The sequence below is a fragment of the Larus michahellis genome, chromosome 1, assembly GCF_964199755.1.
Source record: "Larus michahellis chromosome 1, bLarMic1.1, whole genome shotgun sequence".
NCBI lineage: Eukaryota > Metazoa > Chordata > Aves > Charadriiformes > Laridae > Larus > Larus michahellis.
Genome location: NC_133896.1, coordinates 165,678,430 through 165,799,013, shown reverse-complemented (window position 1 = coordinate 165,799,013; position 120,584 = coordinate 165,678,430). Strand labels below are relative to the sequence as shown.

Sequence of the window (120,584 nt, the reverse complement as noted above, 5' to 3'; positions counted from 1 at the left end):
TGGCCCGTGGGAGCCACTGTTGCAGACATCATGAGAGGGGCAGAGAGATGAGGGCTCAAAACTGGAGGATGCTCATTTGTTGAGCCACTCATGCTGCGACTCGTCAGGATGAGAGCAGGCAGCTGATGTGTACGGTTAGGTGGGAGGCCTGGGAGAGCCCAGGACAATATTGGGCTGGTGGAGTGGGCAAGCGGACGCTTCTCATTCAGTACTCCAGGAGTGAGGCTTGCTAGAAAAAAAAGAGAAATAACTTTTGTTGGACACAGGGGAGGACTGCACTTTCCCTTTGTTTTAACTGTGGCTTTTCCTTTCCTTACTTGAAACTCAGTCCTCAAAACCCTCAGAATAATTTCTTTCATTTCTCTGGTCACCCTGGGTGGAGCTGTCTGGTGTCCGGCGACAGAACAAGAGGTAATGGGCACAAACTTGAGCATAGGAAGTTCCACCTAAACATGAGGAGGAACGTCTTCATTTTGAGGGTGGCAGAGCACTGGAACAGGCTGCCCAGAGAGGTGGTGGAGTCTCCATCTCTGGAGACATTCAAAACCCGCCTGGACGTGTTCCTGTGCAACCTGCTCTAGGTGACCCTGCTCTGGCAGGGGAGTTGTACTGGATGATCTCCAGAGGTCCCTTCCAACCCTACCATTCTGTGATTCTGTGAGTTGGGGCATGATGCCTGCCTGAGGCTGGTGACCTTCGGCCAGCGTCCCTCCAGAAGCAGTGGCTTGAAAGAGAGCCGCTATGGGACTCTGCAGAGAGAGCCCACAGGCAGGAGAGAGGGACTTGCGCCTTGGATCACGCTTAAGCAAACCTCAGCCTGCGGAGGTGGCCGGCGCTGCGACTTGAGCTGCCAGAGCTGGAAAACAGTTGTGGCAGAGGTGGGTAAAACCTCCTGCCAAAGTACAGGCAGCAAAAGGGCTTGGAGCAACCTCTCCGGCTTGACGAGGATCCCAGCTTGAGGTTGGCTCCTGTTTGGGATGGCAGGAAAACTGAAACTGGTTCAGGCACGTGATCCCAAAATCAATATTTTCACAGCTCGGGGCATGTGACGTGTCACCGGAAAGCGCCCGGGGAGGACAATGGCTGGCACAGGACCGCAGCTCTACAGGGCTCTCGTGCGCTCTGCCACCGGCCAGCCTGCGCACGGCCATCTCTAAGCTGATGGCTGCGCCTCAGGCAGTCCCTCTAGGCTTCCTTTACAGGGAAGACAATTCCTCCCCTAAATCTGCTCATCTCCCACAGATGCCCTGCTTTTAATGGGACTGGAGGGAGGAGGGCGGGATTTATGACTGGGAATTGAATTTCATGTGTGATTATGTTTTGCATGTCATACTACAGTACAGTGGTTTGCATTAACACTATACCCAGCATTAACACAAACACTTCCTCCAGCTGAATTTTAAAATTTGTGGCAGGTTCTTTAATTGATGCGGCAAACCTGTGGCTTTTGCATGCCAGGTTATGTCCTAACTCTCTCTTACCAAATCAGGTTTTTCCCGTATGTACGTAGAAAAGTTAAAACTTCCCAGAATACCACAGGAAGAAAACGCTCTGGGCCATCTTTCCAAATAAACCCTTAATCCTCAGCCATCACCGAAAGTCATTTTTGTCAATAGTGCACCGTTCTGTAGAAAAACAAAGAGTAGTCACTACAATAAGCACCGGTGTCTCCAACCTCACTGTTTGGCCTCCGCTGGCATTGTTTTTGTTGTTGGTATTTGTCGAGCAATTTACAATCAAAAGCTGAGCGAATTTGCTGTTGGAAGGTTTTCTGTTTCCTACCTACATGTCACACATAAGATAACTACACCAGAAAGAAAGGGGAAAAATAAAAGAAACTAAATTTTCCCAGAGCTGGCACGAAGTAAACAGATTGCTTTGTTATCCCATTTGCTCCCCCTTTTACAACTGTGCTTACTGAAAAAAAGAAGCCTCACCGCCGAAATCAGAAACATTGCCCGTGTGCATGAGGCATCATTCAGGGCTGCAAACTTTCCCTACAAACTGGACGTAAGTCAGAACTCTTTCAGAATTTCCCCTTTTCCAAAAGTTGAAACGCATCTCTGACATGAAAAGAAGACTTTACACAGTTTTAATGCTACATTCTCAACACTGATTCTGCCCTTCTTCACCTGGCGTGCCGCTCAAATGAATTAAAAAGGTAGAATGAACATCTAAATGAGCCACGGAAATAAATAGTCAGCTGAGAAAAGACACTTGAACAAAGAGAAAAACCGAAAAACACAGTGCATGCCTTAATCTCTATTATCAGTGGAAAAAGCTTTATTTCTTTACAAGGGCAACGGCAAGGCAGAACTACCGCAATGCAACGAGGGAAAAATGTTTTCAGTATGGGAACATGAAAGCATTAACATAACAGGCAGAGCACATTGCGTCCTGCCCTTGGCAAATGTCTCGTTGGCTACTCTGGACTGTGACCCAGCAAAAATAAGCAGTCCAAATGAATTTTCTCCTAGGTAATATACTGCTTCGTTTACTACACACAGTAGACACTGTCAGACTGTTTTCTCGAGAGTCAGTATGGGGACACGACGTTGCACTGAGGAATAGGAAGACCCCACGCTGCACACAAAATGAGCCGGAGCACCACTTGGTACGCTAAAAAGCTTCCGAATACATTCAATCCCTTTGATTTTTGACAAGGTAGTGCTCTCGGAGCGAGGGAAGGTGAGGGAAACCTGACCGTGTCCCCCAGCACACGCCCGCTCCCGTTGGCATCTATGCTTTTAAGGGTTTTTTTTCTCCTCAGATCTCATTACTGCCATTTTATTTGTGGTTCCTTAAACCTCAGCAAGCTTAAATTTGATTTTAAATCTGTCCTCTTTATCCAAGAGCTTCTGCTTTCGCAGGCAGCCCCCTTTTTTGCTGGAGGGTTGTACCCACTTCTGTCAAATGAGTCTGGCTGTCAATTCTACATCAAACGCGCACACACCGCTTTACAAAACAAATCAAACCAGTAGGATCAAAAGAAGCAATATTGCTGATGGATCAAATGGACGTTAATTTCAACCGCGGTTTATCAATTTTTTGAATCTGTATTGATCAAAAAAAAAGTCACATATTATTTCCTTATTCCCTTTTGTTTCTGAGTTGCTTGAGCATGTTGATCTAAGTCGGCTTTTAACTCCGGTTTGTCACTGTGACCTTTTTTGATCCCAGCCCGTTTGCTCTCAGCTTAAGTCACGCTACAGAAGTTGCTTTGCTCCAGGTTGTGGTTTTCATGTTCTCGGTTAAATGAAATCTTTCTATGCCACCAGCTGGGACAACTGGTGCCTGACAAATAGTGGGGCTGGAGATGCTAAACCACAACACCCTCTTCATGACGGAACCCTTCTCCGAGTAAACATGGGGCTGCCGTGGGAATCGGGGAGAGGAACCGGAGGAGGGCATGGGGAAGAGCTGCCTTGCAGAGGGAGATACTGCTGGGAAGGCACAAAGCAGACCCTCACCTTCACCTGTCTGCTGTTCCTCCCAACTGGAAACTGGGACAAACTTGTGTTGAGGGCTAGGTGGTACCTAAGCAGGGCTAGGTACAAAGAACATCGTGTAAATTATCAACCCTCGCCCATGATCTCCCGTGGCTTATTTCTGCCTCCTCCAGGGCCTCTGTCATGCCCGCCAGTCACCTCACACCGTGTCATCTCCTCCACCGCTGCCACCCCTTTAGCTGAAGCACACACCTATCATCTTTGCTCCTTGCATCCACTCTGGAAATGAGCGCCTCTTTCCAGAAGCTCCTCTTTCCTTTTCATCCCCATTCCGCTGTCTCGGGAAGGGAATTACACTGGCAGAGCTAAAGGCCTCCATCCATTCCATGCTCCCTGCTTTGGGTTTTCTTTAGAGTATCCAGAGGCATCCTCAAAGGGAAAAAAACCCAAACCAACAAAAAAAAAAGGGGGATGACCATTGGAAAAATTTGCCTATGTGTGAACAGCTGGAAAAGTAGTTAAATGTACCACTGTTATGAACTGAAATACACTTATCTGTGAAAAGAAGATTTCGGCCTGTGGGCTAAATAACAGGGTAGCAGGGACCACATGCAATCCCATGCTGAGCATAACATATAATATAAGCATATACTATAACCCGTGCACCACTAAGAGCTATAATAAGCCAAGTCCATCCCAGTGCTACTCTACTGGTTTCAGTGAGGTAACAAAATCATAGGGAAATAGAAGGGACCTAGTCCGAAACATGTCTAATCAGATGGGCTTGTATAGGGCCGTGTCCAGTGAAGTCTTGAACACCTCCACAGAGTGAGATCCCACAGCCTCTCCGGGCAGCCTGCTCCAGTGCTGACCATCCTCACGGTAAACAATTTTTTCTTAATACCTAATGGGAGTTTCCCATGGTCCAATTCAGGCCCCTCGTCCTGTTGCTGTGCTCCTCCCAGAGGGTCGGCTTCAGTTTCTCCAAGTCCTCTGACTGGGAGATGTCCTGGTGGCCATAAAAGACGACAGACTCCTCGTGCCCAGATCTGCCAAGTGCTCAGGAAAGGGCAGAGACTGGCTGTGGCACGTGAGGGCAGAGGACACGCTTGGGGGGAAAGCATTCCCACTCTGGGAACACCAAGGTCTCAACCCTGGCCTGCAGCTCAGCCCATCAGTCAGGACTCAACGTCTTCATCGTTACGGCTCGCTGCAAGGCTCGCTCCTGAACACTGCCTGCTTTGGAAAGACATTTGCTTATTTGCCCCCCGCCTCGATTAAATCCTTTTAAATTGCGCTAGAAACCGTATTCTTTTATTTTGCAAACACTTTCTAAATCGCATTACCTAGGGCCACCCGTTCTAAAAATCAGTCTCCGAAAGTTTCCCTCCTTTCCACTGTGACCTACCCAGGTTCAGCAAAACTTAATTTGATGCGGAGGCAACTTCTGAATGCCGAGAGCTGCACCTGTGCTGTTGGCCAGGTGGAATGCACCTCCAGTAAAGTAGGAGATGCACTTCTTCACATTTCCTGCTCGGTTTGTTAAACAGGTTATATCTATTTTTAAAAGCATTGTATTACAAACTTTCAGGGAACAACACGGGCTTTTTTTCAAGAAAATTAAACCAAGCTGAAAAAAAAAAAAGAAAAAGAAATAATGCATTAATCTCGGTGTCAAGAAACAAAGTCTGTAATGTCCGAATGCGCTGCACAGAATGGGAGAGGAGAAAGTTTATTGGCTCGTGGAATGCAATTTTTCACTCCTTTAAAACACTCTGGGTTGTCACTTCCTATTAATTTTTTACCTTTTGTTATGTAATGTATGAACCGCATAGCTTAAAATCATTCTTGTCCTGGCAGTTTACAGAAGACGTGCAGTAATTTAATTTAATTCCATCTCTGATAGCTTAAGAAAAACAACGGTGGCGACCCCAGCAAGGACTGGTGATTATTAACGGATGTTCCCACTCTGATGGATTTGTTTAGGCGACACAGAAACATTCCTTTGTCTACTCTCCTTTGGAGAGGAGGATCTGGTTGCTTTTTTTTTTTTTGGCCACACGTTTTTGTTCTGCAGGGTGCAAAACAGTTGTGCTAATCTCCTCTAATGCATGCGCCAATTTGAGGTGTATTCCCCAGATCCATCACTGACAGCAGACCTGACCTTGCCCAGGTGATGACGCTCTTCCAAGTGTCCCGCATGTCTGCCTTACCTTTTCAATATTCAAATTCTCAGGGAAATCCTAGCAAACAAGGAAGTTGTCCTTCAGCCTTAGAAAAATAAAGTTGGGTTTGCTTTGTTTTTTTCCTTTTGCACAAGCGCTCTAGGCACCCTGGAAATCATAGCATGGCAGAGCCAGGAAAGAGTCTCAAGTTGCCCAACCCACACATGGTAAAATTTACAAGAAAAATTACTCCGGGACAAAGGCATGACGACCCTAGCCTGCTTATCCTGGCTGCAGAACAAATGCTGTTGTCATCCGGTGTTTAACTTGTGAGGCAATAGTGATTGCTTGTGATTTGGATCCTGCAAGAGCTGAAATAATATCCTGTATTTCAGACTTGAGAGCAAAACCGTTTCTGAAGGACCCTTCCGTACATGGTAATACAATCAACTTTTGTACATTATAAAAATCCAACTATTGAATAATACTCCATTCTGATATGTAAAATATACGTAGCTTAAAAATCTTGGGAGTCTGGGGAGGTCCCTGCTGACTGGCAGCTAGCCAACGTTATTCCAATTTACAAGAAGGGCGTCAGAGAAGACCCGGGATACTACAGAGAAGATTATACTGGCTACTATTGAAAGGCATTTAAAGAAAAACGCAGTCATCAGGCACAGTCAACATGGGTTCACAAAGGGAGAGTCCTGTTTAACTAATTTGATACCCGTCTATGATAAGGTCACACATCTAGTGGATGAAGGGAAGGCGGTGGCTGTAGTTTTTTCTGGATTTTAGTAAGGCTTTTGGTACTGTCCCTCACAGCATCCTTCTGGACAAGTTGTCCAACTGTGGGATGAGCAGGTTGGCAGTCCGCTGGATGAAGAACTGGCTAAAGGGCAAAGCTCAAAGGGCTGCAGTGAATGGGGCTACATCTGGCTGGTGACCAGTCAGCAGTGGTGTTCCTCAGGGCTCAGCCCTAGGGCCAGTTCCGTTCAATATATTTATCAATGATCTGGATGCGGGAGTGGAATGCACCATTGGCAAGTTTGCTGACAATACCGAACTGGAAGGTGCTGTTGACTCTCTTGAGGGACAGGAGGCCTTGCAGAGGGATCTAGATAGACTGGAGCATTGGGCTATGATTGATAGGATGAAATTTACCAAGTCAAAACGCCAGATTCTGTACCTAGGACAGAGTAACGCCAGGCATAGGTATAAATTGGGAGAGGAGTGGCTGGAGAGCAGCCCTGCAGAAAGGGATCTGGGGGTGCTGGTTCAGCCTCACCTTGAGTACTGTGTGCAGTTCTGGGCCCCACAGTTTAAGAAGGATGTGAAGGTCCTCGAATTCGTCCAGAGGAGGGCAACAAAGCTGGTGAAAGGGCTGGAAGGAATGTCTTATGAGGAGCAGCTAAGGACTTCTAGTTTGGAGAAAAGGAGGCTGAGAGGTGACCTCATTGCTCTCTATAGCTTCCTGAGGAGGGGAAGTGGAGAAGGAGGTGCTGAGCCCTTCTCCCTGGGATCCAGTGACAGGACATGTGGGAATGGTTCAAAGCTGCCTGAGGGGAGGTTAGACTGGACATTAGGAAGGATTTCTATACTAAGAGGGTGGTCAAACACTGGAACAGGCTTCCTAGAGAGGTGGACGATGCCCCAAACCTATCAGTGTTTAAGAGGCATTTGGACAATGCCCTTAACAACATGCTTTACCTTTTGGTCAGGCAGTTGGACTAGAGGATCGTTGCAGGTCCCTTCCAACTGAAAAATTATATTCTAAACACTAACTAATAATTTCCCCCAAAATGCCAATTTTTTTCCCAAGAGCCAATGAGACTTGCCCTAAAAAATGAACCAGAAGGGTTGGTTTCCTTACAAAAAGGTGTGAGCACCTTCTTTCCCAGTCCAAGTGAATAAATACATACTCATTCAAATGACACAGCAAAAAAACTGTGTTAATGCAATGATCTGATCAAAAAGAACAGCAATCAGTCCCACAATGGTCTGAGGAACTTGAAAAAAATTCCCAAGTCATAGCTCGTCCCAAAACACCGGAACAAGAAACAAAGCAAAAGCCAAGTCTTTCAGTCTACTAGACAAGTTAAAAATAGCTAAGAAAACCAAGTAAGCAAAGCCAAATCCAGAGCCATTGTGGCAGAAAGACAGAGGTTGAAGGGAGTGACAGGCCTGTCTTCATATGGATATCAAATTCCTAGCACAGCAACAGGGAGGGAGAAAAGGGACCATTGTTTTCTGGAAAACCGGAAGCTGGAAGACGCATGAGTTAAGCTCACAATGGAAGAACTTGCAGTTACACAAGAGAGAGAAGCTGAAAACTTAATAAGGGGGCAGGTACAACCTCACAGATGAATGTTTTTCAACATCTAATCCCTGCAGATCCCAGCCAACACAAAGAAAATGCCACTAGGGAAGAGTATCTCTTGCAGCTTCCCTTATCCTTCAACCCACGGTGAATGCTCAATGGTGCAGGACGTCAGTTTGGGTTTACACCACCACAGATGAGATCAGAAGCTCAACATCTTTGATTTTAGATAAGAAAGATGGTAACAACTGGATTAGAGACATAAAAGTGCCCAGAAGCAGCAGCGTCATGAGTAGAAGAGGAGCCTTTTCCTGAAGCTGAAGTGAGCCTGGATCTCATGTACTCTGAGGCCACTCCAGATCATTCCGGATAAAAAGGGTTTTACAAGGGAATGAACATATAAATTAGCCCTGCTTGAAGGGTCCTTGCTCACAGGCAGAATGGGTTTGAGGTGGAATTAACTTCATCTCTCCTAAGCACCTGCACAGGCTCCTTCTGAAGACCCCAGCAGTAGACAGGTGCCTGTCAGAGAGACATGGACCCACACTGCACATCGCAGCCAAAGTCCAGCTCTGATGAAAGCAGAGTGGCCTGGAACAGCAGAATTAGTTGTTGGAGATCTCAGCCAGAGCCCATAGCAGGTTCGGCAGGGTTCCACACCTTCAGCAGAGTTACCCACCAGCCCGCCCCTTCCACAGCCCCTCTAGGAAGGGGTGCCTATGCTTGTCAGGAAGCTCCTCTTCCTCCTCCTCTTCTTCCCTGGGGCTCAGACTCAGACCTAAAAGTCCCCAGGCTGGGCTCCTATCCTTCAACATTCGCTCCAGCCTCCTGGTTACAGCGTGGCAGCACACTGAAAACTTCTGGTGGGTCCTGGCCAAAATTGGTCTGGACATCACTCCGGTTCAACAAGCTTTACACCAAACAAAGCTGCAGCATCAACAAAAGAACTGGTGAGCTCCCCATGTCAAGAAAACGTGATGACCCAGACTTGGACTCAAGCCTCCTACCTCAGTCTGGATTAGATCCCAGCTGATAGCTGCTTGGAGTTGGCCTAGCTTTGCACCACCAAAAGAAATCCAGTCTGCAAGACCTCAAAGTGCTATGATGGGGGGAAATATTAAAAAAAAATGTTGGTTTTTTTTTCCCTTTCTACTGCCATGCCCTGCAATAAATAGATCATAATGTCATGTAGATGAGACTTGGATCTACAGTTAAGCCCATAGATCCTTGACTCAGAAGCAATTCTCAGTGTTTCAAAGTGTTAGAGCAGCGTGGTGCACCCACACCCAGACCCTTTCTCTCTCTTTTCTCTCTCTTTTCCCTCCCTCCCGTGGAGAGGAGAGGACATCTTGGCACAGAGGTTGATCGGGAGCTGTAGCATACCCCATGCCCAATGCTGCTGTGGAAACACGTTTGCTGCCTGCTTTCCCCTCTCCCTCTTCCCTGCCAGTGCCTCCACGTGTCACCTGCAGGTCGGAGGGTACCGAGGAGGCAGAGCGCGGGCAGAGAGCCACCGCATCAGTAAATGCAGCTGTAGACCCCATCTTATCTCACTGGGGCATTAACAGATCAACGAACAGCCTGTTCCCATTGAGCTCTGACACACATCCAAGGGTGCACCTAATTCTAGCTGGGTTTTTTTTTTTCCTTTTCTTTTTTTTTTATTTAATGTCTATATGGTGATTACATCCGGGTTTGTGTCCACACGGCAAAACCAAAGAGCATTCACCTTAAGAATAATGATGTAAATGTGGCTTCTTATCCTCCAGTGATTGCCCGTCTGGCAAAAAGGTTTAGAAAATGTAACAATAGTTTTGAAATAAATAGGAGGAAAGTAAAGACCGGCAGTGTACTTTCCACATCAATGGCAAATATACTACTGATGTGGAAAGTAAACACCTCCGAACAAGAGGAGAAGCCGCGGTGGATAACTTTACCCCTGTGAGCTGCAGGCTGGCATGCCAGTGCATTAAGACTGATGCAGAAAACCCCCAAGTTCATCACCTCACGTTGCAAAACCAGCTATTATAAAGCTGTATCCTCTGCGGCCGGATAACGACCAGGAGGCCGGCTGAAATTCGGAGGATTAAAAAAACCACCTCGCTACCTATTTCAAAAGCTTACCTTCCCCGCATGAATATGGGGCGCAGCGCTTGGGCATGGCGGGCACACGGCTGTGCTGCAAGCCTTGCTCAAGACCAACCCCCTGGCAAGGATAATTCTTTTTTTTTTTTTTTTGGGGGGGGGGGTAGGAAAAGGACGGGGGGGGGGGGTTTGTCTGCACGCAGAAAGACATGCAGCCGTGGAACTACCGAGAAAACCCCCAGGAAGCACCTGCCGAGTTGCTGCCACCTTCTGCCATGCCCTGCGACGCTCACCTGCAGGGCAGGGAAGGAGAAACCAGAGCCTAATTACGGGTCGCGTCGCTGTTTGTTTGTTTGTTTGTTGTTTTGGGGGGTTCTGTTTCTGGGGTCGGCCCCGGGGGCTGCGCTTCCCCCCCCCCTCCCCGTCCCGCCGTGCCGGGGGGACCCCGGGGAGGGGCGGAGGGGCCCGGGCGGGGCTGGGGGAGGCGGCCCCGCTCCGTCCCGTCCCGTCCCGCTCCCTCCCTCCCTCCCTCCCTCCCCGCCCCGCTCCGCCCGCCCGCCCGCCGCCGGGACTCCGCCGCTGCCGGGCTACCGCGGCTTCGCGCCGCTCGCCTGCCCCCCCGCTCGCCCGCCTGCCGGCTCGCCGGGCCCATGGCGAGCACCTCGGCGGAGATCATCGCCTTCCTGCTGACCATCTCCGGCTGGGTGCTGGTCTCCTCCACGCTGCCCACCGACTACTGGAAGGTGTCCACCATCGACGGCACGGTCATCACCACCGCCACCTACTGGGCCAACCTCTGGAAGACCTGCGTGACCGACTCCACCGGCGTCTCCAACTGCAAGGACTTCCCATCCATGCTGGCGCTAGACGGTCAGGCTCCCGCCGACCCCCCCATTCCCACCCCTTTATCCCCTTACCTCCCCCCCAACGTGCCGGTGTGAGGGAGTCGGGGGGCTCCGGGGCTCCCCACGGAAGGGCTGGCGGGCAGCGGGGGGACGGGGGGGGACGGCGGGGACATCAGCGGAGGCGTCTTCCCCACGGGTTCGTGGGGAAATGCCTTCATGTCCCCTAGCAGGTGGCCACACGGTGCTTGGGCACACCGGGGGAAGTGGGGGTTTTTCCCGGTTGAGATGAAATTCGGTGCCCAAGTGCTCGTTTTGGCCTCTCTCGCTACCCGCTTTCCTCCCCCCACCCCCCGTCAGAAGGCTCCCTGCGTGTGGATTTGACACCAGAAGAATGCAGGCAATTTTTTCTTGCCGATTTATTTTCTGCCTGTTGTGACATTCCTCCTTTTTTATGGTTTTGCCAGCCATGCGACGGTCGGTGGAGAAGAACAAGCCTTTGCGTCATTTTGTTCTAATTAATGTTCCTTTGCCTTTTTTTCCTTTTTTTTTTTTTTTTTTTTTTTGCTAAGCAGTTATTAACTCGGATGTAATTGCTTCATTGATAAATGACAGTGTGAAAGCTTGGGGCAGTGAGGGGTGCAGAGGTATGCAAAGGTGATGCATAGCTCGGCTTAGTTTTTAGGGCAGTGTTATTTTGAAGCGAAGCTGAGAGTTTCGCTGTCGTGCCTGACACCAAAGAGTGAGCTGGTCCCGCGTTTCTTCCCTGGTTCAGGGGAAACCTTTTTGCCCTTTTAGGAAGCCCTGCTGGGAAACTGGGTCACTGCAGGAGATCTTTACAACTAGACTTTTCGTTGATAAATCCACACTGATGATGGCTGGTAGAAACAGGGAAAGCGTGGATGGCATCGCTTTATAGCCTCAGGAGTGACTGTAAAGAAAGGGAGGAAGGGTTTTGAAAATGATGGCACCTTTTCCAAGCTCTTGTGGTCACAAATGAATAAACTATATAGGGTCCCAGTGGCTTTGATACTCCCAAAAAATCAGGTCTACTGTCCACGGTCTGGCCAGACCCCTTTGCACTGGAGTCTGGGAGTGGATTTTGGTGTGAAAGGTTTGTTTAAAAGGAAAGAAAATCTGTTCATCAGATCACTAACAGATTAATATTATCACAACAGGGATTAATATTATCATGAAGCTAATTAATACCAGCATCAGAAAACCTTTAAGCTCTGTACGTACAAAGAGCTAAAAGAGGCCAAGCCACTAAAAAGAAGTAGCACAGGCAGCCCTTAAGCATCACTATTGCAGGATGCTTCCCTCGGATAGAGAAGTACGGTTCCCCAGAACATCTTTTGACCCAGCCCCATGGCGACAGAGGGGTTTGCTGGTTCCTTCAAAGGGTGGGAGAGGTGGCTCAACTCCCGTTGATGTCACTTGCTCTGTTGGTGTTGGTCATCCTATGGCTTAGCATAACAGCTGAGAATGTGGTTTCCAGGCTCGGGCAAGGAGCGGTGGTCTGTGTGCAGGCAGGCACAGAGTGTATCACCTTTCGGATCCACCAAATCTGTTGTTTAGCTGATCTTTTAGTTCCGGGTTAATCTGTTTTCACCATAAGAAAAGCATAGTTACAAACAAAGTGTGCAGAACTGGGAACATTTAAAATTCAAAAAAAAAGAGGAAGAAACACGACAGCAAAGTCCTTACCACCCCTTCCTCCAGACTCAAGTCTGGGAAACCTTGTGCATTGGGGAACACGTTCCACTTGCCCAAGGAATGAGATGCTGAGGCACCTGCTGCAGAGTGGAACAGCCATCAGAGCACTAACTCATTTTGGCCAGAAATGAATCGAAAATGCATGTCTGGAAAGGTCTTATCCCATCCTCCTGGCCAGACTGCTTATCAGTAGTGGAAGGTTCTTAGCTTCAGTGCTTCTCAATAACATCTCTAAATGCCGTGGGGCTAGATCCTGGTACCCAGGCACAATGCAAACGACAGGCCGGCTGGAGAGGGAGTAACGTAACCCCCACAGCACAGGCCACGCAAGCTGGGACAGAGCGGAAGGGCAGCCACCGTGGTCAGAGGTGCTTTCAGTAGCTCTTCCTCGTGGTTACGGGCTCTGCTGGGAACCCATTACCTCCTGACGGTGGGGGGGTATGTCCCCTTTTTGCCCTAACCCTTCCCCGGTGCAGGAGCGTATTGCGGGGTTGCGGTGCGTCACGCATAGCTTAGAAGAATTTGTATGTCAGCATGAAGACGAATCTGCCTCGGCCCTCAAGTAGCCTCTCCCGTCCTTAGCTTCTGTGGCTAAGCTGGATCCCATTCCCTGTGGCTGAGAACATGGGAACCTCCTCACTCCTCAGGTGGAGGACTCGGAAGACACAAAAAAGTGCAGATCTGGAAAACTTCCCATTTTCCCAGAAGTGTTTGTGAGCAGAAGCAATAACCCCGTCGAGGTACGTGTAGGGACCATGCGTTGCTCTCCTCGAAATGGTCGAGCAGGACTGGGAAATTACTAGAACTTTTTTTGTCATCCCAGGGAAAGGTGGTTCTGCTCCACTCCTTCCTCATGTAGCTGGAGAGGATTTGCCTCGCAGAGCAGTTCCTCTTCTACAGAAATGGTTTTTTAAATCAGAAACCTCTGAGTTTGGCTGGACTTCTTGTCTGGAGAGACCACTTGGGTCCACCAGGGATCAGAGGCAAAATGAGGGGTAAGAAATCGTGGTATTACCATGCTAGTTGCTGGGGCACTCCTGTGGGGTGCAGAAGTCCTTCTTTCTTCAGGAGCAATGTCGTAGTTAGGATCAGGAGTGATGCGGAGATGGTTCCCCCGTTACCCTTGTTTTGGTTTGCATCATGGAGCGGTTTCGAAATGTGGCCCCCGGATTGCCGTAGGGTGGCACGGCAGTGGGGATGCCCTGCTGGCTTTCAGGCCATCACTCCCCACGAGTGGCTGCCAGAGAAAACGGCATGCGATGCCCTTCCACCTTCATGCATTCCTGAGGAGGAATCCGTTTGGCCAGCCCTCGTTAAGGGCTCAGCCCCAGGGTCTGTGTGCCAGCAAAACTATTCTTGCTGTCTGTGGGCCTTGGAGTCATTCTGGGTTTACTTTTGTCCACTCCTGGTTGTAGGTGGAAACTTGGTGATGAAACCACCTCCCCAAAAGAGGACGTATCAGTTACCGTTTTTCCAGTGGTGGATCTGATGACCTTTTGCAAGAACAGAGCTGAACAAAAATTTACTTATGAGCTGAAAGAGGGTATTAGAGCTTGGAAAAACATAGAAAAGCAATGGGTGTGTACTTTTAGAAGGAATCTGCGCTGTATCTGTAAGGCAACCCCTTATACTTCACGTGATGCAGGCTGCAAGACGCCACCGGAGGCATTTATGGTGAAAGTGACAGTCCCTAGAACTTTGCATGTATTTTTTTTCTGTGTCGTATGATATGATATGAATATATGAATTCCTCCTCTTTGTGAGCATGAGAAGCAAGTGTGAGAGCAGTGAGGCAAGAAAGATGAAGATCTAACAAGATTAATTTGAATGCAAGACAAAACGCATTTGTTTAAAAAAAAAAAAATCACCTCGAAGTAGGTTTCTCTTGGAATGCTGCTAAACATGACTTTATGAGTAATGCATGTTTGTCTGCTTGTCTGTTTGAAACATACGGCTTTTTGTTGCTTGGGAGCTTCATTTGGGTGGTCAACGTGTACACGGTAAGCTTCTTACAGGAGCTGGTGCACATACAGACAGTAACTATTTGGAAAGGGGACAGTCTTTGGTCTTGAGTGGAGGAGTGTGAAGAAATAGGCAGCTCCCCCTTGCACGTCTTTGCATTATAAGCCTTGGTAAGCAATGGTTCTTGCTTTCTAGGAAGCAAAGAAGAACTTTAATTACTCTTACAGCCAAATGCTATACATAAACGTGGGGTCCAAGCAATGGGAGGCTGGATTTGGTGAAAAGGTTGATTTTGCCCTTTCATGCTTCCTAATACTCCAGTCAACCGAGTGGGACCAAGAGAGTCTTCTGCTCTTCCACATTACTACTGTAGATTGTGATTTTTTTTTTCGTATATTTTGTTTTAAAAATGTGTGCCTGTTGGATGATTGCTGTGGTGAACTGAAACAAGTCCCACCGTGGCTGGTCTGTCCAATTCGGTAAAATATTTAGTGGGGAAGGTTATTCATTCAGCAGAACTGAGCAGTCCTCCGGCTCATGCTGTTTATAATTGAAAATGATTTCTGGGTGAGTGAGTTAATTATTTCTTGCTGTCTCACTACCCTCTACCTATTCTTAAACTGGGTATTGACCTTCAGGAACAGCTGAATTTCATCCGTGTGGTTTCCAGCATATGCTGGTTATTTTGGTTGGGGTGAATATTTACTGTTTCTCCTGGAAGGTTCACACATAAATAAAAGTTTAGAGGACCTGTGGGTAAATATGTTCATGGTTCAGCACTTTAATGTGTCAATTAGCTACTAACAGTGTCAATAAATTGGACCTGTCAAAAATAATAGATTCCTTGACGGTGTTTATCTCCGGCTTTACCTGTGTGCTACAAGAAATACATTACACACCACCCAAAGCACTAAAAGTCAACTTTTCCATGCCTGCAGCGAAAATTAACAAGGCAAGACTACTTTATTCAAACTCGGGTTTTATAGATTAAGTATCACCTTTTGAAATCTTCATAAAGCCCTTTTCTTCCTGACATCCCTTGGGTCTTACCTGGGTGAAGAAAAAGGAGTAAGAACAGGGGATTTGGCTCAAAAGCAGAGGTGTATCTATCACCGGAGTTTGAACTGAACCGTTTGGGAGTACGGCTTTATGTCACTGCTGAGGAGACTTCACTCTGCCCAGATGGATGAGAAAGGTGATCCTCTCGCCTGATTTTAGGTAACCGCCATCTGGCTGGTCACTCTGGGCTCTCCGCATCATTTGTCACGAATGGAGAAAAGGAGGTTTCTCCAGAGGGCGGCTCATCCTTCCACTGTAGGAGTCTACCTCATAGTTCAGACTCAACATGCCTAATTATAACGATAGACATTTCAACAGGCACAAATGACTCCTCTGTCTTATATTCCAACACGAGAGGCGTATGACAGTTATAAATGGCAGTAGGTTGTGTTTGCAGACGTGCAGCACAGCACCTAAATCCAGTAGGACGGATAAAACGGGGTGTTACGTGGTACAAATTCCTTCTTGTGTGCTGCTTGCCGCTCAAAGCTGTGAATCAATGCTTTTTTTAAACAAAATATTGTTAAAACGCAGGAGCAGTCATCCTGGAGCTGATATGCTTCCAGGAGCGGCCAAAGTGGGTAGCAGTAAGGAGGGCAGAAGGCGGCCAAGCATCCGCGGTGGCCATCTGCAGCTCAAGGACCTGCCAGCTAGACACAGGTTTTCTCTTTAATTAATGTATCCAGTCTCTTTTTGAATCTCTGTAAACCTCTAGCATCCACATATCCTGTGGAAAGGAGTTCCACAACTTCATTATGTGAACGAGCATGCTTTTTGATTTGAGTCTGCCGCCCTCTGTTTTCATTAGATGTTCTCTAGTTCCTGTTCTAATATATTAATTTCCTACATAGTAAAGACTTTTGTGCAGTGTTGGGGTTTTTTTGTTGTTTATTTGTTATTATGTAAAACTGTGTGCGACAGGCAATGAAAACGTGGCTTAGCTCTCGACGTTTCCACCTGCTGGAGATCAAAGCGGGAAGAATGAATACCCTAATAGTGGCAGTACGTTTTCATTCAAAATGAGATGTAACAACAGGTGATGAAGAAAAACATCTTGTGATGGTTATTCAGCTGTGTGAGACTGCAGCGTTCCACCCTGTAAACAGTGATACGGGACTATCACAGGCTTTCAATTACAAGATATTCTCGGAAAGGGGAAGAGGCCAAGCAACCCGTTGTCCTGCTGGAAGGCCCTGTCCTTGGGAGGTCCAGCTCAGAGCACAGCAAAACTGTGTGTGGCTAAAGCCTTTGTCCAGGCTTAATTGTGGCAGTGATTTGTTTTATCTCGAAGAGCTGCTGCTGCCCATGAAGCTGAGCACGTGTTTTGACTTCCTTGCAGAATGAGGGCCTTCTTGGCGGATCCAAATTAAATCGGTGGCGTGTCCAGGCAGGCCCAGGACCCCAGCCAGGGTCAGTGCCGCTGATCTGCTGCCGGTCGTATTGCATCTGCGACACGCAGCCGCAGCCAGGCTGACATGTGAGACTCGCTTTGTGTGCACGGAGTGGCTCTGCAGCCTGCGACGGTCGCCGCGCAGACCACGGGGTGTTGCTCTTCAAAACCTCATGGGTGCGACCTCTTGCAGAGACCGTACCCGATGCCACGGGATTATTTTTTTGCAGCCCCAAATACCATAGTATGTTTCTCATGAGCTGGGCCGAGGTGGTGATGCCCTGTGAAGGGCGTACATCACCTAGGAGTATACACTCCAAGGTAAGGAGACGTTACTCCAGCCAAGGTCTAGTTCGGTTTGCAGTGGTGAATGCCCAACACTGCGCAGGGGGAGAGGAGCCACAGCAAAACCCATTGTGGTCCCAGTTCTCACGTTCACCTTAACTCTTTCTCACCGCAGGTTACATCCAAGCCTGCAGAGGACTGATGATCTCCGCCGTCTGCCTGGGCTTCTTCGGTGCCATTTTTGGACTGGTTGGGATGAAGTGCACAAAAGTTGGAGGCTCCGATCAGACTAAAGCAAAAATAGCTTGTTTAGCTGGACTGATTTTCATACTCTCTGGTAAATATACCTTATTTGTCTAAGTTTGGGCATTTGAAGTCATACCAGAGCTGCTACTTTTCCGCAGAAATCCACGGGCAATTCTCCGTGACTTCAATGGCTTCGGGGTCAGGCCCAAAGCTCTTCTGCTGGCTCCACTGAATGGTTTGTCTTATGCTTTTCAGGGTTGTGCTCTATGACTAGTTGTTCCCTGTATGCAAACAGGATTACGTCTGAGTTCTTTGATCCTTCTTTTGTTGCACAAAAGTAAGTACTTTCCTCTACCCGTAAACCTTTCAAAGAAGTAGACCTTAAGTTTCACGCTGCCCCCCAGAACCCATTTAAACAGGGAGCAGGTGCTTCCCCTGTTGGGCAGAGGAGGAGAGTGGGCTGCAGTTTTATTTAATTGTGCTTTCCAACTGGAGTAACCATGTGCTGAAACCTAACAAAGGAACACCTTCCCGTACGGCCGTTGCTGTGTAACCTTCGTGCCCAGGCTTCTGGGCAGGGTTCTGCCCCGCTTGCCGCAGAGCAAACAGGGTTAATCAGGAGTGAAGCTTGTGTTTATGTCAGAGATGCAGCAAATGGGTTGCACAAGACAGAGGTGCTCATTAGGCGCGTCATTTGATAGGAAAGGAAGAAAATTATTCCCGTAATCTTTTGATAGAAGGTGGTTTCCATGACGGTGTGGAGCACTGCGCAATCTTGACTCCTCTTGGAGAGAGGTTTCGGCAGGCTCTGTGGACTTTTTGCTGACAGATTTTTCAAATCCAGATGACTGACGTTTGGACCATAAACCTTATCGTAACCCGCGATCTTATAAGCACTAACGTAAATGCTTTGACTATAATTGTAATTAAATTTAGGGGAGCGAGCATTTATAGAATTGCAGGATCCATACCAGAAATGATGAGCAATCCGCGAAGACCCCTAAAGCTGTGCAAGTTCTCAGGACCTACAAAGGCAGCAATTCATGAGCCAGTGCTTGGATTTTGGATTCACATCTTAACTACCAAGTCTGAAAACATTTGCTGTAAATTATAGCATCGTAGACTTTCCTGTTTTGGCTTCTTACGTAATGTAAAGTTATCTTTCAAGACAAGGATTTCAGAGTTTCCTTGGTGGTGATCCTAGGATATGTCAAGCATCGGGCAAACATTTCCCTGACAGCCATGTAAGGGCTCAATAAGGAACCCTGAGCCTTTCTTTTTCTCCTTGATAGAAAGAAAATAGTCTGAATAAATAGCATTACCTAGATCCACATTTGCGGTAGGGCTGACACTGCTTCTCCTGTCTTGAAAACAAGTTCATATTCGTTTCCTCCACAATTCTGCTGTGGTTTCTGCTTGTTTGATAGGGTGAGGACAGGATCGAAAGGCCTCCAAAAGAAACAAGAATGTGAGGTACTGTGAAGAAAATGGAGCCTGGCTATATAGCCAGAAGTTAATTATTCATCAGGCTTACTGTTCCTAGTGAAAAATACTGTGATTGTTGCCAGAAGTCCCTTTCCTACACTGTATTCCTAAGCTCTTCTGCTGCAAAAGAGCAGGCAGACCTCCCAGCGGAGTTTTGCTGGGAGGGAATGAGAAATCCAGTTTAATTATCGAAATAAAGGTAGTAAAACATCCTCTGCAGAAATTACCTTTTTCCTAAACAACCAGCATAGCTCAGCTGTGGGCACACATAATCACGACTCCAAAGATAAAGGCAGAGAGGAAAGCCAGAAGTTGTAATTCGAGTTGCGCACGGTGCGTGTAGCTCGTGCAATGGCCTAACGTCAGGTTAAGCTAGTGGTGGCGTTCGACTCCTTTTTCCTCTCAACCAGTGTAAAATATGTTGGAGTAATGCATTTCGTTGCTGTCTGTGAACTCTCACTTTGCTATGCATTGCGGAAGCATTTACTATGCTTTGCTGGTACACTGTGGAGATTTGGCATTGGCTCTTGACTGAGACAGGGGGCTGCTTTGGGCTTCAGCCTTTCACCTTTTACTGCATGTTTCTCTCCTGAAGTTATTCTAGCCGTGTCAAAGACAGGCTTGAGACACTGTTAGTGGGAAACAAACGACACGAGATGTTCGGCATCCTCTCAGCCGTCAGAATTTCCCTCCAGCCTTCTGCATTTGGGAGAGGAGCCCTGACTATGTATGGGTGGAGGAGGAATCAGAGACCTGCCTAAAGCTGTTGCCCAAGAGACTTCTGGTTTGAGTTGTGTACCTGGCTGAGGACTCACAGGCACCACGGGGACACCCTAAAACCCGCCTTACTTAGAAAGGAATCTTAGGTTGGACTTTATATCCTGATGCGACAGTTCGCATTGCCGGTTTAAAACAGCTCCAAAGGAATTGGTTGACCCTCCATAGTAACACGTGGAGTCTTGGGGACAGCATGGGTGCTTGCAGCAAAGATGGATTTCATTTTTCTTCAGACACCTTTACTAGGGGAAAATCATAGAATCACAGAATGGTTTGGGTTGGAAGGGACCTTAAAGATCATCTAGTTCCACCCCCCTGCCCTGGTCAGGGACACCTCCCACTAGACAAGCCTGGCCTTGAACACTTCTGTTTTGCTGTCTTGCTAATTTTGCTCCCACAGCTTCTCTTAGGAAACTATTTTGTCACTTGACTACTTTTAATTTATAAAAAACCCTCTTATAGTCTTTATCCTTTTTTGTCCCTTGCCACCATTTGAACTCCGTATCATGGTTGTTCTTACTGATGAATGGGGTTAGTTTATCCAAATTATCCGACTAACTTCCCGTTCTCTTTGGTAGAGAATTGTTTCCCTCCAGCTTTCTTGTCTCTGAATGGGTTGTGCACAGTTCGCACAGGCCCTCTTTCCACTGTCCTGCCATGACATTTGAATCTATTTTTCATTTTCCAAGGATTGTAAGAATTAGACATTCAAAATGTGTATTTCCCTTGGGTAGTCGTGTAGATTCAACTGGATGTTGGCTAATGAAGCTTCCACTGCTTTGCTTAGGAGTTTACTTCACGGTCCTAATACGTGTAACAACTGGAATATTCTTCTCCTCTCCTGATATTACGCTTTTTTCATTTCACTGAATTCTGCCTCCCTGGATTACAGTAAAAAATCTGCTCTTCGCCTGCTTGGTCAGTGTAGTTGAAGGTGACTTTCAGTTCACTGTGGTTGAATTCTCTTAGTCTTCAGCTTTCACCGCCTCTAGCCTCTTCAGCAACGTCCTGCTCCCCCCACCCCAAGCCACCAGCGATCTCTAAGCGATCCTTCGGCAGATTGATTTCACTGATTGGAGACAGTTGGAGACGAGACTTCGAAGAGCGGCTGCTTTGGTTCTTGCAACCAAGAATTGTAAGAATAGAAGAGTGTGTTTCCTGCAAAGACTTTAATGATAAAGAGGGAAGGGGAAAAACAGCAAGTGTGGAAATTTCTTCTAAAAAAGTCTTTCTCCTTTTTTTTTTTCCTTTTTTTTCTGGATGTACCAATGTACATAAGGGTTTTTTCGTATGGTAAGGGTTTTTTTTTACATACTGGATTTTGATGGGAGGTTAGGGTTGTTTTCTTGAATGCTGAAAAGATGGATTCAATAAAAAACAGGGAGCCCTATACAGGTTGATATGCAATTGAAAATTTGAAGTTTTCCTCATAAACACCAGTGCAAATCAAAATGTCTTTTATTTGTTTAAAGATGTGGAGGAAATACCAATTTGGCCAGCCCTGTGACTCATTAACCTAGCAGTGCGGCAGTCACTCGAGATGGGTCCATATATACAATCTCTTTATACATGTTACAGTGACAAATGTGGTTTAAAAATTACAACCAATCCCGAGAACAAAGGCTGGAGCCCAAATCTTCTTTCCCAACTAGTAGGCAACAGTCAGGTAACTCTTTTCTACCCAGTGAAACTCAGTGTAATCTTGATTTCTTTTCCGTACAGCTGAAGAACTTCAGGAGGGGAGATGGCAGTCAGTCTCCTCATCTCTCTTGCATGAGCCTCTGGCCAGCTGTTTAATGTTGTTAGATGGAAAGGTGGAAACGACCTTGTGTTTCCCACATTCTAGGCAAATCACAGAATCACAGGATGGTCGGGGTTGGAAGGGACGACTGGAGATCATCTAGTCCAACCCACCTACCAGAGCAGGGTCACCTAGAGCAGGTTTCACAGGAACGTGTCCAGGCGGGTTTTGAATGTCTCCAGAGATGGAGACTCCACCACCTCTCTGGGCAGCCTGTTCCAGTGCTCTGACACCCTCAAAGCAAAGAAGTTCCTCCTCATGTTTAGGTGGAACTTCCTATGCTCAGGTTTGTGCCTGTTACCTCTTGTCCTGTCCCCGGGCACCACTGAGAAGAGTCTGGCCCCATCCTCCTGACACCCACCCTTTAAGTATTTATAAGCAAGTTGTCACAGCAACAGCCTTCCTGGGTCTTGGTCCAGCTGTGTTCTCCAGCACCATGATGGTCTGCCCTAACTTTTATGGGGCCTAACCCTGGTCCATGTACCTTAGGTGTGCTCTGGCAGTACCTGTGGGGATGGAGGGATCCCCAGGATGGGGCTTACCTCACATCCGAGTTAGTCGCTTTGATCTGCCTTTACAGCTCGTTAAAAGAGGTGCCTTGAGGGTGTATTAGGAGTGTACTGTGTATTTCTTGTATGTTGACTATAACAGGGTGATGAGCTCTCATGTAGGTATCTGCTTCTAATCAGAGAACCCCCAGTCCTTGAACAGACAAAAATCTGCTCAAGTCTCGTGAAGACTGTAGCATGTGGTTGGAAACATGAGCATAGGTAGAATTGAAGCTCTACAGATTTGGCAGATTTTGAAGTAAAACGGGGCTGGGTGGTGTGGAGTTTTCCAGGGCGAAAGGCAGCTGAGCTATGGTTTGCAGCAGTTGAATTTGGAGGTTGAGTGCCTAAGTCTCACACCGGGTATGGAGAACATTTGTGGGAATCTGATCCTTTTTTTTTTAACATGGGATGATAAATAAAAAACTCTGCTTAGATGATGTGAATGGAAAATGAAAAAGCAGCCTAGAAGTCAGAGCGTAAGTGGGGCCATGAAGAGTCGGGTGCAAGCCCTCACAAAGTGTCCTACCTCTGGACTCCAGCGTCTCCATCTCTTCTTGCCAGTAAGTCCCTGAGTCAGAAATGACTTGAAACAACTTAAACCTGGGTGTCCATAGCATCTAGCACTGGTTTCCTATGTGTGGCTTTTTCTCCCTGTGTGACTCTTTTTTTTTTTTTTTTTTAAAGTCTATGCTTTACCTCTGGTTAGAATCTCAAGAAAACATGGAAAAGTGACTTTTTTTTTTTTTTTTTGTTCTCCAGCCAGCGTTCACCCTCTTGTGACCCATTACAGAAGTCACGATATCATTTTCTGGGTGTCGCAGGCAATTTTTGAGCGTTTCCGCAGTATCGTCTTTGTAAAGGCAGAAGTTTTGTGGAACAGCTTAGAGGTGTTTTCAGTTATGTGTTATTTCAGCTAGTGAGAAATGAGGATCTGTTCACACGGAGGTGATGAGACCCTGCTGAGAAGTGTGCAACCACACGGTCTTGCAGCTGTAGAGGTGGGCTGTCAAGCAGAGGCTTTCGTTCACCTGCCTCACCGGAGCTTACAATAAATAAACAAACTTACTAACAAAGGCTTGAACCTGCCCAGTAACTGCGGCTGGATGGCGAACGGGGGGCTGTGTTTTCAGCGCGGGATCCCAGTAATCAGGAGGAGATAAAGGGTTCCTCGAGGAGAAACTGGAGCTGAGAAGGAGCAGGAGACACTGTCCTAATAGTGAGGAACATGAGACTCTGGAGGCTGTTGGAGCTTGCGGTCTAACGCCGGTCATCGTGAAAGTGTTGTATGGGGCGGCAGCCTCAGGCAAAGAGCTGGGGAACGGAGCAGACAAGTAGCAGCCGTGGCTTGCTGCTCGTCGTGAAGCTCTGGAGCTCAGGTTATGGGTGGTGAGCTCAAGCAGGTGGGAGGAAAAGAATGTCTTCCCCGTGCCCTTCTTTTCCTTCATTTACTGGTGTTGCTTCGGAATCTTGGACTTACCCGTGTGTGGTAATGCTCCTGAGGCACCACCATCTCCTCTCGGAGTCAAACCGAGCAGTTCCTGGCTGCCGACAAGTTGGTGGCTGCCCCGGCTGGCAGAGGGGACCGTGGCTGGTGACCTGGAGCTGTGACCTGGGAGGGGAGCAAGTGTCTTCCAGCCTGAATCTTCCAGCCACGGGGACAAGAGAAGCAGAAGGCTGCAGGCGCGTGCCCGTGTGTACGCACACGTACATAGAATCGTAGAATGGTTGGGGTTGGAAGGGACCTTAAAGATCATGTAGTTCCAACCCCCCTGCCATGGGGCGGGGGGGGGGGGGTGTTGGACACATCTGCATATGCGTGCATGTATGTGCATATACACATATGCATAGAGCAGATACATCTGTATATGCATAGAGTGCACCTCTACGTGTGTATATATTGCATATGATATATATGTACAAAACGCTCATGTTTCAAGCAGGGTGGAGCGCGGATGGGGAGGGAGAGAGATGCTGGGAGGCGGAGCGGGGGCGTTCAGGAGAGTTGTAGGCAGCAGCTCGAGTCGCTGGCTGAGCTCCAGCTTGGGAGCCAGCAGGGACAAACCTGAAGCGGTGCGAGGGGACGGGAGCTGTAAAACGGGCCAAAGAATCCCCTAACCCCCCCCGCCCCATCCAAGCGATCCAGGAGGAGATGCGGAAAAGCCAGGCGCCCCAGCTGGCTGCGCGGGGAGATCAGCATTGCCCATGTGTCCCAGAGGGACAGTTTGCCTCCTCGAGCGAGAGGGAAATAATGAAAAGGACACGAGTGGACAGCAGAGATGCTGATTTTGCCATGAATAATGTGTTCGTCAGTGGAAAGTTATTCAGGAAAAAAATAAAATTTAGCTCTTTTATTGTGAAAAAAAACTGTTAAATCCATGCTCTCTCGTGTTAAACCCATTTATTAACTTCCCGTAGGTATGAACTAGGAGCAGCTTTGTTCATCGGATGGGCTGGAGCTTCACTGTGCATCATTGGTGGCAGTATATTCTGCTTCTCCATAGCGGAAAACAGTAATTCTCCAAGGTAAAACACAAGCTGTACTTACTGAAAGACGTCAATACCAGTGTATTTCTGCCTGCTACATACGTATGCAGTTTGATTACTTTTCTGAAACACTTTGTAGTGAGGTTCGGAAAAGGGTTGTGTGGATGCAAGAAAATAATGGGATTTAAGGATAATGCTCTTGTCCGTCATTAATGTAATTGAGAAAAGCTATTGACTTGGAACAAATACTTGTGTAACATACGCTCGATAAATTTACTACAGCTGGAAAAAAACCGCGTTCACTGATGTAGGAAAAGTGGTCAGGTCACCTTACAGGTGTGAACAGACAAGTTTCATAGAATCATAAATGGTTCAGGTTGGAGGCACTTTAAAGATCACCTAGTTCCAACCCCCCTGCCATGGGCAGGGACACCTCCCACTAGACCAGGCTGCTCAAAGCCCCATCCAGCCTGGTCTTGAGCACTTCCAGGGATGGGGCATCCACAGCTTCCCTGGGCAACCTGTGCCAGTGTCTCACCACCCTCACAGTAAAGAATTCCTTCCTAATATCCAATCTAAATCTACGCTCCTTCTGTTTGAAGCCATTACCCCTCGTCCTATCCCTCCACTCCCTGATAAAGAGTCCCTCCCCATCCCTCCTGTAGGCCCCCTTTAGGTACTGGAAGGCCGCTATAAGGTCTCCCTGGAGCCTTCTCCAGGCTGAACAACGCCAGCTCTCTCAGCCTGTCCTCATAGCAGAGGTGCTCCAGCCCTCTCATCATCTTTGTGGCCCTCCACTGGACCTGTTCCAACAGGTCCATGTCCTCCTTGTGCTGAGGACTCCAGAACTGGACGCAGCACTCCAGGTGGGGTCTCACCAGAGTAGAGTAGAGGGGCAAAAGTTTCTTTAATCCCAAACCATCAGATCGAAAGAGAGAGAGGTGAAGGACAGCGGTGGTGGCAGTGGGACCTCCAGCAGCGGAAGAAGGGCAATAACAAAAGAGGCACAGCTTGGGGGAGTAACTATTCACCTGGGATCTGCCACTGCCTAAACGTCATGATTGGGCCCTAATTAGCTGCGAACAAGAGAGACGTGTTTATAGAGAAGTGAATTGCAAAGAGAGATGGTGGTGGGAATGTCACACCAGAATGAGACCGCAGAGGCAAGGAAGGTGTCCCCCCTGCCCCCTCCCCTGAAATTTATAGGTAGGGGCCTATACTTTTCTTCTAGTTTCCTACTACTGTAACGCTTGGATGCAGAGATGTTACCTGTCCGTGGGATGAGCTGTAAGTGGTTGATTCTCTTTTCTTTTCAGGAGGGGGTATGCATATAATGGAGCCACATCTGTGATGTCTTCTCGTACAAAGGTCCACAACAGCATCCCAGAGAAAACCCCACCAAAGCACTTTGACAAGAACGCTTACGTTTAATTGTAGCGTTGGAAGATTCAAAGCATTTTAAAAAAGTTTGTACGTTTCATTCAGAGTGATTTCCACCCCCCCCACCCCCAATGTAATTACCACTAAGACAATGACTTTTTAAAACATTAACTTGCAGCTTTTTACATATTGATGTAAATTTTATTATATAATATTTTAAGATTGATGTTGGTATTGTAAAGTTTATACCTGGAAATCATGAGCTGATGTTGCTTTCTTGAAAAAAATAAATGGGGTATTTACCAACTCGGTATGTCAATTGCTTGGTCAATCACAGAATGTTAGGGTTTGAAGGGACCTCTGGAGATCATCCAGTCCAACCCCCCTGCCAGAGCAGGGTCACCTAGAGCAGGCTGCACAGGAACACGTCCAGGCGGGTTTTGAATGTCTCCAGAGACAGAGACTCCACCACCTCTCTGGGCAGCCTGTTCCAGTGCTCTGCCACCCTCAAAATGAAGACGTTCCTCCTCATGTTTAGGTAGAACTTCCTATGCTCAAGTTTGTGCCTGTTACCTCTTGTCCTGTCGCCGGGCTCCACTGAGCGGAGTCTGGCCCCATCCTCTTGACACCCACCCTTTAGATATTGATAAGCGTTGATGGGATCCGCTCTGTCTTCTCTTCTCCAGGCTGAACAGACCCAGGTCCCTTGGCCTTTCCTCGTAAGAGAGGGGCTCCAGGCCCTTGATCATCTTTGTAGCCCCCTGCTGGACTCTCTCCAGCAGTTCCTTGTCTTTCTTCAACTGGGGGGAGCCCAGAACTGGACACAGTGCTCCCAATGTGGCCTCACCAGGGCAGAGTAGAGGGGGAGGATGACCTCCCCCAACCTGCTGGCCACCCTCTTTTTAATGCACCCCAGGAGAACACTGGCCTTCTTGGCCACAAGGGCACCTTGCTGGCTCATGGTCAGCTTGTCCACCAGGACTCCCAGGTCCTTCTCCGCAGAGCTGCTTTCCAGCAGGTCAACCCCTAACCTGCACTGGTGCATGGGGTTATTCCTCCCCAGGTGCAGCACCCTACACTTTGCCCTTGATGAACTTCAGTAGGTTCTTCTCCACCCAGCTCTCCAGCCTGCCAAGGTCTCACTGTATGGCGGCACAGCCTTCTGGTGCGTCAGCCATCCCTCCCAGTTTTGTGTCATCAGCAAACTCGCTGAAGGTACACGCTGTGAAAGTGAAAATAAGTATAGGATCTGGGGAGGCAGGAGCAGGTACTAAGAAGAGTCAGGGCCAGTTGTTATGAAAACAGTCACTAGAGAGGGTCTTGCACAGCCTAAGAGAATGCACGCCTGAGAAGAAGAATGCCCGCATCATCGTGAGCATTTGTGTGCGTGGCAGAGAAAGTAAAAATTGAGGCTGGAGCCTTTGGGGAGTTTTGTGGCGGGCAAGGCAAGGCTTGGAGACACTTCCTACATTCTGCATTCGCTTTGTGGCGCAGGGCTCCTGCCCTGCCTCAACACGCAGCCCTGGGGGCGACGAGGCACCTCCAGGGGGTTGTTTTTATTCCCCGCAGTTGGCAGTTCCCCCCTTGGGCAGGGGACACACACCTCTGGCTCCAGAATGGCTCCAAGCCACTGGGTTTCGAAAGGGAAGGAAAAAACCCCAGGCAACGCCAGCTGGCCTGCTCTGCCAACGACGGTCCTGAAGGGCTGACCAAATAAAAGCAGACAATGCTTAACAGCGCTATTTTAGATAATCCTGAATTAGTCACAACAGTTCAAAAATTCAGCTACTGCTTTTCGGGGGGGGGGGCCCTGTCCATAGAAATGGGATGGCTTTTGAGGGAATATTTGTCCAATGATTCAATAAACGAGGTCGGAGATTATGAATAACCACAAAACGTTTCCTAGACTGAGACCCTAAAATTAGTCACAAACTCACATCTGTCTTGAGGTTTTAACTGCTGAACCCTTGGGAGAAAGATGTAAATATAAAAAACCAATAGTCCTATTTATTAATAGGCACAGTATGATAGAAAAAGTTTTGTATCTGATAGCATCTAAAATACATCAGAACAACAAAGCCATTCAACGTTCTTTTTATTTCACCTTATTTTTGTATTTCATTTAAGTCAAAGCACCATTGTGTTGTTTCAAGGCAGCAGCCAATACGGACAAAACAGAAATATGAAAGTACTTGCGCAATGGCAGGTCAGTGCTTTCCTCACTTAGCTTGCGGTTTGAATTTTTTTTTCCAATTTTTGTGCTTTTATGTTAACTAAGACTCACCTCTAATAAAAGAACCCCAACATTTCCAAAATAGGAAGCATTTAATAATAACTAGTTTCATAGCTGAGGCCTTTTCTTTCTTTTCATTTGGTGTTTATTGTAAACCATGGTAGAAACGTAACGTTTTAATATGTGGAAATATTTTCTTTAAAATGTTCACAATTTTATATAAAGTTTATGATAAAAACCAAGAAAATGTGCATTTAAAAATTTATAAAGTAATACTCTGGAGTAGATTCTGTTCACTGGTCACCAGGTTTTCTTGCAAGACCAGTTTCAATCTTTAATGTAAACATTAGAGGCAAAATCTTCACCTCAGTGAAACCCAAGAGACTTTCAACATCTGAGTTCATGAGAAAGAAGCATGAACTCTCGATTTCCAGACAGACACGGCCAGTAATGTGCATATGAATATTCTTGTTTCGAATTCAGGACCGAAAGACACAAGAGCTCTGTAAACACTATTCCTTGTTATTACATGACCAAAATGAGAAACGAACAGGAAACACTTGATGTTTTCAACTACATTTTCGACCCTAACAGAACCTGGCAGCAGCGCCTCCCGGCAGGAACGCAACTATTAGATATCTGAAGAATCACTCCAGTCTGTTACAGTGACTAAACTGCTTTTTAACGTGCTTGTATTATCAGCTTCATGAAGGCCTGTTAAAATAACAAAAAAAACCCATTAACGATTATTGATAATATTTTGGGGGTATTTTTACTTTGTATTTATCTATGAGATAAAATTACATGCTGTGTGAATGAACACCTGTGGACTTCAGGAAGTCCAGCATTTCAACCAGTGAGGAAGTGACAAGTGTTGATAATACGAAGGCTGTTTCTGTCACAGAACACAACACACAGTACAAGCAGTCAGCATCGACATTACCTTCCTTTTAAAAATAACCTGAAGTATCTTTGTACAACTGACACAGCTTTAAGTATATTGAAACGCCAGGGCTAGAAACTATTCTGTAAGTTTTATGTAAGATTGAGGTTATTACTTTACCAGTAGCTCGAATGTTTATCTCAGCCTGGTAGGTCACTTAGATATCTTGAACAAACCCGAAATTTTATTTTTATTCTCAACACAAAGTAAAGTTTTGCTCCTCCCTTAAATATGGGAAGGGATTAAAAAAAACGCTGAATGTTTAATTTTTAAGATGAGGTTAAAGCCTGATAGTACTATATGTTTTAAAATCTCAAATTTAAGTTTGTTGGTATCTCCGTGTATTTACGCGTATGTGTCGTTTATGTGTAAGTACATATCATAAGTATCATATATGATATTTATATGACATAAAACCGAGCGCACAGTTTTAATTACTTGTTCTTTTCTTACAAAATACCATATATTGAATTACAATGTGTAATACACGATACTGAAGTTCTTCTCTAGATGTGTCAGCTGCTTAAGGCTTATCACGTAGAAGTAGGAATACATTACCTTCCTCCTTTGGTACACTTCTCTTCGGAAGACCCCACGCCTGTACCACAGATGCAGCATTTGACTCATTTTTTGGAACTGTCAATGCCTTCTGACCTCCATCATCTTTCATCAATAAAAAGTCTTCTACTGATGATATATCCCAATCATCTTCATCAACTTCTGTGAACTAAAAGAGAGAAGAAAAAACATGCATTTTTCCTCTGTCTGTTTAAGTTGTGCCAAGTTCTTCCATTAACTCAACAACGTGAAACTGCTAAAGAAAAATGCCCTGGCACATGGCCTGCATGACATCTATCACCAGTTTTAAAATCCACATAATTCAATTACCTAAATTATATTAATTCACTATTACAGTTCCTAAGCTAAGAGTGTTGGGGTTTTTTTTAAGTCAGGAAGTACAAAAGTTCAAAGTTCTGCCAGTTTCATAACTGGCAGAAACCTATTTTTTCAGGTATTACATGTCTAACTTAAAAAAGGATCATCTTTTCTGGGATATTAGCTATTCCAATGAGATGGAAAGTCTTTTAGACATTCGAATGTATGTTACTAACATGAAAATAAAGACATGACGTGTTAGCAGTTTAGTTAGCTACATAAGCATTTTGCATTCACACTATAAAAAATTAATATTGCAATAAAGGCCTTTTAAATTTAAAATGAAACTAATTTATTTAAAGAAAAAATTAAATAACGAAAGTTAAAAAAAAATAATGTTCAAAGTTAAAATACGTATTCCTCTTAAGACTCACTGTCAGCACGTACAGGTATATTTTTAATTAAGTGGTGGGTTTGCACAAAGAGTTCCCAAAATGAGAGTCAAGTCAACCAGATGAACCTGAAGGCAGCGAGTCCGTGGTCTTTCTTATCTCACCTGCCTGAGAACTAAATATCTTCATTCAGATTTTGAAAGAAGAGCTACAGCATTTCCCTATTTGTCAATCAGATGTGGTTCAATGGAATCGAGCCATTCTTAGAGAGCTTAACTGTGGAGAGTGAAAGATAGTTTCTCACAAAGCTAAAACCTTATTTCACAGGAGTTTCTCAATATTACAGTAAGATATAGAACGCACTTCTGTTGCACAGAAGGAAGAGTCAGATGCTATTAGAAAACAATGTAAGGTATGTGCATATGAGAGAAAAATCAACAAATATGAACATGTCATGTGTCTCGAAAGACGGAAAGAGACTACAGTAATGCTCTACCTTGCAACATCATACAATTTTAACATTGCAAACTCTTTTTCAAAAACTGACAGATCCGCTCAGTGTGCTGTATTATTAACATACCAGGATTCGACATTTTGCTGTTTTAAATTATCTGCATTTGGAGGGTGCGGTAATGGGAAAGTCAGAGTCACATATATTGAGAAATGCTGGAGGAAGAGTTTCCTCAAACAGTCACGAAGTCCCAACTGATTTTTAAAGTACAAAATAGAGAGAAAATATGTCAACTTCAAGCAGAATTCATTTTTGATCAAGTGTAAATACACAGCTCCAATCAAAACTGCTATGCAGTTTTATTAACTCAAAGACTTACTCCAAAGAAACACCACAATCCATGCAATGTCTGGTACAGGTGAACTTAGCTAATACAGCTTCAGGTAAGCACAAAATAAATTTTCTCTAAAATGTTTCTGAAGTAACTTCTGTGAAACATGACCTTTATAAAACATACGGCAATAGGATGCCTTATACAGGTTTTACGGTATTGTGGGTTTTGAGAACGACAATTAGCAGCTATAAGCATTTAAGCTACTAGTATTTAAGCTAATTAAAAAAATTTGGACTTTCAGAGAAATCATCATTCCAATGGCATTTATGTCTTTGGGCACCTTTGAAAATCCCAACTAAAATTTAAAGAATTAACTTGAACTGTATGCCTACATTTAAGCATACAAATATGGACATCGATATATGCACATTCATGTATAATTAGCAAAGAATACAAGATGGTGTGTTGTTCTGTAAAGATTCCAGAAAGTGAGCAGCAACGCCTGCCCTGGGTTCATAAACTCATTTCAAACTCATCACGTCCATACAGCAACACGTCACTGTGTTAATATATCAGGGACATGATGCATTCTAAACTAATTGTAGCAAAAACATTTTTCATGGAATCATGGAATGGTTTGGGTTGGAAGGGACCTTCAGAGATCATCTAGGCCAACCCCTCTGCCATGGGCAGGGACATTTTTAACCAGACCAGGCTGCTCAAAGCCCCATCCAACCCGACCTTGAACATTTCCAGTGGTGGGAAATGCATATCTTCTCTGGGCAACCTGTTCCAGTGTCTCACCACCCTCATCATAAAAGGTTTCCTCCTTATATCCAATCTAAACCTACTCTCAGTTTAAAACCATTTACCCTTGTCCTATCACTACAGGCCTTGGTAAAAAGTCTTTCTCCACCTTTCTTGTAAGCCCCCTTTATATTTTGAAAGGTGCAATCAGGTCTCCCCAGAGCCTTCTCACCTTCAGGCTGAACAACCCCAACTCTCTCAGCTTGTCCTCATAGGAGAGGTGTTCCAGGCCTCTGACCATTTTTGTGGCCCTCCTCTGGACCTGCTCTAACAGGTCCATGTCTTTCTTGTACTTGGCCCCCCAAAACTGGATGCAGTACTCCAGGTGGGGTCTCACGAGAGCAGAGTACAGAGGAAGACCCTCGACCTGTTTCTTTTTATGTAGCCCATGATATGATTATCTTTCTGGGCTCCAAGCACACATTGCCAGTTTATGTACAATTTTTATACCACTAGTATCCCCAAGTCCTTCTCCACGTGGCCGCTCTCATTGCATTCATCCCCCAGTCTGTATTGACACTGGGGATTGCCCCGACCCAGGTGCAGGACCTTGCACTTGGCCTTGTTGAAGTTCACGAGGTTCACCTGGGGCCACTCCTAAAGCCTGTGAAGGTCTCTCTGAATGGTATCCCTTTCTTCAAACACATCAACTGCACCACTCAGCTTGGTGTCGTCTGCAAACCTGCACTCAATCCCACTATGTCATTAATAAAGATACTGAACAGTACTGGTCCCAGTGCAGACCCCTTGAGGGACATCACTCATTCCTGGTTTCCACTTGGACATTGAGTGTAACTCCTTGGACACGGCCATCCAGCCAGTTCCTTATCCATCTAACAGTCCATCCATCAAACCTATATGTCTCCAATTTAGAGGTAAGGATGTTGTGGGAGACAGTATCAAATGCCTTACAGAGTAGGGGTAGCTGACATCGTAGCTCTTCCCTTGTCCACCGATGCAGTCACTTCATTGTAGAAGGCCACTAGTGAAAGACACTTCATTGTAGAAGGCCATTAGTCAGGCATGATTTGCCCTTGGTGAAGCCATATTGGCTGTCTCAAATCACCTCCCTGTCTTCAATATGCTTTGACATATCTTCCAGGAGGATCTGTTCCATGATCTTACCAGGCACAGAGGTGAGGCTGACTTGTTGGTAGTTCATAGGGTCCTCCATTTTAAAAATGGGTTTGATGTTTCCTTTTTCAGTCAGGGACTTTGCCTGACTGCCATGGCTTTTGAAATATGATGTAGAGTAGCTTGGCAACTACATCAGCCATTTTCCTTAGGACCCTGGGTGGCATCTTGTCAGGTCCCCATGGACTTATGTATGTTCAGGTTCCTCTGGTGGTCTCAAACCTTATCTTCTCCCACGATGGGAGGGACTTCATTCCCCTAGTCCCTGCCTTGAGGCTCAGGGGCTTGAGAGATGTGAGAAGAGAGGTTACCAGTGAAAACTGAGGCATCTTTAAAACATAGATTTTAAGGCTTATTTTGCTACAGCTTTTTTGCTCTTGAAGCTGAAATTCCTTAACACAGTGGCCAGCGAACTGTGAACATTTTACAGTCTTCTATCATCTGACATTGCAGAGAATTTGAAAGTAACATTTGGGCAGGAAATTAAACTGTAATAGTCACGTCTGAGTTGATAATTTTGAGTCTGGCATGATTTGCAGCTCTCACACAGTCAATGGACAAGCTAGGTGTCACCAGTGGCAATTAAAAACACACAGGTTAAATGTGATTACCCTACCATTACAGCTGAAGTTGATTAAGACAATCACCCCTTTCTGGAAACTGAAATAGAAGTGTCACTGTTTCTGGGAGGAGTGATAAATTTCAGATTTAACTGTTAGTCAGAGAGCCCTAAGGTAGCAGTTTTATTATGGATAACAGGATTTTCAGTAATTATTTGTTTACTTAGTAAAAAAATATTTTCTTGAATGCTAGAACTAGTATCTGGCTCTCTACTTCAATCTAATAACAATGACTAAAACTGAAATAAACAGCACTATCTCCTGCTGACTTCTGATTTGGAGTAACTTCTGTTCTTTTTAAAAAATTGTTCAGGCAAAGATTAATTTGCACCAAAGTGGCTTACCAACTATAAAACTCTAAACTGAGGGGAAGACTGGGATCTTAGCAGCTTGAGGGGTAAAGAATAAGTTGTGTCAGTATTCTGGTTGCGAACACGTGGCGTGCTCGATGGACAGACATCAGTGGTAGATCTGATGTAGTTTGAAAACAGCATATAATTGTCAATAGATGCAGTAGAACAAAGACGGTACTCACAAATGGAATCTGTCCCCTCATTAAAATGTATTTAAAAGTTCCATATCAGATAAAACTCTAGAAATAAAATATTTTAAAATATTAGATAAGCAAATCCATTTTTTCTCCATCAAAACAAGATACTAGGAACACAAGTAAAGAAGGGCTCTCTCTAGGCTGCTAGAGAAATAAAGATGATACCAACTGCGCCCAAACTTTGGGCTAGCTGTAGTGATCCAAACCAGTCATGACATAACCTAATAAGCAGCATGATGAAGAGGTCACTTGCCACAGATCACTTGCTAGCATTTTTTAAGATATGTGTCTAGTTCAATTACTTAATGAAATAACAATGACTATTAAAAGTGATACCTTCAGTTCTTGCACCTCTTCTTTCTTAATAAATGCCTGCGCAACATTAATCCCTCCAGCTGGTTTGTTCTTATTTCCATGGTTAGAAAGACTCTTTCCAACTTTTTCAGTCAGTTTTTGAATAACTGTTCCTAAAGTTCATAAAAAAAAATATATTGACAGTTTCAATTCAGTAAGGGGCTTTACTGTAAACCCTCTAGAAACCTTCCACAAAGCAAAAATAAGTAAAAGGCTGAGAAAAGCTTTTCTTTGGACAGAAGTCTCTCTGAGGCACAGATTGACTCTTTTTCTCCATTTATATAAAACAGCATGACACACATCTAATTTGAATGGACATCTATAAGTACTATATTAACATAAACACATTAGCAAAAACATAAAGTGCACGCAAATATACATATACTCAAGACTAGACCGCCTGCCTTCATTATGTTTTCTAACACAGAAATATTATCGGGAAATGCAAAATCACGTACAGCTGTTACAACATGCATAAACAAAAGTAGTGATAAAACCTTTTGGAGTTTTGGCAGGTGTTCCAGTTTCTTCAGTTTCACTTTTCTCCATCCCATCCACATCGCTTTTGCCAGAAGCCTTCTGAAAAGCACTGACTTTGCTGCTTAATGTTTTTGACTGCTTTTGCAGTAATTCCGATGATATGTAATACTGCTTAATATCGTCTTCATCTCCTTCTTCCTCTGAACTGAATGGTGGAGTTCTAAGCAAAAACACATACAACCCGGGGACTTACTGGGTTTCACTGACTGCATTGATATGGACATACTTAAGCTTCCTTGTATTTTCCATTCCAGTAACATATGCATTTTTCTTATGTGAAAAAAAAACAGGAGCTCCCATAAATTCTAAGTATCCATAAAACTATTTAAATTAAATCACGCTACTAAGTAAACTCAGAAAGTTCTCTCTTACATAGATATGATTATTTCCATCTATGCAACTACCTTTACAACAGATCAATATATAACAAGGCAAACAAAGATAGGTCTTTCATGGATCAGCAGGCAGAGAAAAATTCAGAGTCAAGGAATCTGCAGCACAGAAGGTCTGTTCTGATATTCTGTTAGATGAAAATAACTTGGGAATTTTTCAGTGCAGGAAATTACAAAGTAATGTGCCTGATGTGAGTAGAATCTGGAATATTGTGTTTAATTTTGGTCACAGTAAGAAAATATCAATAAACTGAAAAAAGTCTACAAATGCTTTTAACTGGCTCAGAAAAAGCATGTGAGAACTAAACTAAAGGAAGTGATACTACTTGATTTTACTGAATGTCCATCTCTGGTTCACAAGAAAGAATGTATCTACTGAAAGGAGAACACACTATTTTTCAGGGATTATGACAGCAGACTCAAATGGCATAATACTTTAAAAAAATATTAAATGTGGAGTCCAGAAAGCGTTATAATTTCAGCTTAATAATAGCCTTTGCGCAGCAAGCATGTGAATATTCAGTCACCAAATACGTTTTCTTCAAAAATACAAAGGAATAAAACATACGTGATACTAGATGACTTTCTGGCAACTCCATTTCCAAAAATCTTCATGGATCTAAAAATAACAAGATAAGTTATTTCAAGACTGACAGTCAACTAAGTATGCATAAAGTTTATATAGAAGTAATGTGAATTCTTTGCTCAATTCTTACAACATTAGGAGGAAATGTTCATATCGGTCATAAAAAAACCAAACCCATATGATTGTTACCTGAGGTATGAGTACTATGAGAATAGCATCTTACTTTGGCGTAGAGGTATTCTCAGCAACGGCTGATCTTTGTTCAGCTGGGCGGACAGCTGTTGAAGACCGTTTTACTCGTTTTCGTGGTGTGGCAAATGAGGAAATTCCCAATTGGTTGAATTTCTGTTTATCTACAAGAGAAGTTATCAATCTCATTATTAGAAACAATGTTTGGTATCTTTCGTATTTCATTCATAAAATTAAAGATGTCTCTGCTGCAGATTATAGTTTTACAAAAAAGAAGAAAAAATAATTTTTTTCTTCAAAGCCGTTCAGAGTTACCATGTATATTGCCAATATAGGAGCTAGGATTTCTGCAGTTAAGCACAGTATCAAGAACCCTTTAAAGGAAACTGTTAAGTTGGCCATAACGACATAGAATATTTATGTGAAAAATTATGAAAGCAGCTACATAGAAATGTTTCTAAATGAAACCTTAGGTACCAGTTATAAAATGTAAGAAAAAAGGGTTTTTTAACCTTCTGAAGGAAGCTGAGGACAGGAAACAGTTCTATTACAAGATGATGATTTCTCTTCAACCCTAAAGCTAACTTGGCGTTCAAGATGCTCTCGAATTCTCTGAATGTCAGGCTCTTGCTTCTGTTTGCAGTCTCTAGCAGATTCAATAGCACGCAAAATTTTATTTAATCGATCATTTGGGATACCGCGAACACCCTAAGGAAACAAATTGTATTGTAAATACAGGGGCTATTATTTCGGGGATTTATATTCTACTATCATATATGCTCTTCTAAACTTCAAATATCACAAAACTCGTAGAAAAATCACAAAAGTTGGTAACACTGCTCACAGGTGTAGCCATATCCTCCACAGCTCGAATTTGATGGACATCCCCTCAGGTTAATGAATTACACTACAGGTGGAAATTTAGCTTTGGATTTTATAGGCTGAGGGTTGAGGTACAAGAGTGAAAGAGAAAAGCAAAAAAGTGGGACAAAGATTACCCCTCTTTTAAATAATTCAAAATAATCTTACTGCTTTAATTCCCAAGGATTCCAGCTTCTCCTCCAGGGCTTGCTCCAAAACAACTCGTAATTCTTTAGTTAAAGAAGGATCAGTCTTCAAGGCATTTATTAAATAGTGGTTACTTCTACTTGTTTTATGGTCACCTTTCTCAATTTCTGAAATAAAAATGCAAAAATGCATTTAAGAGGCATTTGAAAAATCCACAGTACGAGACAATTAAAAACTGCACCGACGCATGCATTTTTCAGAAACACTGCAGACATACATACGCACTTCTTGTCCACATGGAGTTGTACTCTTTTGAAAATCTTGGGCTAGCTTACTGAAGTCAACTCGCTTGGAATCTACAATTCAGCACCTTGTACCCACCATCATAAGTATCTTTTATTTTTCTTCTTACAGAATCACTATAAAGATATAGTCCTGAATATTTAGCATCAAAGACCTTTACTTCTAGAACTGTACTTGGAAAATTCTAGTAAAGAAAGACTATCTTCTGATACTTAAGTTCTCTAAAAGTGGTATTTCAAATCAAAGCCAAACTCTAGCAGGAATTAAAACAGGAATATGACAAAATTTTTCTCAAGAAAAGCTTCAAACAATGTAATGTTCTCTGATAAAAAAACCCCACTGAAATCAAATATTTGGAAAGTTGGAACACCTTCAAAAGCCTTGGTAAAGATAAAACCTTAGTCTGAGTCAGACTGTTTCCCAGAATATACATGATGGATAATACTTAACTTCAAAACTCTTTCAAGGACAAAGTTCAGCGTCGTGTTTTCTTCTATGCAGGTCTATGACATCATACATACTTAAAAGCAGACAAAGAAGTTTCCATCCCTTTCCCTTATTTTAAGTGTCCGTAATGACATGAACTCTTATGCAAGAAATAAAGACTCATCTAGACAGATTCTTCCATCTAAATTAAAGACTGACATTTGAGTTAGGCCCAAGTATTATAGGGTTATACAAGGGAGTAAAGAAGCAAACCCATTTGGAACCTGCCTATGAAGTGTCTCTGGCAAGACAAAGTTTTACCGAATGCCACTTAGACCAAGTGAACCAATAATCTGTGGGACCATGGTAACTCCTTCTGTCCGGCGGTGGTCAGCAAAGCTGGCAAAGCATACACAGGGATATACAACATCCCAGGAAAGCAGGTTGTAAACCACACTCCCAGCTTCGCCCCCTGAAATAAAGGGTAAATCTTCAGTAGGTGTTTGTCTCTTTCCAGTATGACTTACAGGGCAGCAGAGTCATTTGCCAGTCCATGGACAAGGGTATAAACGAAGGAATAATTCCAAATTGTGACTTTCAAATGTTTTCTTTCAAAAAAAGAAAGTACCACTTTTCTTATTTTTAAACAATGATTGCTTAAAAAGCAGTTCCATTTCGTTTTCATTTTTCTTTAGGGGAAAGATAAGCATCCTGAAGAGGACCCAAAAAAACCTCAAGATACACAGATTTTATTTAGGTTGTTTTGAGGAAGTGGCTTCTGATGTATCCTGGAAAGAACTACAGGTAACGAAAATGGAAAAAGAGTCCAGCTACCGCACTAAGAGATCTGTGCTGAAGAGGACAGAATCTGGCTGAAATCTTAACTGGCTTTCAGAACTATGTGGAGAACTCAGTCCCTGACAGAGGTGGAATTAAAAGCCATTTGGCTGGAGAGCTGAGTCCTAGAAGAGGAAAACTATTGGTTGGTGTGGAAACATAGGGTTATCAGACTATCCTCTGTCAGGAAAAGGTGCGTTATCCAGTATGGAATGCTCCCAGAAATCCACATATAAGACATATTAAAGCGGAAGGCTCCAGTGAGGCTTCTGAAAATCCTGTCCCTTTCAGATGTTAATCCTTACAATAAAACAGATCCATCTAAAATCATTTTTAAATTCATAATTACCACATGCTAATATGGGTAACAAGACTATCCAGCATTATCCTAATTAATGACAATATTAATTCTTCCTAATTAACCCAAGCCAAATCCTCTTTGCTAGAGCCAACTATTTAAGGAACTGTACTCTTACTCATTTCTGTTTTTTAAAAAAACCCAACCCTAAACAGTTGATTTGACAACTTTGGAGACAAGGGACCTGAAGTCTGGTCCACTGTTGCAGCTCCCACATAATCCTATCAAATAATCCGTCAAGTCAAGAATTTTCACACTCTCCCTTACAAGTGGCTGTCACCGAAAACAAAAAAATCTTGGTCTGTCTTTTCAGACTGCATTCTTTCGTTCTCTCTCCTACTGCAGGCCATGCCTTTAGGCACGGCAGAGGAATCAAAGACAATCCATCAAGAAAGAAAGTGGCAAGCAAGAGAAATAGCAGAAAGAACGGCAAAAATGCGAACAGTCTTTATTTCAGATCGATCAGAGTCACCGGGTTTTCCCTGGGGAAACCTCTCACTTAAGCACACATGTATTCAGACAATAATTGTGTTCTCAAAACAGCATCATTCCTTCAAATTTAAACTCGTTGGCTATAAGGTTCAAGAGTGATTTTGATTTTTGTACACAGTACAGATTATTATGCTATTCACCTATTTGGCGTTTCATCTAAAGGACTGTAAGTGTTCTTCAGGAGAAGAGCGTCGTGCAGGATGAACCAGTGCATTCTCTTCTATCACTGTAAATGTGGCCTTCTCCAAGTTCTCCTCAGAGGAAGCAGAACAGCAGCTGCCAACACTGGGCTATGTAATTTCATTCAGAATTGCACAACCCTGGCTGGAGCTGTGGCTGCTTAGAAGTAGGCGTAACTTCGATTACTTGCAAAAGTATCTTTGGTGCACCTACGAAAGTAGGCAGCTTCAACCTCCACCACCAACCTCCTTCTCCTATCTGAACTCTTTATCCTCTTAGGCAGTTTGAATAAGTGAGCACACATTGCAATAGCGTCAGCACCAAAAATTTCCTTGTAAGGGGATGTTCCCCATGAAACTTAGCTCAAGTGCCTTTAGACATATGGAATATGCCTGCTTTTAAGAGTTAAGCAGCTTTCCATAAAAACATTGAACTTGGATAAGGAAATCATAATATTCACAACACCAAGAGCAAACAGAAGACTCACACAAACAAGGAACATTCGCACCCAAATCACGTAAGCATACTCAAATACGATGAAAAAATACTGTAGGTATGAAATAAGATTTACATCTTTATTTTCAAAAAACACATGCCACTACATTTTGAGCTGAATCAACCATTACCTTTTTCCTCTTCTGAAAGCTCCTCTATGGGCTCCAGCATATGCACCGAGGGTGCCTGCTCTAATAACAAGGAAGAACAGGAACACCAGACAAACAGGACAGAAGAAGGTCAAGGTCCAGAGCGGGAAAGTTAGGCAAAAAACTACACTTACGTCAGTTTTCCTGATTGCTGACAACCTGCTTAACAATCACAAACCCAATGCAACGTGACTCTTCACTGCCTTGCTGGTACATTTTTGTAGAGGAGACCCTAATACAACAGTCACTTCAGGAGTGACTCAGTTGCCTGTACATGGGTGTCTAGTGTCATCTCAGATATATCAGAGTTTTAAGCCATCAGGGCTGCCTGATACGTCACACAGCTATAGAAAAACCCGTGCCCTTCTGGAATGGCACCCAGAGGCCAAGTGTGATGTTTTTAAGCATCTACAATGACAAGGCCACCTAGGATTAAGTAAATGAATACTGTCTTTCATTTCTCATAAGAAGCATTTTAATTTTTAAATTTACTGAAAAATATTGTTTATGTGCAATTTGATACTAAAAGTTACTAAAGGCAAGTAAAATGGACAGAACTAGAAATCTTCATAAATATATGGAAAAAGTATCTTAACTCATTATTCCAGAGAATTATTGAGTCCACACATGCAAAACAGTGAAATTTTTTATATATATATATATGATAATTTGCAATAAAACCAATTTTAAAAATCTTCAACCACTCCAGTATAGAGAGATTCAGTATTATCATGTGCTTTAAAGAAATCTTGAAATAACCCCTGCTGAAAACAGCTTCCTAAGCATATTGAAATTATCATTTTGTAGGTTGTCAGGTACAATTTGCTTTATATAACTGAAGCCAAAGTACAGTTTATTTACAACTTTATAGACTTCAGATATAAAAGATGCATGAAAATGCTTATATGTAGACTAATAAAAATTCAGGTTTTTAAAATGTTAATATTCAATTTCCAGAAATAAATTTATTTCAATGAAAACTAGAATTTTAGTTTGTTCTAGGGTTTATCATAGAAACAGGGACACATGCAAACTATATTTTCAGCATTCAACTACTGGCAGTATAAGAGAAAACAATTTATTGCCCAATATTTTGGGCCAACATACATTTGCCCCGGCATTCACAAGAAACTTCTGGCACTATAAATCTTGTTATGCTGTATGGACAGAAGGGGAAGAAGTGACGCTGCAGGAAAGATGCCTGCTCTTCAGCACTTCTTGTACAATTAGGTACAAACATGGATGCATGGTGATGGGTAATCACAATTAAATGAGCACTGGGAGCTAAGTGACACTTACTGTCACATCTCCAATATTCCCCATGTGAAGAGGACTAAAACGTGCTGGAAATACTTGGATATGGCTGCCGCAGCCTTCTCCATGCTTTCCATACTTGTGGTTCTATTGAGCAACTCACCTGCTCTTCCAAGCAGGTTCCAAGACTTAAAATTTGCTCTCATATAATTCACACTAAATAAGAAGTTCTAAAAAAATGCTGCTTACACCACCACAAGATGTTAACAAGATGCAAATGTCAATATATTTTATGGAAACACCCAAAGGCAAAACTCAGAGACCGACTGACAAATAGGCTTCTGGTCTTTCCGTCTCTAAGGCTGTAAAATTTAACAGTGGCCAGAGCATTCCTGAGCATTGGAACATGATCCTCAGGCTATTGCCCTGCACCACCTAACATTCTCCAAAACAATGTTCAGGCACAGTTTGGGATCATTCCCAACAGCCTGCAGTAAGCCTGTTTTGGAGGACGGAGGCTGAAGCACAGATGTGATGTTCGGGGGGCGGGGATTTAATTTAGCTGCACGGCTATTGAGGCCTCCGAGTTTCTTGGCTGGACCTACTGGACAGTAAGCCAGTTGCTGTGTAATTGGATTTAATCTATACTTGTTTTACCTGTACTTTACTCAAATGCAATCTGCTTAAAGGAGCTGACTCATCTCTGCACAAGCGCTTGTCAAGTGACTTAGTTTAACAGGAAAAGCCGAGTCCCCAGAACTCAGACCTGAAAACAGTCTGCTGATCTGGCATAAAGGTACATGCTTCTTTTCCTCAGTACACTAGAAACAGAGGAAGTTAAAATCAGCAAAAGAATAATTGCAAGAACAAAACGAAAATGTATTACTATTACGTGTAATATTGTTGTTCACTGCATGATGACAGAGGAAATTGCACGCTAAGACATGGGGGAGTGCAACATATGGGAAGACCAACTTCTCCAGCCTAAGTGGGCCTTTTCTTTCTCTTTACCTTATACATACTCTAAGAGAAATTTATTAAACATCACATTGGAATCAAACGTAAGAAAAAGTGGCTTGGTTCACCACTCCTCTGCTTTATGGACAGGTGTGGAGATCTCTCCCCTTAAGGAGACCTTTCCTTATGTTTACCAGAGATGTTCTTCTAGCCACATGATCAGACCTCTCAGCTCTTACCTTTGTGCACATCCTTGAAATCAGCAGCATCTAAATATTACCAAGCTTATTTTTAGGAATCGTTTAAATCTGACTACCCAACTAGACCTCGAATCTGTACAAAGCAGTCTTTGCTAACTTCAAATCTAAAACAATGCTGCTGATGCAGATTGAAATCCCAAATACTCTGAATTATTGTAACCTTCTCTAGTTCTAGCTTTTGCCCGAAAATCTCACCAAGCTGCAATCCAATATTAGCCTTAAACAAGTCATCACTACAACATCTGACTTAAGTATCTTAAGTCAGTTATCTTCCTCCCAATTATCAGCCCTAAATCTAGTTCAGCTGACCCCGAGCAGACGCTGCTCGACATCAACAGACCTTGCTGGCCAGGATCTTACTCCTAGCTTTCATTGTAGCCTAAGTGTTGAACCCAGACAGACTGCCATCTTCCCTTTTGGACTCACACCTAGATATAAATTACTTGCTCCTAGTCACTTCTCTTTTCCCCATTCCAGATGAATATCCAAACCGTGTCCTTGCCTTACTGGAAGTGTATCCCAGGAGGCTGAAGGAAGGCAGGAGGCATCTTGGGCTCCAGCAGATCACATGACTTTGGACTACCAGAGTACTGGTAGAACTGGTGATTACATCAGTCTTGCAGCTGAGATGCAACCTCAATTATACTTTGTTCATTGACACAACTTGAACCCTAGCTCTCATCTCCACCCCTTTCTTGGCTATGAAATAAATTTCAACTTCATACTTAAACGTATTCAGACAGGCTCTGTTGCTGCTACCTTGCTTAACTGATCCTTCTTAACTCAAACATAACTCTCGTTTGCCAATCATGTCTGCCTAAACCTAATCCTAACCCTAACCCAAGCTCAGTGATCCCTGTAAAACCTTGTCTCTGGGTGATACCGACCCTTTGTGGACTCTGCCATAAATCAACTTCTGCTGCTGGCATGAGCCACCTTAACTCCAAACCTAATTAATTTGGTCCTCCCCAACAGTCCCACACCCGACCCTAACCAAACAGCACCATTGCTAAATCCTACACCTAGTCCAGGGCAAATTCTGGACACATCCTCACTGTATGTCACCAGCTGGCCTCAGTTCCAAACCTATCTCTACTTTTATCCTCAGAAGAATGGTTCCTGTCAGCCTCAGGCTTGAACCTAGCTAAACGGTAGCTTCCAACACCAGCCTTAATGCAGGCTGGTCATATTCATATCTCACCTGGCCTGAATCCAGCCGTATTAATACTAGCCATCATTACAGCCAGCAACCTTAAGATGACCTCCACAATGATGTGTCTGTCATCCTACATCTTCCAGAACATCTTTTTTGCCAGGTACTATGTGTGGAGAGATAGATGAGATGTATCAAAAGTACCGGTTGCCTTAATTTCTTCAGTGGATAATTACACTACTGAAAAATTATGTGCGTGCATACTTTGACAAATCATGAAGCATCAGTTTTAAATAATCTTTGAAGGCAATTTCTATGCAGGTGGAATAGGAAAATATGTCTAACAATAATGAAGAATTCAGGCTGTGTTTATTTCAAGCATATCATATATTATTTGTCCGTTCTTATCTACTAGTTTAAAAAACCCACAATATTCTGACAGCACTATTGGAAAAGCAGTCTTCTGGCCAATATTTAAAGGAGAAATCTTGTCTATTTACACTGAAATATGAAATCCTAAAGTACTTTTATCCTGAACAGAACTGTTACAATTACCTGTAGTGGAGTATCACCTACAGTAAGGACTTTGCACTTGCACTGTGAAAATCAAGGATGAAATTTAAAACTTGTTTGCTGTAAATTGCTGCACTTCTTCAAGACATAAGGAACGTAAGCCATGGCTATAGTCATTATCTGATCCTTTAATTTACGCTCAAATTTCACATCCAAAGATCTGCCACGCTTAATCTGTGGCACCTCTAATTTTGACCGTCATCTTTCAATCAATGCACTTCATATATTTTTCTCCTAACTAATCAATGGGAAGCCTGCACACAAGCAATATAAATATTACTTTTAAACCAATATTCTTAAATATGATGAATTTTTGACACTTACCTGAGGCCTCTAAGTTAGGAGCCTAGTCATCTCAGACTCCTCCTACATTCAACAAAGAGACACAGGCAACTTCAAAGAGCAATTCAGATCTTAGTTCGGCTGAACCAAACTCTGAAGGTGCCCCTTTTCTCTGTTAAGTAGCTAGGAAGACTACTTGGACTAAATTTTCCTCAGATGCTTCAGTTATGTCCTTAACGATAGCTGGGCCTTAGTCCATACCATGTTTGAAGACTAAGTCATAGGTTTTAATGGACAATCTAATTAATATCTTTGCTTTTTAACTACTGTCTTCAATTCCACCTAATATTCTTGACCTAACAAAGATTAAATATTGAGCAAGAGTATTTCAAGAGTAACATAGGAGCCAAAGTCTGATTTTAAAATATAATTTAAAAAAAATCATAACTAATCCACTGCCTTTTTGTGAGAATTAAGTAATCTTTGAAGATGAGACAGTTATATCTGCGCAGAACCCTGCAGCTAGCTCAGAAACGGAGAGAAGAATGGTCAGCCAGGATGGCATTCAAGGTAGACTATAAGCTCTCCCAAGAAATCAGGAACAAGAATACAAAAGCACCAGGCTAACACAGTTGTTCCACTACTTTACACCTAAGATACCTCATTTGTAACTTGGGTGTCTTTTCATTGCGCAGATTTAAGATGTGCAGAACTAATCTTAGGATGCAAAAGCTTCCAGGCAGCTTTGAAAAGTGTAATTAAGTTCACGTAAGAGAACCTTTTCCAGAATTAATGTTCTTTCAAACAGAAAAAAAAAAGAAAAGGAAGATATTCCATATGCAGGCAATAGGCTGGTAGGAAAAATAGAGCTCTTGTGATTTCAGAGATGCTCTGTGCTAAATAAATTTGTCTACAGAAGTTACCAGTAAGCACTTCCATTTTCATGATGGCTACAGATGCAGCCATGATGTCTTAATTCAGTATGTAAGTCAATCCCCTGAGGAGCCGTGAAAATTTTGGGGAAGACACTGTAATTTCTGCTAACCTTTGTATCCAGAAATTAGGTGGGGTAAATTTAAAAAAAATCCAGAAGGGAAGAAAGGGGACAGACAGAGAGACCTGCAGAGATAAATAAAATAATCATCAGCAAAGGAATCTGAAGGAAACACCTTCTTTGAGGTTTCATAATAAACTGATAATGAATTTTTTGTATATCAATGGCAGGAACAGCCTTTTCTATCTCAAAAAGTTTCATAATGTGTCACAGACTTCATATTTGGAGCAGCAAGAAATGAGGAAAGATCTGAATGAGCTGATATAAACTGTCAGAGTTTACTGTGATTGTCAGAAAATACTAATGTTCACAGAACTGTTCTCCTCCTCAGTCCAAATGAAAGTAAATGCACTAAGAAAGCAATGCTGGACAAGCTCGGTGTGTAAGCCCTTAGCAGCAATACTCTTCACAAAAATCATTTCATAAATTCAGGGCAATAGCTAAACTAGTTGCCGTGAGATCCCGTAGCTAGAACCAGCACTACTGTGTTGGTGCAATGAAGTTGGTCTGAATGACAAATAATTGGATTATTTTCAATACTATTATTAATAATCTATATTTAATATATTATTACTTGTCTCCACATAACAACATTTCATCTATATAGTTTCACTTAAAAAGCTTCTAGCAATGAACAGCTACCTTGAATAGGATAGTAAGAAATCTCTGTATCATTAAAAGAATTTTACCATATAATAACGGTAATAAAAATCTCTTTTCCTTAGTTTAATAATTCCTGACACAACAAATATTTTGAAATCAACACTTCATATTTATCAGCTTTTCATTCCTCATCAAGTTATCTAAAGTTTCTGTTGCATACTGCTCCTTCTTCCCATACGCCGTTTGAGAACTATTTGAATTTGTCGAAAAAGAAAAATTATGTACATTTTTCTTAGATAAATTTCCTCTCCCCTTGACAGGTTTTAAAACTAAGAGAAACAATGATAAAAAAATCATTATTTAATTATAGTTCAATAACGCAAATAATTTATAAAATGGTTTTAACATTTAAACATTTTACTTGTTCCGAGTTAATTTTTCCTATTACTATCCTATTTGAAATGAAAGTCAAGAATTATTTGATCACAGAATATTGGCATGGTAACAATACTCTCCATTACTTTGCATACTGAGGAAAAAGTGAAAACTATTTTCACAAAGCACCAAACAATATAAATGAAGGTTCATTGCTTCCCTCTACTGAACTATATCACAATGCCAGAAGTAAAAATAACTAATTAATGATCTATCTGTAACTACAGTTATACTCTGGAAGAACTATCTAGACGGTATGACCATCTATTTTGGTTATGTCTTCTTTATTTTTCCTCCTTGACGTTCGAAGTCACATGGAAATTACAATTTCAAGACTTATAAAAGTCTTGAAACACAAGACTCCACATTTTTGTCTATACAAATTCCATTATATGCATATAACTATGAGGGACGTGGTTTAGTGGTAACTTGGCAGTGCCAGGCTAACGGTTGGACTTGATGATCTTAAAGGTCTCTTCCAATCAAAACAATTCTATGATTCTATCCAGTATATGCATATACCAGAAACTAAGCATATTTTCTAGAAGAAAACATAATTTTATTTCCTCAATTAGTTTCATTTACCTTAAAGTGCTCCAATACTACACAAGTGCTAGGAAATATTCTCAAATAATTTCATTTTGGTTTTCATTTATTCTTTTCAATAGTGCATCTTTACAGTTACTTCATGGGAATTCTCAATGCTGACATACAGCAAAGCAATTCAAATTATGCTCTTTCAGTATAACTACTCTTACAGCTATGATTTGACAAGCAACACATATGAGAAGACATTAGGTTTGAAAGTACTGGATCTAGACCTATCAAAAAAACTTACCATGCATCACTGGTAGACTTGGTTTAGATTCTTCAAGGTGGTCTATAGTAGTGTTCACTAAAATAGCACAGAAGTAAAAAAAAAAGTAAATGTATTATAGTAAACAACAACATGCATGTACTGATTCATAAATGTTGCAATATTTAATCATATTTATAAATTACACAATTTTTGGCATATTACTGTAAACAAACAGTTTACAAAGTAAAAATTGGCCCTTCACAACATAAAAGTATATCTCTAGATATGCTTAGCATTTTAATACTTCCAGAACCAGGAAAAGAAACTAACAATTAAATTGTCGCTGAACTGGAATGTGGACCTCCACTAGTCAGATCATCTCTTTGGTCATTCATGTCTGTATGTTGTCTTTGTGTCCCAGGGAAGAAGCCCTGGCCCAAAGCTACTTGGTCAAGTCTAGCCTGATCGACACTTGTATTCCGCGAAGAGGATCTGCTGCATCCACACGTCATATCAATTAGTGCAAACCCTATATGTAACATGTATAGAGTGTAGCCTTGGAGTGAATTACCACTTCAGTTCCTCAGATCAGCTTGGGGCCAGAAGAAAATTCACTTGTGTGCCATGGCCTCTGCTTCAGTGTGGCTGAACGTGACCAGCTCCAGCTGAGAAGCCATACAGCCATACTATTGCTGTGGTCTCCTCAAATTAACCTATTCTCTGCTGCTAGATTCAGTTCAAGGCAACGTCCTGCTATTAAGCAAGATGATTTCCACACTGGGATTAGAATTAATCCAGCTGTCATCATCTATTACAATAAACTCATTTCAAGTCACTGCAACTGCAGCATCAACTATATGGGTGTTTGTGGTGCAGGACTGCATTCCAAAACAATATTGTCAGGTTTAGCTATTTGTAATGGTCTTCAGATGTTGAAGCACTGCACAGACAAAAATATCAGAGTTCTTAAAATTCTTTGAACATCTGTATCTTAACTCATGAATTAATCAATTTTGTTTACTCTCATAGTATTTTCCCTTTGGTGAGCTGTGCAGCCTAAGAACAGTCAAGCATGAAAAAACAATTAAAATTACACTTCATAAAGTAAAACCAAAAGTTGTTTACATAACACAAAATAGAGTTGCTATATTTTACATTTCTTCACTACTCAAGCAATCAACTTTGTACATTAGAAGTCCTTACAGCTGCAAAACATGAACTTTGAAAATCATGGCATGGAGACAGGTAGGCACCCTGTGAAACACAAATAAATTGCCAGTACTGATTTGATTTCAGTATTTAGTTAGTAAAGTTGATGTCTGTATTTTTCAATGAATTGTAACGTTTGTTTCAGCCAAGCTGCTGAAATCAGAAACAAAGTCTGCTTTTTCTTACAGTTTGTACTTACCATCATACGGTTTAATGTTTGCAACTGATCTTGTGGACAATTCTTTTATCTAAAAGAGAAAAGACAGATCATTTACAAATGTAAATGATCAATATCTAGAAATGCACATTTAGTGCAAAACACATAGTTTTAGTACTATTCCATAACAGAAACTATTGTTTATGATTTGGGGAGAAAACCACCACTTTTGTGGAACTCTATTCTACTGCCTAATGCATATTTCATTCATGCTCAATGAATGCTGGAAGACTTATTTCTGTTGGTTGTCTTATGTGAACTCATACTTTGTACAAGCTATAAAGTGAAACGAGAGTGGGCTTATGGGCCACTTCAGCACCTACAGTTTCAATACTTTCTGCTTCAGCAATTCACGTTCAATTTTGCAAGCCTAGTTTCACTCCAGGGAAGCACTTAATTACACATTGATTTTAAACACATGAACAGTTCTCCTGTCTGCTCTATAGCGTTGTGTATTTGACACCCAAGACACGCACTGAACAAAACTGAAAGCGTAGAGGAAACAAGCTGGCTGTAATTTGATCTAAAGAAAACAGCGAACCTGTGAAAACTATATCATTATAACAATGTTCTGCACACCAATTCCCAAAACAGAAGCTGAACCCAAACCACGGTCACTGTCAGCTGGAGCTGGCACAGGATACTAGACCCTGGTCCCTTTTTATTTATCTGTTTGGATATAGCAAGTAATGCCTCAATTCATTGTCCATTCGGTTTGGATTTTACAAAAGTGTTAGCTATTTTTCAAGCCCTTCCAGTTTCCAGATGTTGAGAATGCAGATCTTCACAATTGTATTTCACAAACACCAAACTCAGATCCCTCTGAACCTGTTTTACACCTGTGGTGATACGGTTTTGTTTTAAAAGGTCACTTTACTGCAAATAATTTGTCTAGGATTAAGTCCTCTATTGCTCCAGCTATCAAATTTGTTAAGGCGGAGATGTAAAAGCTATTATTTGTCTTTCCAATTTTTTAAGCACTTAAGTATAGGTTTGACATTAATCTCAAGAAAAATGTGTAAAATCAGATGTTGATTTGTAAAGAAGACACCGTCTAATAGAGGAACAGGTTTGTAAGAACCACATAATCATGCTATAGTCTAACCTCCAGAACACCCAGATCTTCACCCACCAATTCACCTTAAAAAAATATAGTTATGTTTGAACAAAAGTGTATTTTTAAGAAAAAACAACTCATTTCCAAACAAATAATTTCTTACAATCATAGAATATCTCAAGCTGAAAGGGACCCATAGGGATCATCGAGTCCACTCCCTGCTCCTCGCAGGACTACCTAAAACTAAACCATATGACTAAGAGCGTTGACGAGACGCTCCTCGAACTCTGACTGGCTTGCTGCTGTGACCACTTCCCTGGGGAGCCTGTTCCAGTGACCAACCACCCTCAGTGAAGAACCTTTTCCTAATGTCCCATCTGAACTTCCCTTGATGCAGATTCATTCGTTTTCTTCGTGTCCTGTTGCTGGCCACCAGAGAGAGGAGATCAGCACCTCCCCTTCCGCTGCACCCCTTGAGGAAATTGTAGACTGCAACGAGGTCACCCCTCAGCCTTCTCTTCTTCAAGCTGAACAAGCCAAGTGACCTCAGATACTCCTCTGAAGTCTTGCCCTTGAGACCTTTCACCATCTTGGTCACCCTCCTCTGGACACACTCTAATAGTTTGATGTCCTTCTTATATTGAGGTGCCCAAAACTGCACACGGTACTTGAGGTGGGGCTGCACCAGTGCAATGCAGAGTGGGACAATCTCCTCGCTCAACTGGCTAGCAATGCTGTGCTTGATGCAACCCAGGACACAGTTGGCCCTTTTGGCTGCCAGGACACACTGTTGATTCATATCCAACCTGCCATCAATCCAGACCCCTGGATCTCTTTCTGCAGGGCTGCTCTCCAGACTCTTGTCCCCCAGTTTGTACGTATCACCAGGATTACATCGTCACAGGTGGAGAATCTGGCACTTGCTCTTGTAAAATTTCATATGGTTATAATTTAATTAATTATTCTCACAGTAATAAAATGATACTTTATTTTTAGTGTGAGAAGTCATGTATTTTCAGATTTCAAACACTAGATTTCATTATGATTATTTTGTGGCAGGTTAAATCCTGTTCACTATCAGAAATTTTTCATCTGTACAAGTCTTTGGTGACTCTGACCTAGTAATCTTTTAACTTTGTGTTGAACTTATTAAAAACATTTGGTTTATTAATCTTTTCCTTCTAAATTATGTTTTAATTCGTGGTTTACATTCCTGTCTCTTTTCCAGAGATATTCTTATTTATCAACATAATTTCCAAAGTGTAACCAAAATACTACAGCAATACCATTACAAATTGGGAATACTAACTATGCAACCGGAGATAAATCAAAGACCAAATGCTAGCAAAATGTTTCTCTCTGTCCTATGCTCTCTGAACCATAGAGTGCTTCACAAAACAGACCTGCTTCTTCTGAGTAATAATCAGATCATTCTGCTCCTGAAGCCTCTGCCCCAATTCTTCTATCCTCCTCTTGTAAAAGGTGTTATTTTTATTCAGGTCTTCTCTCACTGATGATTTAAGCTTCTCAATCTGTGACAGCAGCTAGAAAGCAATCAGAAGAAAAGGAACTTTATATTAATGTTATACAAAATATTTTAATGCCATAAAGCTTTAACAAGCAAATGCCATGCTTAAATATTTTTAACACTTTTTTTTTCAGCAAAAATGTAATGTCTCCTGTGATTTCATTGGGACTTGCATATACTACAAAACAGTTGTCTGGATAGCTTTTTATTTACACAAGGAAGATTACCTAAATTGCAATACAAAGAAAGGGACATACAAACACATTGCTGAGGTTGCCAAAAAATAAGATTGCAGGAAAAAAAGCATACAACTCTATAAAAATGTTTTGGTTATAAATAGTGTCAAATAAGGATATTTTAAGGTGATGAGATGTGAATTTGCATGATAAACCTAATATATTAGCTCTGAATGTAGAAGAAAGGGAACAATCTGTCAGGTGCACCATCCCAAAAGTAATACTTACATTACTCCTCCCTTATTCTATTCTTGCATTGTGTGTGGGTGTATCATTAACTACATCCTTTTTGGGGAATGTTCCACAGTTCCTCCCCACTGCTTTCTTGCCAGAGGAGGAGAAGCCATTGGTCAGACCACTATGATCTGCTCAGTTCTTACATGGTCACGCACATGAAAGGAAAATGAAAGGAAAAGAAGCAAGAGAAACAAAGCAGGAAAGAGATTAAAAAGAAATGCAGACATAAAAAAAAAATCTGAGGAATAAAGCTTTGTATATTAAAATATATAAACTGATGCAAAATAAAATGCCATGGTGGTTTCTCCTGGAAAAGCTGAACAGATTCTGCATTAGAAAGCTACAACAGAAAAAGCAGCAGAGAAGTGATAGAAAAGAGAAAAAAAGATTGAGACATATGCCATCGGTCCATGGTAGCAGAAAGTACAGGGCAGATGAAAGCTACGTGTTGGCAAGTTCTATCTCAACTATCCGGCATACCCAAATAACACAGAAAACATAGTATAATACAGTGCTCACAGATTTAGTTGTAAGCTCTTCAAAACAGATAAAGTGTCAGGTGTCTGTCAGATTCTTAAATGATAAATTCCATTTCAACCCTGTCCTTAACTGAAACGCCAAGATCCTACCGTAACAGAAATATAGAGATAATACATACATCTAAGAGGACACACTCTTATAAACTCTTGAGATCTAGGCTTTCTAATCCAGCAGATGTATTATAGCATATGAAGAACTACTGAAAGGGTAAGAAAATAAGAAAAGTCTCTTTTTAGTTTAAGTGGTTTGCTGTGCCGCTTACCAGGGACTTTTCTGTTTCATGGTCATGATGAAGGGCTTGTATTCTAGACGTCCACTTACTTTCCTGCATAGAGGAAATCAATATCAACTCCTGTTAATAACACATTACCATTTAGTTTGACATATGCAGCTTTATTTCTTGTTAATAACATATTACCATTTAGTTCAATATATGCAGCTTTATTTTTCTAAATAAAGTATAAATACTGAAAAGATTATTGATGATATGAAACTTGAGTAACCCCATATTTAAGACCTAGAACAGTCATCCGCATCTTTTGTGCATCCGAATGTGTTTTTCTTACCAGTTACTCTATAAACTATGTATTTTTTCCTTGATTTGTATATATAGTGACTGTGAGCAAGAAATACGCGAGTATTTTGATATTTCTCTGTGTATTAACAATAAGAGTAGTAAGAGCAGGGTTTTTTTCCCCAAAATAATGTCATTTCAGGCATTCATTAACAATGTATTTTGTGTAATGATGATAACACAGTATTAATAAATGAGTTTTAGAGTGAACTGAATTTTTAAATTTTCTTTAATTAAATAAAAAACATAAAGTAAAACTCACTAAGTTTTCCAAATCTTTGAGCAGAAGTGACCAAACTTCTGGATAATACCAGCAGTATATAAAGACCTTCACATCCCAAGAACCATGAATTATATAATGACTATCTTAAAGTGTCCAAAAAAAAAAAGAAAAAGGAGTAAAATGGTTTGTGGGTATTTCCAAAGGCCTCACAACTCGTTTTTTTTTCTAGGAACAGCCTGGACATGCAGGTGAGCCTCAGAGACATGCAATGATCTTGGCCTCAGTGGCTCTTCCTCACTCAGTCTCTTTGCTATAGGTGGGACTTGGATTGACCAACAGCTTTGCACAAGCACCAGTACCTGTGCTGGTCAGATGACGTAGTCCTGGTACAGAAGTTGCACCTGACAAGCTCAAGTGCTTCATAGGACTCAAAAGCCACAGGCTGACAAATCCTCCCAGGAAATGTCTTAAACTTTTTTTTTCTCATCTTGGAAAATTCCATTTTTTCCATAAGTGGTCTCACAGATCAGGAGATGTAAATGGTTTATTAGAGCCTTCTGGAACTGAACTGCAATCATACTTGGTAAAGCTTAATATATTTAATAATAAAGAATAAGAGAATATATTTAATAACAAAGAATACATAAATAACAATTTATTTATGTATTAAGGATAAGGGAAATAATTCCTTGATTTCCATTACAGAGATTGTACTAAATAGTAGTAGATCTTTAAAAACATCTATTTTAGACATTAAGAGGGATAAGAATTTTACTTATGAATTTAAAATCTTACTCGGAAATGTACAAAAATTAAAAGAACACAAGTAGTCTGTCAAAAACGATAGATTAAGTTATAGTGTTACCTGTTTTTCAAGAAGTTTAACCACACTGTGATAATCCTGAGGACTCTGAGGTTTCTCTTCTGTAAAATCTTGGCTGTCTTTCAGCGTCCCTAAATTGGATTTTTGTCGCATATTGGACTTTTGTAATTCTAACAGTTGCTAAAAGACGGGGGAAAAAATGAAGATCTGAATATGTATACAGTTTTTGTTTTATAAAACTGTCATTTAATACCAAATTTACTTTAAACATAACTGCAGAGACAGTGCATTAGAAGCTTCCCACATTTCTTATGAATTCAGCATTTATCAAATTTCATATAATCATTAATACATACATCTAACATAAATGTACCTTGCAAGTATACACATGAACTAGCAGCTACAAAATTGCTCTGCTAATGTCACACATAGTTGTTTTCTGACCCACCGACACTTTTACAGTTCTCTTTCTAGTCAAAACTCTGGAAAGCATTTCCAGACCATGTATTGAAAAGACGTGCAGTTCTACTGTCAGGATTATAGTGCAGAGGTTAGTCCCCTCCAGTTATAAGAATATTAATATAAGGATAGTTAACAGACAGCAATAATAACAATATCTACTAATATGTAAACAGGCACTCAAAAGTTGAGGAGTAAGAAAAAACCGACATAGTTGCTGAAGGCATAATTCATTCATCCAAAACAATACTATTAAAAAATAACTGAAATTATGTTAAAAAAGTACCAATATACAAAGATACAATTATGGCTACCATCCAACCATTATTCCTAAAGTTCTGTAAGAAGACCTCTAAGATGACTACATTGCATTTCAAATACGTGAAGTTCACTACCATCTACTGTAACGGATTCATGCCTTAAAATGTTGGAAAATTTAAATCACTTACATTTTCTAATGTTGAATTTCTTGAAGATAACTCCTTAAGCTCTTTCATAAACATCTCTTTCACTTTTTCTATTTCATCAGCCAATTTCTCTTTTTCCTCCTCTTTCCATTTATGAAATGATTGTAGAATTTCTTCTTCTTTTGATTTTTGCTGTTCACATTCCTGAAATTATTTAAGAAACATCACTTGTTATTTTTCCCCACATGCAATACTAATTCAAGCACTCAAACTTCGTGTGGGGAGTAGTCACTTTCAATGGGCAACATTGTGACATCAAAAAATGAAAAAACCCACAAGTTTCTGAAGAATTCTGGAGTTGCAAACTATACATGTTGCTAGCAAAACAAGTACGCTTCAAGAGGTTTTGGAAGTTCATTATTTTTCATTGAATAATACATGAATGACCCTACTTGGTCATACCAAAGATCCACCTAGTTCAGCATCCTGTTTCTCACAGAGGCCGTTAAGCGTAGAGGTGGGAAAGGACAATAACAAGGCAAGCAACCATGCACTTTTTCCTTAATAGTCCCTAAGCTGCCAACTGTTTTCAGCTCAGAGGACTTCCTCAGCCTGATACAGTTTTGAAAACTTAGTAACCTTCGATACATTTCTCCTCATACACTTCTGCAGTCCTCCCTTGTGGCTGCCTCAGCTTTTAGCAACTGCAACATCTTTTGCCAATGAGCTGCACGGGTCTACTGCAAGTTAGATGAAGAGCCAAGTACTTTTTTGGGGGGATTGAATCTGGCTCCTGCCACGTTCATTTGATGGATGCAAGGTCTTGAACTGGAAAAGAGAGTGAATGATTGACACCTATTCACTCTATGTAACTCGTGACTTTGCAGTCTGTAGCCAAGCACGCTAAGAGTCGTCAGTCTGAAAAAGAGACAACAGCTTGGTGGGGATGGAGGGTGAGATACTGATGTCTGTGAAGACCTTTAAGATCATGGAGCCCAACGGTAAAACTAACACTGCCAAGTCCATCACTAAACCATATCCCTAAGTGCCACATCTACATGTCTTTTAAATACCTCCAGGATATTTAATTCTATCATATCCTTTTTGAGATGAAGGGACTAGACCTATGTACAGTATTCAGGCTGGGGCTCGCACAGTGATTTTTCAGAATAATTTGTAGTATTTTATTTTCTTTGCTAGCTGCTACTAACCACTGGGCTGAAATTTCCCTGGAACTATGTATCACAACCTTAAGATCTTGCCCTTCTGTAATAACAGCTCAGAACCCATCATTTTGTAGATGAAGTTAGAATTGTTTTTTCCTCATATACATGTACCTCACTTTATGTGTTAAATTACTTTTACCATTCCATCACCTAGTCATTCATTTTTGTACAGTCCTCAATTTCTTCAAAGTCCTGCATTTCACTGCTCAGAATATATACTTTCTAGGCAACTCTTACATCTTTCCATCACAGCATTCACTCTGAATTTGTTTTCTAACTACAACAAGCAATCGTTGTACACTCATGAAGAACAGGATCTTCTGTATCCTTTCACCTCAAAGGAGTAGAGGGGACCAAGAACTGGAAGCATGACAGTTTTTATCCGAATTCTCTCCAGTAGTGGTTCTCCTAAGAAAAACACAGGGGAAAGATCTTCTGCTCTCTCAATCAGAAGACAACAACATAATGATACTTGAATTATCAGTGGATGTCAGTCATGGCACACAAATTGCAAGCAGTCACACTTCACATTTCTATCTTAGAATCACAGAATCATAGAATTGCCTAGGTTGGAAGGGACCTTTCAGATCACCTAGTCCAACCATCAACCTTAAGCCTGACAAAAACCATCACTAAACCATATTGCTAAGCACTACATCTACCCGTCTTTTAAATGCCTCCAGGGATGGCGACTCTACCACTTCCCTGGGCAGCCTGTTCCAACGCTGATAACCCATTCAGTGTAAAAATTTTTCCTAATATCTAATCTAAACCTCCCCTAGCACAACTTGAGGCCATTTCCTCTTGTCCTATCACTTGTTACTTAGGAGAAGAGACCAACCCCCACCTTGCTACAACCTCCTTTCAGGTAGTTGTAGAGAGTGATAAGGCCTCCCCTCAGCCTCCTTTTTCTCCAGGCTAAACATCCTCATCCACTCCTCATACGACTTGTTCTCCAGGCCCCTCACCAGCTTTGTTGCCCATCTCTGGACACGCTCCTACACCTCAATGTCTTTCTTGTATTGAGGGCCCCAAAACTGGGCACAGTACTCGAGGTGGGGCCTCACCAGGGCCGAGTTCAGGGGAACTATCTTCCCTGACATCCCAGAAAAACAGAGAAGCTTTGAAAGCTTCTTGTTGTGTAACACTGCAGGCTGTAGCTTCAGGACATTTCAGGCAGTCCCCTTGTGGTTAAGAGTCTCAGCTAAGACAAGTGACTTCAAAATAGGCCCCTAAGGCACCAAAAAGTCCACACTGCACTGTTATGAATACTCCAAGTTCCATCTCATAAGAAAAACAATGCTTCAGGGGCAGGAGAAATATGTTATAGATGTACCTCTCAAAAGTGAGGCACAAAATGAACGAGCAGAATACCTAGCAGAGGTCCACATGGGGCCAAGGCCCATTATTTTGATAGTGCTTGCACTCCTAAGTGAAACTCTACCCACGCTCTTCAATTGCTCACTCAGTACTTTGGAAAATGGAAAAAAAAAAACAGTAAGCTGAATGGTCCCAAGAAAAGGGAGGACAAAAGACAGGAGAGTCTGAAGCTCTGTTCAGGGAAAGAAACATTGCACGTTTTACAGAAGATCAGGTATTCCTCTGAAAACAAGGAAGAAAATAATTAATGATAGCCAAGTTTTGTTTGTTTCCTTTAAGTTCAAAATGCAGTGTTTGTTTCCAAACACTACATTTCCATTCCAAATGGTTGGTTTTATGTTTGAAGGTCCTCAAACTCCACTATGAAAGTTATTTAGAAGTTCTGAATATTGGGAGAAGGTTCCAAAAGGTTATGTTGACAACCACAAAACACTGCTTTTGAATGTGATACAGGGCAAACTGCAACACAAAGATCAGCATAACTCAATCATTAGAAGTATCTTGTCTCTTATTCCAAGAATTTGCTGCTCAAATTGAAGTGCAAAGTCCCTCTCCCATTAAAAAAAAAAATCCATCCCTATTTAGATAGCAAATTATCTGACAGTATTTAAACAGAAATGAAAACTGTGAGATGATCTGAAATTATCAAGCTTTAAAAAAAAAATAAATTAAACAGGTAACTTAGATTCTTTTTTCTCTTTATGAGCCAGTAACCATACTTACAAGATTCAATATCATTCTAAACAAAGCCTTGCATGCGATTATGAATATATAATTACTACTTTTAAATCATTCTGGTTTAAGGTCTTTTTATTCACACAGCAGTAGCTAAGACTACCTTCTGCTTTGGGTCTCTGGTCAGACAAATCCTAAGGATTTAAAGGCCTAGATTCTAGATTGTTTTGCTGCTTCTCAGTCTCTCCTCCTTGGACTGCTTTACACCTCTGTTAGACAGTAAAGTTCTCCACAGCAAAGAATAAATCCTACTCAGTTTATAAAGTCACGTGTAAAATCACAGTCATATCTAAGAAACACGTAATCATCACAAAATATCATAATGTCAAAAATAGCTTATATTTCACTACAGCGAGGCAATTTTAACTGCTTCAATAACAAGCCACACGTCTTCTGAATTGACAAGTGCTACAGCTCTCAAGTATTCATTTAAAATATGTCTAAAATGAAAGTGAGGAGAAAGTGGATGTTCAAAATTACAGGAGATGAGGGAGGGCTATGCTCTAATACCCAAGCACCGTTGCTGCCAGACAGGCAAGCTGTAGATACATTTTTGTTCTGTTCCAGTTACAAAATGATTTAACACAGTCCAAACTACTAATTATTTTGAAAGGTTCACATTACTTACTGCATTATTACCTTAGAAAACCTGACCATATTAGCCTGTTGTTCAGCCTCTAACTGGGACTTGGTGAGCTGCAACTGCTCCTTCAGTTTCTCAATCTCATCCTGCAATTTGTCTGTCTTTGCTTTCCTCTTCTGTTCTGTTTGAAAGAAACACAGATTTTAAAAATGTTTGTTGTAATTTCTGGAAACGTGATACTTAACAGCAAATGTGTTTCTATAGTGTTTCAGAAACATCTTCACGAAGGACGACTCACATAGACCATTTCCCTTCCTACTATGAGTCTCCAAAGATGGTTTTAAATACGTATGTTCTCTGGACTGCTAACATCCTCAAAGACTGAAAAATATCAGTATTGCTGGCATGTGCAATAGTTCATAAAATACTTACAAGAAAAAGTATTATATAATCTAATTTCAAAAGGATCTAAGCAACCCAGACTCAAAGAAGGATGTATGAAGGACAAAGTGAAGCTCAATGATTCAATTCTCTTAGGTTCAATTTATTCTAAATAACTTGAGTAAGGAGTCCATTTGGAATATAACTTATTATTTATCTGGAATGAGCCAGGGAGAATGTCACTGAAAAAAACCATTTTACAAATGTGCAAAAAATATAACGATCTTTGATCTTGAAACATTTTTTTGCCCGGGACTTACTAGGCTGCCATCATCTGGGAGTCTGAGCATAATGCAGAATATTATTCCAGAAATAAGTGCATAGAGTATTTCCCTCATGCAGTCATTTCAGACTAATTCTTTATATGATAATTAGTTCAACTGGTTTTGCAGCTCCTTCCACTACCATTTTTATCAAGTACAAAGTGGAGAAGAGCTTCTTTCTCCTTCCAAAACATTAACGCTTCTTCAGATGCCTACTCCAGCCCCTCTTACTTTTCCTGTTACAGTTCGGGCCTTGATAGATTCTTCCCACTCTTTCTCCTCCCGAACGCTCTTTTTTCCAAACTCATTTCTAATCACTGCCATTTATCAATACTTGTTAGTCCTTAGCAATAAATCATAAGCACGCTACCTAACAGGAAGGGAGAATTTAGAGATAAGAGACACAAACATTGAGAGCAATGTTTTTCAAACTAAACACTTTTCAATTAAGAGAAATAAAAGTACGTAAGTCAGTGGTATAGTAACCAAGATTATCATAGATACATGCAGTTAGATTATTCTTGACAGTTTCTTTTTCTCACTGTATTTTACAGTCAGTTTAGTTCAGGTGGTACTGATCCTATTCAAACTGATTTCAGGTGACCTGAATTATTTCTGTACTGATAATTCGTACGTATTCACAAAATGTATTTGCCTTAGCGCAACTTGTTCATTTTTACCCACACCTTCATAACACACATGCCTAAAGAGAAACTGCTCTGAACTCTGCTACTGAATATTCAGTGGGAATGTTAGTTTGAGAAGGTACTGTAAATATGGCACACAATTTTTTGTTAATTGTTTTTCAGAGACTGGAACATATGTTGCCCAATACATTTTATCAGTCAGTGTTGCTTGCATTTACACAAATTCAAATCTGCCACCTAAAAATGGAACGTGAAAATCATTCTTCCCAGTTACACAAAATCACGGACTGCACATTCCCACTCTCTTTACACTTTTCTAAACTATCTCAATTTTTTTTATAACACTAAAGTACATACCAATCTCAGATTCTTCTGGATGACGCCTTTGCATGTGACTTTGTAAAAAGGAATAGTTCATAAAAGCCTTTTCACAAAACTGACACTAAAAAAAACCCAGATAAAAACATGTTAGTTATTACTAGTAACATCTGTTTGGTAAGTATAGCAGTTAAGGTTTTCAACAGGTTATTACATTTTTTCCAGATGTCAAAAGTAGGTAACTTTAACAAATTCTCAATAATAATGAATACAATTCTCACAGTGACAGATTTCTGTAAAATTACTAATATATTTGTGTTATTTAATGTGATGGTCAGTGGCAAGAATCCCATTGTGCTAGGCTACAATATCTGAACAAAAAAGACTCTGACCAAGTAAGTTTAAATTCAGATATAAACCACAGATAAGAGATGAATATACACAGGTAGAGAAGTGTAAGGAAAAAGTAAGACAACACTATTCAGCCAAATACACACCCACTCCAGCCAACTCGCAGCTCAGGTATTTTAAGATTTTTGTATCACAGCAAAAGAGAGCACCATACAGTCAGAGAAAAACCCAATAAAGATGGGTTTGAGTATACGTAAGTGAGTTGTAAGATGACAATACTAGAAGGACCATAGATATGTAAAAAGGTCAGACATTTCAACCAAAATAAGGTAACAATGCACAATTGTGCAAGAAAGGGTACATACATACATATATTAGTATGCTACCTAGCATCCTTCTGAAGTGTAAACTGTTTAAATTACTGTTCCTATAATTTCCTTATTAGTTTGGAATTTGAATTATATTTTAAGTCAAGTTTGGACCCTACCCACTTTAAAAGATTTTTTTTGTTCACTTTCAAAGTACATTCCACTAATGTTCAGAATATTAAAAACAGATGGGAAGAACATAAGCTACACCTACAGATTTTGCAACATACTGTTAAGACTGAACGAAAGCCCCTAATTGCTTTAGTTAGGGCTGCTTGTTCCCTCTTTCTTTCAAATAAATACTTTTTGCTTGTTACCTCTTTCTTTCAAATATTTTTTTTTCAAATAAGTATATTTTAACAAACCACAGATACTCAGCTGAGTCCTTTTTCCTCATCAATGTGATATGACTGTAAGAGACTGACTTAACAGATTTAAGACCTTGGCACCACAATCAAATTCCCAGATTTCATCTAATATTTAAAGTACTGCCACTGATAGTCAGGTAGGCTATTAAATATAGGTCTCTTTCAGCAAACACTAAAGCCATGAATTATTAAGACAAATTTTGTTGGACAAATGCAAAAATGTGCCAACGTAAAACCAAAGCATTGCTGCCAACCAAGAGGGAGCTCACAGTCTAACAGATCACACATGATTTATGGAATGAAATTGGCTGTGAAATAATGTTATCCATTCAAGCACAAACTTCATGTCAGTTTGACTTGCTGGTAGTGAAAGAAAGCTCTTGCTGCAGGAGACAGGATTAACACAGGGAACATTTAGGTTTTGAATTATGCAACGTTATTCTTGCAACTACTTTTTACAGTGTTATGTGCACTTTGTGCCTACACTGTGCACTTCATGCCTACACTGTGCATGAGAATATAAGGTTAAAAATTATTATTTAAAATTAAATTTCTATTACTCAGGTGAAGGTATTGACCTATAAGTCTTTAATTTATGTCTTGTAGGTACCAGTACCATTTTGTAGTAGTATTTCATGGTTGAACTTACATTGGTGGTGGGTTAAAGGCATTAAATATGAATTCCAAAGCATGGCTACATTAGATATAAAATGTGCCTCCACTAAAAAAGGCAAATAACTATTTACAGGCTTGTTTGCTAAACAGCCAAGACTTTAAGGGGATGAAACCTGAACTACCCACTCAGGAACACCAGCAAACCCCTTACTAGCTGGCACTGCAGATCATCCAAGATCACGGCACAGATAAATAATACACAATTATTGTTTACTGATCACACTGCTGCCCTGCATTTACAAACCCTAGGAAGAGTTTAATTTAACTCTGGCATTCACACTCAGAATCCTGAAAACACTGTAGGAACTGTAGGTACTGCAGGAACTGTTCAATGTCACTCCCTGAACTGACTCTTCCCGCGTGAACCTAAGTAATTTCTAGAGAAAAGAATTCACTAACAGGAAAAAAGGGGGGAAGGCAGATATTTCCTTTATATGAAATTAAGCTAGAAATTGCAAATAGCTTTCCACCTCTGCTTTATTGTAAATACCACTGAATACAAGATTATTGATGAGCCAAGATCACTACTATGTTCTTCAGCTTCCACTGAAACAGTTGTATACTACAAATATTTCAGGAAAACGTGGTAATATTTAACTGGCAATCACAGTGTGAGAATTACTTAACTTCACACATAAAATTATGCATGCAAACTGTTTTCTTTTGCAACACAGGTCAGACAAACTGCTCTGTAAGTTGCATAAAGGCTTTTTAAAACAGCTCAACATCAGCAGCTTGTCCTTAAGACTAACAGTCAAATGAATGCATTGAGTCAAGGTTCCCATGAAGTCTACCATATGTACAGCTTTAGTCTTGGGGCATAAGGTAACTTTTCCCTTACAGAAACACTTGAGCTGATGTCTTAAAAAAATTAAACTTAACTAAACTTAATCAACCAGCCTGCTGAAATTAGTATTATATTGCTGGATAAGACTGTACAAACTGTAAGAAAACTTGCATTATTTCTGTACTGCAACCGTTCCATAATTAAGTAAAATTTTAACAATCAGGACTGCTAGTATCGCAAGAATTTAAAAAAGGGAAGAAAACTATACCTTTAAATATATAGACACAAAGAGCTAGCCTGAGATCATATCAAGTCTGTGTCCAATGTACTCTAGACTTCAGACTACATTTGAAGCTGCAGCCTGCATTCCTGATACCTGTTGAAAAATGCTGAAGCTGAAAAATATTTAAATCTAACTATTACACCCAGAACACAAAAAAACCTCCCAAAAAACCCTGAATGCTATGACACAGAGAGTCAGAACAGTAATGGACTAAGGCTCTTAGGGAAGACCCTTATGGAACAGATTGTTGTGGAGTTAGGGATGAGCTAATTTACGTAGGCTTTTTAACATCATGCCTGAGTCACTTCTGAGTCACAAGTAGAAAGTTTGTGCCTGGAGAAAGTTACTGCAGGAAAGTGACAACTCGCAGACAGGTAGGTTACTGCTTAGTACCAGTTCTGGTGCACTTGCCCTGTGTGCCTTTGGAGCATGTAGTTGCACAAGGAAAGACAGCAAGAGAAAGTAGTAACACGTTTATCAGAGGTTTCGTATGTGTGTGTATCTGATACTTCAGATGCCTCAAAAGCGAATCCAAGAATATAGAGCACTGGTTAGTAAAAAGAGGATTTGCTAAAGATGATGTAGCACTCTCCCAAATGTCTGTGAAACACAGATGGGACGCAAAGCACCTGCAAGCAATGCACTCCTTTTTTGTAAGGTAACTAGTCCCCGCAGCTCCAGCCTTCCACCCAGAAAGCGACTGACTGCACCCTGGCAAAGCGGGACTGCCCTGCTGCCCATCCCCGGTGGGCTTGGAGCCAGCAAGGTGTGGTTGACCAGGCCGCCAGGACTTCCCCTCTCACCTGGTGGTAGCTGGTTCGGGCCTCCAGCATCATCTGCTGGGTGCTGATCATCTTCTTCCTCCGACGGCACTCCTCCTTGAGCCCCTTGATCTCCTGCGAGCGCTGGGCCACCTCCTTGCCCAGCTGGTCGCGTTGGGCCTGGCTGGCCCGCAGGGCCTCCTCCAGGCTGCCGAGCTGGGCGCTGAGGTACTCCTGGGAGTGCAGCAGGTACTCGGTGCAGAGCTGGGCCAGGCGCAGCAGCTTGAGCAGCAGCGGGTCGGCGGGGCCCTGGCAGTGGGGGCAGCGCTCCCGCTCGGCGCTGCAGAAGGTGACGTGCTCCAGGTGCTCCTGCAGGACGCCCACGTCCCCCTCCCGCGACACCCGGCCCACGTCCACGGCGCTCAGCCGCCGCCAGTCCGGGGCCTCATGGCGGCCGCGGAACTGGAAGGCGGGAAACGGAGCCGGCCCCGCTCCAGCCCCGGCTCCCCCGGCAGACGGCGGGTAGTAGGCGCGCTCGGTGAAGGGCTGCGGGAGAGAAACACGGGTCAGCCCGGGCCGGCACCCAGCCCTTCCTCCCTCTCTCCCCCCGTCCCCGGCGCTCACCATGCCGGGGCTCCGTCCCTCGGGCTCCGCTGGGCGCCGGCGTCCTCCGTGTCGCTATGGCAGCCACGGCCTGCGCGGGGGGGGAGGCGGGAGTGAGGCCCGGCCGCGCCGCCCCTCGCCCTCCCCACTGCTCCACGACACGTCGCCTTCCCTGCGCCCGGCCCGGCCCGCCCGGGGGTGGCACGCCGGGACAGGCGGCGGCAGCCGCGTCCCACCGCGGGGACTCGGCTCCCTGCGCGGTGCGAATCCCGCCCGCTTCCCCCTCCCGGCAGCTTCTTTCCCCGGTGCCTCCGCATTGGCCGGGCAGAGCCGTGATCCTTAGCCTGCTCCCGCGGGTCCCGGTGCTCCCCCTGCCTCCGAACGCTCGTACCGGTACGTCCTTCACCATCTCCACGCGTTACTCACAGCTACAAACGTACCCTCAGCGACGCCTCACCACAGCTACACAGCGTATGTCTTCTCTCTCCACATTCCCTTCACCGCAGAAGTCTATACGTGGCACCCTACAGACCCCTTTCACTTCACCACAGAATTCTATACATGGCACCCTATAGACCCATTTCACTTCACCACACCGTGCCTCCCCACCCACCACCCCGACCCTCCTCTACGCCGCTCCTTACTCACAGGCCGTTCTCTCTCCACCACCATGACTATTCTCTCTCCTCTACCCCTCCTTGCTGTTTTATGCCCTTCTCCAGCCTCACCTGCTCATCTCCCAGATGTGGTGACACCTGTCACCTCCCCACCACCAGCACATGGTACGTATGCTATTTCTCTGTACATCTTCACGCTGCTGCATCCCCGTGTGCCCCAGCTGGTAGCTCCATGCAATCTCTGCAGTGCAACTCCATACCCTCCCAACACGGCACACCAATCTCCTGCCAGGCGCTTTCACACACTTTCCTCACCCTAATGCAGTCATACACCCTTTGCATGCCGCTTCCAGATGCTCTCCTCACTCATCACACCAACACCCCTCCGCCTAGTATCACCAGGCACCAGGACCACCTCTTACAACCATATAACCCTACAACCTCGCCATGCCTGCCTGTCACTCCTGCCTTGCTCCACCAATCCCAAACACTTTATTCCCACGAAGCATCTCCTGGCTTGCGTATATTACCTACTTCACCACCCCATGCTCAAATACTTTTCTTCAAAGGCAACCAACAACTGGTGTCCATCTCCCTGCCTCACCACAATTCCTAGTACTCCCAGCTTGGTGTTCCCATTGCCCTGATCCTGCTCAGTTGCTTCAAAGTCTGTCCCCAGGCAGGAGCATCCTTCTACTCCATCGTACAAAATTATCCTATTCCCTGCTCATCTTTACTATCTTCTCCAAAAACCTGCTCTTCCTGTTACCTCTTCTTAATATTTTAGCCCCCTGGACTGCCCCTGCCTTACCACCATGTCCTATGTTTATACCTACCTGGCTTTTCAGTCCCTTCCACAGATGCTTCAGTTTCTCATCCTCCTGGTCATTCATAGATACACACCTCTCCAAGAACATTCACACAATATATACTCGATCATACACTCCATTCCATACACTCCTACATCATGTACCATAGACTCACAGAAATTTTGTTCACAAGGGTCCTCTGGTGATCATCTAGTCCAACTTTCTGCTCAACGCAGGGCTGTCACCAACACTAGTTCACATCACCTGTGGCTTAAAAGATGAACAAACAGTCCACGACCTTTCTGGGCAACCTGTTACATGGCTGTGCTGTCCTCCTGATGAAAACATTTTCCGTAATATCTCACTGAGTATCTGCTACTACCAAGAAAAAAATGGTTCTGACATTTTTGCAACTGTTCTTCAAGTAGCTGTAGGCCGTTATTAGAGTGCCCCTTGCCTTCTCTTCACCACGCTAAAGAAGCCCAGCCCCCTCAACGTCTTATTGTAGGTCCTGTGCTGTAGACCCTTAAGCATCTTGTTAGTCCTCTTCTGTCCCCTTTCAGTTTCGCCACATCCCTCAGGCTCCCCCTCAATATTTTCCTCCATTCGTCTCCTAGGAACTTACAATGACCCTCACCTCTCATCTGCATTTTTAATATTGCCCTTTCTAATATAAACAGTAACGTCTGCTATTACTCACAACATACATCTTCCATGCAAACACCAACAATGTTGTTATACGCACTAATGCAAGGACCGTTTTCCCTCACAAATTACAAGCTCTCAGTTTTATGTAGGTTTTTACGTCAGTTGTTATGCAAAAAAGCTTGTTTGCTTTTCCCACATACATGAATTGATAGAACAAAATACACTGGATACAAACCTGGCCTCACTTAATTCCCCTCATATTAGGAGACATAGGTTGACTGGATAGGATAGGATAGCATAATTTCAGTTGGAAGGGACCTACAACAATCACCTAATCCAACTGCCTGACCAATTCAGGGCTGACCAAAAGGTAAAGCATGTTGTTAAGGGCATTGTCCAAATGCCTCTTAAACACTGATAGGTTTGGGGCATCGTCCACCTCTCTAGGAAGCCTGTTCCAGTGTTTGACCAGCCTCTTAGTATAGAAATCCTTCCTAATGTCCAGTCTAAACCTCCCCTCAGGCAGCTTTGAACCATTCCCACATGTCCTGTCACTGGATCCCAGGGAGAAGGGCTCAGCACCTCCTTCTCCACTTCCCCTCCTCAGGAAGCTGTAGAGAGCAATGAGGTCACCTCTCAGACTCCTTTTCTCCAAACTAGAAGAAGTCCTTAGCTGCTCCTCATAAGACATTCCTTCCAGCCCTTTCACCAGCTTTGTTGCCCTCCTCTGGACGAATTCGAGGACCTTCACATCCTTCTTAAATTGTGGGGCCCGGACCTGCACACAGTACTCAAGGTGAGGCTGCACCAATGCTGAGTACAGCGGGATAATCACCTCTTTTGACTGGCTGGTGATACTGTGTTTGATGCATCCCAGCATATACACCCAACCTATGGTCAGGCCAAGCCCTGGGACAGCTACTCTGTGGTGCTCTCCGTGAACAGTGTGCTCTCCATACCTCCGTACTCACTGGCTACTTTCTCACTTGGTGTCAGGAGGTGACAAGGCTGCACATCCCCTTTCCTCCTGCAGGAAACGCAGGCACATAACAGACTGAAGCGCTAAAAAGATGGACCTCTGACAGGAAGAAACGGGGGTCTGGTACTGAACACCTGCAGCAGAGGTGTCTTCCTTGCAGTCAGCGCACCCAAAAACAATGACCACGGGACACACCTCTGCTTCACAGCAGAGACCCAAGCATTTCCTCCAGCCCTCAGCTACCAAAACCTTATCCCAGACAGTGTCAGAGAGACACAAATCAGCCTCAGATCACGCACTTCAGCATCCCAGGGTCCAGCTCTTACCAGCCTCTCCCATCCTTCACACTCACACCTACCCCTGCACAAAGGGAAAACTGGAGGAAATGCCTGTCTTTTCATACCCCCAGAGAACCACAAGGACTCCTCTCCTGCTTTATCCACACAGAGAAAAGTGTCACCCTTCTGTCTTCCCCATTTCTGTAAAAAGGTTGAAAATCAACCTTTCCAAGAACGTATCTAGGCCCAGCGCAAGGTTTCATTAATCTAAAAAATTAATTTCAATGTATTGGAAGTTTGAACAGAGAAGGTAGTAACATGAACACAGGACAGTGAGCCCTCCTGCTTGTTGGCTCGAGCCACCCTGGCAGGCAATCTTCCAAAATACTTGGCGCTACAACTTGCTTTTTGGACCTTTAACCTTAAGCCTACTGGCCACACTTTACTGCAATACATAAGGCTCAGTACCTCTTCCATTCAGATTCTTACGTCACTTACCATGACATTTTTTGTAATTTAGAAAGATACTGTGTGGTGTTCGTAACATTGCAGCCTTCTCCTGCAAGGGTGACATTTTTGCCACCTCATTTTCCACGAATGGGGCCTCCAGCAATTGCTACCTTCAAAGAAATTTGTTTAACATTTTTTATACATAACAAATATAGATTTGCTTGATTTACCACTGAACTTTGCACTGCTCTGACTCCTCAAGTATTAAGAAATATACCGCTAATCTGCTTTAGAGCTATTCCTAATATACTGCAGACTCACTTCCATTTAGTGTATAAATACACTTCTATTTGTAAGCAGCTAGGTTTTTTAAAAATGCCCCAAATACTGACTACTGTCCAAAATGTTCATGCTGAGTTCCTTAAAACACCTTGAAAACTTGTATTTGGATACTCTTCCTAGTCAAAGGAACTGTTAGGTTGTACATAATGAAATCTATCTCCCAAAGATCTGCTCTATCTATTTAGAATAGAATCATAGAATCATCTAGGTTGGAAGGGACCTTTCAGATCATCAAGTCCAACCATCAGCCTAACACTACCAAGTCCACCACTAAACTATATCCCTAAGCACCACATCTACCTGTCTTTTAAATACCTCCAGGGATGGCAATTCCACCACTTCCCTGGGCTTGACAATCCTTTTGGTGAAGAAATTTTTCCTAATATCCATCTAAACCTCCACTGGTGCAACCTGAGACCATTTCCTCTTGTCCTATTGTTTATTACTTAGAAGGAATTTTTTTTCATAGAAAACACATGAGTTTCGTGAACTATCAATTTGTGTGTCAAGCAGAGCCTGAAAAAGCACACATATGGTAAGTCTTCAACTCACAGATGCATGGGTTTAATGAAAAAAAATCCGTTATTTAAAGCCAGCAAAGTTAAACCAAACCCATGGATATGCTTATTTGCTCGACTGATGTATTTAGTTAGGAATATCCACATGGAGTTTCATGCAGCTCCAACTAAGTATGCTTTAACTGAAGGTGACCTGGCAGCCATGCATCACTAAGTGGAGGAGAAGCACCAGCTGCCCAGGTATCTCAATGGTGGCAGAAAGGGCACGTACAGGCAGAGGCAGCCCTGCTCCACCACCTTCTTTCCTTTCTTTCTGCCAGATTCACTCCACCCTAGGAGCTGCGCCCAGGTAGAAGTTGGGACTGTCACAGAATCATAGAATGGTTTGGATTGGAAGGCACCTTAAAGATCACCTAGTTCCAACCCTCCTGTCATGGGCAGGGACACCTCCCACTAGACCAGGCTGCTCAAAGCCCCATCCAGCCTGGCCTTGAACACCTCCAGGGATGGGGCAGCCACAGCTTCTCTGGGCAACCTGTTCCAGTGTCTCACCACCCTCACAGTAAAGAATTCCTTCCTAATATCTAATATAAATTTCCCCTCTTTCAGTTTAAAACTGCTACCCCTTGTCCTATCCCTCCACTCCCTGATAAAAAGTCCCTCCCCATCTCTCCTGTAGGCCCCCATCAGGTACTGGAAGGCCGCTATAAGGTCTCCCCGGAGCCTTCTCCAGGCTGAACAACCCCAGCTCTCTCAGCCTGTCCTCATAGCAGAGGTGCCCCAGCCTTCTGATCGTTTTTGTAACCCTCTGCTGGACCCGCTCCAACAGGTCCATGTCCTCCTTGTGCTGAGGGCTCCAGAGCTGGACGCAGTACTGCAGGTGGGGTCTCACCACAGTGGAGCAGAGGGGCAGAATCCCCTCACTCGCCCTGCTGGCCACGCTGCTTTTGATGCAGCCCAGGATGCCGTTGGCTTTCTGGGCTGCCAGCGCACATTGCCGGCTCATGTTGAGCTTCTCACCCACCAACACCCCCAAGCCCCTCTCCTCAGGGCTGCTCTCAAGCCATTCTCCGCCCAGCCTGTACCTGTGCTTGGGATTGCCCTGATCCCACCCTGCGGGGCCGCCTCAGTTCGGGGTGGCACCGCCGTGACTGGAGGGTGGCGGCCGGCGGCGGAGGCCCTGCTCCCCCGCACACCCGTTACCACCGGGCTGGCTGCCAGAGGGGGAAAAGCGGCGTTTCACCCCCCGGGCTGTGCCCGCAGGCCAGGCCCGGGCCCGGCGGTGTGCCGCGGGAGCCGGCCGAGAAGGGCCGGGCCTGCGGGAGGCCCGAAGCCGGGCTCCATCTCCCAGCCAAAACCTCCGTCTCCGCTTGGGAGAGCGGCCTCCCTCCCCCGCTCCCTCCCGCCTTCCCCTCAGGAGAGGCCCCGCCGAGCGCTTCCCTCCCCTCACCCCCCCTGCCCCACAGCGGCTGCCCGGCCCGGCGGGGCGGGGGAGAAGGGGGGGAAGCCCCTCCGCTCACCTCAGGCTGCTCGGCGGAGCGCGGTTCCCCGCCGTCGGGCGCGGAGGGGCGGCGGGGCTGCGGACGCTCCCCGCCCCCGACCCGGGCGGTTACTGGTGCGTGCCGCGGAGGGAGGCAGCTGCCCTCCGCCGCCTCCCCCTCCTCGCCTCCCCCGTCCCCCTGCGGCGCCCGCCTCCCCGCGGCGGCGGAGGATGAGCCGGGGCGGCGGCGCGTGGGGAGGGATCTGGAGGGGGGACCTCGGCAGACTGCAGTGAGTGTCATGTTAACTCCCGGAGGCGGGGGGTGGCTCTTCCATGAGTGTTTTCCCGAAGTGTGCCACAACAAGAGGACACCAAGTGCCAGTGAGAGGGTATAAGGCGGGAGCAGGATTCCCTGCAGGTGTCGTAGCTGGAGAGATTGGGTTCAATGAAGGCGTACATCCTGTCACGCAGCTGGAACCGGTACAAGGGCTGCAGATTGCATCAGGTCCTCCTAATGTTATTCCTCTTCCCTGCAAGGTTTTGCATTGTGGTTTCGCCAAAATAACTGCTTTGTGGCAAGGAGGAAAATTTCATAGAATCATAGAATGGTTAGAGTTGGACGCCTAGTTCCACCCCCCTGCCACGGGCAGGGACACCTCCCACTAGACCAGGCTGCTCAAAGCCCCATCCAGCCTGGCCTTGAACACTTCCAGGGATGGGGCACCCACAGCTTCTCTGGGCAACCTGTTCCACTGCCTCAGCATCCTCAGAGTGAAAAATTTCTTCCTGATATCTAATATAAATCTCCCCTCTTCCAGTCTGAAGCCATTACCCCTCATCCTATCACTACACTCCCTGATAAAGAGTCCCTCCCCATCTCTCCTGTAGGCCCCCATCAGGTACTGGAAGGCCGCTATAAGGTCTCCCCGGAGCCTTCTCTTCTCCGGGCTGAACAACCCCAGCTCTCTCAGCCTGTCCTCACAGCAGAGGTGCCCCAGCCCTCTCATCATCTTCGTGGCCCTCCTCTGGACCCAAAAATAGATCAGGTTTATAGAACTATTCAAATAGTTTGTATTTAATATAAAATATGCCAGCAAATTCAGCAGAGGAGATGGCCATTGCAAATGACGACACCTCATCTTCACTGAGGAGTTCCATTCAGTCAGGGAGACACCATTTTTTCCCAACGTATATAGGCAATAAGCTCTGGAAAATTTTTGGCTCTCAACGTGCATGCTCAGAGATTCACCAAGATGACAACTTTCCTTCCTGAACAATGAAATTTGGTTGCAACTGTGTTGATGCGGGCACACATGCTGCTTACACCAGCTTTAAGAAAATAAGTAATCATTTGGATGCTTCAGTTTTTAATGTCCTAAGGGCACCTCAGTGTGCTCCAGTCACTAATGGGCATTCAATCCATAGGATCAGGCTGCAGCTAGTCTGAAGGAAAACCTGAACACGTGTAAAACATGTAAAATGTCAGGTCCTCAGTACTGACTGTTGCCTCTGCAGATCTGCTCCTATTGGGCTGCACTAATTGCTACAGCAGGCGTTGCCAGAGGAAGATAGGGATATAGAGGCTTTAGTGTGGTAAACCTTAATTAACACTAACAATCAAGAGAGGACTTTGAAAACTAGCAATGCAACAGTCACAGCCTCTATGGGTCATGCCTAGAGGCAAATATACACTATGATCATGAGCACATTATATGAATGGTTGGAGCACTCACTTAGAAAGGAAGACATGCAAGCATGGTCCCTTCTGTGACCAAGAAGTTTTATACCCCGTGCCTTTCTTAAAATGTTCAAACAGGAACACCACAGTCCTTTCAGCATGCCTTCTAAGCATCTCTTGCTGAAGCTGTTTTTTATATCAAAATAAATGCTGAAATGCCAGAGATTCTCATTACTTGATGAGGAGAGGTGTGTATGAAGAAACGCTTGGATCTTGGTCACTTTATCTAGTATCTGTTTAATATAAAATATACAAGCAGCCCTTTGAACGTGAGCTAGAACCAAGTTTTGTCTTTTGTGAGGGTAGAGCCATCACCCTGTCTGCTAGACAGAGGCTCATTCTTTCCCTCTTATTTCCTTCCAGAGCTTGATTAATCTTTAATTACTTGCTGTAAGTGGTACAGCCTCACTTGGCAAGAGCGGGTATTCTATAACCCACATTAGTGCCCAGTTCCTCCTGCCTCAGATCATATAGCTTGGTGACAAAAGTACCCTTCTAAAACATGCATGGATTTACTAGGAGAGGACCAAGAGCCTTTTAGCTTTTCCCAATGGCATGACTTGACACAGGAGGTCTAGGACAGCCAGCAGTCCAGCTGGAGCAGACAGGTGACTACTGTTCATGCACAAACAGGCAGTGGTGTCCAATCACTGTAAAGCCAATGTGCACCTACATCTGCCAAGAAGGTTTCAGCTGATCCCCAGCCGCATGGGTGATGTACCGTGTGAATTGCTGCCTTGGGAGACGGTAAACTTTCTCCATTGGCATTGTGAAGTTCAGTAATTGTCACATTTAACAGACATGCTGTGAGAACATGTGGGATGTGCTCCTCTGGTGAACTAGCTTAAGGTGTGCCCAGCTTGTGCACACCATAGAACCACTGAAAAAAATGTTCAGCAGCTCATTTCTTGAAGACATGGTGCTTTGGGTGTTTTCAGACAAGGTGTTGTATTTTTTTCTCGAGGTGCCTAGGAGGCAGTGAAATACTAGCTTCTCCAGTTAGCTACTGACCTTTTTTTTCAGTAACAGATGATAGCTGAATGGGAATTTTAGGAACCTAAATTTGCACTGAGGCACTTAAGACTTTATCAAGAGTCTTAACACGAAGCCTTTTCTTCCCCTAGGATTGTTTTATTCCCAGTTTCTTATACCCAGTCACACTTCAAGTTTTACACACTTTTCCTATTTTATCCTGTATGTCTCATTATTGTGCACTAACACATTATTTTCCACGTGCCAGCCTGCTGCAGGGAATGGTTTAGATAAAGAACATTCCCACTTTGTGGTCCAAGTTTACCAAATAATGTTAAGTCTATGTTACTACTTAAGTCCCCTACTTAATGTAGAGGACTCTGGCAATTAACAGAGCCCTCTAGAGGTAGTTTGTGTGCATTCTGAAACTATTATGAAACTGTGATCCGTTGTTCTGGGAGGATTTTCCATGTTCTTTTGACAGAGTGCAATGATGAATATAGGTTTTTTTGTCAGAATTCAGGAAAAAGGAGTAGGGAAGAACTGAGATTTCTAGGAAGCAGAAAGATTTTTATGGGAAGCTGGTGAGAAGAGCTAAGAATTAAGATGGAATGAGGAAAGTGAGTTAAAATGTGGTAAGTAAACCTAGGGTAATGATTGGAGAAAGGTACTTGTGAGGCTTATAGAGGGTACCTGCAACTGGAGGACACCAAAAAAAGAGAGATTATTCTGATTGTGGGGTGAAATACGATGGCATCTTGGCCATGGCTATTTGGGAAATGCCCCGGGTAGCAGGGATGTCAGGGCACAGTGTGGGCCGGCTGCTCCCCATGGGGTTGTCGGGGCAGGACCTGGCAGCCATGGCCCATCCCACCATCCCAGCCAGGAGCAGGGCAGCTGGGGGCACCGGGGCAGACCCAGCCCCGGGCACTGGGCACCTCCCTGGGGACGGGGATGGGCTGAGACTCGGCAGAGCCCATGGCCGGGCAGAGCAGGGCTGTGGGGAGCTGGAGACCAACCCTGCTGCGGTGTCACTGGGGCAGGGGCTCAGGACCCCAGGGGAGATGACATGGGGTCCTGGGCCATGGGGAGGCGGGGAGAGGCTGGGCAGGGACAGTAGGGCCTGGTGGTGCCCTCTGGGCCCTGAGGCAATGCCTTAAGTGAAAAAATTATCTGCGTGTTTTGTGGAATGGAGGAGGATGCCTTACATGTTCTACAAGATGTTTTAATTTGAGAGGGCAGTGGAAAAAACTGTCTTGGGAACCGAGAAATAGACTCTTCAGTAATCTTTCTCCTACAGCACCCTCAGAGTGACGCATACCAGCAATCATTAACTCTGGGTGGAAAGTTGACCTGAGTAGCACAGTACAGGCATAATAATGAACCTAGCCAGATTCTCAGTTTATTTAATCTTTTCCTTCCTGCCAACTCCCTCCACGGCACATTTTTCAATTTTAATGCCTATAATACTTCCATCTGTTCAATCTTTCCATCACTTAGTTTACCTGAGGAAATAATTTAAGTATATATTTTTATCACAGGAAAACAAAGCGTTTAAAAGAAAAGAAAGGCAGGATGAGCCGCTCTCCTGTCTCCTCTGTGCCAGTTCCTTCATTCCAACACACACTACCAGCTGTGATTAAGCAGTTTGAAGACACACTGTAGTGTAGTTTAACAAATTTCATTTTCAAGTTTGGGTACTTCATACTCTTCTCCAACTAAATCTTCTTATTTTATTCAAATAAAACTGTTTCTCTTAAAGGTTTCTCTTCATGTAACAAGTCTAGCTGGATTTTACTGAGACGGCCATGCAGTTCATTTATCTTCCTTTCTCCCAAACATGGAGGGAATTCAACTTAACACTAAAGAAATGTCCGTAAACTCACTGATTGTGAGTTTCATCTACTTTACACATAGATACTATTGTAATAGTGTCCCATCTGTCTTATTTGTGGTGAGCACCTAAGTCATATGCCAAGAACAGCATCATGAAGCTTTTTCACTTCTCAGGTGAGTGTAACCTGAAATTTCTGTCTTGTTTCTGATGACTTTTTGCCTTCTTGTAAACTTCTTTCCCAGTATGTGAACAATAAGGTAATTACAGGTACCATAGTTTTAGCACAGTGATACTTTCTTGACCATTCAAGCCCCTTTCTTGACCTGTCATAATTTTCGTATGTCCAAGAGTCTCAGGGCACGCACTACGTACCTCTGTGTGATGAGGAGAGGGAAGGCTGCAGGCAGGACCTCAGCCAGGGCGCCTGTGACTCCCCTTGGCTCCGGCCACTGCTTTGCCAAGTGGAGTTTGACTGGGAGCCTCTGTGGATACCCAGCAAAGCAACTCAAGCAATGTCAGCCTCAGCCTGGCTCACTGTCTGCCGTAACAGCAGTCCGCATACCCCAGAGCCCTGTCATTGAGCTTGGCACGCAGCGCTGAAACAGCCATTGTAGCTGCACTGCTTCCAAGCGGTCCCTGCAGCTCCAGGCAGGGTAAATATCCCTCTTCCAGCCCATCGGGTTCACCCAGTGAGCTCCATCCAGCCAAGCTCAGGTTTGCACTCAGAAAAACATCCGCTGTCCATCGTGTGTCACGTGTGGTATCTAACTTCTTGGTTTTTAGAAACTGTTGTTGATACTGTTGATATAATTGGAGCAATAGGAAGGTCACTGAATGCTGGCAGTGAATTAAGGAACTAGTTTTTAACACTTAACAACATCTAGGTGAATTTTTAATGGCATGCATTAGATATTTGTTCTTTTCCTGGCCAGCTACATTGCAGTTTTACACTGACTGGAATGCAATCATTTTTGTGGGCAATAAATAAACTGTATGAAAAGGGAAAGTGAACCACCAGCTCTCAGAACCTCAGTCATAAAGTGTACAAGGGCAATCTGTTCCCCCTTTCCTTTTTGTCCTGGTTTGAGCAACACAGGACTAATTTCTCTTCTAATGCTTGGGAAAACTGTACTTTTAGCAGACTGCAGTGTCTGAATTTGTGAGAATATTTACTTTACAGCCAGCTGTGGTATGTGGGATTCAAGGCCTCAGTGTTTTTGAGCCTTGCCAGGTGCAGGGATGAGGAGGAGCGAGACCCAGGCTGGCCAACAGGATTATTTCATACCATGAACGTCACATTCAGTATAAATTAGAAAGTTTGTGGAGGAGTTCTCTCTCTCCCTTGATGGCGGCAGTGCAGAGAACTTCTTGCCCCACTACCGGACCCCTGATCCCTTCCCTTCCTCTCGGACCCGCAGCGCTCGCGGTGTCCGACATTTGCTGTCCCCTGCTGGGAGTGCACAGCCTCCTGCTGACAGCATCGGCTGAGTGTAATCCGTGTGTATTTCATATTGGTATCGGGATCGATACTGGTTCTTTAGTGTTACTAATGTTAATTATTTAGTCTTATTTATTAAATCTATTTATATTTCAACCTTCTGGTTTTCCTTGCTTTCCCCGCTTCCCCTTCCCGGGTGGGGAGGGGTCATCGGGAGATTGAATAATTGTCTAAATGATTGCTATGGGTTTCTCAAACCTTAGCACTTTTTTTTCCCCAAAATGTTTTCAATCCTGATACTCAAAATTTAAGGGCATGCCTTAGGACTTTGTGCCCCTTCATGACTTTTCAGAGTCCAGGATTCAGCAAAACTCTAATTTCTGAAAACAAGGAAATGAAGAGTTAATCGACTTACAGGCCACTCAGCCGGATGTACACAAGCTCTTTGTTGTCTTCCTTAAGTTGCACTTGTCTGCAGATTGCTATATGGAACAGCAAAAAGGATTAGCCGGAGCAAACCTGTGAGCGTGAGGAGAAGCAATGTACATATGTATAGATGATTTCTGCTTGGCCTCTGGATATCTGGTCATAAGATGTGTCATCTCCTCAGGCCATCATTGCTGCATCAGCAAGGAGAATTTTGTTGCCTTTTTGGACTGTTAGCAGTTAGAGGATACACGAATCTATTAATTCGGAGGTGGGCGAGTAAAAGAGGATGCTGGATGGCATCACATGGCTATGGCTTCCATGCTTGTAAAAATGTGCATGAGGGATATTCTTTTGACAAATGTCTTGAATAATTGCTTTAGAGACACAGGAAACTCCCACTTAGGACAGAAGAGCATGGAGGTGTCTGTGAGAGCAGGCAGAGGTAAGCTGTACATATACACACTTTCACTTCATAGTCAAAATTCTTGGAATTCTGAAGTTTGCTGACCTTGGTGTTTTGGCAGGACGTAAGATAGGAATGAACACCTCCGGTGATGGTATGATACTTTGTCAATGATATTTTTCACATTTTTTTTAAATCAAAGAGACGTTTGAGAGAAACAAACAGCTTGGAGTTACCATGTAGGTTTGAAACTTGGAACTGAGCTGAGAAAAATATTTGTAAGAAATGATAGGTAAACCAAAACCAGTTTCAGGGAAATCAAAACTAGTTATGAAAACAGGCTGAACTTCATAAAGTGCTTTAACAAAAAAAAAAAGGAGAGTTCATTAATATTAACATTTTCCATATATATTTAAAATAGAATGCTTTTTTTCAGAAAAAACCAAAATAGTTTAAATTTTCAAGCAAAGTATTTTGATTTCAGAGTAGCATTTTTATTTTAAAATGTTCTATGCCTTAAAAAATGAAAATAAATGTTTTAAAAGGGGTGTGCTTTCATAATAAATGTAATCTTTTGCTTTGGTCAAGACTCCCTCATCCCAACAAAAGTGAGTTTTGCTCTTAAATTACTTGAAAAAATGCTGCTTGTATTGAATTGTTTAAAACTTACGTTTGAATTTGAGCTGTTTCTGGAATGTTTCTGGTTCAGACAAAAGCCCCAGCATATCTGCTTCTTGTCTACCTCTAATTGGGACACTCTAATGTCAGCGTAAAGCATAAAATGGGGTTCCTAATATCTCCCTCCCTGTTTGAGACTTTGTTATACCAGAAGTTTAAGTTAGGCAGGAGAAAGTGGATGCATTTTGAGTTGTTTGGAGTTTGTTGCTGCTACCATGGCTAGTGAGAAAAGTTGCAGACATAATTTTCCCGATTAAAATAAACGTAAAATAAATTTTAAGTCTAAGGGAACACTGATGTCTAATTCTCCACTTCTGTCCTACATATAACACAGCACTGTTGAAAAATTAACTAGTGATACAGTGTAGTGAATAAGGCAGACTCAAGGACCTGTACTACAACAAGCTTAACATAAATGAGACCAAATGGCCTACATAAAGCATATTTATAGCAGTAAAAGTAGCAGGTAGTAGCTAGTGTATTTATATCGCATCTAAACACAGAGAGCTATATAGCATCATAGCACAGAGAGCTAAATAATTCCACACCAGAAACATGCTTCTCCCATTAGAGGTATGATGAAGACATACGTGCAGAATGTTGTCAGGATAATATGGAGGGGAAAGCATTAACAGAGGGTAGCCTTGCCCTAAAGAATCCTGATCCCTCACACTCCCTTTAGAGTCCATGGACAAAGATAAACTTTTTCAAGTGCAAGTTTGTAAGTGCTTGTACTGAACTCCAGTTTGCAGGAGCCTTTCTACTTCCATTGACTGCAAAACGAGCCCAGAGAAATTAATTTCCCTAAAGCTCTCTCTTATAAATACCAATCCAAATGTGAAATTATCAAAAGATGTGGCTACATAAACAATAATCTCATGTTAACCAGATACACACTACTATTTCATTTAGCTCCAACACATCTAAGTTTCTGATAGGGACGTACACAGAAGAGAATAAAAACGGGTGTAAGGTGTGAGAGACCTCTTACAAGAAGCAGCCCTGAGAATAGTATCTCTGTGCTATCATCCTCTCTCAGCTCCTCCTTTATTTTATACTAGACTGAGCTGCAACATAACAGCCTGCTATACTGATTCTTTTCCTGTATCAGGAAACTGATTTATTTGGGTGGTTTTGTAAACAATATTATTAATTAAAATGTATTGACAAGCATACAGGCTCACAGGTAATGAGCAGGGTCCTTCCAATACCTTGTGTTGTCACGTCTCATAGGGACTTCTTACTGTATCGTATTATATCTAGTAGGTTTCTCAGTTAATAAATAGAAATTACAGATTTAACCATCTCCACCATATAACACCATATTCCGTGAGTAGCTTTAAGAGTCATTCCTTGCTAATTGCCGCCCTCTGCTGTTACCGTACATATTACCAGCTGTACCTCGGAGAAAAAGCCTTGGCTGTCTTTTGACCGCTTTGAACATTACTGCAGTCTTTACCACACATTCTTTCACTCCAAAACTCAAGACTGCTGAAGAAACTTGTTTCTGATACCAATTCAATTTTGATTCACCCATTTTAAAGACCTTTTGCATTACAGATTTATTACTTTGCTATTTTTCAAATTCCAAAATAAAATGTTGGCATGTCATACAGGCTCAGAACCATTTAGGTTGGAAAAAACCCTTTAGATCAAGTCAAACACATTGGTTCTTTCAAGTCTTTCTCATCTTCTGCATCTTGTCTGCTTCTGAAATTGCACCAGGGAATATGTGTTAAAGAACTTTTTTCTCACAGGTTTATACTTAATACCTAAATTATGTATGTTTGGGGATCTGTGATAATCAAGAATGGTCCTTCGTGGTTTACAGTCTCTTTCAAGAATTACTGTGTAATTCTGTCTACCTGGTGGTGTTTCTCGCACAGAGTGACGATGACAAATGCTTTCTCTTTGAGCAGATCATTTTGTAGTGCTGGCATTACACACTGTTCTTTACTTTACTCTGTCAGCCTGAAATATTGACCCCGGCTCAGTATTTCAGGGCCAAGGTCACGGACCAAGGGCTTGTCAAGCACCTACTCAAGATGATTCTTGACACTTTGATCATATTACTTTCATCTTGCTTTAAGGGATTTGACGCTTTAACCTTTATTCTCGGTATTCCAGTATGAGGTACTGAGTATTCTACAGATTGTCTTCTCTTAATCTTGTTATTAAGGTTCCATTAGGTAAATAATCCTCCTTACTATTATTTTCAGTTATCTTAGAAGGTTGGAGGTGTAAATTCCCTTTCATATTTCTTTTATCTGTCTTTGGTCTAATACTTTTTTCCTCGGGTAAAATCAAAGGAATTCATTTACTGTAGCAGTGATTGGATTCTGTTCAGTTCAGTTTTAGGCTTATCCATATTTAGTCCATTATTTTGTCTTACCCATAGTGCAACAGAGTTGTCATGTTCTTCTTCATGCTGACATCTTTAGAATGTCATCAATTATTCATTTCACATCTATCACTTCTTATATTATTTCAAGTTCTTATTTCTGAGTATCTTCCGCAGGTCAAATTTCAAGGTGATACCTTTGAGCATCATCTTCCAAATGACGTGTTGAAGAGGGGTAACTTACTTTTCTTTTTTTCCAGTCTCATCTTTCAAGAAAGCTTTTAAATTATATCATCTGGGGTGAGAAAGGTAATGTGACTGTACCTGCAGAATGAAATAAGAAATTTCTGTGGTTGTCAAATCAGACTGCAAGCCTCAAGTTTTTTACTTTCTCGGCAGATTTCCCCTGAGAACAGTATTTATTTTTTTTATAGTGATGGAGTATAATATATAATCTGCCCCAATATGAATTGTTTGTCATACAACAGTAGGCAGATAATTTGAAATGATGAACAACTAGGCATATACAAAACTAGTTTTTCTGTGGTAGCTAAGAATAGATTGTATTTTCATTATGAGAAAAAAGAAAAGACATCCCCAAAAATATGTGTTGGGTTGCAGACTATCTTACATAGGCTTTGCTTTCAGTTTATAGATCCAATGTGATCTTTTAGCATGAAAGTACTGTGCTTCGTTAGGTCGTGTCACCAATTTTTCTGCAGTCTGGTAAATCCTTTAATACTTTATTTAGCATGCCTGGAGGTCAGTGTACAGTTCGGGCCGTGCTGACTATCGTGGCTTTGCTCTCAATGGAAAACAGAACTGTGTCCTGGGGACAATCAAGTGTGGTTTGAAATCGTGCTAGCTTCCTCCGCTCTGTGGCTAGGTCAGACACAACGATAAAGAACCTGCACCAATTTACTTGAGACTTACTGCCCGATTTTTTTTTTAATTTTATTGGAGTAGTCCAGAGATACTGACCTCGAAGAACGATGGACAACAGCAACCACCGCACCCCAAAAGCTGCCCCTTTATGTTGACAGTGTTAAACTCACGCCATTAGCCCCGACGCCAGCCCCTTGGCCCGGGGCAACCAGCCTGCGGCCTCTTCCAGGTCTGCCGGCACCCTCAGCGGGGCTAAGCCGGGGCCTGGACCAAACCCCTCCTCATCCCAGGCGAGCGAGCAAAGCGACACGGGACAAAACACAGAGGCAGATGGAGACACTCAGGGTTTTCCTTTCTGCGGGACGTCCGGGGCCCACCACCATTTCCAGTGCGGGCAGACCGCTGCGGGCGCCGCCGTCGCTTCGCCCTCCCGCGCATGCGCAAGCCCAATGGCGACGCCGGCGCCCCACCTCCCTACCGCGCATGCGCGGAGCCGCCCTCCCCTTCTCTCCCCCTGCCCGCTTGGGCGTGGCCCGGCGTTGCGTCACTTCCACGTTGGGCGAGCGCGCGCGGCGGGGCCAATCAGAGGCGCCCACGACCCAGCCCGGAGAAGTTAGAGCCGTCCGTCCGGGGGCGCCGCCACTGTCGCCGCGGGCGTCGCGGGGGGGGGGCGGCGGCGATGGTGTCTCCCGCGGCCTCCGCCGGCCGCCTGGGCTCCGCGCTGCCCTTCCTGCTGGTGCTCTTCGACCTGCAGTACCAGGGTGAGGGTCGAGGGTGGAGGCCCGGCGCGGTGGGGTTTGTGAAGGGAGCGCGGGGGGGAGCTGCGGGGCCCGGCCGGGGTGTGTGTGTTTGTGTGTGGCTACCGCCGCTTCCCTCCGTGGCCCGCCGGGGCCAGCGAGCCTGAGGCGGGGCTGCCGGCGGGCCCACAGCGGGCAACTCATCCGTCCTCCTTCCGGGCTCTCCTCAGCGATGGCGCCGGTTGAGCGCGTTGAGGTGCCCGCCCGGGTTGTGGGGCAGCCGGTAAAGCCGGGTCGAGGCGCCGCGGGAGAGCGGAGCGGAGCCGGCGGGACCGCGGCCCTGCCCGCAGGGAGCTGCGGCCGGTGCCACCGCCATGGCGGCGGGGCAGCCCCCGCGGGACGTCCGCGGAGGGGAGGGGGGGGAATATTTCTGGAAGGGGTGTGAGGAAGAAGGAGGTACAGAAGTGCCACCTCATCACAGCTGTCGGGAAGGGTGCGTAATGAGGGCACCGTCGCTGCTTGCAACCTGCTCGGTTTTATCTGAATTCCTCGGCGGTGGCGTTGAAGGGAGCTTGATGTGTGTGCTTCGTTTCCCTCGGCCTGCTGATAAAGTGCCAGCACTTGTGAGGCCTGGAAAATGTCCTGGTGTCCCTCGAGTGCACCTGTGGGACAGCATTGGCCGGTTCCATACTGGCCTTGAATTTCTAACTTCTGTGTGAATTTTACGCAGTTTCCAAGTTCAGAGGTTTTTCCAGTGGTCCTTCTTGGTCACAGCCATTATTAGTGCCAGACCTATGAATTCACTGAGGCTTTTAACAGTTGTATTGCATTTGTTTATGTCTTGTTGTTGTAGCTTTCTGTTGTCTGATTGTTGTTTTTTTTTCCTCACACCATTAGTATTTTAAGTTTAGCAGAGAAGTTTATCAGCACTTTGAATGGCCTGTTTGCTTTTGGAGCACGCTGTCAGCAACACCTGTATGGTCAAACTTATATTCACAGGCTCCTGTTAAATGTATAACTTGGTTATACAATTGCACACACAAAGGCAGAGTTTCACCTGAGGAACGTTCTTTAGCTGACAGTGGTAGATTGAAGTGGAAGTGAAGCTGTCAGTAGTCGGAACAAGTGAGACTTAAGACTGGCCTGGGCTGACATTAGAAATTCAGTTGATGTACTAAACTAACAAATACTTTAGCTGGCAAGTGGCAGCAGGAACATACTGTGACAAAACCGCTCTGTAGTATAAGACTACGTACTGTGGTGCTGAATTGCTTTTTTGGATGTGTATTCTGTTAGTGTTAGAAGAAAAATAATAATTGTGGTCAAAGTATACTTTTTTTCCCCTTAGGATTGTGACAGTAATGCTCCTGCTGAGGATTCTGTATTTGGAGCAGCCAGGCTATTTCAAGTACATGGTTTAAGGGCTATGTGGCCTTGACAAAGCCACATTTCCTACTTTGGGGTATATTTTCTTAACTTCAGTTGATAAAGATATACAGTAATAGAACGAAAAGTGATGGTTCTGTATCTTATTTACTGAACTTACTAACCTCTTAGTTTATGAGTTTATTTTCCAGAGTATGTATTTAGGGACTTTAGATGCATTATTTAAACATCTGGATTTTTTCTCTCTAGTATTATTGGTCTTTGAACTCAAAGGTGTTCATATTCACATTTAAATTTACATCTTGCTGTCTTGATAATAGAAGTCCGCCTTGTGCCATCTGATTCATGAATCAGCGCAACAGTCGACCTGTATCAACTTTGTATCTTACAGTCGATATTTGTGAATACTAACTTATATCTGACTGGTAAATGAGTTTATTGGTGATGTGACAGGTTGCAGTTCAGTCCTTACTGTTGCGTTTCTTGCATTCTTCCTCTTCAAATACCCTGACTTGTGCTGAATAAGCTCCCATTTGACACAGATCACCTCTTGGGAAGATTCATCCTTCATGGCTGTTTGTCCACAATAATAGCAACAAAAAGAGGCGACTAAGGATAGAGGACTATTGTTCATCTTCCCCCTCTCCTTCCTAGTAGTAAATGAAAGGAAATGTAATAAGGGGAAGAAGAAACAGTGTTTAAGTATACAGAGCTCAGTTCATTATTGGCAGACCACTGGCCTTAAGTGTTTCTTTCACCACCACGCCCCCCTCCCCCCAATACATTTTCGTCCTGAGTTTGTGAGGCTTTTTTTTTTCACCCCAAATAGTGAAGGCTACTTGGCGGGGGGTGTGGCTATTTGGTTTGCCAGTCTTAGCTATATTTACCAACTATCTTTGCAAACAGAGGGAGTAAAAACTTTATGGGAGCAAGTTACACATGGCTCAACTGGATGCTCTGAGGCTCCTTGTGAATCTTTTCATATTGCTCCTGAAACTGTAGTTGCGTGTCCACTTCGTACTTTGTTCTGTCTTTTCCTTGGGGAAAAAAAACACCTGCAAAGCCCAAACCTGTTTAATAATAAAAGCAAACTTAAGACTTACTATGCTAAAACTATGATCAAAAAATGCCTCCAAACCAGGTTCTCCCACTCATGTGACAAGACAATCTTCAATGTTAAAAACAAAAAAAAAATAGATTAAGATTAGTGACATGCATGTTTCTTTGTCTTTGAAAAAATTCTGTTTCTGGTACTAATTCTGTTTATTTTTGTAGTCCTGTACCCAGCTTGGGGACAAGAGTTTAAAATAAAAAAGAAAAAGTAGTTGGAAATGCTACAGGGGAAGAAGAGTGTGTAGACGAATGTAAAATCTTGAAACTGTTTTCAACCTGGAGGCCTTTCTTAAGCTTTTTACGCTGTAGATGTGGCTGATTATATGAGGATATAGTTGAAGTTTGCGTACTTGGGTACCCACATATTAACACCAATTATTCTAATAAAACAAAAATCCTACCAGGAAGTTATAATTTGTTTGAAGTGAGTGTATTTAACTGGAAAAACAGGTTAGCTGCATCTGCTGTTCTTTCCTGTGCTGACTGACTGACTTCGAGTTGTCAGGGCTGGTACCAATTCTTATTTGGGAGTAGTTTGGTGGCTTTTTTGGGTTTGGTGGTTCGTGGTTTTTGGTTTGGGTTGTTTTTTTTTTTTTGACTCTGCCACTCTAGCATAAGTGCCAGGACGACAGACTCTGAATTTATCCAGAAAATCTGACTTGATTTGACAGCTGGAGCTCTTGTGTGTGGTTGTCTGAAGTCCTTGGTGAATAGATAACAATTAGGCAGGCTTTAAAAATAATATTCAAATGAAAATACTTGGAAGCTTTAAAAATAAACAGTATGCTTGCATATCTCTTGCATAAATTTAGTTTCTTCCTGGAGCATACAAAGCTGCTTCAGCTATAGTGCTGGGTGCTTGGTGTCCAGCTCACTAATATCTGTCTATCTGTTGGAAAGAGCTCTGTGGGGTTGGTTTGTTTTTCCTCCAGATGAACCTGAGTCCTTATGTTCATTGCCAGTCCAAAGAGTGACTAGGTACCCAAATAGGTTACACAGAATTTAAGTCCTTAGACTGCTGTCCCTATGTTAAATGTTTTCAGATGTCTACTCTGGGGTGGTTTATTGAGAACAACTGTTTGCCTACAGCCAGAAAATGAATAAGTAATATATTTGTATGAATAAACAGCCCAACTGTCAGGTCAGTGTGCAGTGTTCCTGTGTAGTTACGGTAAATGTCACTGTTCATCATGTTTACACTGACTATATGGGCTCCTGCTGGAGATACCCACATCAATTTATGATGCTCAGCAACTTGCAGAGACAAGTTTTAATGTATGTCTAGTATAATTAGTCTTGTTCTGCCGGGAACAAGACCTTTACAGTTTGCCTTATTTCTCTATCTGTGTTGCTCTTGCTTTTCGTTCTTACCTGTTTACTATTAATGGTCACCTTTCTCATCTCCTTTATTTATCATCTTCAGTATTTTCAAGGAAAAAGATGTCTCTCCTACCTAAAGTATTATGTAACTATAAGCTGTACTGAACATAACGTATATGAAAGACCCTAAATAGCATAGGTACATCTTAATTTTGGTAAATCTATTCTTGGAGTTATCCTGATGTGACTAAATGTGAAACAAGGACACTGCTTCAGATGCTTGAGACTGTGAAAATTGAGTGCCGTGTTTAGGTGAATGGAAGGTTCATCAGAGAGTAATTTACGCCCCACTTCTAGGATGCCTCTCCAACTAACAAGTTTTGAAAGATATCAGATATTCATATGTGGGGAGAGATGGGAGGGATGGAGCTTAAGAATTTTTTGCTTGTTTGTTTAAGCTCATGTTAAATACTTTGGTCTGTTTATGGTTTGTTATCTGATTTGTTGCTAGTATACTTCCACAGCCAGGGAAATCTGCGGTGGGATGTTTTTCCAGTTTTGGGGTGGTTGTATTTGTTTTGGTTTTTTCCTCTTCAGTGCTTGGCTTATCATTTTAGAGGACATTGGACTGCTCAATGATCAAAGCTTTAAGCCAGAAAAGCAGCAAAATGGTGAAGAATGTCAATTTTTCTGAAAATCGGACCTTCACATAAAAGCTACCTTGAAGTAGAATACCGTGTGTGAAAAATGACTCTCAAGAAATACTTCTTCATTATCAGTGGAGCCATTCCTATTTTATTCAGAGCTGTACATACCTAGAATGGATTTTAAAATGCATCTTTTAATAATATCCCTAAATAGACTATATGATAAGTAATTAATATTATAACTTTGTCTAAACAAACCCAATTGCTCACTACAAAATTTGGGCTTATTTTATAAAGTCATTTCCATTAATTAAAGGAATTTGTTTGCTGTCATTGTTCTAAAGCAAATAATTGAATTAAAGCCCTTGAATCCGTTTTGCTGAATTATTATCAACATTTTAGCAGATAGAGCTTTTTCCAGGGGATACAGAGGGCATTTTGTTAATTTTAGTATATACAGCTCAATGATTTTCTTATAATATGGAATTAAAAGAATTATGAACTATATCAATGAGTAGGAAAGGAAAATTAAATTAGGATCCCAGGTGCTGAGAGTTCCTAGTTCTAAAATCTTGATGATTTAGTGATCAGAACTTATTGTGCTTTCATTACAAATACTTTGTTTAATCACCCTTCAGTGTGAGAAGTTTTGATATACTTTACTTCGGTCTGTGTAGTGTAACATTTTTATTCAGACTCTAAGAAACTACTTCAAAGTGCTGCTGTGTTTTTGTATTTAATATTAATTCAAGTGCCTGTCTGAATTAGCTTGATACAAAACCTGACTGAAATAAATTGATCCCTAGTAATTGTAGTTCATTGTTTTCTAGTGCAATGTATTTATTCAGGTTTTTAATATATTATCTTGCTTAAAATTGTGCATAGGGTATGCTCTTAGTAGAAGAAAACTATTTATAGGGTGGAAATTTTAATGGTCCTAAACTGGTAAACTGTAGTGACATTCTGTCCTAATTTGAAGAATGCTGGAAGCAGTACAAATGAAAAACCTCTGTGGCTGAATTGATATATGTACAGCATGTACTTGCACTTAGCTGCTCATTTCTTCTCAACAGTAGTCTTTCCCTGTTGGCTGAGCAGCAGCAACTTATTAGCTTTAAACTAAAATTGGCGCTTTGAAGGCACACCACTTTAATGTGATTTTCGTACTACTGGTTAGTGAAAAGAGAATGAGAATTTTAATTGTTTATACCAAAGCTTGTGCTGTGGGAACAGTTTGCCTTGGAAGTTACAAAGATGAGGCAGAAGTGCAGTAGATGAGAAGCCAGTCTTTCCAGTAATTAACAGTTCTCATTTAAGTCCTAAGTTATCAGTAAGGTCATGAAATTTAACTTGAAGCTTTTTATACTTGCTATCTGTGCGTTATGAATGTTTTTCCAGATTTTTTTGAAATTGAAAGCCCACATAGAAATGTCTTTTGTCAAACTGTTTTTTATAGTTTATATATCAAGCTTGATGTGCAAAAGTATGTTACTGAAAGTACAGACAGGAATAGAAATGCATATTTGATGCCTTCTCACAATGTGGTGCTTTACAGTGTTTATCTATTAACTTTGACATCCTTTTGGGGGCAGGAAAGACATGCTAACTGTTTATTAGGCTGCAGGTTGTTTTATTACTGAAAGATGTGACTTCTGCTTTTGTATCAGTAACTGTTTGTTATAAGTGTTATATTATCACTGTATGCATTTGGTATAATCAAACTGGTCATTCAGACCCATTTTTTTTTTTCTTGAAGGAGCTGAATGTGGAATAAATGCTGAAGTAGAAAAACAACTTGAAATGGGAAAGAAGTTATTGGCTGCTGGACAGCTAGCAGATGCTTTGTCTCACTTTCATGCGGCCATAGGTATGTATCTCAGGAAAGTGACCGACCATAAGATTTTTGGCAGTGCTATGTATTCCATTTATTTTAAAGTTCAACCTCAAATGAGGTGAAAAAGAGAAATACTTGTTCTGTTCCTCAGATATGGATGTCCTTGTCTACAAATTCTGGATTGATGTGGGTTTTTTTTTTAATAGCACAGTAAAACATTTACTGTCTTCTAGTGCATATGGTTGGTTGGGTGGTCTGTTACCTTTCCTTGAGAGCCCACAGTAACTGTCATCTGTTTCTTTCAAATACTGTATAGAGAATAATATTAAGAATATTCTTCTTGGTTTCAGAGGCTGATGTTTGTCTCCTGTAAGGGTGTACATACATGTACTAGCCTAGACAGTGTTGAAATTGCTGGATCTTGGAATTTTGACCAGCAGACAATATGGGATGTGTGGGCCTTGAAGTTAGTCTTCAGGTTTTGATAATGTACATGTGTTTGGTGTTGAGAGGGGGTGTTGGTGCCCACTTGAATATTAAAGAAGTTGCTGCTATTTCAAGGGATGGTGTAAAAGGTTTATGCATCTGTGGTGACGTTGGACTAGCATATTGGTCATTTTGGGATTATTTGCTTGCATCCTATATGATGGACAGGGACTGGGATGGAGAATGGTGAATTAACATGCTTTCAAATGTAGGCCTGCAGTTGGAGATAAACACTTAGTATGCAGTGGCTGTTTTCCCATATGAAGCTGAAAAACATGTACATATTTAAACTTCGTACTCTTAATCATTTGACTTTTACTGTGTTTCTGTAATTTGTATTGTTAAATAATCAACCTGCTGCCATATTTGTATTAAATAATCAACCTGCAACTGTATTGCTTTGGTAATGTTACAAGTGTTTTGTTTTATTGATAAATACAGTATTTTCCAGTGGCATAAAGCTCAGGTAATGTATTTTTACTCATTACAGTTTCACTATACCCAAAGTTTCAGTTGGTTTGAGATAGTATTCTGATTACTGTTCATTCCCTTGCAGAGGGAGACTCTGATAACTACATTGCTTATTACAGAAGAGCCACAGTGTACTTAGCCATGGGCAAATCTAAAGCAGCAATTCGTGATTTAAGTAAAGTGGTTGAATTAAAGCAGGACTTCACAGCAGTAAGTATTACTGGAATTGAAAATTGTTGAAGCATTAAAAAAAACCAAAAAACCTGCTTCGAAGAAGGTTGTTTTTTCAGGTTTTGCTAAACTGAAGTAGAAAATCTATTATCACTCAGAGGCTTTAAATAGGATAAAATAATAGCAATGGTGTACGTGCTTAAATCTTGCAACTATGCTGAGTACAGTCTAGCCAGTTATTCTAACAACTGACAGTAGTTTGATTAAGCTCATGTTCCTCATGGGTTTGTGCTAAACACTTTCCCTCTCTGACTTGTGGTTATTCTTCTCTCAGTCACCAAGGCTATGCCCTCTGAGAGCAAGGCAGGGAAGAGAGCGTACAGATGCCTCTGTTTTTCTTCTGTCTTAATTGGCATTTGATTTGCCTAATCTCACTACCTTCCAATGGGATTGTTGCAAATTCTGATTTACTTACCCCTTGCTCACTTCTGCTTACCATATGTGGAGACTGCCTTAGTAGTTGGACTCAGATGCTGGGCTCCTCTCCATCTGATCCTCTGGTCTCCCTTTCCCGTGGGCGATGGCATGTCCTGTATAGTTACAATGAAGGACCAAACATTAAATTCACTTTTGTATGAAAATATTCTATCATAAATCAAAATCTTCTGAATCATTAACTTGTCTTTTTACTAGCTTCTATTATTCTGAAAGTGCAGTGAAAGAATTAAATGTGGGGATTATTTATTATTTCTGCTAATTTCTTAATCTATAAGCAGTTATAATAAGGAAAGCGGTGTAAGGTAAACATTCACTTTCTTTTATGCAACTCTTCAAATGGGCTCTTTCCACAAATTGCAGCTGCTCATAAAAACTGTGGCTACTTCTTTCTCTTCTGTTCGGTGCAGAACAATCCTTTACCATCAAAGAGGCCTCATAAGGACACTGTCAAATTGAGAAGACAAAGAATGGGTGTTATAATCTCTATTTCAGCTTGTTAGCTGTAGTAAAATGAAACTTTTTTTTTTTGCTGCTAACTGAAACTTATTTTCGTATTTTGCTGAATTCCAACTTGTAAATCAAAAAAAATTCTCTTATGTTTCATTTCAGGCAAGATTACAGAGAGGACACTTACTGCTCAAGCAAGGAAAATTTGACGAAGCAGAGGATGACTTTAAAAATGTGGTAAGTTGGAGGCTTAAGTTGAATTACATCAGTGCTTTTAAGGTTGGGTTCTGAGCCAAAGTCTTGTGTCAACTCTGATGCTTTAGAGCATATGTGTATATATACCTGAGTTTGTCTTTCTTGTTCTTAGAAGGTATTGTAGCTAAGCTACCTTGTATGAATAAATGACTAATAAAGTTGCAGTGTGGTAATGAAGATGAAATCAGAAGGTGTTGCATGAAGTAGCACAGCACTTTGAAAAGTCTTTTTTTTTTTTTTTGGTGTGCCTGGCACTTCATGATCTCTGCTTGATGATGCCTATACTAGGCAGCAGTCTTCATTCAGAAAGAAAGATAAGTGATGTGGGACTCAAAGTACGTAATTGAACCCTGCTTTACATCACTATATTCAGGTCACCCCGGGAAATCACTAGGGACCTCATGGGTCAACCTTTGAAGGTTCCTATCTCTCTTCACTGATTGCAGGAGGATCCCAGGCTCTTAATTTAGTCACTGGGCTGTTAAAATCAATGAATTTCATTGTCGTGCATCTGTGTGTCTTCTCATCTGCAGAGGAGTTCTCATCTTTCATAAATGTGTTGGCAGTACTATCTCTCCATTATCGGGAAGTGCCCAGAGTTTCCATACAAACAGAGTTGGATATTACCCACCTGAAACTCACTTGGGTTGTTTTTTCTTTCAATAGGTACTCTGTGTATTTTGGCCTTATGCTGCAAAAGTAAACTGGTCTAACCCCAGAACAAAATTCGTCAGAAAATATATGAAACTCATTTCCCTCTGTTGCACAAAATTTCTGTAAGCATGAGAATAAATAAGATCCATTCTTATTCTTGCTTACTCTTCAAGAGTTGCTGGTTTGAACAGCTTGCGTGTCCCTTATGCCAAAACAAACAGAACTTGCACGTGCAGCTGCTGCTGTCTTGTTGGCTTTCTTAAAGTGTGGCGGAGAAAGCAGTTCTGTGTTTTACCAGTTAGATTTCCATTAAACATCTGTATGTACGATAAAAACAGAGCAGTTAAACTGTATGCTCTGCAGGGCAGTTGGGAGGAATCTCTCTTGCAGGTAGAAATGCACCAGTCAGTCTTTGTGTTTATAGCAAAGCTGCAGTAGCTTATTCTGAAATTTGTGTAGCAATGGCTCCTCTGGCTGCTGCTCCTTCCTCAGTAAGTTTCTTAGGGGTGTGTGGTCTGCAGTTGCATGTCTGATTGCAGTGCAGCCCTGCTGTTTGCAAACATGGGAGAATGTCGTTCAGCTCTGATTAACTGAGGACATAGTTGGTGCAATAGCAATTACGTGATGTCATTGTTGATTCTGAGTTTGTGTATGCATCTCTTTGCAGTTAGTGTTTCCTGGAGTATTGTTTGGTACTGCATATGGCAATGCTTTTCCAGTCAGCTGTCAAATAGCTTGCCTTTTTCCCAAACCAGCTGCGAAAATTTAGATTGCTGCCTTTGGTCAGTAAAATAGTTTCAGTCTTCACTCAAGTTTTAAATCTGAAGTAGAACAGAGTTTCTTCTCAGAAGCTGACTTGTGAAGATACCATATTGATCCTAAATCTTACTTCCAGTTTCCTTGGTTCTGTGAACAATGTTGCCTCTGTACTTAGAGAATATGGCAAGCAGTCTCTCTTGAAGAGCACAATTTTCAGTAAAGTACAGTATATTCAAGCAAAGTAAGCCAATATTAAAGTAAACCTTTGTAATAGGTTAATTTATTCATATGCAGGAGGGCATTAAGTTATCCTACGTACCATGACTCTTAAGTAGAATACATATATATTTGAGAGATTTCCTGTGTTTTCTTCTAAATCTTTCAGATAGTCAGTCTGATTACCAGTTCTGTGTGTCTAAAATACCTAGTTTACTCTGGTGGTATATTTATATCTAAATAAGAAATGTCATTTAATTTCAAGATGAGAGGAAGTCAGAGTCACAATACTGTGAAATGTATTAACATTCTGTGTTTATTTGGGGTGTTTTTGTATATGAGAGGAGAGAAGGAGGAAGGCTGCTACACAGTGAATATCTTTCCAAATGATTTCAAGACTTTTATGTCCAGACTCTATCTTTGCTACCAAAAGCGACAGGAAGCCAGGAGGAATAGGTTGTACCTTGAAGTGAAAATTCCTTCTACTACTAGGGCAGGTATGGCCTGGAGAAATGCCAATGGGATCTCAATGGCTTTTAGACTAGAATTTAGTTGTGGACTTGGCTACCTAAAATGGCATGTTTTACATGTGAATAGAGTATGTAATCTATGATTTTGCTCTTTAGCTGAGTAAATATAGGTCAGGATATGAACAGCCCTCTACCCTCTCACTTTGTTGGCTGAATATCAGCTGACCAGAATGCTCTGATTCTGGGTAAGCATGTAGCACATCAGCAAACTTTGTCTGAATCTGGACCTAAATTGCAGAAAAACTTTGGCCGTCCTGCATTAGTAATGCATAGGGTCTAAATCTGCAGTCACAGTAAATCAGTAAGCGTGCAGCAGCCTGGTCATATGTTTGTGTCTGCAGAAGTTGAGTATCATGGAAAGATGGGGTGGAAATGCTGTATTTAAAAACCAAAACAAAGCTCCACCCCATCCATCCCCCTTCACTGAAAGAGAAATCTTAATTTGAAGAAAAAAAATTTGCTTGCTTTATTGTGCAGGGTTTCAGGACATTATCTAGAATAGGTGGTCCTCAGGATATCATGCTTACAGAAATGAATTGCAGGCTGTCAAATATGAGAGTTTTTGCCTTCTGTGTTAAGTTTTTCTTGATGAAATAGTTGTGTAGAGGAGATAGGCTTTCTTCTGGCAAAGCCAGCCTTCCTTGAAGTAGGTTGTATGCCTGTGAATGAGAGTACCTGTGTTATCTCTTGTGTGATTTCACACAGGAGATTGTTTGCTTGGGTCAGGTGTTGACTTTAAGGAAGTAGATCAGATGTTGAAATATTCCCCACTTCTGAGTTGGAGAAAACAGATCAGGGTATAGAAACTAAGGAAAGTAGTTTTTCTTGGACTACTCAAGGACAGACATGTAGGAATTAGATGGTTTGTAATTTGCTATATGATGCTTGCATTAAGAGTCAGTGTCACCAGTGTTGCTTTCTGTGACAACTAGAACTGCAGGGTGATTGGTGTAATGAGCTGTCTGAAAAATGCTGTTTTCTTCTAGCATATTCCAGGAGTCTGTTGAATCCCAGTGGAGAATCAGAAGAGCTCTTTTTTTTTTTTTCCTTCTTATCCTTCCTCCACTCTCTCTTGGAGTCATGTTTCTTGAAAGGTGTCTCAGCAGTTTAGGAGATGCAGTCATTTTTGAGGGAGAGAAAGAGTAAGAAAAATTAAGCCCATCTAAATGGAGGAGAGGATGACAGGTAAACTTCCCCAGCTTGTAACAGCCGCAATTTTATGTAGAGCTTAAAAGAGTCATTGAAACTATTTTTACATATAATAGTAGAACTATCCTTTAGTGCATGCTTGTGGGAAGAAAAAAAATTTCATACCCTTAAATTCTTTCTGCACAATTTTATAGTACGTGGGAAAAGTTCCGTCAGTACTCTAAACCTCTTTAAAGTGTATGATCGCTAAGCAGAGCAGTTCTTCTGGATGTTTCTGCACTCTGCACCCCACCCCACCCCTGCCTGTGTCTGGAATGCCTGACTGGAAGGGATGGGATTACTCCTTTCAGGAGCACAGACTCCTGAGACCCCGGCCTTCATGTCTTATTTTTAGATTGCCCCTTTTTTTTTTCCCTCCTCTGTACTTCCCTGCTAGCTGAAAGGTGTGATTCTAACTTACGCCTTGACATGTTAAGCAATACTACATTTCTAGAAACCTCTCCTTTTGGTCAACAAATGCACCAAGCTGATGAAGTTCCTTATATGGGCCAGTTTGGTGTTTTGGTTTTTTTTTGCTGTCTAGAGGTACAGAATAACAACTCGTTAATCTTCAGAAGCTCTACAGTGTCTTCCTTTGCAACTCAGCTACCAGTTTGGAAATCTAGGACCTAGAGGATAATAAAACTTTCAGCAGGTGTCAGTAGAGGGGTCTAATTCTTGTGTTCAGAGTGCCTGGGATGGAACAGGGATTAAGCCAGAGTCCTTAGGTGACTTTAGAAAGTCATTGCTCACAGTATATGAATAGTATGTAATTCTCTGCTCCAGCTTTGGTTGAGCGTTTATATGCTTTAATATCAAGTTCCTTTCTGTTTTGGTTAGTAGTTTCTGAATAACAGAAGTCAACAGGACAGATCTGTGGGCACATCAACATTCATGTCTAAGCCTCAATCTATGAAAGCCCTGAAATATTTATTTTATCTTTAAGCATGTGATTTTTAGTGAAAATAAAAGGAATATTGCTATGCTTTGGTTGATTGAAGGCCTTCTGAAAAGGTGGCAAAAGCAGTACAAGTCTTGGCAGCCCTTTGTATGTGCCTTGTAATATTGTCTGTGGCCCTCTTTGCGGCCTAGAGAAAATGACAAGTGTTTGAGTTGCTGAATTCTGTAGAAAACACAAAAATAGAACAGAACTTCTGCCTAGTCTATTGGAAAGTCTGGAAAGCACTAAGTTGTCATATTTCTTTTAAATTATCTTCGTTTTTTTTATACTGAATGTAATGTTCACAGTTGCAGTTTGTTGGAATAAATACTGTACATTTAGGACACTGAGGTGTCCTGAATATGCAATTCTGTCTCCCTTGGAAGCATAAACACTTAAAAGCCGGAAACTGAAGGCATCCGTGCCAGCTCCACTAGATGTCAGCCAAGACCAAGTGACTGAGCAACGTGTGTCTGCAAATTCTTGTTTACTAATCTAGAGAAGCCGTTGGCTGTTGCAAAATACATTGGACAACAGTTTTCCATGGTTGGTTGATATGTGTAATAATACTACTTCGGATGTAGGTGGAAGAGACCATCTTACAGCACAGAAAGTTAACCTGATTTGAGTAAGTTACTAGGCAAGCTTGGGTTGGGTATTTGAAGCTCTCTCAACCAGATCATAGGAGCATCAGGTTGTTTCCAGATGCATTCTTCTGTGGTACTGTGATCATCTGTAGCTTTCTGGGTAAAGAATAAAAGGTATTGAAATATTTCCTTCGTTTTTTCCATCTACCTAACATCATGGCTGTGTTACCTAATATATTTCTCTGATGATGCAGACCTTTCCTTTGTGTGCTGTTCTTGTGTGTGGATGACTTGATCTCGGATAACACAAACCATGGAGGTTCCTTCAGTTCCTCTAAGAATGCTTTTCATAAGCCGTATCAATTTCTTTTCGTTGTTTGTGCATTTACTAGTTTGAAAAGCAAGAAAATAAAACAGCTCTAGAATGCGTATGTCTACATTAGTAGTGCTGGAGCACTGTAAGCAAGGGATAGAAACAGCATGTCTGTAACACTTCACGTTTTTAACAATATTTTTGTTTTTAAACAACAGTATTTATGAGTTTTTCAAGTTGATAGTGTCTCTTCATAATACATACTAAGATAACTGGAACGCTACAGGTGAATTGTCTGTATATCTTTAATATCTACTCTTTGAGAGTATGGATTTTGAGTTGGTGGTTTTTCTTCTCTAGGTTGCTGTAACTGTTCATTAGAATTCTTGTACTAAATGCCCAACTTCTTTCTGTATTGTTTATGGGCCGTTGCACAGGAAGGAACCGTATTGCTGATCCAAAAGGAATAATTGTAGGATACAAATAGGTGTATCACATTGAAATATGTTAATCAATTCAGACTGGCACATGGCATCATCAGGATAGCAGCATCCAACACAAAAGGCAAACGGATCCTGTGTAGTTTAACATTAGTCTTGCTTCAGTGTTTTGTCACTGTTGATATACCAGCTTGACTGTATTGATGGCCTCAGATTAACAATATTTTTCTGAAGTGCTGCATTGTATTTTTTTTGTAGCCTTGTGTGTGGCTGGTCTTAACTTTTGTGTATGGTTAGAAAAGCCATATTGATGGACTTGTGAAATACAATGAAGTATTGCGAGTTGGGGGTGGGGGAAGGCTTATGTTGTTTCTTGAAAACCAGCATGAATTGTTTAGCTTGTTAAAATGGTTTTCCCATCAGAAAACTTTTAAATACTTGATGTTTGACTGCAAATGCAAGGCAGCCATTCCAAGGCTGCTAACTTTGATTAGAAATAATCTGAGCATTTTCTAGATGCCAAGAAAATGCTGGGTTTCATGAAGCAATCTACTAATACCTTTTCCTACCGTCTTGGGTGCAGCAAGGTAATGTTGCAAAGTTTTGAGTCGAGTCCTTGAGAATAAAGTTCTGGAAGAAACCAGTTTCTTCACTGAGAGTAACAGGGCGAAAGATGGATACACGTCTGAATGCTTTTAAAGCTCAACCTGATAAATTGAGTGGGGATGATGATTTTGTTCCCTTAATCTTGCTTACTTGGGGGGTGGAGGGGGAAGAGGGTGTTTGCTTACCCTAGGGTGTGTTTCTTCCCTATGCTGGGACTGGGCTATAAAGCAGCACTGATAGTAGTAAACCTGTGATAAGAATTATTTTCAGTAACAAAGCCATTCCTGTGTAACGGCCTTTGTTTTCTGTAAAGGAATAAGGTGCGGGTTTGGCAGGGGGCTTGGTAGTGAATGAAAGCTGCTGTTAACAGATGGCTAGCTCTTATTGCTACAACTTAAACTGCAGCTAAGTCAGTGTTCTAATTCTAATGTAGTAAACCTCAAAGACAGCAAAGGATACTGTGCTAAGAAGATGTTTACCAGTAGCAAGCAGTGTCCTTGTCCAGCAGAACTGAGCAGAGCATAACTTCTGACTTTGTACTTTGAGGCCATTGGTGGAGGATGGAGGAGGCCATAGAGGAGTGTTAGTTTTGCCTTAGACCTGTACTAAATTCAGCTGAAGAGTGTTTTTGCTCCTTTCTTGGAAATGCAGCATACTTAGTGCAAGCAGTTTTTCTGAGTTGTTACCCCCAAGCTTCCTGCTCCACAGGAAAAGGAGAAATAATTGAAATGTGATTGATAGTGATGTGACTGACAGTCCTCTGATCGCAGGGCCACAAGACCAAGACAAGAAAAAAAATTGGGAAGTAAACCAAAGTGAGAGTATCAAACAACGGCATCACATTTCCAGCTCTTTTCTGGGAGCTGAATGAACAGAATTCCTTTTGCTTTAGTTAACATTACTAATTAAAACATCATAGCAATATACTAATTACTTATTAAAAGCTTCTGAGTGTATTATTTTCATCATACTGTAGCACACAAACACTTGATGGCTTTAGTTTGAGTGATAACTTGAAAAGTTTCCCTTTCTTCATTAAGAGTTATCTAGGATGTCTCACTCAAATGGTCTTTGTTGCTATCAGACTTGTCTGTATGATTGTAACATTGCTTTTCATATTCCACTGAATATGAAAATTCAGTTCAGCTCCAAGTAAATCATGAGAAACATACTGTGTCTGAGGAGTGCAGTGTCATCATGAGATAAGTTTAAATGGAAGCATAAAGCTTGTCCGTAGCAAAAGCTCTTAATTTTTGAGAGGAAAATGCTGAGAAATTGAGGGAGACATCAAGCAAGTCAGCTGGAACTGAAGAGTTCAGAACTTAGAGGGTTTTGCAGTCTTGGAACTTTTAAAATTACAGGTGCAGAAATTTGCCTCTACTATAAGCTCCAGATTTTGGGGGACAAAGAGTATGCACAGCATCAGGAGTTTATAGGCAGAGTTTTTGTTCCAACCAGAAGAAAAGCTTTTTGAGACTTATATTAGGAATCAGCGTTCAAAGGAGAAAACTTTATCACTTTCCTTTCCTCTTGCTGAAAGACAGCGTAGAGGATAAAGGAGAATTTTCAGGTCTAAGTACAACTTGATTTTTGCTAAAGTAAAATGAAACAACTGCATAAGGCTCAAAAAGACTTAGATTCTTCATTTTAAGACAGAGGTGGGACCTGTGCATGCTTTTGATGTTGCATTTAGGCTTTTTCCTTTCATATACTTAAGTGTTAGAACCAGGGGAAATTTTGTTACGGGAGTTCTGAGGGCTGATGTTGAATTATATTAGAGACTTAAGCACAAAATACAAGTGTTTGAGGAACTTTCTGATGAGAAAAAGGTAAGAGGCCTCTTCAAGATAAAGGAGGAAAGAAAAAGTACTGGATGACTTTGAGGACTTGGTGACTCCAGTCACCATTCTGTGTATAAAATGCAAGGTAGTGCAAGCTTTGATTTTTAAAACAAACAAATGAAAGTGTTTAAAAAAAAAAAAAAGTCCTGCTGATCTGTCCCTTTTAAAACTTTGGAAGTCATTCTGATCAGCAACAAGTGTGAAGCCACTGCCTTATTCAGCCTATACTAATCTTACAAATGGCTTCCTGGCTTTGGAAGGGAATGGCTCAGATTCTTCCTGGCCTGTATTTGTCTTCCTGGGTGGTAGGAGAGTTGCCCGTGAGATTTTGTTTTTTTTTTTTTTTTCATTGAAAATATAAAGCTGCCTAAACAAATGAAGGCAAGTACAATGTGACCCCTTCTGTTTGCTCAGAGAGAGGGGTTTGAGAAATGAGAGTCTTTGTAGACAGATCTTTAGACTTATTTAAAACCACATATGAAGCATAGTGCATAAATTCCCAGCTGATCCCCGTTGAGCCTTCCCCCCCCACCATCTGCAGCATCTTAACTTGCTGCTGTAGCCATTCTTTCTGGGGAAAATGTAAGAAACACAGCTTTACAGTATAAATTCTGTGACATGTTGCATTTGTTTCTGTCATGAATTTATAAATATATATTGTGCTTAAAGTGAGATATGTGTTTATGCCATGTAGATATACTTTCTACTGATGCTGAGGAATCTAGTGTTCAATAACTGTCTGCAGAGAGGTGAATTAACTAGGCTACAATTCAGAGGTCCAAGACTGCAGTGGTTGGATTGGGGGGAGCGGAGGGGGAAACAACAACTTGTATATGATGTGTCTGACGGTGAATGATCAGGCATAGTGGGGGGAGGAATTAGTTTTCTCTGATGTTAGACAACTTGTATCGAAGCTAAAAAGTCTTTTTTCTGAAGTTTGGAGTTGGAAACACTTCCAGTGGAATTTAAAAACTAATTTTGCTTTATTTGCAGCTTTAGTCAGTTCTCCATGATATGATTATTAATGGGACAAAAAGAGATCCTTGAACAAGCATTTCAGTGTCTCTCCTTGTTAATGTTTGCAGCTCAAATCCAATCCTAGCAATAATGAGGAAAAAGAAGCCCAGACTCAGCTGACAAAATCTGATGAGCTACAGCGCCTGCATTCACAAGCATTATCTGCCTACCAGCGAGAGGATTACGTAGCTGCTATTTCTCTTCTTGATGAAATCTTGGCAGTAAGTGTTAAGTAAAATGGTACTGTGAAAGGGAAATAAGAGCTCCTGACATCTGTGTATTTTTGTTTAATAACTTCAGTGATGTGAAAACACTTGGTGTAATTGGCTCAGTTTTGCTGAGCACCATGAGTCCATAATGAAGTTGGAGAGTGGAGAATGCTGAGTGCTAGCTGCAAAAAAATAAAAATAATAGCTTGTAGTTCAGGTTAAAAATACAACTTCAGCCAAACTTCTGTTACAGATAACTTTCTTGATTATACTTTCACATTTTTCCACAGTTCAGTGTTCTTGGTGAAGCTGGGGAAAAAGTTGTTCTCAAAACAATGAGGTTTTGACCAATATAGGAGGTATAGGTTTTTTAATCTAGATTTTTCATTGCCTATATGCAGGCAATTTTTGTCTTGAGAACATGAAGTAACAAAAGATCAAAAAAAAAAATCACAAAGTTAATGTATATAGCTATTTGGATTTTCAGCTTGTTCCTTGGATATCTGTATTTGTTGGATCTTAATCAGTATAGGTAGCCTGATACTATAAGGGTAAATAAATCAGTCACGTGGGTATTTTATGTGTCATATAGAAATATGTATTAAAAGATAGTTAACTACTAACACTCTTCACATACAAATTAACACTGCTGATTTGAAATTTGCAGCATTTTAGCTTTTGCTGAAGAAACTGCCAAAGTGGGAGTTTATGGAGAGGGAACACGGAAAAGCAGAAAAGCCTTGTTCTCTAAAATGATGGTTTACAAACAAATGATAAGACCCAGAATAAATCCCCTAAAACGAATTATGATAAGAATTCCTTTAGAGTAATTATTCTTGCCATACTGTCACATTGTTACTTCTGCATATATCTTTAAAATCCAGATACTAAGGTCAAATCTTGCATAGCTGAATCTTACCTACAGGCTTCTTTCTAGAGGACAACTGACAGCTTGGTCCTTGCTGTTCATTATCCCTATTCTTTTGGGAAGATATAATAATTTATGATACTGATATCCTTCCCTGGAGGCTCAACAGACTGTCCCAGTTTAAGCAGTGCCAGTAGATTTAATTCATCTCTCCGCATGAGCTTATTGAATCATTTACAAATTTTTCAGGCCGTTGTTTTCTCTTTGGGCAGGTGCATCACAGCATTCACCAGGAAGCAGAGATGCTAATTTCATGCGCTCTGCGTGCAGCTTGAACCTTATGCTGTTGCAGTTGGCAAAGTGAAATTAAATGGGATTTTTCTTTTGTTGGGGAGGAAAAGAAGTGAAGTGTTATGGACCAAAACCAAGCTTTAATTTTGATTTCTCAAGGTTTGTGTTTGGGATGCAGAGCTACGGGAACTTCGAGCTGAGTGTTATATAAAGGAAGGGGAACCAAGCAAAGCCATTAGTGACTTGAAAGCTGCTGCCAAATTAAAGAATGATAACACTGAAGCCTTCTATAAAATCAGCAGAATATATTATCAGCTGGGGGACCATGAATTATCACTCAGGTAATTTTACTGTTTGCTGTAATCATTATAATTGAGACAGAAAATGGGATGATATAGGTCATGATAAATGGTGAAATATCTATGTTTGTCTGTTTTTTGGATGGAGTAGCAACTCTGGTCTGGATCTGATAAAGGAAGCTCCTTTCCAGAAGCTAAGAACTGGCAGTGAATACGCCATGTTTAGTCTTTTAAGATGAACCATCGATGGTTCCTAGCATCTTGTTTACTTAAATAGAAGCCATAGTGCAGGTCCGTCAGAGTTCCTTACATCTACTGTCTTTATTGTAGTTCTCCATCCTAGAAGAAAGTGTTTCTCTAAACTTGCTTTGGTGGAGCCTTTTTTTGACCTTGAACCTCCATTCAAAGTGAGTTTACAATGCAAACAAAAAATGTATACATTAAGTCTTAGGGCTAGATTTTTATTTTCAAGAGTGGGAACAAAAGGTTACAAGCTTAAGAATAAATAAACAGTACAGGAGCATCCAAATATGAGGAGCTGGGGATTGAGAGCTGTCAATCTTTCATTCTTGCAGGTAGTGTCCAGTATTTTGGATAACATCCTACCCTTTTATTCATATTCAGTTAAGTTTAAGATGTTACTCATATACATCCCTAGTCAATCCTGCAGATAACTGCCCTTACCCAATCCGGACCGTTAACTTCATACTCTGTGCTCGGCTGGACAAGATGGTATATCCTTCTTTTTGCATACAAGAGGTTTCTGTGTGGCTCTTCATCTCAGATGCACTACCCACATCTCCAGACTCCTTCTAATATGGTTTTTGCCACAGAATTTTTTCAGTAAGAGGTGAAGGAAACTGAAAAAGCCTAAGTGTACAACAAAAGCTTCGTGGCAGTGTACGACAAAAGGTGGTGAATGGAAACTGCTTGTGATTATAACTGCAAAAATTCATTTTATAGATGGGTAAAAGTAAACACCAAATAACCAATTGGTTTGCTTTAGGAATCTCCTTTCCAGAGTATACTTAATTTCTGGAGCTCATAGGTCACTTCTGTGGTGACTTCCGGTAGCTGGCTGTCACTTAGCCTAGTGATTTCAAGAATAGGTGATATTTTTTTCACTGTAATCCACACATGGACACTCTGTTAATAACCAAATTTTAAGGGTTTTATAAGTACAATTATGAGCTATAGAAGAATAGAATGGTATCAGAATGAAGATATAAGCCTCTTTATTCTTCTCTGATTCATTTTTTCATTGTAAGATACACTAAGAAGGAGTTCTATAGCTCTTTTACTTACTGGGTGATTAATCTTGTCCTTCCTTAGTTTCTTCCTCTTACCTTTACAGGCCTAATGATTTTCAGGTAATAGATATTGTTGTCTGTGCTTAGGAACAAAATAAGATTTGTCATCTGTTTCTGAAAATAACAACTTGGTTGTACTAGGATGACTCTGAATGACACAAAACTTTTATTCCTTCATATAGTTATATTCTGAAGGGTTTTTTTTAAAGACACTTGACTATTTTAAGAGGTATCTGCCGTAATCAGAGTCTGATTAAACAGTCTTCACAGTGAAAAGGCAGGCTCAGGTTTGGCTGATATTCCGTCAAGAGGAGGTTTAAGTCTTAGCTGAGCTATGTCTGTTTTGTGCAGTATAAAATATACTTTGACGTAGGTATTTTGTAATATAGCTGAGTTAAATATACAAGAAAATTACAGTTGTATCTGATAACTGTTGAATTGAATTTATTTCCCAGGGTCTATTTTTATTCTGCTGTTTAGTCAGTTATTAATGTAACACTCTTCAATCTCTGCCGCTTTGGTAAAACAATTAAAACCAAAACCAGACAAATATCCCTATATGTTCTGGAAGACTTTTTTGTCTCACTTTGAATTCATTTTTGGATGGAGAGATTGTGTGAAGAAGTCGACTGTTGTTCTGGGCAGCTTATAGATGCTGCATTTTGTCTCTTAAGTGCAATTTCATAATGTGTGGTGATTTCTTTCTGTTTTGGGTTTGTTTTGGGTTTTTTTTTTCCTCCCTACCTCCCTGTGAAAAGTGAAGTCCGGGAGTGTCTGAAACTGGACCAAGACCATAAGCAGTGCTTCTCTCTCTATAAGCAAGTAAAGAAACTCAATAAGCAGATCGAGTCAGCAGAGGAATTCATCAGAGAAGGCAGGTAAGTGTTCACTGCTGTATTTTAGAAAAAAAAAAAGGGGGGGGGCAGGGAAAATCACTACTGTGGCACTTACTGGTTGAGGATTTGATTAAGTGATGCCTTTTGCATCTGTCAGTTGAAGTGAATGACTGAGCACAGCTCTCAAATTACAATTAAAATAAATATTGACTCACGTAGTGACAATCCTATTCTGATTCCTTCTGATGCCACTGTCTTTTTTGCATACTTAACTTATTTGTGGAGCAGGTAGTAAGATCAAGATAGGGGTAATATTTTCAGCTGTCACAATTATTACTCAGCACTGGTGAGGCCACGCCTGGAGTGCTGGGCTTCCCAGTACAACACAGATGAAGCTACAGAGAGAGAAAGTCCAGCAAAGTGCCACTAAGGTGATAGAGAGACTGGAGCATCTCTGTCCTGTAAGGAAAGGCTGAGATAGCTGGGGCTTTTCCCCCTGAGCCCTCTTTGCCACAGAGTGATCTCATCAATCTACATAAATACCTGAAGGGAGGATGTAAAGAGGGTGGAGCCAGGCTCCCTTCAGTAGTGCCCAGTGGCAGGGCCAGGGGCAACAGACACAAACTGAAACAGGAAATTCCATTTGAACATAAGGAAATGCTTCCCATCACCCCCTCATTTCCACTGGCGCAGGTTACCCAGGGAGATTTTGGAGTCTCCCCTCTTTGGAGGTATTCAAAATCTGTCTGCACATGGTCCTGGGCAGCCTGCTCTAGGCGTCCCTGCTTGAGCAGGGCGGTTAGACCAGATGATGTCCAAAAGTCCCTTCCAGCCTCAACTATTCTGTGATTAGAGGACCACATCTTAAAACTAAAACCATCTAGTGACTCTGCAGTGCCTTGGTAGCAAAAGTGGATCTGACTGATGGGCTTCTCTTATGCAGCCTGTTAAATGATAGACAATACCTCTGTATTCTTCTACTTCTTGCTTTATTTCAATTTTGCATGTTCCCAAGCACACCACATCCAACTTTAAGGGCCCCTAAGAAGTGATTAAACATTGTCAAGGTGGCTTTTTGAAGTGAAGTATGTTAGGAGTGTGAATCAGCACAACTGAAGACAGTTTTATTTAAGTCATCAGTCCGTTTGGACTCTTGTCACTTTAGTCTTTTATTTAATACAGTATCACACATTTTCTGGGAGTCTCTTGAGAGCTTGAATTTCTCCTAGCTTGTAGCAGCCCATGGCTTCAATCAAATGCTTGCATTTTTATGTGAATGTTCTAATCCTTTTCTGCTCAAATCATGGAACTTCAGCATCTTTGAAACCTTCACAACAAAAATACATTTTACTATGTGACTTGCGGAGAAGAAGGAAGGGAGAAAACAACTGCTTGATTCAAGCTAGCATAAAGAACTTTTTTATTTTCTGTACCAAGAAATGCAAATAGTACAGCGCTTACATCAAGACTCCAGATTTGGTCCATCTCGGATATCAGAGGGGGAGGTGCTTTTTCCCAAGTGCAGAGTGGTGCGTTGGGCAGGAGGCAGGTCTGGAGACTGTTGTCTGTGCAAACTCAGGGCTGGTAGTCGTTCTCTTCTGCAAAAGCCTGACAGGCATAGTTACTGCTTTTCTGTTTCATAGCACAGAAAAGGGAACGGGGATGTAATTCTCGAAATGGCTAAAAGCTTTCTTTATCCTGTTGTCTCACATCACACCTTTGAGACTATTAAAAATTAAGGTACACTGCTAGAAGGGTGTCAAAGTCTGTGGATTTTAAAATTTTGTAAAGAGATGATAAAATCATTTTGGTTGGAACAGACCTTTAATATCATCAAGTTCAACCATTAACCTAGCACTGCCAAGTCCACCACTTAACCGTGTCCCTCAGCACCACGTCTACCCGTCTTTTAAATACCTCCAGGGATGGTGACTCAACCACTTCCCTGGGCAGCCTGTTCCAATGCTTGACAATCCTTCCGGTGAAGAAATTTTTCCTAATATCCAATCTAATCCTCCCCTGGTGCAACTTGAGGCCATTTCCTCTTGTCCTATCACCTGTTACTTGGGAGAAGAGACCAACCCCCACCTCTCTACATCCTCCTTTCAGGTAGTTGTAGAGAGCGATAAGGTCTCCCCTCAGCCTCCCTTTTCTCCAGACTAAACAACCCCAGCTCCCTCAGCTGCTTCTCATAAGACTTGTGCTCTAAACCCCTCATCAGCTTTCACAACACCCTGAAATTGTTATTACATTTCATATTATGCTTATCTTTGATTTAAACAGGTATGAAGATGCTATCAGTAAATATGACTCTGTAATGAAAACTGAGCCAGAAGTCCCAGTTTATGCTACTCGTGCCAAGGAAAGGATCTGCCACTGTTTATCAAAGGTAATTCTGCTTCTGTCTCCCTCTGTAAATTTCTTTAAAACGAATAAAAAAAACCCCACCACCACATGAATTTTGTTTTACGTTCTCCTCTCCAGAATCAGCAGGCTACAGAAGCCATAAAAGTTTGTACAGAAGTTCTGCAACTGGAACCAACCAATGTGAATGCCCTGAAAGACAGAGCAGAAGCTTATTTGCTGGAAGACCTGTATGAAGAAGGTACAGTTGTATGCAGTTTGCACGCATACTTTTTTGTGGGCGTTTAAAATGCAGTCAGTGTTTCAAAAATGTTTAATATGCTCTTTGATTCTACACTATGTTGTTATCCCTAATCAGCACTGGTAGTTGCAGATTTACAAAAATACCTGCTGGTAATTTTGTCTTGATGAGTGTAAGTGGAATGTTCTTGTTTTATCTACAGCGGAGTTGTCTTTACAACAGTGAGCTATGTTCAGGATGTTTTATGAGACCATACAGCTTACTCAACGTACTTAAACACACTTTATATAATCAGCAATGCCAGACAATTGCATTTAGAGATAAAAGGTAATTCTAGTTAGAGGGATGTAAATCCATTTTAAGAACTCCATTTTAATGTCTTTAGATGGCAGCATGAAACAGTACTGTTCTATCCCCTAGCATGTGCGGAGGGCAGAGGAAGCTAACAGCCATTGCTTCATCTCCATGGGTCTCTGTAGTGCTGTTAAGAGCAGTAAACTGATTCTACTCCTGAGGCTGCATTTTTCATACTGGGGTTTCCATAAAATGCATACATGGTCCCATCCACAGCCTCGGAAAGTAGGGACTGAGTAATGGGTGTCTCTGAGTACACCGTTATGTTGTTACCGAGCTTCTTTAAGGTACTAATGTGCTATAAAAAAAATAATCTTCAAATTTTAATATAGTGAATCTCACTTCCACAAGAAACCAGGCTTAAGAAGGACCTTTGAACAATCCGTCTGTTCCAACCTCCGTGCTCAGTCATGCAGCAGTTCTGGAAGTATTGGGCTGTTTCAGGCAAATGTGATGAGGGAAAGCACATGTAGGCTTTAAATCTGCTGCAGAAAACTACTTCCATTAATTTTAGTACTCATAGAACAATTTTCCTTTTCTGTATTCTGATACTGGATCTTCTGCTTTACAACTGAACAAAAAAAACTTTTCTATTTAAACATTCATGAAGGCAGCTGTTCTCATTAATAGCACGCTCAGATTTTTTTTTTGTCTTTTTGAGAAATTAATCACCGAGAGATGATACTGCTCACCTCCTGAAGCTCACTTCAAAAATGAGATACCTATTTTATTCTTTTTTTTAGGCCTCCTTGACTCAAATGAAAACTTGGTATAAAGAGGACTGGTGTGGTTTCAGGCAGTCCTCTTCATCAGCCCTGCAGACTTTGTACCTCTGAAATGACCAATGACCCAGTCCTAGTCCCTCTTTGCTGAGGCTGGAAAGCCTTCTTCCTTCTTATAAGAAAAAGGGTGGAAGGTGACCGCACTTTGGAAAACTGATGATCTTTATACAAAGGGATTGCTTAAAAAACAAAGAGGTCTAAAGCATGAGGAAAAATTGTCTTTCTATTTTTCTTAGGGTAATGTCTTTCCATGTTTTGTTAAGAACCACTCTGTCAACCTAGAAGTAAGGCTCAGGAAGACTTTGCAGCAATGAGGCCCCCTTTGGGCATTTCCCCATCTTTTTCTGTAGTCAAGTACAGTGGAAGTAAGCTCAATCAGTGTTGGGAAAAGTAGATTTACAAGTGAATTTTAAAAAAAAAAACAACCAAACAAAAAAAACACCACCAAAAAGCACTTCCCTAAAATAGTTGAAGGTACAGAAAAGGTACAAATCTACATTGTCTACGTCTTATACAAAGGTTTTTGATTTAAGAGGAAGGAATATCAGCAAAAGGAGAACCCAAAGAAAATTTAAGATTATTTTTTCCCCTCAAGGTGTGTGAATCCTCAGCTTAGAGGAGGGGCAGGTCAAACAGGCCCCTTGCCGTGAGTCCTCTTAGATGCATCTTCTGCTTTTTACTAGTGGACAGAATTGATCGGTTTGTTTTGTTGAAGTGGATTAGTCTCAATTTGGATTTTTCTAACATTATCTTCCATTAAGTCCTCATCTATTTCTGTCTCCCCTAGGGTGAGAGAATCTGGCAACTTTTGCAAATTAGAGGTGGGGGAAAAAAAAAGTTTTGTAACAAGGTTGTGCACAAACGCACAGAGCCAGCTTGGTTTGTGTTGCAGGAAATGCCTCCCCGTTATGGGATATGTGGAAACACAGAGAGGATACGTTTGGGATCTGGGAGAGCGTATTTCCTGGGCTGGGGCCTGCTGGGCTTGGTCCAGCCTGTTTCTGAGTGAACAACCATGCTCCAAGTCCCTGTTGTTTTAACATATCCCCCGCTTTCCTGCTGCCCTTGACAGTAGTGAGATGATTGTAGTTACACTCTGCCTTCCAGCAGAGCCTCCGTAAACAGTATTATAGCCCATTAATGTTAGTCTGCCTGAAGGTGTCTTCACTTGTCCTTCAGTTTTAACTGCTATAAAATGATGGCTGATTCCTCTCTGCTGTAGAGAACAGTAGAGCAATTAAAATTGCAGTCTTGTGTTTGAAGGGGCAAACTCATTCTCATTCTTCCCTCAAGAAAATGTCAAGCTGGAGGCACCTATTTTCCTTTTTAAAGACAGGAAACTTCAAAGTACTTTTAATTCAGAACTGCAAGGCGATTATTGTTGAATGTTCAAGATGCACTTCAGTATGTATAACTGAGTTCTGATTCCCATCAAATGGTTTTAATTACTATATAATCGCATGGGATCCAGGGCTTGTCTGCAGAGACAGATGTGTAATGACTCCTTACCTCCTCCTTACCAGGGCTTACCTCATCAGTACAGGAATCTGTCTAAAGTATACAGCACAAGTTTTACCAAAGAAAATAATCCATCTTGCTGTTTAAAAATTGGCCAAGATGTCACTCTTCTTTTCTTTATTTTTCCCTCCCCACCCTACTGCTGTGTAGAGGAAAGAGTCCCTAATTCAGCAAGCGCGTAACCATTTATTCCTCTAACAGAGTTGGCATGGACATAAGTTGTCTGTAGTTACTTGTGTTTGATAGGAAATTGATTCTGCATATGGAATAAAGTCCCATCTTAGTCACTCAGTTTTAAAGAGGCAGGGAGAGCCAGCTAAGGTATTTAGAGATATGATGCGATTACTATTTGAGAGATTATGAAGACCCTTGTATTAAAAGGAGGAGAGTTAGATTTGGCTACAGTATTTAAATTAAAAGTGATACTGGAAACCGTTTGTTCCTTTCATGTCATGGGACAGGAAAAAAGGATGTCTGAAATAGCAGGCTGGTAAGAAGCAGCAGTGATTTTTGTGTTGGTTTGTGAGTTACTAGTGCTTTTAGAAATAGTGACTGAGAAAAACTGATTAAATAACTCACTCAGTGTACCATGAATTAGTAGTAAATCTCCTGGTTTCATAGCAAACATCTTGTGGACAGGAAGCTGTCATCCTGCTTCCACCTGTATCTAACCCTCACCCCTCAGGTGGGGAGAGAGATTAGCTCTCTGAAAGAGGAAAATTCCTCCACTGGAGACTACCAACAAAATTGAAGGATTTTCCAACTGAGAGAAAGGGCATAATGTACTTGCCGTCAGGTGTGCTGGGCGCATTCCCTCTGTGGTGTGCAGCACTAAAAAAACAGACCTTCCCATACGCTTCATACTTGGCAGCCTTTAAATAAGGGAATCAGTTCTAAAAAAGGAGAAATCTAGTACTGTCATAGCAAGTACTTGGCCCCTGAGCAGCTTGGTTTCCAGCAGTGGTGTGTGCTGCAGGTGGCGTGTGGTGCTCAGTGAAGTTGAGCAATCTGATGTGCATTTGGCAGGACACTATGATGGGACTTCCCGTTATTACATGAAGCAGATTAAGTACTCTGGCGCTTCAAATTATTGGAGCAGCAAAGCAGCATAATGAAATCCCTGCGTTTTCATTGTTTTTATCAGTTTTGACAGCATATATTTGGCACATGCATTAGTGTATACTGCCATTTGTTGTGTTTTTTTAATGACTGGACAAATTATTGAAAATATCAGCAGAAGCCAAAATGCTTTATTCAGGCAGCAAATGACAGTTTCCAGTGATGTGAAAATGAATGGAAATTTCGTTTTGTTTGTAATAGCATATGAAATTGTTGGGGCACTGGAAATACTTTTTGGAATTATTTTTTTTCAATAGCCAGAAGATGATTGCGGTGGTATCAGATGTCTGGGTAATACAAATTCATTATCACTTCCTGCTGTCTTGCTCAGAAACAGCGAAAAACAAATGTAACACCTGCTGAGAAATGGCATCTGCTTGGAAATAATCTGATGCAAGTACTTTGTCTGACTTGAGAAACCTGGGAGACTTGGATCTGCAAATGAGACTTTGAGGATTAGAACAGTGAAAGAGGAGCAGTTTCATTAAAGACTTCAACAGTTGCTTCCCTTGATAAATCTGAATATCAAAGAATATTTAAACTTGGTGTCTTAAGCATTCAGTTGCCAGTTACAATAATAATATAGTTTATTTTAAAAAAAAAAAGAGGTAGAACTGGATTTTCTTAAAAGTGTATGAATATGTTACAGCACCTCTTGCTTTCATTCCAGAGAAATGCAACTCCTGAAATAAAAACGAGAGCATGCTTCTGGACATAAAAAACCTTAAAATGTAACTGTCTGCGTATTACGCAGAGGCATAAAATGTGAATATTTGTCTTTCACTAACAGTATGGACTTACTGATAATCTGAAATCCATCTTTACTGTCATTAAAGAGGAAGAGGTTTTTCTATTGTGTTGATTGAGTGCAGACTGCGGGAGAAGAAGGGATATTAATTTAAATACCTGTATAATGCATCCTTCACTTGAACGGGAGTGTGGGACTAGCATTGTGCAGCGGGCTTTTCAAATACTGGTTGCTGAAACTTGCTTCTTGATTTCTGTTTCATCCCAGTCCTACACGCTCGTTATGTTCAGCCATGAGACCCTTGTAACGTCTAGAGTGTGTTCTGACCTGCCACTAGTAACCTTCCATCTCCTTCCTTTCCGAAAAGTGTCATGAACCTAAGGAAAGAAAATCACCAAATTCATATGTGAAAATGAATCTCCTCTAAGGTTTTCTAATATCGTGGGGAGTGGGGGAGAACCATGGCAAGTTGAAATAGAAGTTTTACTGTTTATATGTGGTAATAGCAAAACTTCAGTTTTGGTGAGTGGTTGAGTTCTTTAAATTGAAGTTTTTAAATATTTGTGTAATTTTTTTTTCATTTGCTTTTTTATAAAAGCTATTAAAGACTATGAGACTGCTCAAGCCAATAGTGAAAATGACCAGCAGATTCGGGAGGGGCTGGAACGTGCCCAGAGGATGCTGAAGCAATCGCAGAAGAGGGATTACTATAAAATCTTAGGAGTAAAAAGGTGAGATAATGATAGTTGAGATAATGATATGAAAATTAGTTATTAAACAGTACATCTAGGGCTGATCACTTGAACTTGTTCTGCTGTTAGTTTTTGTTCCTGTATCTTGGTGCCTTTGCTTTCCTACTGTACTAGTTTGGCAGTGTTCAGCTTTTAAGTAGCCTTCTTTCCTTTAGAAAGAATGAAAAAAACCCAACATTAGGAAGGAAGGAAATAAATCCCTTGGCAAGAAATTTAGTATAGATGATCAAGATTCAGGTGAATGAATTGGGGAAGAAATGAAGACTGGAAAGAATTACTGAAAGCAACAAAAAATAAAATGGTGGCAGATAGTATGATAGATTGGAAGAGTTTGAAAGGACTAATTGAAAAGTATCTAAAATACTTCTGCCATTAGCCTTGAGAAACTAACAACTCTTTCTAATGAGGACCGAACAGATGTCCAGCTCTGAACTAATATTGGTCATCCTTCCAGTCGTGAACTAATTTGGTCTCTGCTCTTCGTGCTTTTTGTTACTCACCTGATTGTAAATTCTTCAGACTGGGAACCGTATTCTGCATAACAGCTGGCAGTAGCATCTTTCCAAAGAAAGTAAATGTGTAGTGAAGGAAAGAGTGAGTAATCTTTGTTTAAAGTTGCAGCTTGTTTCCTCTGGTTTTTGTGTGAAGAATCTTCAGTGCCACCTGCAGAAGGTTAACTCATAATTTTCCTGATGCCTGTAATTCTTGTCTCAGTGTTTAAAATAAACCTGTAGATTCACTAGTGTGCCATGTGAACAGTTAGAAAGTTTTAAGTTATCTATAATTTTATCCATTCAGAAATGCTCGAAAGCAAGAAATCATAAAAGCTTACAGAAAGCTGGCATCTCAGTGGCACCCTGATAACTTCCAGAGTGAGGAAGAAAAGAAGAAAGCAGAGAAAAAATTCATTGATATAGCAGCTGCTAAAGAAGTCCTCACTGATCCAGGTAAGGATTGTTCTTATGCAGTGACTTTTTTTTAATTACTCTTTTACAGAAGTGTAAAAATGCAGCAAGTGTGAGTCATGACAAGCATTACAGCTTCCCTTTTTCCCTTTCTTCCCTTATCTGTCTTGAGGCAGCAATACACTAATACTTGTACCCAATCTGGTGCAGGAAGTCAGATGTAAACCTGAAATTTATTTATTGTGTTTCAGTGACTCTTGTTTAATGTGAAATAAAAATTATTTCAAAGGTCTCTTTTTAGGATAACATCTTGCGGAGATTTTCAGGATGGATTAACTCTGCAGATGCCTAATTTAAGGATGTGGGTGTCTCCTTCTGCCTAAAGTTCTAGTGCAGACTACACTTAGATTAGCAGCACCTGAGGTACTCCAGAGAAGCCCTCAAAATTGGCCCTCATTGTGTGTATCAAAGCCTAGATCCAGTGTGCAAACAGCATTTCCCCGGCGGCAGGGGACTGAGAATTCCTGTTGGCCTGAGGGAGAGGATGCCCTCGCTACTGGTCTGTGGCCAGACTCCTGGGGATGGCCCAGTCCCTCAGAGTGAGGAGCCCTGTCAGGCCCAGACCTGGTCCTCTCTGCTGGTCAGCTCTGGGGGAGGGGAAGAAAAGTGAAGAATGCGGTCACTCTCCTGGGAGACCCCGTGGGGTGGTGACTAGGAGACTTGATGCCTGTCTCGCCAAGAAATGAACAGAAGAGGTTAGAGCATTTTAGTCTCAGAAATGTACTAAAAAGCAAGGTGGTGTGATTATCTTACCTCCTTGAAAAAAAACAGCAAGCAACCAACCAAAAAAAAATCCAAACAAAACAATCAAAAAACCCACCCCTCAACCACAGCCATCTGTTAAGTTCTTGTCTTTTGAACTGTTCCTGTATGGTCACTGGAAAGAGAAGCACATAAAGGATGTAAATACAGACATCGGAGGCTCTTGCTTTTATCTTCAGCTGTTCAGGATTGTCTAAGTGATAATTAGGCAGATGGGCTCGGACTTTCTTGGGAGGAGGAGGGCTCCGAGAGTGATGAACTGCATTACAAGCACTTCTGGTCAGAAAACCTTCTTCCGTGTTAATGTGATCTTGGCTCCTAATTATGAGCACAAATTAGGAGACTTATGTACTGGAAGTGTTTGAGATGCTGTTTGCCCTGTCAACATCTCCAGGAGATGTTCATCTGCTTTCTCCTTGATCCTGTTTCTTATGTGGTGTTTAAGATTCCTGTCAAACTGGCTGGGCAAGAAAAATAACACTGGTCTGTCTTGGCTTTTATAATGCCACCTGTATTGCCTTCAATCTCTTCTTACTGCGGTGGCATTCTCTCTTTTTCATACAAAGATTTTTTTCCAGCTCATTTTCTGGCTCTAGTGACGATGTTGGTCGCGTAGTGAAAAAATATAAAGCCTGTGGACCTCTGAATCTCTGGGCTTTGATTTGCAAGCTGCTTATCATAGGGCTCTGCTGTACTTTCAGGCCTCTTCCACATTCCTCCCCCAGCCAGTCTCATGATTCCCCCCTAACTCACTCCTTTGCTTCCCAGCTCTGCCTTGGTAAAATGGGTGTCCTGAAAAAGTGCTGGGTGATCAAAAACCTTGTGGTGCTGCAGACTGCTTGAAAGTGATGTGTGGGTGTGAATAACAGAGTAGTGGTGTAGCCTGTGACTCGTCTGTGGGTCCCGGGGAAGGCTTTCAACTTTGTCCTCGCTGAACAAAGATACTTAACGTGCTTTCCGCCTCCAAACCGCTGTCCCCTAGGCAACGCTCTGCCTGAGTGGTATGTGGAAAAGACCGAAAAAATCTGGGGCTCTGCATGCTGACTTTCATGCTCTCGCTGAATGATCAATATTGGAATTTATTGGTTGCGGAGAGTTGGCAGGATACAGCATGGTCTGTCCTTGGACTATCCCAAGTGAGCACAGCTATGAGAGAATAGGGCAAATAAACTCATCAAGGACAAAATGTCCCAATTATTTGTGGGACTCAGTTGGTCAAAGCACAGTGGGCCTGTCCCTGTTGAAATTCACGTCTGTCCTATTGGACTGTCGTGCCTTGTTTTAAACTAAACGCCTTGTTTGAAGTTTTTCATCCAGTGTTTTCACAGAGTTTGTCTCTTCTCTGGCAGCATCCTGGACAGCTTTGAAAAACCTCAGTGACTGGGTTCTGCAGATGCTGCCAGTACAAGTGATAACTGCAGCTCTCTGGCCTTGGCGGGGCGGGGGGTGTGTGTGTGGTGTGTCTGAGTTGGCTGTTGATCATCAAGGGTGCTTGGTGTTACTGCCCCAACTGCTCTGCCATGATTCCACCTTGGTTTTGTTTCCTGCAGAAATGAGGCGGAAGTTTGATGCGGGAGAGGACCCACTGGATGCGGAGAGTCAGCAGGGCGGGGGCAACCCTTTCCACAGGAACTGGAACACGTGGCAAGGATTCAACCCCTTTGGTTCTGGAGGAGGACCATTTACATTCAAATTTCACTTCAGTTAGAGCCAAGACTGTTTCCGGTGGCTGCTGCTGTTTTTTACTTAATTCGTTGAAAAATAAAAAGTCTCTCGGTTCAAGACCCAAAAATCTTAATTTCTAATGTTGTCCTTAACCCAGAGTCTTACTGCCCTGGGAGAAAGCTCCTTCTTTCTTTTAGTATTCGGAGAGTTTGCTTTGTGCTGAACTTGACAAGCTCAAACCGGTTGGGGGGGTTTGTTACTGCCCGCGTGTTTGCTGTGGATCTGCAGGACATGCTTATTTCCATGGGAAAAAAAAAAAAAACAACAGTAAGAGGCTACTTAGGACAACACTTAAACTTAGGACTCAAGTATATGCTTAAAGGTTAAAAAATGCATGTAAATATTTTTCGGAATCGGGGCCTAATAAAAGTGGGAAGGGTAGTTACAATAGTCGCTACGGTAACAAATTGTTTTAAGTCATTGTCCATCTCTCAGTATTCTTAAAAGGAAACGCTAGTGCCCACCTGCTGTATTCCTGCCGGCGGTGCCACAGGTGGGGTGAGGAGGCTGCCTACGGAATGAGTCTGCACAACCGCTCCCAAAGAAGATCGCTTGTAACTAATTGTATTTGAAAATATCCGCTCACTTTATTCATTAACCTGAAATGAATCGGGATGATTTCCTTGGTAATTGTCAAATATGAAAGTAAAAAAAAAAATGTTTTTTGAAAGACTTTTCCGAATGTGATTTGGGATGTTTAGGTATCACTTTTGAGTAGTTTGCACTTTAACAAAATACCTGCTTGAGATTTGAGCAAAAAAAATTCAATGTGACGTTTCCCCGAGTATGCAGCGGTTTGTTACTTCTGTGTACGTAAGCTCAGAACCCGTACAAGTTGTGAGGTGAGCGGGCTGCGGGAACACTATATTAACTCTTCCCTCCTCCCATAATACACCTTCATTTCTGTTGGGTGATGCAACAGTGAGTTACTACTACGTGAAGTTATTTGAAGTAATCTTATGTCTTGTGTAACCAGCCGCAGTACTGCAAAAACAACGGCCTGTGTGCAAAAAAAGAGGGGCTGATTTTTCCATTAGCCAAAAGTCTGGGTTTTTTTTTCTATATGCACGTAGCTAAAATGGATTTGGCGTTATTGATCCGACTGTGTGAACGCGGTGTGAGGTATTACCGGGCTGTAGCTGCTGGGAGTGAATCGGCTTCTCGTTCTGTAACCAAATATATCGTGATTACTGATGAGTTTCAGCAGCAGCCATCTTCTTAAAATGCAAGAATTACAGTTCACCAACGTTTTTCTTGATTGAATTTTAACTGGAAAACAATAATCAGTTGATAGGAATCTTCTCTTGCTTGAGCTCGTGGCAACTTGAAAGCACAAGTGGCCTCAGTAAAACAAATGAAATTAGCAAATAAGGCCTTCAATCTGAAAGAGGGGGTTTTATTGCTGTAATGGGAGTTGCTGTTGAAGCGTAACCCTTTGTCTCCTGCCTCAAGTACTTTACAGATGGAATTGTGAGGCTGTGTGGCTTTGCAGAATGTTTTTCAACAGCAATTTAAAGGTCAGTGTTTGTTCAGCAGAAATTTATCTTCAAGCTGACGAGTGTGTGTGGTGATTTCCAACAAGCTGATGGCACAAAAACGCCCCAGCAGCCTGTTAAACGCCGCTGTCAGGTATCTCCCAAATTGAGTGACTTTTCTAGAAGTTTGACTTCTGCTTTTCACCTGTCTGGAAGCTTTTTCCTTAAACTCCGTAGAAGATGCTCAGGATGCTGTCGATGCCGTTGCGGGCCAGCGCGGTTCTCCTGGCACTTCTGAGGGCTCAGACGTAGGAACCTGCTGCACAATAAATACCCCGTTACCCCCCTGCTGTCAGCCCATGCAGCCGGGTCTCTCTGCGCGTGGTTTTTTTGCTCACAGTAAGTAAAAGATGGAAATAGGGAGCTTTCATGTACAGCGGCCGCTCTCGGCTGCCCTCACCCCTCTGTCCCCAAGGGCTGGATGAGCCAGACCCAGCGATCGCTTGTTGTGCGTGTGGGAGCCGCTGCTCTGTATAAACACTTTTATATTGCCTTGTTCACTACAGAAGGGGCTGTTTTTAAATTACTCTTGAATGACCGGTGTAAGCAATACGTCGTATTTTGTACATAGGAGTGTTGCGCAGTTCCGGGAAGCCGCAGCGGCCACCGCAGAGAGCTGTGCCTGCGCGCTGGGGGAGTGCGAGAAATGGTACAGCTTCTTGTAAAGGGCGGCCCCTGCTCGTCCCTCTCCCTTCTCTCTTTTGAAAGCTGTAGGTGAGAAGATTGTTCCCTGGTTTTTAATTTTTTTGTTTTTCTTTTAGGGAAGGAATTAGACAGTCCCTCCTAAGTCAATTATTCAGTGACATTAGAGCGGTGCCTGTTCCTCTCTCTAAGGCAGCGGCCAGCTCTGCTGCACGCAGGAAGCAGTCGGGAACAAAAAGGATATGCTCATTTTGACAAGGAATGGGAAACTCCTTAAGTGCTAAGGAGGAAAAAAAAAAAAAAAGGCTTGAATGTAGTCAGTAGAAGGCGGCAGATGATGAATGCGTGAATGCTGTTCACAGATTCCTTCTGGGGAAGACAGTGTCTTGAAAACCCCAAAAATGACAATGGAGAAAGCGGCGTTCTGATATTGAGCAGCTGCTGGTTACAAGAGTGTTACGGCTCCAGCGCTGTCTTTAAGGGAGCAGATACTGGCTTTTAGCTCTGAGGTACTTCTGAAAATACAGAAAGACAAAGTTGTGTTAAAAAGGAGGCATTTGCCTTTCAAGGATCTCCAGACACGCATTTTCCTGATGTGACTCTAGAAAATGAAGCGCTGGGAACACACCGAGTGTTAACGGCGCAAGCGATGTGCGAGGAAGCTGAATTAGCTTTTCTATTTATTAGTGGGTGTTCTGTAGTGCAATAATGTTCATTAACTGAGCATTGAAATAAATGTCTTGGTATTTTGTAAACCCTGAGATGTGCATGAAGCGTCCTTACAATAATTGGCCTATATGTAGATGCAAACTTTCTCTGTTGAACTCTCAGTTTTAAGAAAACTAGTTTTCAACTCGTTTTTAAAATGAAGTGTGTGTGTGGGGGGGAAAGCGTATTTTACTTGATACGTGCTTAATACTGATGTATTAATAAATCAGTATTAAAACAGATTCAAAGTGAATTATAAACTTTTAAGAGCTCAAACTTGTGACATACGTAGAAAATGTGTCAGCTTAAACTTTTTTTCTTTTTAAAAAAAAAAAGCTTGTTACCATTTCAGTTTTCAGACCAGCGTTTGGAATAAGAATTATTCTTCTGTTCAGGGCTGTGATTTGTAGGAGCTTTGCTGGAAACCAGCCAGCATAGCATAGCGGGTTAGTTGTATTTAAAAGTGCCTTATTGTAAGGTATTGTTTGTTTGCTCTGTGATACACACTTTTATCCATAAAACAATAAGAAAAAATAAACGGGAGAATAACAACTTGTTTTTTTTTCCCCCCTCAGCAAATCTCAAAGTAGCGGTTTTATGTTTTAAGAAGGATGAGTAAAGCTAGCCGGAGATTTATCAAATGTTTCAAATTATAAAATATCTTTGTATAAAAAAAAAAAAAATAATCATAAATCTAAAAAGCAAGAACTTGTTTTTTCTAGAACTGTGGGAATTATTTTATGGTATTTTTCACAATAAAGATATTTATGATGACAAGAAAGCACCCCCCGTGTATTTGTCTGCCCTTCTTTCCCCAGCCTGGAGTTTGAGCCGTACGGAAATGCAGGAGGGCAGCGACCTCTGGCAAGGGAGGCAGAGGAGAGTGTCTCACAAACTGTCCCAGTCCAGTGCCTGGCAGGAAACGGCAGCCCGTCCTTGTGGAGAGCAGCCTGGCTCGGGAAGCCCTCTGGCCACCTGGCTGCTGGTGACACCAGGGGAGAGGAGGAGTCGCCTCCACGGCAGCTCCGGGGTGAGAAGGTGGGTGGCCGAGAGCATGTGGAAGGAGCAAGATGAGTGTGATTTCTAGGCAACGATTGAAAACTCTCTTCTAAAGACAGTACACTGACTTTTAATTACTTTTAATCCAGTAAACGTTGCAAAAGTACTGGAACTTGGAAGGCGGGTGAGAAGCTGTTGAGCCTGCAGGAGCTCAACTCAGCAGCTCCTCCAGCCGGACTTCCATGCCAGCTGAAGGCAGCAAGAGGCAGCGCTCCTCCGCAAAGGCCTTGGGAGTCTGTAGGAGGCTGGAGCAGAACCTGCACCGTGGGCCTCGGAGCAGACCATGCCCTCACAGTACTCCAGCAGGGCTTGAAGTCCACTGGGGACTTCACTGAAGAAAGTGCCACCCAGGGCTCGGTCTACTCGCCAATATAACCCCTGCGCAGCAACAGGAGAAATGAAGCGAAGTCATGCCCATGTCACCTGTAAAGGCAACAGTCCTGCCTGAAGCCAGCCAGAGCGCGTACGCACACAGGAATGACAGCGCGAATAAGTAAGCCAGCTCCTTATCCGTCATCACGAGGTACGTTATTCTCTTAACCTCTCCTTTAGAAATTTAATCTTCAGGAGTTCCTGGTTGGAAGCAATTTATCGTACGCAGGGGCTTGTGTGTGTACGCAGTGGTGAAGGGCGCGGAGGCACACATGGCTGGTGAGAGCGAAGGTGTCCGAGTTTAAAATTACACGGCTTGCAGCTGCCAAAGGTGTGAATGAGAACACAGAGGACAGAAGGCGAGAGGAGATGTGTTGGGGGGTGGCTGGAAGCAAGGACTTCTTTAGGAGGCCAGGTTTTCCATGAGATTTAGTGTGGTTTCCCAGTGTCTGTCTTTGGAAACCCGTCAGGCATGAGTGCTTCAGGCTTTCTTGTCCTCAAAAAAGCACAAC

General features: G+C 42.3%; 3 protein-coding genes across 7 annotated transcripts; 2 read left to right on the top strand and 1 right to left on the bottom strand.

Moving 5' to 3' along the window:
- Window positions 1-10,595: 10,595 nt before the first annotated feature.
- On the top strand, window positions 10,596-26,278 carry CLDN10 (claudin 10). Its single transcript, XM_074572928.1, has 5 exons — window positions 10,596-10,889; window positions 17,449-17,610; window positions 17,775-17,856; window positions 24,549-24,656; window positions 25,934-26,278. Exons 1-5 carry the CDS (start codon window positions 10,670-10,672, stop codon window positions 26,046-26,048), a joined length of 687 nt encoding a protein of 228 aa, XP_074429029.1. The 5' UTR covers window positions 10,596-10,669; the 3' UTR covers window positions 26,049-26,278.
- A 1,797-nt stretch (window positions 26,279-28,075) lies between these two features.
- DZIP1 (DAZ interacting zinc finger protein 1) lies at window positions 28,076-71,632 on the bottom strand. 5 transcript variants are annotated; one of them, XM_074562918.1, is made up of 21 exons: window positions 71,477-71,609; window positions 66,917-67,011; window positions 65,337-65,406; window positions 64,755-65,258; window positions 61,159-61,243; window positions 59,507-59,631; window positions 55,569-55,730; window positions 54,703-54,840; window positions 53,303-53,365; window positions 51,903-52,043; window positions 49,425-49,473; window positions 48,056-48,112; window positions 40,629-40,688; window positions 37,428-37,573; window positions 36,911-37,106; window positions 36,433-36,562; window positions 36,192-36,242; window positions 35,189-35,391; window positions 34,674-34,804; window positions 29,732-29,900; window positions 28,076-28,944 (listed from the first exon to the last, which is right to left on the bottom strand). In XM_074562918.1, exons 3-21 carry the CDS (start codon window positions 65,337-65,339, stop codon window positions 28,862-28,864), a joined length of 2,496 nt encoding a protein of 831 aa, XP_074419019.1. In that variant the 5' UTR covers window positions 65,340-65,406; window positions 66,917-67,011; window positions 71,477-71,609; the 3' UTR covers window positions 28,076-28,861. The 5 variants fall into 5 exon arrangements, with proteins under 5 accessions (XP_074419019.1, XP_074419027.1, XP_074419010.1 ...); XM_074562926.1 differs by having other exon boundaries at window positions 66,917-67,005; window positions 71,477-71,492; XM_074562909.1 differs by lacking the exon at window positions 66,917-67,011 and having other exon boundaries at window positions 71,477-71,632.
- Window positions 71,633-82,724: 11,092 nt separating this feature from the next.
- Window positions 82,725-116,144, top strand: DNAJC3 (DnaJ heat shock protein family (Hsp40) member C3). The gene is made up of 12 exons (XM_074562894.1): window positions 82,725-82,918; window positions 89,117-89,227; window positions 90,237-90,361; window positions 91,430-91,504; window positions 100,682-100,834; window positions 102,141-102,322; window positions 104,349-104,468; window positions 106,710-106,815; window positions 106,911-107,031; window positions 112,151-112,283; window positions 113,103-113,251; window positions 115,582-116,144. Exons 1-12 carry the CDS (start codon window positions 82,837-82,839, stop codon window positions 115,737-115,739), a joined length of 1,515 nt encoding a protein of 504 aa, XP_074418995.1. The 5' UTR covers window positions 82,725-82,836; the 3' UTR covers window positions 115,740-116,144.
- The last annotated feature ends 4,440 nt before the right edge of the window (window positions 116,145-120,584 follow it).

Excerpts from the sequence above, each read along its gene's own strand:
- CLDN10 (XM_074572928.1), top strand. The coding sequence starts at position 10,670 with ATGGCGAGCACCTCGGCGGAGATCATCGCCTTCCTGCTGACCATCTCC. Across the intron at positions 17,857-24,548 it reads CCTTCTTTTGTTGCACAAAA|GTATGAACTAGGAGCAGCTT; the intron begins GTAAGTACTTTC and ends AACTTCCCGTAG. Across the intron at positions 24,657-25,933 it reads GAAAACAGTAATTCTCCAAG|GAGGGGGTATGCATATAATG; the intron begins GTAAAACACAAG and ends TTTTCTTTTCAG.
- DZIP1 (XM_074562909.1), bottom strand. Across the intron at positions 52,044-53,302 it reads ATGAAACAGAAAAGTCCCTG|CTGCTGTCACAGATTGAGAA; the intron begins GTAAGCGGCACA and ends ATTGCTTTCTAG. Across the intron at positions 49,474-51,902 it reads TTATTACTCAGAAGAAGCAG|ATAAAAGAATTGTCCACAAG; the intron begins GTCTGTTTTGTG and ends TTTCTCTTTTAG.
- DNAJC3 (XM_074562894.1), top strand. The coding sequence starts at position 82,837 with ATGGTGTCTCCCGCGGCCTCCGCCGGCCGCCTGGGCTCCGCGCTGCCC. Across the intron at positions 90,362-91,429 it reads TAAAGCAGGACTTCACAGCA|GCAAGATTACAGAGAGGACA; the intron begins GTAAGTATTACT and ends GTTTCATTTCAG. Across the intron at positions 91,505-100,681 it reads AGGATGACTTTAAAAATGTG|CTCAAATCCAATCCTAGCAA; the intron begins GTAAGTTGGAGG and ends TAATGTTTGCAG.